This window comes from Cupressus sempervirens, chromosome 3, assembly GCF_028749045.1.
Source record: "Cupressus sempervirens isolate cs-2001-9-10 chromosome 3, ASM2874904v1, whole genome shotgun sequence".
NCBI lineage: Eukaryota > Viridiplantae > Streptophyta > Pinopsida > Cupressales > Cupressaceae > Cupressus > Cupressus sempervirens.
In genome coordinates, this window is record NC_143120.1 from 243,270,149 (window position 1) to 243,414,327 (window position 144,179).

Here is a 144,179-nt window from a genome sequence, read left to right on the forward strand (position 1 = left end):
TACCACATTAAATCCTTATGTCAAATTGTTATCTACATGTTTGATTTTATATTATGCATGTTATTTTATAGTTGTTTATTTTACTTTTAGTTAGCACTCATATATATTATAGAGAGCTAAAGGATGGTAACTTGTTGATGATATGCTATATAGAAAGAGTTTTTTTATGAGATTGATTATTTTTTTTGAAGCTAACTTATAAGTTTAATTGGTATTAGAGATTTGGATCATTTAAGGAAAGTTTCAAGGGACTCAAGTTTAATTAGAGAAGTTCCTACCATGGAAAATATTGGTGAGATTAAACTTATCTAGTGTTGGAGATTATACATAACAATACCTCGACAATGAATACATTAAGGCACCTAGACATATTGTAGTTGAACAAATGAAAGAGAAGCAAGAGAACAACCAAATGATGATTGAACTTGCAAAAGCCTTAAGTTATGCTAAATTTGATAATATGAAGTAATTGACTACTGCAAAGAAAATGTGGGATAAGTTGGCAAAAATCCATGGAGGATATAAAAATGTGTTGAGAGCTAGAGCAGAAGGCTTGAGAGGAAAATTTGATGACATGTGAATGAAAGAAGGTGAAATAGTTGCACAATATTGTGGTAGAATCAAAGAGTGGTGAATTCTATTAGAGGGGTTGAAGGAGAGATATCTGATGAGATTGTGATAAGTAAGGTATTGAGGAATTTACATCCTATCAATGCAATTAGAGTATCTATAATTCAAGAGAAAAGATGTACACTTGGTAATGATTTGACCTAGGATAGTCTAATTGGTAGAGTCACTACATTTGAAATATCAAATTTATATAATTATCCCCCTCCTAGTGTTTAATCTGCAATTAAGGAACAACTAGCCCTTTATAGATCTAATAAAATGAAGAAAAGCAAGTGTGTAGAAAGTGACAATAGATCTGATGATAATCTTGATGAGCTTGAAGCATTACTCCTTATAAGACTAAGAGAAAAAGGTAAATACAAAGGTAAACTTCCAATTATCTATTTTATATGTAACAAAGTTGTTTATATTTTTTCTAGATGTCTTGGTAGAGATGACAAGGAAAAAAAGAAAGAATTTAAGTAAAGAGGAAGGAAAGACAATAAAGAAAATTGAGGTAACAAAGACAACAAAGATAAAAGGTAAGAAATATTGTTATATTGTGCAAGAAGATGGTTCTGATAGTAATTCTGGTGATCATGATAAAGAATTTGTTTATATTGCAATAAAGGATGACTCTAATGAAGATGAGAAAATTGTATTGATTTCACATGTTAGTAAGAAAGATAGATGGATAACTGATAGTGGTTACTTACTTCATATGATTAGTGATACAAGTAAGTTTGAGAACTTAGAATATTATAATAGAAGTAGTGGTGATTTTCGAAATGATGCACCATATTATTTGAAAAGTAAAGGATCAAGTATACTGAATGATAAGATCAACTTGGCAATACATATTCATTTGAAGGCTTAAAATATAACTTGTTGAGAATGACATAGTTCATTAGTTTAGGCTATAGAGTTAATTTCCAAAACAAGAAGGCAAAGATCTATGATGCTACTTTTGAACTAATTGGGAGTGGAGAGAAAATAAAAGGTAACCTATTACATCTAGACCTATCTAAATATACTTGTTTCTTCTACACATGAATTTAATAATATTTGGTTATGGCATAGTAGGCTATCTCATGTGAACTTTGATAACTTGGTAAGCATTAGTAAGATGAAGAGAGTTAGAGGGTATATCATCTTAAAATTGAAGAACTCCCATGTTAAGATCATTTATCCCTTTGAGTAAGTGGTTGGGGGTTGTCTCGAGTGCCTTAAATAGGTCTTTAAGTGGATTTGGTTGTTTTCCCCCTATTCTACTTCCCTCTATTTCCAACCTATTTTTGACAATTTTTTGTGTGAAATTGAGGACTTTGACTTTCTAGGTCAAGCTCGACCCAAACCTAAGTCAAGGATGACCTCGACCCTAAATTAGGGCAGGGTTGACCTTGTTGGCACTAAAATTGCATAGTCAATTTTGAGCACCATTGAATAAATTGAGCCCTATAAATGCTTTTTCAATGCCTTTGTACTCGGTTGTACTTGTAAAGCCGTAGAGGTGTTCAATGTTTCTAACACCTTTCATTCAGCTTGTCTACATGTTCCATGAATTTAAAACATCATTCCAAGCTGTTTGGCGAAGTTATGTTTTGAGAAACTGTCATTTCTACTTTTTACCCTAAGTGTCAGACAGTGATAGAAGGCCATGTTTGCGCCTAAATATCTTGTACCCTGAAATGTGTCATTACTTACCTCTTTGGAAGTATCTAATATCCATATCTAAGAACCTATGTTTTAGATTTTGAGTTGTTTTGAGTTCATTTGACTAGGTTTTGAATCCCTCAAAGTTGGTCAATTATTGTTTTTGTGCTTTTGCACTTTGCACCTAATTCTGGGAAGCCCTGTTTGATGAGTAATAACTTTTGACCAGTTGATCCAAATGTTGAAATTCCTATAGCATTGCATTGTAGACATCAAAGAATTCCCATGTTTACATTTTCAAGTCTTGACGAATCCATTTGATCAGTTTTCAAACACAATTCTATTTGTAATTTTCAAAGTTTTATGGATAGTCAGAAGTGCAGATTGATTGGAAGCCTTGTTCTAGATCTCATATCTTTGTGCCTGTGATTGGTGGGACTGAATGGTTTGTTTCCCTATGTTCTACTCTAAAAATACTATAAGTGTGTCATTTTTAAAGCATTGACAAGCTCATCTTCACACTCTTCCAGGGTCATTCCATTCATAAAAAATGATATTTTGTTGTGTCCTATGTCCTGCAAATCCAAGTAGTCAACTTTGCGCCCTTGCCAAATATACCCCGTGATTCGTCATGAGCCAAAATTGTAGAGTTATTTTCTCCTCATGACAATCTACCAGCGTCCCAATTTTTAGAACTTCAAGTGCCCATTTGCCTAGTTTCCCAAGCCATTTCCAAACGTATTTTCCAACTTTCTAACATGTTTATCTGTAGGTAATTTTAAGGAGGCAACTTCAGAGGTCGATATCTTTTGACCTCGATGTCATCATGCAATGAGATCTTGCAGGCCTGTTGAACATGTCAAAGAAATGATATATCTAGAGTTTTGGGTCTCTCTCAGATGTTTGAATCAGTTTTTAAAGGCAGGCAATAGGCCTCCTAACAGTGGTTTCACACTGACAAATAATTGAAATAAGTTTTTAATGGTAAATCAGTGGTCAAAATGGATTCTAGTCAGCTCCAGATAATCAATGGACCATTTTTCCATATTAGTGGTTTGGAAATGAAATTTTTTTTAGCCGGACCCGCTTTGGGGTCTGACTGATTATGTCAAATTGATAAAATATGTGCAATTTAGAGGATCTTATGAAAGGATTTAAAATTTTGACAAAAGGAAAGATATAAACTAATGATCAAATGCACTTGTGTTCAAAAGGCTCTAAAATATTGAGAAAGATGATCACTGGATAGAATCTGAGAGTAGCTTGTTGAGGAGGAAAACTCTCAACTTCTAAGTTTCCCAAGAAGACAAAGGTTTGGTTAAGTACAAGGAGAATGCTTTTAATGATGTGTTAAGAAGCAATGAGGGAATTTGGCAGTCATTTGAAGGAGTCTTCTTTGATAAATAGCAGTCGACGTCAGATAATAGGGGAGCCACGTCTTCAAACAAAGGCCACACAACAAGAAGCAAGGAAAAGCTATGAGTCAGCATGAGCAGTAAAGAACACCCACATGAATGAGGTAGCAGGTACGTTAATGACTATTAACACTTCCTACAGTTAATAGGGAGCTAACACAAAAAAATTATAAGCACCCGAGACCCATGCTTGTAGCGTATTGTGAAGAGGAAATGTAATAAGAAAAAGCCTATCGCCTCTTAAAGGGAAGAGTGTGCATTTTGATAGCAGTCAGTTTTATGGCATGAGGAAGGACGCCATGAGAGGACTATAGCTAAGCATGTTTAGAAGCCATTTCAAATGCAGTAGCAAGCATTAACGCATGAAAAGGAGGGAGCATTCGGTCAAAGGCAGCAATGTCGTAGAAGATCTAGACACCAGGTCATATACTCTTTTAAAATATTGTTGGAGGATATTTATAATGTTACTGCTAAAAAATTATCATTTTCAAGGAATGTGTTGTGCTTGAAATGTAAAGGGAAAAGTCAAAACAAAAGACGAACCTACGCATTTAAAAATAGGGGTGGATTTTCACATGAAGGAGGAAACATTTTATGAAACCGTATTCAAATAAGCCCGTGCCCAATGTGAAGTCAGGCAGCATGCATCAGCAAAAGAAGTAGAGCCCATGCATGAGGACCAAGAAGAAGCTGCTTAGGACAGCGTGGAATAGCCAGTAATGAAGGAACACGCCAGTGTTAACAAAGAAGTCTGCACAACTTAAGAACCTCCCATGCAAGCATAAAAAATGCATCACAAGCAAGAATGAGTACCCACATTGGGGAGGAGCTCCAAATAGATAGGGGTGACACTAGCAAAGGAACCTTAGGCCACATCAAAGGGAAGAAAACAAACTCCACGCAAAGACCAACCCACGTAGATCAATAAGGAGAAATTTCACAATAGCATCCAAGCTTGACACTACAAGCTAGTAGATGCTCTAGCTCCGGGAAAAGGAGTAGAGTTGTAGTTGTGTATAACCAACGTGAAAGGAGGAGCTCCATAGCTAGCCATTTAATTATATTGATTAAGACGCAGCATTAAGGAACTAGCCAAAGAAGTCCATGCATGAAAAGCAGAAGTGTTGGGCATAGCTAAGGGTCCATGAAAAAGATTTTAGCATCCACGTGTCCATGCTAAATACAGAAGAAGAGAAACTGAAGAAAGCAGGAAGGGGTTTTCAATTTTTGAAATCCCACATTCACTAAAGTAGAGGGTATTACATTGTTTAAATAGAATCCCATGCAAAAGTTTAAATGCCTAGAAAGAAGGGACCTTTTGAAGGCAAAAAGTCACATGGTTGACCCATGCATGGATGTACAGGAGGGATGGTCAATGAGGTAAAATTTTAAAGAATGTTGCTGATGTGATGATGTGGCACTGACACACAAGATTGTGCCACTTGGCACATCCTGTGGTCGATGCATTCTTGCAAAATCAAGATGTACAGATGTTAAATAATGTGAGAATGTAGGAAGCTGCCATGTGGTAGTGGGTCCAAGTAGATGGTGATGTGTCATATGTGCAGATGGTGGGCCAATCAAAAAGTGCCATGTGACACTTGGTCAATAGAGGTTTGACCTCAGAATTGAAGGGTTGGAAAAAAAAAAAAAAAAATTAAAATTATTTTCAAGTCTGCACGTTCAAATTCTTTTTAAATCAAAAGAGGTCATTTAATATAAAGTTTGAACTTTAGATTTTTTAAAAATTTTCAAAAAATTTAAAAAATCAAATGTGCAGACCATGGTTTTCTAGCAGAGGAGTCATTTTCAAAATGACTTTCAGTGGGTTTTTGAGATGCAAAATAGGCAATGTTATATATCACTAGAATCGAGAGAAGATGAACTATTCGATTCCAGAGTCAATTTTTGCACAAGTAGTACCTAGTTCAAGCTACATGAGGTTTTCTTTCAGGTTCTCAAATTGCAACCGAATTTAGGTGTCAATATTTTAAAAAAATTTCTAGCATGGAAATGACATGAATACGGTTAAAAGACAATGAAAATGAGGCTTGAGGTGATTTTAACTATTTTAAAATCAGTTGAATCACAATTTCACCAAAATAGCATAAAGTTTCAAATATTTTAGATGCAAAAGGATTTTAACATTAGGCAAAGATATTTCAAAGCAGTTGCAATGTAATGATGAAACAAAAAATCAAATCAGATGGAAAAGAGAGGTTAGAGAGAGTCTTTTCAGTTGCAAGAGATGAAATTCTAAGGGGACACATATCGATTGTAGGTTCAATCTGAGAATTCATCTTCATCCTATATTATTCTTTCTTTCTTCCATTTGAAGGTTTCCAATTTTTGGGAGGTTCCAGTTTTTGTAACTGGGAGACCATTCATGTTTTCAATCTTGAGTTCTCTTAGATCTGTGATACTATTCTTCAGTAAATTTATCATGTAATGAAAAACAAGAAATAAGAATATAGATAGTCTGATCTGTTAGGTAGCTTTGCATTTAAATTTCATGCATCATATTGTAATTTGTTTCAAGGAAATGAATGATAAGGTAGTAGCAAGTCAATCTTCATTCTGATATCTTGTCTCCCATTCATGTTGTTTATGATCTTTTGTGTTTTGTAAACAAAGAATATGAAACTTAGTTGCCACTTATCGGTTGTATATGTTGATTTATTTTTCTTATGACTCAAAGAGTTATGTAAATGCTTGATTCTTCATCATAGGATTGTAGATTTCATGAAGGGATAAGTCGAGTATGAGGTTCAGAAGGATGTAGATGTCTAATTCACAAAGTGGATAGATAGATCAGGAAGTCTTGATGTATGGCATATGTCAGTGACTTTTAGGGATGTGTGTTAGGGTTTTATGTGAATTTCCCAATAAATAAGGCACTGATCATTTTGAAGGATCATAAGGTTGTGTTGTTCATGTCATGTTTTGATGAGATCAACATCAATAATCAAATGCTTTTACCCTTTCATGTTGAAGAGCTATAATAGAATGCCCTCACTTAGCTCATGAGATTCCTAGATCTACATTTAGCTACTGTAGATGGATGTCATTTCATGAGTTATCAGGAGAAATAAGGGTTTTATCTGCTTCATATTAGATTCAGTGTATGCTTTGACAATTGGTACCATATGAAGAATATATAGGTCTACCCACCTAGGTTTTACAAATCCTGAAGAAGAAGAAGGGTCAAGCCTTATAGTTGGCTTGGTGTCTGAATGGGCATGTTAAAAATGGGAGTTAGTTGCCCCTAGATGTGTTTTGTTCTCATCAGGGTAATTGAAAATCGGTAATATTTTCAAACACCAACAGACCTTGTCCCTGATGATTTCAAGTACTTACTTTCTATAGTAGATTATAGGATTTCCTCCTTTCTTCACATTCTCCATCATTTGATTCATTTATGCATTGATCACTTCTTTGTGATTAATCAATTTGGATAATTCCTTTCGAGAGTTTGGGTTAAGGATAGGTCCTATATTCCCCATCACACATAGATCACATTGCTTCCTTCTATTTTGGTGAATATATTTTTAACCTATTCATTTTGGCAAACCCAACATGCTTACCCTATTTTTTTTGGTGGAATTAAATACCTTATTCTATTTTTTGGCACGTCAAATTTCTTTTTATATTATCTTGTTGGTGTTAGATTTTTCTTTTATGTTAAATCTTGCATGTTAATTAGATTTCTTGCATTTATATTTTAAAAATACAAAAATATTTATGCTTTATGTTTTCTTAGTTTAGTTCATTTGCATTGCATTGATATATGAGCTTTATTACTTCTAGTCCTACTTCTAATCTTCTAGTTAGATGAATTTGTAGGCTTATGGGTATCTTTTAGCCTGATTCTTCTTCTCCTTTCCTTAGGATCCTAGATGAGAATTTGATTCATCTTGATTCTAATCCTATTATGGAGTAAAACTCTTCTCACTCATCTCTTGATGAGGATGATGCTTTAAGAGTTCTTCCTGAACAAGTCCAAAAACATTCAACTAAACTTGATAAAATGCATAATTGAAATATTCAAGATAACCATAATCAAGATTTTATTCAAGTAATTGAGGCTCTTAAGAAATTTCTTCATGATAGTGATCAAGGTGGCAATCTCTTATGTGGTATTACTCACCTTGTGCATTCAAATGTTAAAACCTTTAGCTCAAGAAGCTCAAGATTTAGGGTTGATTCCTCATGTCACTAGTGTAGAACCTTCTTGTGTTCCTTTCCCTACTATTCCTACCTATACTCCTTCTTTGGTGACTACAATAGTTCCCTCTTTTCCTATGCCTATTTCTCTTGAGTCCTTTCCTACACCATCACAACCTTCTTATCATAATGTTCCTTTTACTTATTCTAATCCTTTGTCAACTATGGTTCCAAGTGTTCCTCTAGTTTTGTCTTCCATTCCTATAGCTTCCTTCACTTTGCCTAGTGTTTCTAATATTTCTATTCCTCCTATTTCCTCTAATGATTCACAACTTATTAGTTTGACTCAAACTGTGTCATCTTTACAACAACAACTTGCATCCTTGACTCAAAATAAGTTTAGTACTCCTACATGTGACATGGGAATACCTTTGTCTTGGGATACCATTTATACTCACCCTCCTTAGTAAGTCGATTTTCCTCATCTTGAGAATCACAATGATAAGGGAGACCATGTTTTTCATGTTAAAATATTTCAAATTCTTTGTAGTTGTAAGTGCAAATGATTAATTATTATTACACTTTACTTAAGTTTACTTAGGTTAATCCATTAATTTATTACTTATTATATTAGATACCTAGGAGTATGCATACTCATATGAGTTGTCTTATTGACAACATAGGAGTTAGCAAGTCATTTTAGCACATGGGGAGTTTGTATAATCATCTGAGTTTACATGCAGACAATACAATTGTTTGCACTCTAATTAAGAACATGGCGTCTACAACATCTTTTTATGTGACACACCTATGTAAGCTTATCCTCTCATCATTACACTAACTTTTGTGCTTAATTGAGGATAATCCCCTCTTAGTGGACATGTGCTAACTTGTAATCCTTATCTCTTGTGTGACTTCTAGTCATTCTAGTTGCCTTTATATACAAGACACTTCTATAATGTACTCATTAGATATCCAATCATCTGATTTCCATTTTCATTTGATCATCATTTGTCTCTCTTGTGCTATCTACTGAGCTTCTTGAAATTGGCATTGAATTATTGCCCCAGGAAAATTCTTACATGGTATCAAAGCTATACCAAATTCTTACATGGTATAAGAGCCATTGGAGTTTTATTATATAGCCATTGGAGATAATTTTAATTTTCAAGTCAAGATTGGAGCTTGCCGATGCAAATCAGATGTTGGTATCACATGTAGATGGTAAAAATACCCCTAAATCAACTTTTGTTTCATCAAAATCAAAAACCTGAGGTGAAATCTAGAGTCATTTGACTTTTGGAGGAGCAACAACAATGATTTAGGAAAAATAATTACAGAGGTTATTTTCAAACAATGATAGCTCCCTCATACAGACTCCTTTTTCTGAGATTTTTTTTTTGTTTTGCAGTATAATTTTGTGATCTACACATTGGTGAAGGTTGTTTGCGATCATTGTCCCTAATTTTTTTTGAAAATCGTCAATTCCAAATTTTACAACTTTAGAGGCCTTATTTGGGCTCATATGGACACATATTCAGGTGCTATTTTTTTCAAAGTGCATATTTTTTTCCTATATTCTAGATCTGATATTAGTTTGGAGTATTTTTGAGTGGAGATAGTACTTTCAACATTTGGTCATTTTGGGCCTATTTTGGCGGTAGAAGCAAGGAGTTGGGTCTCAATTCCATGGAAGTCCATGGATTGAGATTTTACTCCTTTAGAAATGGGTACCCATTTTAGGCTCGGGAACCCAATCCTTGATTTAAGAAATGAGCACCTGTTTCAAAAAAAATGGGGTATCCATTTTTTATTTTTAAAAAGCGGGTACTCGTTTTTGAAAACATAAAAAAAAAATTATTTTTAGAAATGAGTACACGTCTCTAAAAATTTAAATTTTTATTTTTTTGGGGGGATTTTCTATGCCAATTTGACATTTTCAAAATGAGTACCATTTTTTGAATTTTAAATAATGAGTACCCATTTCTTACAACATTGGGCGAGATTTTTTTCTCTAACCTTGGATTTTGGTTTGGGATAGGCTTGCTAAAACCAAGCCTATGCCTTGACCTCTCAAGATTTGGCTAAGGCATTGAACTAACAAATTCACGCCTTGCCATAATTTTTAGAGGGTCTTCCTGATCAAATTTTTTTATGAAACAAAAACCCATTAGAGCTCTCACTATCCTGATTTCAAAAATATAAATTTTATAGTGCTATGACTTCATGTACTATTTTTGCATTATTTTTTAATGAAAGGTGGTACCTAAATGTAAAATAGTGACGTTCACTAAAACTTTAATAAAAGATTTTATTTTATAATTTTTCTTAAATTAATTTATATGCCATCAATATACAATTCTTGTGAGGTTTAAAAAAAAAAATTAGAAAAAGTGAAATTTTGATCAAATTATGGTGTTCATACATGAGAGGTTTTAAAATTCACCTTTATAGCCAATTAATAGTAAATAAAAATAAATTATTGAATAAAAAATTAATGGAAAATACTATCATCAATCTTAGGCATTTTAGTTAACTCCCTTTAAAAGGATTTACAAAAAAATATTTATTTGTGTCAAATTATGGTGTCTGTACACGAGTGTGGTATGGTCCTAAAATAGGCATTTTGAAAAAGTGGTTTCTAAAGATCTATACCAAAAACAAAATCTATCATATGGGTACACAAATAAATTACATATTCAAAAACTAGATTCTAAACATTAAATTTTTTATTTCTAAAGTTTTTTTATATTCAATGTCTAAATGCCTCAAATTTTGACATCAATTGACAAAAAAATTCAAAAATAGGAAAAACACTTCCACTTTTTGCCCAAAAGTGAGACCCAACTTCTTGCACTTACCCTTGGCACTTGTAATTTATTAGATCCTTGAGAGGTCTTGTGTATTAGCTTGTTGAGTCATATATAGCTTCATATTTTTGGTTGTAAACATCAAATTAGAAGTCCACTTTGGTTCATTTTGACAAGTGGCAATTGTACACACACTTAGTATAAAGTGCCAAAAATCTATTTTGGGGGTGGGGAGAGGGTTGCATTGTTTAGTAAATCATGGATGAGGAAGATTTAATTATCTTGATAACACAAAACTATAAGCAGTGGAGTGAATTAGTTCTCACTTATCTTAGTGAGAATAATGCATTGCCATATGTGAAAGGAATTTCATACAATGGTCACATTGTTACAATCATTTTTCGTGCACTCTTTCTACATATGTATATGGAGGTTATGGATTCACTTGATGAATAAAGTCAACTGATTTTTATGATATATGGATCTATCTTTGGGAGATATATGGAGATCCACATGTTCCTCCATTCCCAAAAGATCTTTTACCTCCAATTGCAGCTACTAATTCTCCTATTGATATTGCATCTACCGTTGCTCTTGATGATGCTTGCCTTCATATAGTTGTAGATTCACATGATTTAGTGCATCAAGATATTCATTGTCTTCTAGACTTAGCTTCATGGGATGACTTCCTTCCAGACATTGTAGTGTTGTCTGTGGAGTCTTACATTGAAGATGTAGGATATATATTGATGACATCCATCTTCTCTTTGTTGAGGAGAATTCTTCTTCACTCATTGTGAGGGAAAAATTTGACCCTCAACTACTTGATATTTCTTTTGAGACTAACATGATTGTGGACACTTCTTTTTAGCAGTTGGAGGAGGACTCTTTTACTTCAAAGTAAACATATCAATCTTTGGAGATTGTATTCTAGTTTCCTCAGACATCATATCTTTTGAGGATTCTTTCTACTAGTTGGGGAGAATTCTCTACTACACCTATGGCACCACTTTTTCCTACAAGGAAGAACATCATTCAATTTTCATGGTGTAGCTTCTTCAGTTATCAAGGAGGTTCTATCATGGTTGTGCATTCATCATTGATGGGAGGTTCCATTGCTTCTATTCCCATCTCTTCCTATAAGGATGATTCCTTGTCTTTGGAGTTTGATTCACTTTCATACATGGACATGTTACCTTGATTACCACCTTCTTTTGGGCATCCTATAGATTGGCTTGTGGCATCTACATTCATCAAGGACTTGTCAACATATGAGTAGACTTTAGAGGCAACATCCATATCATACTACATATGGATTCCTCATCCATCTTCCTATCCACAATGGGAAGTATACTTGCACCCATACTTGGTGTATCTTCTTCCTAAAGGGAAAAATGTTGTTTATAGGAATAGGATACCTTTTTTTCTTCATGACATCCTTGCAGGAGATTATTAAATATGGGGGGATACCATCATGTATTTTTTCTTATGGGGGATATATGCTTGTACATGCATGATGTATGTCATACTAGGGGAGGTCACATGACTCTTCTCTTCTTTATTGTACTTATCTCTCTTTTTGGAGGAGGTTTTTCCCATGAGGTTTTCCCTCTTTCTCCATTTTTAGAGAGATTGCATTGCATAGCATTGTATGTAAAGAATTGCATTTGTACATGGGTACCAAACATGGCCTAGTAGCCAAGACCTATATTGCATCTTGCATTTAGCTTTGTGAGCTTAAGTGCATTCCCCTAAGTTGCACTTAAATGGGTATGTTAGTGTAAATAATTAATTATTATTACACTTTACTTAAGTTTACTTAGGATAATGCATTTTTATATTAGTTTTCATGTAGACACTTAGGAATATACATGGACATATGAGTTGTCTTGTTAACAACACAAGAATTAGCAACTTATTTGAGCACATGGTGTCTACAACATCTCTTTATGAGATACACCTATGTAAAATTATTGTCTCATCATCACACAAACTCCTATGCTCAATGGAGGATAATCCATCTTTGATGGACAGATGATGAGTTGTAATCCTTATCTCCTGTATGACTTCTAGTCATTTTAGTTACCTTTATATACAAGCCACTTCTATGATGTATTCATAAGACATCTAATCATTTGATATCCATTTTCATTTGATCATAATTTGTCTCTCTTGTGCTATCTACTGAGCTTCTTGATCTTACCATTGAATTATTTCCTTAGGAAAATTTTTACAATAGTTATTATTCTCATGATCATAGGGTTTTAGCCAAGTTTTTTGCTCAAACCTTTTTTGACAAGGCCTTACAATGGTTTTGTTCCACCACCTTATCCTATTGATTAATTTCCACAATTTTCCAATCCTTTTATTCAATAATTTCAAACAAAATTGGCCCACAAGTGTCTTTGACTAATTTGATGCATTGTAAACAAAGTTCTAAGGAAATATTTGACTGAATTTGTTGGTAGATTTAAGCATTTTCATGCTCAAATTTCCTATCTTGTTCTATATATTGATATTCAATGTATGTTTATTTCAAATTTGCAAAAGGATATTAGAGATAAGATTCTTCTTACTAAATTTACCTATTTTCAAAATCTTTCTGCAACTCTTCATCATTATCAATTACAAGTGAGTCAATTTGAGAGCACCACTCTAATGGCTCTTGTTCTTGTATATAAAAGTGATGCTGCTCCTAATCCAAATAAATGTAAAAAAGTTAAACAACTATGTCAAGATAAAAAAATAGGCAAGTGTAGTAGCTGATCAAGTTGTTGCATCTCACAATGCCACTTTTGCATCCACTACTAAATCATATGCTTACTCCTATTTTTTAATCTTTACATTCTATTATGAATAGGGTGTTAACTGCTAATATGATTACTTTACCTCCTATTTGACCTCTTTTACTTGCTATAATGGAATCTAAATCTTTTGATCCTAAAGCTTTTTGTCAATATCATCATTAGAATGGTCATGATACTAAGAAATATTATTCTTTAAAACATAAAGTTCAGGACTTAATTGATTCTAATGCCTTATCTATTGATAATTTTGATGGTAGTGGGAATAAATTTATTTTTCATCCTAATCAAAGTCTTCAATTCTATATAAATCCTTTACCTCAACATGATACTAATACCATTGTTTAGCTATCTTCCATGGATATTGTATATGATTCAAAGATGGATTATCTTAATCATGTTGTTAATCAAGTGGACCATGTTGTAAAATCTATATCTTTACCCCAACCTCAACTGAAACCTAAGCCTAAATTCAAGCTTCAACCTAAACATCAACAATAACCTAAGAATAAATGACATTGAAAACTTTTGAGTACCTTTGATGATTCTAAGACTATTAAAGCTCCGAATTGTACCCTTAATATTTGTGCTAGGATTTCTCATTAACCTACTCATGGTTGTCTTGTTAGTCCTACATCCTTAGTCAATGTTTTAGTGAAGAAATTTTATATTTGAAAAGAATGCAACATGATTTTTATGATATATATAATGTGTGGATTCAAACTTGCCATGGTTTTATTTATCTATTATTTATTTATATTGATTTACAGGTTGAACTTTGTAGAAAATTGTGAACACTACATTTTTTGTTATTACTACTTATCAGTATCAAGTTAAGTTTGGTTTGACATAGTTAAATTCCATACATGTTGTTGGTTCACTGATCTGTAAATGTCTTAAATTTTTTCATTATGATGAAGTGAAGATGGTTAATCATAGTTTATACCATACTTCTAGGCCTAGGGATTTTTCTACCATTGACTTATTTTTTCCTTCATTACCTAATTCATGTCCTTTTCAACCTGATCATCTTTTCCATTCATATATGAGCTTATAAGCATCATAAGATTCTCAATTTAAGTTTAATTCATTTGGGTCTTAATCATGGTATTTTGCCTACACTTTCTATATCTCCTTTATCTAAGGTTCCTACATCTATTAATCAAGCTACTCCTATTTCTTTTTAGTCTACTGATAATCCTATTAATCCTCCTATAGAACTTGTGAAGTAGCTAGTAATTGTTCCTCCTAGTTCTCAACACATTTCAATAAAAAGAAAATGTAATTGATTTGCTAATGGAAGGTGTAAGAGGCTTCATGCTCAAGCTAAAGCTCATAATTTTATTTTTAAAAAGTTTATGTTTTCTTTGGATACAATTATACATGATGTGTTAGAAGAAGTTTTTACTAATAATAATTTTAATATGTGTGATTTTGATGATTCTATTCATATCTTAGATCCTATTTTTATTAATCTAGGTAAAGAAGATACTCTTGATGATATTAATGATGTTAATGATGAATATGAAACTATTGACATTGACATTGATTTACCTAATAAGCTTTCCTTACAATTGACACTTACACCTAGTAACAAACATTGTGATTCTCAAGAGGAGCCTTGTTTGGAACTAGCTATCATTCCTATTGTGTTAAATATAGTCCCTCTTGAGAGTTACAAACCTTCCCTAAATAATATAGAACAAGATAGGAAGAGTAGGTGGCACAATTTATTTGCTTGTCCTTCATGGCAGCCTTTTGTGTGTTTGTCTATTATACTGTGCTTCTCTCATGATGTGTTTGCTAAATATTGTCAGATTCTTTTATATGACCCTTGTGGCTCTATTGGTGTGGGATGATAAAGTAATTGAACTTGTTGTATTATTCCTCTATATGTATCTATATTTTTCCATATGTTTTTTCATGTTATGTTGTATTTGTGCTATTGTTCATACATTTTTCTTTGTGTAATCTACTTGGATCTATGACTTGGTAGGACTGATTCTTTTTGGTCTTTGGGTCATGGTTTGAAAAGATTCTTCTTTGTATCTCTTATGTGATCTTTCCTCCTTTGTGATTGAAGTTCTACTTTTTTTGGGGAATGATGTTAATTTATTTGTAATAAGATCATATATATATATATATATATATATATATATATATATATATATATATATATATATATATATATATATATATATATATATATATATATATATATATATATATATATATATATATATATATATATATATATATATATATATATATATATATATATATATATATATGGGTAAGTGCACAAAGTTGTGGTGCCAAAAGGGGGGTATAAGTGGACACCTTTTTCCTAAAATCTGTAAATTTTGAACTTCAACAGGAAGTTGAAGATAGTTATGCTCAAAATTTTCAGATATGACAAAAAAAAAAAGTTGTAGTCCTTTGAATCTAGTTTCTAAACTACTAATTTTTTTTCAAAATGGTTTAGTTTTAGGTCCTCAAAAAAGGGGGCCACAAAAAGTGGTACTGTTTATTCCAGAAAAACATAGCACAGTACAAAGTGTGGCCCCCCTAAAATTTTAACTTTTTTTTTGAAATTTTTTAATCACTCTGGTCAAAAGTTACTTAACACTATGTAGTTTATCCCATATTTTTCGAGTAATTTTATAATGTATATTTTTTTTTAACAAATTTTTTAACTAGACACATCCCAAAAATGTGAAATATTTGTGTGCTCTCCCTAGAAATAATTGAAATCTAATCTAAAATCAAAACTTCTTTTTTTCAAAGTGTGTAGAATGGAGTCTAGTTCTAAAAAACTAAGTTGTTACAAAATTTGATGAACGAGCTAAAATCTATAGCCCAATTAGTACGTGGTGGTTTTTGATAAAAAATGAACATACATTTAAAAGAAATTATAGATGAAAGGCTTGAAATAGTTAAAATTAAAAATAAATTATATGGTTAGATAGCTAACACAAAGACCTATAATGCTATGTAACCTAATCTTATCGATACCCAACCATGAGAAATCTTGAAGGGGAGCATAGAAGAAAAAATAATCATTTTTTGTATGTTTGCTGGAAAACACGTCTCAGGCCTATTCATCAAATCCAAACCTTTGGGTTGGATCTCCAAGGAAAAACCAAGCCTTAGGCTTGGGTTTGATTAAAGTTTAAATAGCGCATGTGCCCTATAGCGCACATGCGCTATAGCGTGCACGCGCTATTTAAACCTCAGTTCTAAATAGCACGTGCATGCTATAGGGTGCAAGCACTATAGTGCGCACACACTATTAAGATGTAAGTTGCAAAAGAGAACTAGGTGGGGGTGGATAGGGGAATGGCTATGTGTGTGCATGAAAGAGATAGAGAGAAAGTAGGGGATAGGAGAGGGGAGAGAGTACAGGATGGGAGAGAGAAAGTGAGAAAGAGTAGGGGTGGCAAAGAGAGTATAGGATGAGAGAGAGAGAGTAGGGGTGGAAAAGAGAGGAAGTGTGAGAGAGATTACAGGTGGAAAAGAGAGAGTGCAAGATGGGGGAAAGAGATTTAAAGTAGGGGATGGGAGAGAGAGGAAGTGTGAGAGAGAGTATAGGTTGGGAGAGAGATTAAGAGTAGGGGATGGAAGAGAGAGAGAGTAGGTGATGGGAGACATAGTGGGAGAGGAAGAACTTGAGAGAGAGGAGGATGGGAGTGCATGTGTTTGAAAGAGAGAGAGTATGGAATGGGAGAGGGGGAAGACAAAGTAGCTCAAGAGAGAGTAGGGGATGGAAGAGAGAGTAGGCGATGGGAGAGGGAGTGGGAGAGGGGGAGACAGGGGGGAATAGAAATGTGTGTGTGTGTGTGTGTGTGTGTGTGTGTGTGTGTGAGAGAGAGAGAGAGAGAGAGAGAGAGAGAGAGAGAGAGAGAGAGAGAGTAGGGGATAGGAGAGAGTGTGAAAATTTAAGAGAGACTAGAGGGTAGCAGAGAGAGAGAGAGTGGAGAGGGAGAGAGTAAGAGTGAGAGTGAGAGAGAGATTAGGCAGTGGGAGAGGGAGTGGGAGAGGGAGAGAAAGTGAGAGAAAAAGTAGGGGATGGAAGAGGAGAGAGGGGGGATGGGTGTGTGTGTGTCAAAGAGAGAGAGTTAAGAATGAGAGAGGGGAGAGAGAGATAGAGAGAGTAGGCAATGGTAGAGGGATAGGAGAGAGAGGGAGAGAGTGAGAGAGAGAGACAAAGAGTAGGTGGTGGGAGAGGGAGTGGGAGGGGGAGAGAGAGGTGGAATGGAAGCATTTAAGAGAGATAGAGTAGGCGATTGGAGAGAGTAGGAAGTGGGACAAGGATTGCGAGAGAGAGAGAGGGGGGAAATGGGAATGTGTATTTATTTATAAGAGAGATAGAGTAAAGGATGGGAGAGAGTGTGAGAGTTTGAGAGAAAGTAGTAGGGGATGGGAGAGAGAGTGAGAGTAAGGGATGGGAGAGAGAGAGAGAGAGATAGATAGATAGATAGAGAGAGAGAGAGAGAGAGAGAGAGAGAGAGAGAGGAAGAAAGAGAACTTGAGAGAGATAGACAATAGGTAGTAGGAGAGGGAGTGGGAGAGGGAGAGGGAGAGGAAGAGAAATAGGGGGGATGGGAGTGTGTGCGACAGATGTAGAGAGTAGGGGATGGGAGAGAAGAAGAACAGTGGGGGGATAAGAGTGTGTGTATCTATGAAAGTGAGAGAGTAGGGGATGGGAGAGAGTGTGAAAGTAGGGGGTGGCAGAGAGAGAGTACGACGATGGGGGAGAAAAAGTAGGTAATGGGAGAGGAAAAGAGAGAGGGGGGATGGGAGTGTGTGTATGTAAGAGAGATAGAGTAGGGGATGGGAGAGAGTGTGAGAGTGTGAGAGTAGGGTGTGGATGAGAGAGAGTATGACAATGGGGGAGAGAAAGTAGGTGGTGGGAGAGGGAAAGAGAGAGGGGGGATGGGGGTGTATGTGTAAGAGAGATAGAGTTGGGGATGGGAGAGAGTGAGTGTGAGAGAGTAGGGGATGAGAGAGGAGAGAGAGTAGGGGATGGGGGAGAGTGTGAGAGTGTGAGAGAGTAGGGGATGGGAGATGAGAGAGAGAGAGCAAGGGATGGGGGAGAGAAAATAAGCGGTGGGAGAGAGAGTGGGAGAGGCAGAGAGAGCTTGTACAAGATGGGAGAGAGAGAGAGATAGTAGGTAGTAGTAGTGTGAGTGAGAGAGAGAGTAGGGGGTGGTAGAGAGAGTACGATGATGGGGGAGAGAATGTAGGCAGTGGGAGAGGGAGAGAGAGGGGGAATGGGAATGTGTCTAAGAGTGAAAAATTAGGGGATGGAACAGAAGAGAGAAAGTAGGGGATGGGGAGAGAAATTAGGTGGTAGGAGAGGGAGAGAGATAGGGGGGATAAGAGTGTGTTTGAGAGATCTAAAGAGCCAAGGATGGGAGAGGAGAGGGGGTGAGAGAGGTAGAGAGAGTAGGTGGTGGGAGAGAGAGAGTGAGAGAGAGTAAAGGATGGGAGAGAGTAGGAAGAGAGAGAGCGAGGGGATGGGAGAGAGATTAGGGAGGATAGAGAGTAGGGAGGATGGGGAATGATGTGTTTTGAGAAAGTAGGGGGTGGCAGAGAGAGAGTACGATGACGGGGGAGAGAAAGTAGGCTGTGGGAGAGGAAAAGAGAGAGGGGGAATGGGAGTGTGTGTGTAAGAGAGACAGAGTAGGGGATGGGACAAAGTGTGAGAGTGTGAGAGTAGGGGGTGGCAGAGAGAGAGAGTATGACGATGGGGGAGAGAAAGTAGGTGGTGGGAGAGGGAAAGAGAGAGGGGGAGATGGGGGTGTATGTGTAAGAGAGATAGAGTAGGGGATGGGAGAGAGTGAGAGTGTAAGAGAGTAGGGGATGGGAGAGAAGAGAGAGAGTAGGGGATGGGGGAGAGTGTGAGAGTGTGAGAGAGTAGGGGATGGGAGCCAAGAGAGAGAGAGAGAAGGGGATGGGGGAGAGAAAGTAGGCGATGGGAGAGACAGTGGGAGAGGCAGAGAGAGCTTGTACAAGATGGGGGAGAGAGAGTAGAGAGGGAGAGAGAGAACTTGAGAGAGAGAGATAGTAGGTAGTAGTAGTGTGAGGGTGAGAGAGAGTAGGGGGTGGTAGAGAGAGTACGATGATGGGAGAGAGAAAGTAGGCGGTGGGAGAGGGAGAGAGAGGGGGAATGGGAATGTGTGTAAGAGAGACAAAGTAGGGGATGAGAGAGAAGAGAGAGAGTAGGGGATGGGGGAGAGAAATTAGGTGATAGGAGAGGGAGAGGGAGAGAGATAGGGGGGATAAGAGTGTGTGTGAGAGATCTAAAGAGTCGGGGATGGGAGAGGAGAGGGAGTGAGAGAGGTAGAGAGAGTAGGTGGTGGGAGAGGGAGGGTGAGAGAGAGTAAAGGATGGGAGAGAGTAGGAAGAGAGAGAGGGAGGGGATGGGAGAGAGAGTAGGGAGGATGGGGAGTGATGTGTTTTGAGATAGTGCGTATGCACTATAGTGCGTATGTGCTTTATAGTGCATACACACTATAGTGCGTATGTGCTTTATAGTGCATACGCACTATAGTGCGTATGCACTATCCCAAATCACCAAAAAATGGTCAAAAACCAACCTTGGGGCCCATTTCATCCATTTTTAACTTTTGGTCTATTATGCTTTCTATTATTCCGATAGGAAACACAGGTTTCAACATCTAGCAAACACTATTTCAACACTTTTGGAAGCTAGAAAACACCAAATTCAATCATTGGATACGTGATTTGAAGAATTTTTTAATATACTTTTAATAGAAAAGGTTAGTGCAATCCATTTTAAATATTGTTTGTCAATATATAGATACAAATTTGATTATAATTTGATATGTTATGTAATATATAGTGAATTCATTAAAAATTGTATGTTTGAATGAAATGTTATTTCGAAATGGTTAGAAATTTGACAAGTCATTTGATATATATTGTGTATTCATTCAAATAATTATAATTTTTATATGTAATTGAATAATTTGTAATTTACACATTTTAAGTAATTCAGATGTTTGAATAATTTGACATGTAGAAATCATCATCATGCCAAGGAAGAAACCAAAGGTTCAAACAAATGTAGATAGGGAGAGAGATTTGACAATTAAAAGAGATAAAATGAAATTACTATGTGAACAAAGAAAATTGCAAAGAAATGATGAAGAATTAACTTTGAAAGAGGATCAAGAACTACCGGTACAAAGAAACAAGGAGGAAGAATTAGAAAGACAAAGAGAACGAATGAGATTGTTACGCTCAAGAAGACAATTGAATTGTGAAGCTACACAATCCTCCAATGTTGGAGTCATATCGTTCGCTACACCATATTCGAATGTTGGAGTCATATCATCCACTACACCATCTTCCAATGTTGAAGTCATATCATCCTCTCATGTTGAAGAGACACTGATTTATAGATCTGACAATATACACACTCCATCATGTCATGTTGAAAGCACAACATCAACACATCAAGTAGGTGATATTCCATCTTTTACATCTTATTGCCAAGGCACATCATCTTCAGTTCAAGGTACGCAATACACTAAACCTTATATTGATGTTCAAAATGTTGAGAGAATCGAAGAGATTAGAACACCTTCTAGAATTCATTTTAGAAAACCAAAATATTTGATTGATATTGATACTAACATTTTGAAATCAATGCCTGACAAGATTAGCAAGCATACTTGTCAAAGAAAAGTTAATCATATGTGGAGATTATTTTTTGAAGATTTAAATATTACAGGTCAATGCCAATTATTTGTTGAAATGATGAGGAATTTGAAATTTAGGCCTATCATGAAGATTCTTGGGCTAAGAACGATGGATGATTCAAATGAAACAAATATTGTAAAGAATCTAATGAGTGCTTATGACAAAGTGGGTTCTAAATCATGCACCAAAGATAGTAATATCACAAGACGAGTACTCACATCAACAATAGTAAGTAGCCAAATGAAGAAAGCTTGACTCATGAGAGAGACAAGCAAAACATTAAAAATTGGTAGAGGTACCTTAAGGAGAGCCATGCTAAGGCATGAGAGATTAGAAGATCCAACAAAAAATGAGTTATGGACATTTAGCGGTAGACTACCGCAAAAGGATAAAGAAATTAGTGAAGCCTTGAAATCATTGATCGAAGATTTTTGGAAAAATAACACACGTGTTTCTCCTAATCAAAGAGATGTTGTAAGAAGGAGGATTGGTAGCCGAAATCACGAGCCACATGTGAAACAGTTTTTGGACTCAACTCAGACACAATATTTTGCAAAATTTATTGGTATGTATCCTCAAATTTGAATAAGTCAAATATTTTTTGAGATGGGTAAACTTTTTTATGTGAAAATAAATCACACATTCACAACTTGTTGTTGTAGGATACATATTGAATTTTCTAACCATTTTGATGTTTTTAGGCACATATGCGTAGTTTTGCATTCTCAGTTTGTTTTACAGGATTGTGACATAAAAGAGCCACCAAGATCTTCAAGGGAATTCATATCCAAAATTTTATGTGAAATAAGGGATGGCCAACAATTTTACAAGACATCATGCTTGGATGGTACGTGCTTATTTTGTGGTTCTTTGCAACTTTTATCAACTTGTCAACATATGGATAGTACACATGCAAATGGAAATGAAATAGTAGATTACGAAAAATTCAAGACATTGACATATGCTCTAAAAGATGGAAAACATGGTAAAAGATGTGATCTAGTTATTGAAAAGATTCCAGTGTATGAGTTCATGAAGATTTTTGTGAAAAGATTATGTACGAGTATGCAAGGCATACCCATAGAGCTCGATGGTTGGATTTGCAATTCAAGTTGTGCAAGGATACGTTTCCATTGGATACTATTGTTTTGGTTCTAGATTTTGCAGAGAACTACACACTACAACCACAAAATGAGGTGCAAGAAAAGTATTATACATCTCAACAAGTTTCTATATTTGTTCACATAACATTCATGCATTCACCTACAAGTACAGAGGATGACAAGAAGATTTTGAGGGAGTACCATTTTTACATCAGCGATGATCGATCACATTCTACAAAGTTTGTACATGGTTGTTTTCAACTATTTTATGGAGATTTGGCTAACAGGGGCATATCATATCGTCAACACATTATTTGGTCAGACACTTGTGCATCTCAATTCAAGAATACACAGATGTTCTATTGGTTGAGCAGGATGCACAAGTTGTGTAGAATTCAATATATGTGGAATTTCACAGAGGTTGGTCATGGTAAGGGAGAGCACGATGGTGTAGATGCATGCATTAAAAGAGCCTTGTCTCATGAAGAACTAAAGTACAAAGATGGAGCAATATTGATAGATGCAAAATCCATCATCCAATGGTGTAATGCTACAATGAGTCCAGGTAAGGAAGATGAGTCTACAGTTCGTAGATTTTTTTGGTTGATAGATAATACTAACATTGCACCATATCAAGATTGTTGCACACTAACAGGATCTAGTGAGTTACACTCTTTTAGAAGATCTGATGCAGGTTCATGGAGTATCCACACACGAAAAATGGCATGCTATTGTCCATCATGTGTAGAGGAAAATTGGGATAACTGTGAGTCAACTGAATGGGTGGACAAATGGGATATACAGATTTTGGACCCAATTGACACCTATCATCCCCCACAAGCATTGGAAATGGTAGAGATGGATTCATCTATTGACTTTGACCGCTTTTCAGATTTAGTGCAACCTAGTAATATATATATATATATATCTTTGTAATCTCAATATGTAACTTTATAACTTTTACCAAAGTATTGTTTGAATTAATGACCGCATTTTGTACATTTGTCACTACAGGCCTTGTTTTTGCTGTTATTGCACCTAAAGACAATGAAGAAGGGATAGATTATTATTTGTGTCATTGTGTTGAAGCCAAAAAAAAATTGGATCACTCGGTTATAGATGGTGAAGGTTTAGAGTACCATGTCGATGCGGTGGTTGTAATAGGCACATGGCTTAGATGATATCTTATGAAGAATCCTAACTTGTGGTTATTCAAGGTTTGGAAAATAGAGAGGAATATTCTTCATTATTCAAACCTTGTTTTTGCATCAAATGTCCACTTGCTAAAATATGGTGGAAAACCACATAATAAGATTCTTTGGAATGTTCGCGAGTCAGACCATGAGGCAATACTTGAGACATTAAAATGTCGAGCAGATCTAGTTGGCTCATTAGATTGAATTGGGAGAGAGAAAAAGTGATCAATTGGATCCAAATACAATGTTACAACCTCTTCCCCAAGACTATCACATGACTAAGGTGGACCATATTGTTATGATGTGTAAGTAATGAGATTTAGTTTTGATTTGTTTAGAATATAGATACATTATTTGAATTTATATTAGATTCTTTAATAGGACCCATTTTTTTAATCTTATCTTAGATTTGTTACTGTGCTAATTCTTCATTTGTAGGTCACCAAAGAAGAGGGCTAATAAAGTTGACGCACAAATGATAAAGGGTGAGATGCCAAAATCATCTACGAAATGGTATTATCAATTCACATCCTCAATATTTATTAGTGTTCTTTGTTCAAGTACCATTGTATGCTAATCATCTTATGCTTGGAATTGCAGAGGTTAAATTATGTCAATACTAAGGTTTTTAGCATCAATTGGTCACGCTAAGTATAGTAGTTGTATCATGAATCCTTCTGAACCAATATGACTAAGATTCTTGGAAGAAGACTAAACCATATCATCTATCTACTCCCTCTTTATATAAGAGTTTGTCAAACAATAAGAATGAAACATTGATTATTACTCCCCCCTCAATGTAAAATTCTCATTGATTGCATTTTGTAAAGTTTTAAGTCACTATCAACCTCTATATCACTGTATTCTTCTTATCATCAAATTACACAACAATGAGAATATGAACAATGACTTCTTCACATGAACCTAAAAATTATAAATGCTATAATTTAATAAATGTTTGGGCTTGGTCTTTACCATTCGAGCTTATAATACAATACATTGACTTCATTTGTATTTGGAAGTGTTTATTATGTTTGTTCCAAAAGTCATTCTTCATTTGCCAATATGAAAATGCGACTATCATGAAAGGCATAGTCTTATAATTTGTAATTTGTATAATGGTATAAAAGCTTGGTTGTGGGTTTGAATCCATTGCCCCCATGACCCTCCTTCTCATGCATTTATTCTATTTATTCTTCTACCTCCTCCTCTGCTTGGCCATTTTGCAACACCATCTGGATGGAACTCTAGCCTTCCTCAAAACCATTATACATGACCTCTCCTTCTTCAAGATATTCTATAAAAAGTTCCTCAACCCTTGAACCTTTCAAAACCCCAATCTCAATGGAAGGCTTCTAGACCAAAGGAACTAGTAGATCTAGTTCTTTAAGAGAAAGAGACAACAAATCCAATTTTCAAGTGACTAGATGGAAAATTGGGGAAATCATTTCAATTAGTTGTAAATCGAAAGGAATTATAAGTAAACTATATCAATATAATAAGTAACTTAGTAATTATATCAATATAATTTAATTACTAAGGAAATGAATTTATTACTCTAACATATAGTACATTATTTTGCAGACAAAGGTGTTGAATTTGATGCTTAATAGATTTACATACATGTGTAATAAATAATAAGTGTTGTAGCTTTGGGATCAACACTATAAAATGAAGGATGTCATACTACATTCACAGAGGTACCAAAATATTTTATTTGATATGGAGACAAAAGAAAATGTGTATTCTTCATAACTACATTTGAGTCTCATGTATTATCATTTTCAGCTACTAACATCAGAGATACCTTTACATCTTCATCATTGTATTGATCAATGAGTCCTTATTGCACTCACTAATTCTAAGCCAATGACTAAGGTATGAAAGAGTTTAAATTAAAATTTCATTAGTACTAAAATTCAATATAAAATTCATAGGCACAATCGAGTGGTAACTTTGATGGTTTTTGTAGGGTCTTATTATTCCTGACCATCAGTGTATCCCTAAGGTGTATATACAGAGGAATTATTAGCTAGCTGTAAGAAAATATTAAGTTTTATGTGTAAATATATATATATATATTTTATATAAAATAGTTATTTATTCATATATAATTTTGATTGTAACATGTTGAGTTACAAAAGATTCTAGACTAATGGACTAGTGAGCATGTTAGGAAGACCTCGTTATATACACTGGTCATCTCCCACTTGTTGGCAATTAAAGACAATTAGGGATTTATTTTGTTCCCCTAGTTGGAAAGAGTATATATCTAATGATGTACATTTTACACCTAAATGGCATTATTGGGCATATGTTTTCTATAATTTTTTCTATGTATGTCATTTTTTACATATATTTCATGTATGACATTATTAGACATATGCTTATGATGTTTCAAATTATTGATAAATGAATTATATGATATTGTTAGACCTTATGGAATCAACTTTGATTTTTTGTTATCACACTGGTTTGATGCTTGTATTCAATCAATCAACATATTTTCCTTTTAATTCTTCCACATTTGGCATATCCATCTAATAATGAACTTATGATACTCCCATCAAGAAGTGCATGATTGCATGGTTTTATGGTGGATGTCGCTCTCTTTTTTAAATTCCAATTTTATTCATCTACATGAGTAAGGGAGATCAATTCTATTTCTTTCAATTGTATTTAAAGGTCATTAAAGTTTTTTCAAACAATGTGATTAAATAAATATTATCCAACATTTACCTCTATCATCAAGGTTGATTCATTCCTCCTCTTATTTTACCAAATAATTTGGATGAATCACCCATGGCTCCTTACATTTCTTGAAGAAAATTTTCAAAGACTTTGCAACATGTCTTCTCTTCTTCCATATAGTTCATGTTCATTGAAGACATTTGGTCAAACAATATATATGCTTTGTATATTCTCACAACACCAATAGTCATGGTACAATGCTTACAAGATCCATAGTTGAAGAGAAGCTATGTGAAGCTTCTAGAACCATGGACCTATACTTAATTTAGTATTATTGCATCCATGTTACTTATGAAAGTGGAACTTTCATATAGATAAGTAGGGAAACCAAAATTGAAAGCCAAACTTAACATAAAAAAGTAAAGCAAGCCTCAACTATATTCTCATTAAACACTGTGAATTCAAATATCTTTGACGGGGCATATCTCGGAGCTTGTGCAAGATATGGATGAGGTTCTAGTTCCTACAAGACCGTGTTGCAGATACCTACAATAACCTCTCTCACTTTTTGGAGATCACATTCCATTTTCATTCTACAACGCCATCTTGGGTGATGTTGAAACTTGTAGTGTTGGCGAGTACAAAGTTGCCAACTACGAAATCTCTCTCATCTTTCGTTGTGGGATAAAACTTTCTATTCCATTAGCTTTGAGTGGTTAGGTAAACCCTATCCCCAACCTTGCCTTGTCCCCTTTAGTGCTCGAACATTCTCAGGCACGCTGAACTGGAATGTCCCTAAGGGTCACTTAATGCCACATGACTGCAATCTTTGACAAGGCATATCTCAAAGCTCGTGCAAGATATGGATGAGATTCCAATTCCTACAAGATTTTGTTTTAGAGACCTACAATAACATCTCTTTCTTTTAGGAGATTGCATTTCATTTTCATTCTACAATGCCATCTCAGGTGATGTTGAAACTTGCAGTGTTGGCTAGTACAAAGTTGCCAACTGCCAAATCTCTCTCATCTTTCGTCGTGGGATCAAACTGTCTACTCCATTAGCTTTGGGTGGCTGGGTAAACCCTATCCCCAACCTTGTCTTGTCCCCTTCAGTGCTTGAACATTCTCAGGCACGCTGAACTGGAATGTCCCTAAGGGTCACTAAATCCCACAGGGCTGCAATCTTTGATGGGGCATATCTCGGAGCTTGTGCAAGATATGGATGAGATTCTAGTTCCTACAGGACCATGTTGCAGAGACCTACAATAACCTCTCTCACTTTTTGGAGATTGCATTCTGCTTTCATTCTACAATGCCATCTCGGGTGATGTTGAAACTTGTAGTGTTGGCTAGTACAAAGTTGCCAACTGCCAAATCTCTCTCATCTTTCATCGTGGGATCAAACTATTTGCTCCATTAGCTCTGGGTGGCCTGGTAAACCCTATCCCCAACCTCTTCTTATCCCCTTCAGTGCTCGAATGTTCTCAGGCACGCTGAACTGGAATGTCCCTAAGGGTCAGTAAATCCCACAGGGCTGCAATCTTTGACGGGGCATATCTCAGAGCTCATGTGAGATATGGATGAGATTCCAATTCCTGCAAGACTGTGTTGCAGAGACCTACAATAACCTCTCTCACTTTTTGGAGATCGCATTCCATTTTCATTTACAATGCCATCTCGGGTGATGTTAAAACTTGTAGTGTTGGCCAGTACAAAGTTGCCAACTACCAAATCTCTCTCATCTTTCATCGTGGGATCAAACTATCTACTCCATTAGCTCTGGGTGGCCGGGTAAACCCTATCCCCAACCTCATCTTGTCCCCTTCAGTTCTCAAACATTCTCAGGCACGCTGAACCGGAATGTCCCTAAGGGTCACTAAATGTCACAGGGCTGCAATCTTTGATGGGGTATATCTCAGAGCTCGTACAAGATATGGATGAGATTCCAATTCTTATAGGACCGTGTTGCAGAGACCTATAATAACCTCTCTCACTTGTTGGAGATCGCATTCCATTTTTATTCTACAATGCCATCTCGGGTGATGCTGAAACTTGTAGTGTTGGCCAGTACAAAGTTGCCAACTACCAAATCTCTCTCATCTTTCGTTGTGGGATCAAACTATCTACTCCATTAGCTCTGGGTGGCCAGGTAAACCCTATCCCCAACCTTGTCTTGTCCCCTTCAGTGCTCAAACATTCTCAGGCACGCTGAACTAGAATGTCCCTAAGGGTCACTAAATGCCACAGGGCTGCAATCTTTGATGGGGCATATCTTGGAGCTTGTGCAAGATATGGATGAGATTCCAATTCCTACAAGATCATGTTGCAGAGACCTACAATAATCTCTCTCACTTTTTGGAGATCACATTCCATTTTCATTCTACAATGCCATCTCGGGTGATGCTGAAACTTGCAGTGTTGGCTAGTACAAAGTTGCCAACTGCCAAATCTCTCTCATCTTTCGTCGTGGGATCAAACTTTCTGCTCCATTAGCTCTAGGTGGCCAGGTAAACCCTATCCCCAACCTCATCTTGTCCCCTTCAGTGCTCAAACGTTCTCAGGCACACTCAACCGGAATGTCCCTAATGGTCCCTAAATGCCACAGGGCTGCAATCTTTGACGAGGCATATCTCGGAGCTCGTGCAAGATATGGACAAGATTCCAATTCCTACAAGATTGTGTTGTAGAGACCTACAATAACCTCTCTCACTTTTTGGAGATCCCATTCTATTTTCATTCTACAATGCCATCTTGGGTGATGCGTATCTTAATTATATTGTTGGAAAGCGTATCTAGCATGTCATTTTTGGAAAGACAAATCATGGAACTTGGTAAATGTTTCATAAGTTAATGAAATGTGTTACTACCAGATTATGTAAACTTAGGATTATATGATCTCCAAGAGTTTGGTTATGTTCTTTAGCACACCTTAGACGCAAGGTAGTGTGTAGCTTCTACTCCCTCTTTGTGAGTAATGTTAGTCACTTTGTATATGTAAATTGGTTTTCAATTGGGTATGTTATTTTCAACCTTAATGGTGATGAAGGACTAGCTTGAATCAGCTTGTAACTATCTAGTCACCAGATTTTCTGTGATTCCATCAAATGTGGGTTTTGTTCATATTTATTTTTTTAATTTTTTTTGTTGTGCTCTTGACCTTTGAGGCTTTGAATTTAAACTTGTGCACTTTGGTTTTTGAAATTTTATGTTCTTGAGGTGGCTAGGAGGTATGTTCTATGTTGCTAGTTATGTGTTATGATGTTCTCTATCAGGTTTAATGTGAAACATTGATAGAATGTATAAGGGAGTAGATTGCGAAGAACATAACATTCTCCTTTTTGTAATACACTATTTATTATGTTTTAATTAAACTCACTTCTAAATCCTATCTTCCACTTGGACCCATTCCTCTTTTGGCAATCCCTGAGATTGCCAATTCTTATTAATTTGAGTAGAGACAAGATGAACCAAATTAATACAGTGACCTATAGATCAAAGGAGGATGGTTAAGAAATGGTCTACCAGAGATCAGCCAAGGATAAGGATAACATAGTAAGAAAATGATTATTTATCTGGTGGATATAAGTCTTTTATATAACAAACCATTTATATGCATAGTAAAAGAACTGAATATAGATTTGAGACATATTGATCACCTACAGTCTAATCATCTTCACAAGTATGCAACTTTTGTTTCACTATTTCATGCGGGTTTATTGAACTTTCTTTATGAGGTCATTTACAGATGGGATGTTCAAAGGTTGAGTTACTATGGGCTGTCAATACTTTGACTATACTTTAAGTCAATGATTATCAATATGGGAAAAAATGGAACTCGTTGTATTTTGAAGTACTGAGAAGATGGCCTTGCCCTTCCCCAGGAGTTTCAAAAATGGGAGACATTAGGTAAGAGAGTGAAAATGTTACTATCGCTTCAACGCACGTGACACAATTGGAAATGCAAATTTTGATGGTAATCATTTTGTGATAAGGGAGAGACTAGGGATGATCATTGTTACTATCTCTTTAGTAGTGGATTTTTGTTTTCTCTTGAATTTGGTGGTGGGGGATTAGTGGTAATTCTCCTTGGATATTCCTTCTTATGATGTTAGTGACAAGTGTTGCTCTTTGAAAACACTTGTACAATCTTTTTTAAATTATTAGATAAAAACAAAGAATTGTAAGTATTAAACATGATTAGCCTTTAGTTCCTAGAAGATCTTTATTTCCCCATCAATGCATTTAGAAAGTTAAGTTTTAAGAAGATCATAAATAGAAAAAATTAGAGAAGCGATTTAAACATTTATATTGATTGGAAACCTGTGAGTCTTGAGTTTCCTCTGCCTTTTAATGAATGTTCCTTAGCTAGCATACCTAATTCCACATTCCATAAGAGTGTCATTGCGCTAAATATTTAGGAAACCAACTGCTCTAAGATAAAGCTTCCCGGTCAATAATAATCTAGCCTATTGAGGTACATAATACTTCTCAATTAAACTTGTATTAATTCAGTATTTGTGTACAGGGGGTGACTAAGAAAACTATTTGAGGTCCAATTTGAAAATATATTTGTAAGGATCTCGACCAAGGTTCACAACTTCAATGATTAATATATTCATTCAGGCTAGAACCTCACTACAAAAAAATAATATATATAAAAGGTAGTGAATAACATCATGTCTAGACCCAAATCAACTAATGAAAGTCAAATCAACATAATGTGGAACAACAATACATGCATTGAGTGGGTTGTCATAGAAAAGCTTCAGAATAAAGTTCATGTCTAGAATTAAAAGACCTTAAAGAAAATTTATGCTTGTAACACAAATGGCCATTCAAAATTGAATATGATTACAATATGTGAAATAGCATTACGAGAACTTGTAATGCTCTTGTGAACATCGTGTTAATTCTTGTAAGAATCCCTAAGATGCTTGTTATACTCAAAATTTTGTTGAAATTGAATTAATTTTTATCCTGTTGGTTAATTGCCTTAGGGTGATATATGCTTCTTGGATGGAATAATGAGTTCATGATTAACTCTGTATTAAGATTCATAGCATCTTCTAGTTATTTTCAAAGGAAATTTATAAATTAAGCTAATGTCATATGGCTTTCTTGAGAAAGATGTCTGTGTTCTTATTGATGGGTACTAATGACTGTCCAAATTTAGTTCTTCAATATCCTATTTGACAAGCTTTCCATAGACATTTCTTTGCCATACTAAGTATTTTTGAAAACATAATTGAGTAGAAGCACTATAGTAGATATTACATGATGTTTTAACAAATAAAGTAATGGGTTAAAGACTATTATTTCCAAGGTATTATGTCATTGTATTTTAATTGTAATGATCTTAGACTAATGATATTCTTGAAGGTAACTTTGACATGCAACAAGAAAGACAACCTACAGCCAAGGCTATATTGTTCCTACAACCAAAGCCATAAATGCTCACAGCCAAAGCCACTAGTGCACATAGCCAAAGCCATGGATGCTTATAGCCAAAGCTTTGAGTGTTCGCAGCCAAATCCATGAGTACATGAAGTCGATGATCACAATTGTTTACAACTATTCACCAGAAACAACTTCTTTGCAGTTTTGGAGAAATATTAATAAAGCAAAAAATAACATCTACTAGTTGGTAGACATAATGGCAACTCTCTAGCAATTGAATTTAATTTCATACATGCACATATCTAATTTAATGTCATACACGAACATATCTAATTTAACGTCATACATGAACAAACATATAATATAAAATGATAACCAATAATGTAATATACATTAACAAACACATAATATATTATGATAACCAATACTTTCGTATATGAACAAACATATCATATATTAACCAATAATGTCATACATCAAATATAGAAAGTCATATGTACATCAAATTTATGTCAAATATGTCTCTCTAATGCCTATATATATACATGGGGAAGGAAATAAGTCTCTCTCTATATATATATGTATGTATGTATGTATGTATTTATGTATGTATGTATGTATCGAATATCTCAGCTACATCTTTTCCTTCCCACAAGGGGAAGGAAACAAGTCTCTCGACGTCCTCCGCCGTCGTGTGGAGGGAGACAGTAGAGATGATAGGGCCCTCCTGACACGCTCACTTGACCTCTTGTTGAGGCTCTTCTCTAGGTCCAATTGATACAAAGAAAGTAGATATGAATGAATATTTATTATATGTTGAAATAAAATATATGTACACACAAAATCAATTATTTTATTACCGCCAACAAATAGTCACTCTATAAGTCCACCTCAAATGCTCGTGGATGATCAAGCCTGACAAGACCCTACAACAATTCAATAAATATAATCACTTATAAAAAACATTAGAAATTTTGAGATTAACTATTATAAACAACAACTAAAATGAAGAAAATTCTTTCATACCTCCGTCAGTGGCTGTGAGCTAGCCACAGCTGCGGCCACTCCACTATCAACAGACTGTCGCAGATGAGGAGGTGTGTCCGACATCATGAGTTGCATGCCATACAATACATGTTATATCTAACATGAAAAATGGAATAAATATAACCAAATGAATTAAATTAACATGAAACAACTGTACCTGTGTGAAGCTCGTATGATGTCTCTGCTCTGTGTCTATGGTAAAGGTTGAGGGTCCTATGGAGAACTGATGGACATGCATAATTTTTTTTGTCAATCCTTAATATGATTACGCAATAAATATATGTATTAATTAAAATGATTAAATTGATACATACCTCAGGACTCGTTGAAGGGACGAAAAATGGGCCTGGAGGATCGTTGCTAGGCCCAACAACACTTTGACCCTAAATTTTGAACAATGTCAATAAATGCTAATTAATTAATCATTCACTGTACATATGAAATGTGGTCAAATTAGTAATTTACTTGTGTGTCAATGCCAAATGTCTCGTTCAAGAACTCATCGGTGACAAGCCCATCATCCGCACCATCTCCAGCATGAGTGCCAAATGTGCATAGGGATCCGCATGAAGTGCACATGTGACCACGATGCATAGAAGGCTCCCCCTCAACTAATGGGCTTATGGAATGGATGAGGGTCTATGTCAAAGCATTAATGGTCCCTAGAGTGTTGGCCTCTACATGTTCCTTCACAACTGAAGGAATAATCACATGCTTGTGTTGTGGATGGACCATAGGTGCCCTAACTACATTAGGGTCATGACGTGCTCCTGGCCTCTCAAATGATGACCCCCCACCTCTACCCTGGAAGTATAACATATCAAAATAATTGGGGATCTCCCCAAGGACAAACTCACAATATAATTTCTTCAAAAAATACATCGGGACCTTGTGATTGTTGCTAGGAGGGGCATCAAAAACCATCCACCATCTATCCCAAAAATTATTTCTAATAGCATCGTGTATGCACCAATGGATGGGGAATCATTTAGTACCCTCTCTAATAGTATTTGGCTCATCGGGTTTTCTAAATAATGCACATATACTACCTTTTGATATTTCTTTTTTTTTAACATCTTCATATGACAATTTATTTGCATAAAATCTTTTTTTTTCATCCCTCTTAGCTCGCCAAATATCTAACTGACCACTAACTGAGGCTATCTGAGTGTTAATGGATTCGAGGGATGATGCCAATTGAACCCTCATTGGATTGGTTTGTCTGGATTCTTTCAACCAAGCAATGAGTCTTTCTAATTCAGTTTTGCCTCTCTGTATTTCATTTCTTATATTTTCTTGTGTGCCTAGCGGAGGTCTTGCAATTGGTTCGGGTTGTGGAATTTGTTGTTCTTCTCGAGGAGTGTTTTGATTTTGAGGTTCTTGAGGGTTTTGTGGATTTTTCGGTTGATTATGGATATTTCTTGATAAAAAATCAATTGAAATCCAACTAAATAAAAAATATAAATGAAATTTGTAAAAACCCTACAAAAGAATATCAAAAACCAATAAAAAAATATGGAAAAAATATTAAACAATGCAAAGTTAAGTTTATATCACTTACCTCGTCGTTGTGGGTGTGCTCATTGTCTTGGATTTCGTCGGTGAGGAGGCATTTTGGCAAATGGTGGTGAATTTTTTTTGTCAAACCCACGTATGCATTGTTGGAGAGCCAAAAAACAAAATGAAAATGATGGGCTGTGGGTTTATAGCCCATCATATAAAACTATGGCTTGGGTGACCCAAGCCATAGCGCATACGCGCTATTGAAAATTAGAAAAAAAAAAAACTTGTCATCTTTTTGGCACCACAACTCGGTGACCCTACAGTAGTTAGATCCCTTTTGTATTCTCTATATGTTGATGTAGTATTTCCCTTGATTTATCTTTGTCTAGGTGCATCTCATAATAGTAACATAGTCAGTAGAGTTCTCTATGTTTCCATTAAAGTCATTTCTCCTATTAAAGTGTTAGAAATGAGTATAATATGGGGGTATGAACTCTACTCACCTATTGCACACACACACACACCTTTCAGTACATATATGTTATTTTTCATGACACCTTTTCTCCATTTTTGGATTGGTGACTAATCCCTAAAGCATATATTTATATTTTATGATCTCTCGATCCTTCCAATTTCAAATGTTTTTGATCCCTTAATGTCAAAGGTATCCTTATGATTGGATCTCTTTTTATTTTTACTTATATAGAATAGAATACTATTAAAAATAAAGTCTTGATGCATTGACTAGTGAGTAGCCACATTCACTAGGCAATTCAATTCCATCTTTATAGTTGTGCAGTTTCCATGTGTGGTTCACAATGGGACATAAGTTTTTCATTAGGAGAGATAGTCACAATTTTTCTCTCTTTCTCTTTTTTTAAAGATGTCTCTCTTATTTCGGTCCTAGATTTAATGAACACTTGAGTCTTTGGGGGCTTAATGATCTCTTTGTCCCTTTGATTTTAATCAGATTATATTTTCATATGATCTACATTACCAAGAGTTTGCATCAAGTCCATGCTCTTGCTAAAGTGGGGGCTTAATATATCATCTTAAAATAGAAGAACTTCATTGTTAAGAGCATTTATCCCTCTGAGTAAGTGGTTTGGAGTCATGTCGAACACCTTGAATAGTTCTTTGTGTGGATCTAGCTATTTTCTCGTTGTTCTAGTTCTCTCTCTTTATTTATAGCCTATTTCTAATATTTTTCTTTATGAAAATGAGGACTTTGACTTTCTAGGTCAAGGATGACCTAAAGGGTCAAGAACAACCTTGATCCTAACCTAGGGCAAGGTTGACCTCATCCCTAATGCTAGGTCCAATTTTCAAGTTCTAGGAGTTTTGGGATATTGAGCTCTGGAAAAATTACAATTTGGCTGTTTCAAGTTTTGGAATGGTAAAATCTTAAATTTCATTTAATCTATGTCTATTTTTAGGGGTTAAGGTTAATTGGGATTTAATGTTCCCAAGTCAACCTTCTCTCAAAGTTTGTACCCTAGATCTCTATACAAGGAAGCCTTCTTATCTTATTTTATCTAACCATTATCTAGCACATCCATCCACCTACATGAAGTTAACATCCATAGTAGATATTAGACAATCAGCTATTGTATGGAGTGAAGATCTACTATCCATCAAGAGTTCAAGTATTCAAGATCTAATTCAAGGAGGTCCATTGTTATCCATTGAATGATTCAATCTCTATGGATCCATCTTGTTGAAGATTCATCCACATTCATTCAAGCCTATTCCTATGCAAAGATCCATTCTAGATTGGTGTTGAAGATCTAGTGTCATTGACTTGAGATAACCTACATACATTTCTACATTCATTTTCAAGCATCCAAACTTGTGGATTCAAGAATTTGAATCCTCCACAAGGATTTCAACATAAGAAAGGTGAATAGTTCCATTTACTTTGTTTATACATATTGAAATCTCAATTACATTTCAAGGTTGAGTCCAACCTGGGGTTTACCAAGGTAAATCCTCCATCCAAATATAAAACCATCTTTCTTGCAGCTACATGTATAGGACAAAGAATTAAAGCACAAGTTTGAATACTCTTTTCATTGAACTTGTAGGATGTGTGAACAAAAATTTCATTGGAGCAATGAAGGTCAAGGTCAACATTTTGGGGTAAAATTGTGCCCCGAGGTAAGATTGTGTCCCACTATCTAGGTCAAGATCAATCTGCCTTCAAGGCAAATTTTTTTTTTTGGGCTTTCTCTATCTCGACATTTCTAGTCTGAAATAGGTTGCAGAGTTCCTTGTAATTGTACATAGACATTAGAAATCAGCATTTTCCATACTCACCCAATTTTGAGCTTAATATTTGTCTTCAAGATTTCAAGTTCTTACTTTCTATAGTAGATTATAGGAGTTCCTCTTTTCTTCAGATTATCCATCATTTGATTCATATATCTATCGATCACTTCTTTGTAATTGATCAATTTGGATCATTCCTTTTAAGAATTTGGGTTAAGGATAGGTCTTATATTCCCATCACACATATATCACATTATTTTTTTCTATTTTTGAATGCATTTTAGACCTATTAAGAGGGTTACCAAGATTAAACAAACTAGATAATGTGATGGGAAAACAATCTCAAATGGGTAAAATGACAAAGTCTAGTTTCAAGAGTAAGAACTATCCTTGTAATGATATTTTTGAACTAGTTCATACTGATTTATGTAGTCCTATTGGAGAGAAAATATATTAAGGTGAAAAATATTTTATTTTGTTTGTTGATGACTTTTGTAGAATGATGATTGTGATGTTTCTTAAAGAAAATTATGATGCACTTAAAATATTTAAGTGCTATTTGGATATTGTTGAAAAGGAAATAGGAAAGAGTCTAAAGTGCTTGAGATTAGATAAAGTAGGTGAATTCATACCAGATGAGCTCAATATATTCTTGAATGACAAAGGAATCAAGAGGAAAATGAATGCACTAGGGACTGGACCACAGAATGGTATTTATTGATCTTTTGGTGCAATGGAAACTCTAGCTTGTAACAAGTTAAACAATGTGTCATCCCAAACTATCACGAACAAGACACAAAAGCACACATACAATAATAAAATTCAATTTCAATTTGTGTAAAAAATTTAAGAAATATTTAAAAAAATATATATTCACAGTATTGAAATTTTTCTTCAAATATTACAATCATAATTGGACCCTTAAATCAATTTACAACTCATATGAAGATCTATTGCTGATATATTACATTACATAACCTTTACAAATGTACATAAATTTTTCATCTTCAAATCTTCAACAAAAAGTGAAAATATTCCAAGCTTTTCTTCAACACATATCCATTCCAAAAACCTATACAAAATAACCCTATAAACCATGGATAGCTCACCTCCTAGCCTAGGTCTCGAAGAGACCACCCACCTAGCTTGGAGAACCAAGACTAACCAGTTAACAATCAAGCATACACATATAAATCAAAAAATAGGATACAACATGTAACACCCTTTTTGAGCTTACATAGTAGGTTACTAGAGGAACCAATAGAATCGGTGAAGGTGTGCCTAAAACCCCGAGGAGAAGCCAACTACAAAAAACCAAAATTTCCTTCACAAGGCTTACAAAATAAATACCAACTCTCACAAAAATTTCTCCCCCTATCACCCCCAAAGTGCCAATACTACATGCTTATCCATCTTCCTTGTAGGGAAGAGACTCTACACTTAGGAGTTAGGCCCAACTAACCCATTCAGCTTGAAGGCCACTTCTTCCCTCTCAAGGGTGAGTGATGTCCTCCCACCCCCTTAACATCATGCTCTCAAAATCAAATAAAAATAAGGCAATAGAAATTCATCCACACCCAGCAATACAATAGGAACAATGAACAACACACATATGCATCTGTAGAAAAATTTACACATTTTATCTTTAGAGAAATAATACAACACATAATTTCCAAAATATGGCAAAAGCTCCAACCTTTCTCCAAGCTATGGTAAATGACTCGATTTGAGAAGAGCCCCCTATCCTTCCTTGATCCAATCTTCAAAACCAAAAATCTCTAAAACTAGAGAGTGGGTGAATGTCAAATCTATTTTCCAATTTCCCTCTAAAAGAAGAACACTCCTAATTTTCCTCCATCATGGAAGAGAACAAACACTTTAACTCAACCTAAGTTCCCCTATTTGGTTGGAATTATCAACTCACTAGAGATAAGGTGGGAATTTGGGTAAGTCCTCTTCCATTTTCGCAATACTTAAATTATGAGATTTTAAAAGAGTTAGAAAAGAGATTTTAACTCCAATAGAGCCAAATTAAAGCCCTAACATATATTACTAACATGTAGGTAACTTAATCTCACTAAAAGAACACTCTAAGACTCAAACAAAGCCCTCTAAAGTTACCCTAAAGTTGGAATCCGAAATTTAATTGAATTAAAAACCTTCATAAGATATTTTATGCAAGGGGATGAAAACTTAAACATTTCTAACTGGTTAGGAATAAGGTTGGGTTTCTATAGCCAATGACTCAACCTAAATTGCCACTAAACATATAACAACACAAGTGTCAAGTGACACTATAAATACACATATAACATTATGAGTGTCAAATCGATTTTCACAAAAATAAATCTAATTGAAGACATCCATTCACATTACATTCACAAAGTAAAATACTTAATAATGAGGTTAAGATCTCTTCATTAGATCTAACTTTGGCAATCTCAATTAATACAAAGATATAGTCTTGGTTCTCCATTACCATGGATTTTTTTGCACACTCAAACCACATATCAATAGTCCAAGATAAATAAAACATATGCATATATAAATCCTCAATCAATTCTATATTCATAATTGAATCAAACCATAAGGCATTTCTTGATTGAATAACATTTTTCCATTTCTAACCGTTATGCGTATATAATACTCCCATTATCAAACTAAACATAACATAACTCTTTTTGCACATTTCATGACTTTCATACATATATATATCCATCTAAAATTTATACTCAAATATAACTTCCTATTCATTGATAAAATAACCAACCAAGTACATGAATGTAACTAATCATCAAGCATTATAAATAAGTTCTAACATCGTGATGATTACCATAAAATAAAAGTGTCCCATAGTATCAATAGTCTAAGTAACAGTCCAAAATAGTCCAACATATAACAATGTCTCAAAATATAAAGTATCTGCAACACAAAATATAAAGTATCTATCATGCAAATAAACTACTATGATATGCTATGATAAAGTATCTAACATGTAGATAAACTTCTATGATATGCTATGATGGGCCAGGGTGAGGCCTCACATCCTCCCCACCAGACATGAACCTCCTCCTGGAGTTTGTCAAAGAGGTATGGGTACCAATCTCTCATCTGTGTAGTGTCCTCCCATGTAGTTGTGACCTTATCATAACAATCTTGCTAGACTCTAACCTGGTCCAACTCCCTACCTTGACGTGTTAGGGTCCATCGACCCAAATATGAATGGGCTCAAAAGCTATGTTTCTTTCTGACTCCACCTCTAAAGCACCCCAATCTATAATGTGAGACTCATCATAAATATACTTCCTTAATACTGAAATATGAAATAGATCATGGATGCATGACAGGCTAAGTGACAAAGCTAAATAATAGGCAATTGGTCCTATCCTCTTTAGTATCTCAAACAGTCCAAGAAATCGAGGTGCCAACTTAGAACCCTTTCCAAAATGAATCAGGCTTTTCTGCGGATCTCTTAGAAAAAACTCTATCACCAACCATGTACTCTTTGTCTACCCTCTTAGCATCAACATACTTTTTCTATCTATCTTGAGCCTCCCTAAGATGTTGCCTAATGAAATCAACTTTTTGCTCCATGTCTCTTAATAACTATGGTCCAATGGATACTCTATCCTCAATCCTATCCCAACTCAAAGGAGTCCTACAAGGTCTACCATATAAGGCCTGATAAGGAGGCATACCTATAGAAGTATGATGGCTATTATTATAGGAAAAATCCACAAGATGAAGGTACTCCTACCACTTGACTTGATGGTCAATTACATACATTCACAACATATCCTCTAATAACTGATTAACCCTTTCTATCTGTCAATCAGTCTGAGGCCGACATGTTGTGCTGAAATTAAGACTGGTATCCAAAGTTGTTTGAAGCTCACTCCAAAATGAAGATGTAAAAAGAGAGTCATGATAAAAAATGATCTTATGAGGGATGCCATGAAGTCTGACAATGTCTCATAAGAACACTTACGCTATTGTTGGTGTTGTAAAGGTAGTTCCAATAGGTGAGAAGTGGGTGATATTATTCAATGTATCAACTGTCACCAAGATAGCATCATGATGATGAGAAGACATAGGAAGGCCAACAATAAAGTCCATAGATATCACATCCCACTTCCACATAAGTATCTCATGTGATTGTAAAAGATCCCTTGGATGGCTATGCTATGCCTTTATTCTTTGATACTCAAGACATCTAGCAATAATATCAGCAATGTGTACCCTCATTTTGGGAAAAAAGTACAACTATCTCAAGTTTGAATGTAACTTATTAACACCAAGATGTGCTTCATATGGTGCTCGATGAGCCTCTAAAATGATGAACTCTTTCAGGTCACCTGAAGAAGGTACATGAATGTGTCCTCTATGATGTAAAAGCCCATTAGGCTCCAAAGAGTACTCTGTAAACTTTCCAACTACAGGTCTCTAAGAAAGTACAATCTGGCTAATCTCTACATATAACTTATCCTCGAGCAAATGTTGTAGGATGTGCTCTTTCAAATCTATGGTATAAGTCATGGAAGATATCATATCTAATCTCCTACTTAGAGCATCTGCAACCATACTCTCCTTGCCATTGATGTAATGAACATCAAAATCATATTCACATAAGAACTCCATCCATCTTCCCTACCTAGCATTAAGGTTTGGTTGTGAAAAGATGTATTGCAAACTGTGATGATCTAAATGAAGCTCAAAATGGTGACCTAAGAGGAAATGCCACCATTTTACTAAAGCATGAACTACTACTGTAGGCTCTAGGTCATGAATAGGGTAATTCAGCTCATGAGTCTTCAGCTTCCTAGACTCATATGCAATAACCCAACTATCCTGCATAAGAACTACTCTTGTGCCATCCAGAGAAGCATCTGTACACACAACAAAATTCCTTGATGGGTCAGGTACTACAAGTATTGGTGCACTAGTGGGAGCTCTCTTGAGCTCCTGAAAGGCTCTTTCACACTTCTCTATCCGATTGAATATATTTCCCTTCCTCTAAATAGATGTAATGGGATGAGCCAACCTAGAAAAACCTTCAACAAAGCCTCTATAATAGCTAGCCAATCACATGAAACTCCTCACCTCTATGACATTAGTTGGTGCTGGCCATTCCATATTAGCTTGAATCTTAGATGGGTCTGCTAAGATCCCATCATCTGTAATAATATGTCCTAGATAATGTATCTTAGGTTTGAAGAAGGTACACTTTTTCAAAATACCATACAACTAATTTTCCCTCAAAAGTTGAAGTACCTATCTCAAATTCTCGTCATGCTCCTTCTCATCACAAGAATAAATCAAAATTTCATCGAGGAACACCACCAAAAATTTATCTAGAAATGTATAGAATATGCCATTCATAAGACTCATGAATACAATTAGAGCATTCATGACACCAAATGGCACTACAGTGAACCCATAGTGTTCATACCTTGGATGAAAAGTAGTCTTGTGGATATCACTCTCTACTATCCTCAACTAATGATAATCTGACATAAGATCTATCATTCAGAAGATATGAACACCCTTCAACTGATTAAAAAGGTCATCAATCCTAGGTATTGGGTAACAGTTCTTAATGGTTACTTTATTTAGTTGTTGATAGTCGATACACAACCTAAGTGATCCATCCTTCTTCTTTACAAATATGACTAGAGCACCCCAACGTGACACACTAGGATGAATATGCCCTTTTTCCAAGATCTTTTCTAACTGAGTCTTGAGCTCACTGAGTTCTTGTGTGGTCATCCTATATGGTGCCCTAGAAATAGGCTCAGTTCCTGGCACAAGATGAATGTGGAAATCAATTGCTTTAGGTGGAGGCATACCAAGAAGCTCTGAGGGAAAAACATCTGCAAACTCTTGCAAGATAGGAAAATCATCAAGTAAAGTCTCCTTCTCAAAATCCTCATTCCTATCACTAATAGTGATGGCAAATAACTGACATCCCTTATGTAGGAATCACTTTAGCTACATAGTGGATATCATATGAAGAGATATGAGCCTTTGTATTCCAAAAATCACTATGGAAGTGCCATGACTATCAACACATTCTACCCTCTTCTGTCGATAATCCATCTTGACATTGTGGGCATAAAGCTAATCCATGCCAAAAACTACATCATAGGTACCCAAAGTGGTAATGTGAAAATCAGCTAGGGTAATCATGTCTCCAATCTGAATCTCATAGTCACAAACCAAGGAATCAACTAACACTCTAGCACTTGAGGCTAACTCTACCTCTCAATTGACCTCATGTCTAAAATCCACTAGCCCGCAATGCTCCACCACTAATGGAGATATAAAAGAATTAGTAGCTCTAGAATAAAATAGAATAGAGACTTGACTACCTCGAATCATACCTATAGCCTCAATGACTATGGCCTGATGCTCTGCTTGGTAGTTATCAACTACTACAAAAACTCTATGAGATTTGTGCATGTCTCCTTTTGTGGGCTTTGAAGTAGTCCCTTTCTGATAGTTTGATGATGGTCCCTATGGAAAATCTCTAGTAACATGACCCATACCACCAAAAGTGTAGCATGGTCCTCTAGACTGAATCTGAATACCTTGTGACCTAGTCTATTGCGAACCTCCAATCTGACTGGATCCATTGAAACCATCCCTATTGGACTATTGAGTCCTACTTGGCTATGTATAAGGCATATGTGTCTTCTAATCTTGTTTAGGTCTATGAGATTGCCACTGTTTCTTAGGCTTAGAGCCCCTATACCCTTGTGATGATCCCTATCTATAATCTTGTTGTGGTTGAGGAGCTTTAAAGGATCCTCCTAGTTGATTCTTATTCCTTTTCCAAGAGGGTCTTTTCTAAACTAAAAATTTTCCTGAGTTGTTTTGATGCTAAAACTAATTTTTCCCCCTATTATGAATATCCTCTGCTACTAGGCCTTTCTCAACTACCTCTCTAAATGTAGCTAGAAAAGCTAAACAAACAAAATCTTGGAGGGGTGCATTAAGGCCCTTAATGAAGCAATGAGTATGTAGCTTCTCATCCTTCATATACTCAACATAGTGAAGGAGCTCAAGAATTCTACACTCATACTATGCCACAATACGCCCTTTTTGCTGCAAGTCAAGGAATGCCTCTAGCCGTCTCTGTCTAAAATGCTCAAAAAGGTATCTATCCCTGAACCTACTTAGAAAGGATTCCCATGTGAGAGTGTCAATATGCACCTCACCTAAGGCCTCTTCCTATTGCCGCTAGGTAGAAGATGACTCACGAAGGAGATGTACCGCAAGTCATGCCTTCAGATTGCTTCCATAAGGACATAATCCAAAGCATCGTTGTAGACTCTATAACCATGCCTCTACACCAATACCATCTATATCTCCCAAGAATAGGGAAGGTTTGAGTTGGATCAACCCTATAATGTCGTCTCCAATGTCTTTAGGAGCTCTCTCCACTATGTGCACCACTAGGTCAAGATGTGGCAATACCTACTAAAATTACTCAACCTTGTGATCATCATGACCCTCAACCCGGCTAGGTGGAGGACTCCTAGTCCTCTCCCTCGTAACTAGCCTATAGTTACTTGAACTTATATGCTTTGACTTTGTTATTATAGGTGATAAGCGTTGTTGAACGACTCCAATCAGGTTATGAAGTGCATCTAGAATGTCTTGATTAGGGTTAAGAGGCGGGTTAGGTTGTGGTACATGATCCCCTCCTGAAACCTCATCCTCATGCTATTCTATCTCAACATTTGTCGAACAAGAGGCTCCAGGAGCCCTACCTCATCAACCACCTCAACCAGCTCTATGGGCTCACGTGGCAATCATCATCCTACACAAGGGTTTAAGCTTTTTCATAAGACAAATGTAAAAAGAGTTATCTGGAATGTTCAAAATACTAAGGGTAGTCACATCTTGATAAATAAAGAGAAACATACTAGGTAAATATTTGGAGTTGTAAAATTTCATGTTTAAGAAGGGGGGTTGCTTTTTTTTCCAAGTTGATAATTACTTAATTGGAATTTTTTAAAAATTTATTTATTATTATATTATTATTTTTATTTATTTATTATTATTATTATTTAATTTTACCCCTTTTAAATAATTTATTTTGACGTAAATAAAGAAATTCCTACTTTTCCAAATCATATATATATTTTTTTAAAGTTTATAACTTCATTATGGAATAAATCAAATACTACATTTTCCCTTTATTTTAGAAATAAAATATAATTCTATAATTCTATAAATTTATTAGTTCAATGCTTATGTACATCTATAAATTTTAATTATATTTATTGTTTTATTATTTAATTATTATATACATTGCATCCCTTATACTACACTGGTTAATTTACTTTATCTACACATTATTATATGTAGTGTATTAATGGTATATAACTAAGCATGACACATAATTAGAGGTATATAGTAAGAAGTTAGCTATATATGTGCAATATTTTTTTCTTATATGAGTTTGATGGTAATAATTAATAAGAATAATCTATCTTTTTACTCAATAAGTAACATTCAGAAGAAATTATATAGTGTATAAGTAAGTTTAGATGAATTAAATAAATAAAATAAAATTACATAACCATACGGAAGATGATAATAAATTTGAAGATTTAGATGAGTAAAAATGTGAAAAACAGCGGATTGAATGCAACGTTGAAGTTCAAAGAAAAATATAATTTGTTTACTGCCATTAGGTGCACACTTTTACACTATGATTTTCGAACGTTTACTTGCCCTGTGTTGTCATGACCGTCAGTCTCCAGACGCGGGCTTGCGATACCATGGAGCTGGAGTCCAAGCAGCCGAGGAGTTGGAGCAGCAAAGAAAATGCAGTGCACAAAGGCTCTATCAAAAGCAAAAGAAAATGTCGCCCAAAGCCCTAGGCTTATCATCTTTCATTTCCCTTCCTCCCGTATATATTTGATGATATGATACATGTGTTCACACCGCCTCTATCGTACCCATTAATATACATTTGGCCTTTTTTCACATCAACATTTCACAGATATAAGATTATCTCACCAACCTCTTTTATCTTTAACGTATGTCGGTGATAGGATCATGTGTGGTTCTAGAAGTGTTTTTATATAGCATAGTTGGTTGATCATCTTTGGGAAAATGTTCTTATGGCATGGTTGCTCGTAGAAGGGAAGCATAGACAAGGCATGCGATCTGCTCTCCTGTGGCGTGGTTGGGCTGGCAGAATGGAAGCATAGACAAGGCATGTGATCTATTAGACAGGATGCCTGATCGTAAAGTGGTCATCAAATGCCATGATTGCTGGATATGCCGTGCGAATTGTTTGACAGCATGACTGAATGCAATGTGGTCATCAAACGCCATGGTCGCTGGACATGCTGTGGTGAAATTGGTTATCACGAAATAAATATATTGAGAGAATATATTTGTTTAAGTCGCAACTGCCCTGGTAGACGTGCATGCAAAGTAGATTCATAGGTAAGGCATTTGAACTAATTTATTGACTGTCGATCAGCTATTATTAATACAGAACATAGACATGAGATAATAATAAAAAATAGTTCTCCAACTAATTTTAAACTTCCTCTCTCTGATCTAGTGTTCGATTTTTTTGATGAATAGTGATTTTTTTTGACTCCCAGTCTGTCATCGCATGTAGAAATAACAATTGGAGGTGCATAGGGAGAAAAGCGGAAAGTGAAACATATGGCTCTACGCTTTCACCTCATTCTTATCCGTGCAGCAGTTTACTATAAGAAATAACTGAAATTATGTTATTCTATTTACAAACATCCTTATGTGATCCTTCGAGGACTAGAGTGGGTTACCGAAAATTAAGGAGATAGGAAATATCGCTCCCCGAAGTTCGCATTTGTTTTTAAAAATACTCTTGGCCTATTGAAATCTGTATAAAATCTTTTCACAACTGCCTTCAATTTGGCTGATCGGATGTCTGCAGTGAAGACTGTAAACGAGTCATTGTGTAGAAACTGGAAATGAACAGGGATAAATTAATTGCTGGGGGTTATTCCTGCCTTTTTTTTAGAGCGGTAGGCGCATTTTTTTGTTTCCTTTGGTCGCTTATGAGATAGAAAGTAGAAAGTAATTTCTTTAGTACGGGTCGAAGGATATGGAATTTCGATCTCTTTTTAGAGAAAAGGAAATTCGTTGAAGACCCATGGTTCGCTTGATCTAATATAAAAATGTATTAGTATATTTTGCCAGTTGTAAATAAATCTGTTTCGAATTCAAGATTGATAAACTATCCTTTGAAAATGGGGTTCCTTGAAGTGAAATCTGACAATATGGTTTCTATATCTTCAAATTTATTTGGTGGACATGAATAATTTGAAAGAAAAGTTAATGAAAGTGAGATTGGGCAGACATGGGATTTCAATTTCAATATTTTTGGACGTTTCAAGAAATATGGGCTTGATTATCGACTGCTGCATGCTGTGGAAAAAGGGCTAGGGTACAGAATTGAATATAAAACCAATAAAAAAGAGGTCAAGTGCTAGAAATTTTTGAAACATACATGATATAATTGAAGAACCAGTATGCCCCACAGGACTCAAAATTAAACATGTTCTTGCACGGATATTTCATAGAAATGTTTGGCATCGACTACAATATTCAGAAGGTAAGCTATTTTTAAGTTGAAACTTGCATAAACTTTCTAAACATAATTATGGCATATTCTATTACACTATATAAACTATTTCTAGCTTTACTAATGCATTTAATAATTTGATCTGGGAATGATACAAATCTATCTTTCAACTTGGAAAATAACATAGTGAAATAAGGAGAAGGCTATAATTCTACACTTAACATGAACCCGTTTTGTCCCAATATTTTTTCAATCTGGCTTTGATACCAAAATGTCATGCCCAAACTATCATGAAGAAGACACACACACATACAATAATAACATTCAATTTCAATTCTTGCAAACAATTTAAGAAATATTTAAAACAAAATATATATTCATAGTATTGAAAATTTCCTTCAAATATTACAATCATAATTGGATCCTTACATCAATTTAAAAATCACATGAAGATCTACTACTGACATATTACATTACATTACTTTTACAAATGTGCATAAATGTTTCATCTTCAAATCTTCAATAGGAAGGGAAAATATTCCAAGCTTTTCTTCAACACATATCATTTCCAAAAACCTGTACAAAACAACCCTATAAACCATGGAGAGCTCACCTCCCAACCTAGGTCTCAAAGAGACCACCCACCAAGCTTGGAGAACCAAGACTAACCGGGTAACAATCAAGCACACACATATAAATCAACAAAATAGGATACAACATTTAACACCCTTTTTGACCTTACATAGTAGGTTACCAGAGGAACCAATAGAATGGGTGAAGGTGTGCCTAGAATTTCGAGGACAAGCCAAATACAGAATACTAAATTTTCCTTCACAAGGCTGACAAAATAAATATCAACTCTCACAAAAATTTCTCCCCTTATCACCCCCAAAGTGCATAACAAAGTATTGGCACATGCAGCCCATACTACATGCTTATCCCTCTTCCTTCCAGGGAAGAGACTCTGCACTCAGGGGTTAGGCCCAACTAACCTCTTCACCCTAAAGGTCACTTCTTCCCTCCCAAGGGTGAGTGATTTCCTTCTACCCCCTTAGCATCATACTCTAAAAATCAAATAAAAATAAGGCAACAGAAATTCATCCACACCCAACAATACAATAAGAACAATGAACAACAAACATGCATTTGTAGAAAAATTTACACATTTAATATTTAGAAAAATAATACAACACATAATTTCCAAAATATGGCAAAAGCTCCAACCTTTCTCCAAGCTATGGTAAATGACCTGATTTGAGAAGAGCCCCCTATCCTTCCTTGATCCAATCTTCAAAACAAAAAATCTCTAAAACTAGAGAGTGGGTGAATGTCACATCTATTGTCTAGTTTCCCTCTAAAAGAAGAACATTCCTAATTTTCCTCCATCATGGAAGAGAACAAACACTTTAGCTCAACCTAAGTTCCCCTATTTGGTTGGAATTATGATCAAGTCACTGGAGATAAGGTGGGAATTTGGGTAAGTCCTCTTCCATTTTTGCAATACTTAAGATATGTGATTTTCAAAGTGTTAGAAAAGTGATTTTAACTCCAGCAAAGCCAAAATTAAAGCCCAAACATATAATAATAACATGTAGGTAACTTAATTTCACTAAAAGAACACTTTAAGACAAAAACAAAGTCGTCTAAAGTTACCCTAAACTTGGAATCCGAAATTTAATTGAATTAAAAACCTTCATAAGATATTTTATGCAAGGGGATGAAAACTTAAACATTTCTAACTAGTTAGGAATAAGGTTGGGTGTCTTTTGGAAATGACTCAACCTGACTTGCCACTAAACACAGAGCAACACAAGTGTCAAGTGACACTATAAATACACATATAACATTACAAGTGGCAAATCAATTTTCAAAAAAATAAATATAATCTAAGACATCCATTCACATTACATTCACAAATTAAAATACTTTACAATGAGGTTAAGATCTCTTCATTAGATCTAACCTTGGCAAGCTCAATTAATACAAAAGTATAGTCTTGGTTCTCCATTACCATTGATATTTCTTGCACACTCAAACCACATATTAGTAGTCCAAGAAAAATAAAACATATACATATATAAATCCTCAATCAATTCTATATTCATAATTGAATCAAAACATAAGACATTTCTCAATTTAGTAACATTGTTCCATTTCTAACCATTGTGCATATATAATACTAGCATTATCTAACTAAAAATAACATAACTCTTTTGCACATTTCATGATTTTCATACATATATATATCCATCTAACATTTATATTCAAATATAACTTCCTACTCATTGATAAAATAACCCCAAGTACATGAATGCAACTAATCATCAAGGATTATAAATAAGTTCTAACATCATAATGATTACCCTAAAATAAAGTGTTTCATAGTATCAATTGTCTAAGTAGCAGTCCAAAATATGTCTGTAATGCAAAATATAAAGTATCTAACATGCAAATAAACTACTATGATATGCTATGATAAAGTATCTAACATGCAAATAAACTGCTATGATATGCTATGATGGGCCAAGGTGAGGCATCACACAATGTTTTATGTGATTCGAAGTAAGCCCCTAGAGCATGGTGTGAAATGTTACACAATTATTTGGCACAACAATTAGTTTTGCAAGAACTAATGAAAATAGTGATATGTACCTTAAAAATGAATCTAAAAGTAAGATATTTCTAGTTGAATGTTTTGTTGATGATATTATATTTGGAGGAAAAGATTCATTGAGAAAATGTTTTGCTAATGAAATGAGTGAGTTTAGGATTTCTATGTTTGGAGAGATAAAATAATTTGTTTGATTGCAAGTTTATCATATGGATAAAGGTATTTACATTACACAATCCAAGCATATAAAGGAAATATTGAAGACTTTTTGTATGGAAGACTCAAGACCAGTTGGAACACCTATGGTGCTTGGACATAAGTTGTCAATGAATAATGACTCTAAAAAGGTGAATCAAGAATTATATAGGTCAATGATTTGAAAACTATAGTGTTTTGTACATAACAGACCTAGCATTGCTTTAGAAGTTGGTGTTGTTGCTAGATTCTTTGTTAATCCAAGAAAATAAAATATGATGGTAGTAAAGCAGATATTGAGATACTTGAAAGGAATAAAAGACCATGGACTATGGTACAAGAAGAGTGATAAGTTCGAGTTGAAGGTTTATACTAATATGGATTGGGATGGAAATATTGAAGATACAAAGAGTACATGTTGGGACACTTTTTTTTCTAGGAAAGAGGTTGATTTCTTGGAATAGAAAGAAGAAAAACTATATTTCATAATCTATGGTAGAGGCTAAATATATTGTTGTAGCAGTAAATTATTCAAATATTATATGGATCAAGAAATTGTTGAAAGGTATGAAGGAAGAGATAACTAAACCTGTTGTTACTTATTGTGATAACACAAAGACTAAACATATTGAGATCAAGTATAATTACTTGAGAGGGTTGGTATAAGACAAAGAAGTGAGTTTTGAATATGAAAACAAAAAAGAACAAATGGATGACATATTCACTAAGGCACTACCTAAGAATGATTTTGAGTATCTAAGAGGTACATTAGGGTTATTACCTTACCTAAAGAGAATTGAGAAGAGATATTGCATTGCATCAATTATTATAAAGATAATATCTTACAAGATTGATGCATGAAGTCACACTTTAGGATCTTCCTAAGGGTGTGAAAAGAAAGACAATGAAATATGAGTAGATGAAGCGGCAAAGAGTTGATGTTGAAATGAAATTTCTATATCAGTCAAGGTAGTGACATGAAGATGATATGTATACTAGAGAAAAGAGATATGATGCATGTGAATAGTTGATGTCCTTGGAATTTTTGTCAAAGAGGGAGAGAGTGATCAAGTTACCATACAAGTATAAGAGGAGGGAGGTATGAAAGAGACATAGTATGTGTTGAAATGATATAGGGAATACCATATAGTTTATTCTAATACAGTTGATGATAGAGGGAGTATCATGAGATTGAAATGAATGAGAATTAGAAGGAGACTAAGAAAGAGAGAAAATACATAGAGGGAGCTAAGAGTATGAAATTTTTAGATTTCATGGTAACTAGAGGTGTTTTAATGCCAAATAGATAGATTATTTGAAACAACAATCAGAACAAAATTGTTATGTTTTCATTGATGTTAAACCTACTAGTAAGACATTGTCTAACCTACTAAAAAGACATTTTCTAACAAAGTAAAATGAAATATCTATTAATTGATTAAGAGGATTTGAAAAGAAGGGAAAGCAAGGTGAGCTAGTGATGTTGATGAGTGATGTGAAGTTAATTATGGAGTTACAATGGGAACTTGATACATTAGTCATTGATAATATAATTTTTTTAAATCAATACATTAAGTGAATTTAAGACAATTATAATTGATGTGTGAGAGAAATGAAAAGAGTTGAGTTAAACTCTAAGATTAACTGAGTATTAGTATTGGTCAGTTAGTGAAACAAGTGAAGTAGAAGATTAAGGAACTTAAGTAGAAGCTGAGTGATAGTTATTGCCAAGAAATTTGATGAAGAAGAGTTAGTGTCAACTAGGTGTAGTAATGACCAAGAAATCTAGTGTATACCAAGAGAAATAGAATAGTATATGGGGACCTACATAATGATGATTAAGAAGAAGAACACAGTATCTATCAAGTGATAGAAAATGTTTTTGATTAAGAAAATTAGGTTTTACATGGATCTTGAAATACAAGAGTTTTTACATAATAATTGAATTATTTTAAAAAATAAAGTTTATACCCTATGCATCTGCCTATAAAAAGCCATAAAAAAAGATAGGCCCACGACTAGGAAACAAAAGCTAGATACTCTAAACTAAGAAAAGGATGAAGGAAAAAATAAGACCTCAAAAATTTATTTCTCACTATCTAGATCCTACAAATTTTCTGCTTCCTCATTGGCAATATGGATCTCCATGCCCACACATTCCTTGTTTAGGTTGTTAGGTCATTCTAGTGAGCCCCTAGTCTTTTTCATTTCTCCCTCAGTCTTCTTGAAGTCCATACTGGCCTTTTCTTCCTTTTTCCCCACTAATTCTTGCATTTTTCAGTGATTCACCTTGATTATTGATGTTCTCATTTAGAGTGTTCATAGTGGCAATCACCTGATTAGCTAGGTTTTGGTTCGATATCTCCATCCTTTGCATTCTTTTCTCAACCGTTGAGAGGTGATCCTTCTAGTCAGCAAGATAGCCTTGGTCACTGGTCATCCTTTGGCCTTCCTCCTAGCTCCTTTTCTTATTGAGCTCTTCAATCTCATGAAATAGCCACTTGATAGAATGAAAGTTATCTATCATGTTGTTCTTGGCATTATTGAGCAGATTAAGCCCTATTTCTCTTGTGTCATCTGAAATTGCAGCCAGTGCTAGGTCTATGAATTCATCAAAATGGGCTTTTCCATTCATGTCATCTATGACTTGCGAGTTCATTGTCTCCCTAATAATCCCCATCTTCATCATTTTAGTGTTCAAGTTTCTCCATGACCTCCTTCTATCTTTCATAATTATCTCTCAACTTTCTTCCAGCATGGTTTCCTTAATCTTCCCCTGTGATGGCAAGATAGAAGGGAGGGGGCCCAAAACCTCTAGGATCTAATCTTTTCTCTCTTTTTGCAGCAACTCCTCCTCAACCTTTCTCTTCATAGGGTTCCCTAGTAGAATAGTAATGTCCTCCCTCTTCTTCTCAATGTCCTCCCCCCTCTTCTCTTCCTTCAACTCCATTTCCTCTTGTTCTTTTTTGTATTCCTCTTCCTCTTGTTCCACAAGTCTAGGGGTTAAGCCCCAAGGGCTCTTTCTCCTAGGAACAATGTTGGTTGAGGGAGAAATTTTCTCCCCTCCCTTAGGCTTCTTGCTTTTCAAAGGGGTGTTATCCTCATGTTCTGAGCTTAGACTTTGAACTTCCTCAGATTTGGAATAATTTGAGCTCCTAGTAGCCTCTAAGGCATCCCTAGAGTGGCCTAAAGATTTACCCCTCATTTGAGTCTTGAGATATTCATAGACCAATGGAAGAAAACCCTCATGTAGAGTTGGGTTTGTGTTGGGTTTATTTTTAAAACTCTCAATGCCATTAATCATTGAAGTAAATAGATAGAAAGGAAAGGAAATTTTTATTCCATCTCTAAAATGGTTTAATAGAACAAAGTGGTGTGTTCTAACCTTGTCAAATCTAGTGTCCAGAGATATAAATTCAATAATTACCCTTAAAACATACCTCCACAACTTTTTTATTGACTCCATTTCATATTATGTCTTGGCCTTCACTAATTGCTTCCTTTCTTCCTCATTCTTCACAAAACCTTTAACTACATTAGCTGATATTTTCTTATCCCTGTTAAAATTTATTCCCTCCATGGGTATCTTTGTGACCTGAGCTATCATTTCCACATTGACCTAGTGAGAGACCCAATTAATTTTTACACGCCCATCCATCCAGGTATTCACCATGAGCTTGGTGATCTCCTTATCAAAACTATGAAATTTCTCAATGTACCTTGCTATTCCACCCTTCTCTAGTTTATTTTAGACCTTTGTTCTTTTCCTCCATTTTTCCACCTCCCTAGTCGACTTCTTCCTGTTCCTCTCCCAAACCATCTTGATCTCTTGTTCAAAAATCCTACACTAGTAGTCACAAACTTCAACTTCCTATAATTTTCATATCCCTAAATCTTTTTTTACCTTTGGAAATTTTAATGGGAATAGGAAAAGAGACCCATAGAACATTCCACACGTACACAAAATGATGGAGAGTTATTACCTTCCCGTGATTTTCATTAACATCTTGTCTTACTTGCAATCTTACATATCTTTCCATAATTAATATTAGATTCCCTTCATACTTCCCTTGATATGTTCTAGCATTATAATATCTTTCATGGCCACCAGAAAGATGTCACCACTGCGCCACATCATCACCATATTTTTGGCTACCACCTTGTTCACAAACTAGTCCGCGGTTGAGTTGGCCTCTCTGTACACATGGCTAATGGGGACCCTTTTGAATTTGTCCAAGTCTAATCAAATCTCCTTCACCACATTTGCAATGGTCTAGGAGGGCTTAGAGAAACCTTTTAAACAATTTATTATATTTAAAGAGTCTCCCTCCAACCAAAGGTTCTTAATTACGGTAGCCAAAGCTAGTTTAACATTATGAAAAGCTGCACTAGACTCCACAAAGTGATTCATCTAAGTCCCTAAGGGATAAGAGAAAGACACAACTCTCAATCCATGACCATTTCTAATAATTCGTCCACAGTCAGTGGGGCCAGGATTCTCATTGGCTACCCCGTCAAAATTGGCTTTATGCCATTCTTCTAGGGGAAAAAGCCACTTAACTTCCTATGTTTTCCTCTCCTTGTCCTTTTTATTTTCTATGTTGTTTCCTCCTTCAATATCTCCCCCTTTCTAATAGCAACATTTTCCTTCATAGTGTTAACAATTTTATCTGCAATAATAAAAGTAGGGGCTTCCCTATCTCTAAAAATATGATTATTTCTCTCTTTCCATATTCTCCACAAAAATGTGGAAGAGACCAGAAATATATCATCTATGTCTTCATTCCTTTATGCATACGAGTCCAATGTCTAAAGAAATCCTAGATGTTGGCTGGTTTATACTAGCTAACTCAATAGCCCCTAGTCATGAGATCCCATACCTCTGAGAAGTAGGGACAATGAATAAAAAGGTGGTTAATTGTCTCCAAATCATGCTTACAAAGGTTGCACCTATTTGGGATAATCTAACCCCTCTTAGCTAGGTTATCCAAAGTAAGAATTTTTTCTTGAAAAAGTAGATAGAAGAATATGTTGATTTTTGGAGTGAGGCTAGACATCCAAGACTTTGGCCAGATGGGTTTCTCCAATTCCATAGTGATAAGGAACCTAAAGCAACTAAATATAACCCATTGGAATTGTCTCCCCATATAATTTCATCCCTCTTATTATTAAGGATCATGTCATTCAGGATAGTCATCATAGGTTTAAGATCCTAGGAAACTAGGGATAGGTCTTTCAATCCTTGATTAGCTCTATAGTCACTAACTTTTAGGCCAAATATTCTTATACATAAATCAGCACATCTCTCATAGTTAGGGTGTTTATGAGGGGCCCTTAGCTTAACCAATTATCTTGCCAGAATAAGATACTTTCCCCATTGCCTACTTTCCACTATGCCTTTGATTTAACCAAAGACTTTTCTTTAAGGATCCCATTCCTAATAAAGGATCCATGTGGAAGATTTTCTTCGCTAAATATGAAGCTAAGAGATGGCCTTCTCAAATAATTTTCTACCATGATATCCCTCCATTCTCCAAAACTTTGAAAAATGTGCCACATTTGCTTCGCTAATAGAGCATTATTGAGGTGTCTAATTTTTCTGATGCCTAGACCACCATAGCTTTTAGGTAGGCAAACATTGTCCCATACCACTAAATGATATCTCTTATTTTCTTCAAGCTCTATTTACAAAAAATCCCTTTGGATTTTCTCCATTCTATTAGCATATCTGATTGGGATCCCAAAAAGGTTGAGGGCATAAGTTGGGAAGTTTTGAAGAGTAGATTTCACCAAGGTGCATTTGCCTACTTGACTGAGGGTAGTTCCTTTCCATCTTGCTAGCTTCTTGTTAAATCTATCAATAATACAATTCTATAAAGATTCTAGTAGTTTAGACCCTAGTGGCATTCCAAGATAACTAGCTAGAAGAGACCCCACACCACATCCGAGGATGCAAGATATCTTTCTTTGTTGCTCAATTGAAGTGTTTACAAAGAAGAACAAGATTTTTTTCTAGTTTATAGCTTGTCGTGAACCCCTCATGTAAGTATCCAAAAAATATTTTAACACCTTAGCCTCTTAAACCATGGCTTCCCCACCTAGAATTATGCCATCCACAAATTACTGATGGGTGAATGTAATCTATCCAAATGATGGCTTAAGACTGTGCAGACTCCAATCCTATCTTTTCCTCAAGATTAATCTCCCAATGCACTCAACCATAATAATGAAAAGAATACGGGACAAGGGATCACCCTATCTAAGCCCTCTCGAGGGGAAAAAGAAATTCAAGGGAGCTATATTGATTAAAATAGCTAGAGAGGGGGTGGAGACAAGCTGAAGAATTAGTTTACAAACTTGGACATCAAATCCAAAAGCATGGAGAACTACCTTCAAGAAGGCATAGTCTACCCTGTCATAGTCTTTTGATAGGTCCAACTTGCATAGGAATCCTTCCCTCTTCCCAACTTCCAAAGAGTGAATTACCTCATGAACCATCATTATTGAGTCTAGGATCTATCTCCTTGGGAAAAAGCTAATTTGTTGTGGAGAAATAATCAAATGGAGAATACTGAGAATCTTGGTGGTGAAAACTTTCACAATGATTTTATAGAAAGAATTGAATAGACTTGTGGGTCTAAACTTATCCATCGATTCATCCCCTAGTGTTTTCGAGATTAACACCAAAAATGTAGCATTAAGTTCCTTCAAAAGGTTCCTGGCCCCAAAACATTCTTGCACTGCCTTCACCACATCCCATTTGACCACCTCCCAATATTTCTAGAAAAAGAATGTTGCAAAGCCATCCAGCCCTAGAGCTTTGTCAGTAAGGAGAGATAGCAGAGCTTGATAAATTTCATGCAAAGAGGGAATAACCTTCAACATTAAATTATGATGTTCCTATAATAGATTAGGGATTGAAGTCAAAATATTCTCTTAATCTTTCAGCAAAAGTGAGGGGTCCTTAGAAAGAAGTGAAGAAAAGTAATGAACTACTTCATCCGTGATCTCATTATCCTTTGTCAAAGTGGCTTGCCCCTTCTTAATACTCAAAATCCTATTATGTGCATAGTTTTTTAAGGTGGAGAGATGGAAGAACCTGGTATTTTGAACCCCCTCTTTGAGCGAATTAACTCTAAATCTTTGCTTCCAAAAGTACTCTTCCCTACTAATGATGTTGTGGAGATTAGATAGGATAGACCTTTCTTCGATCCTATCTTGATCATTTTATCCTTCTTGCTAAACCCTTTCATAGATTTTTCAAAGTTGGTATGTCTTCTCATCCTTCTCCTAGAAGATATGTCTGAAATTCATCTTATTCTAGATTTTAATGTTTCTTTTCACAATTTTCAATTTTTGAGCTATCCTAAACATTGTTGTACCTTCCAGCTCTATATTCCACCAAGAAAAAATCTTAGCTTCCAAATTAGGGTGGGAAGTCTAGATCTTCTCAAAATGGGAAGGGAAATTCCATTTGACCATTAGAGGATTGAATAAAAGTAGAATGGATGAGTGGTCTAACCCAAATCTGAGAAGAAGAGAAAGTTGGCACATGTGGGTTTGCATCTAGTCTAAGGAAATGATGGCTCTGTCCAGATGAACCTAGATGCAATCCCCACCAATTATCTTGTTTGATCAAGTGAATCTTCCCCCTAAAAGATCAACATCCATAAAGGCCAGATTGTTAATAAGATTATAGAGGTCTAATTTACTTTCTTGATCTGGGGATAGTCCTCTTGATTTTTCCTCATCTAATAGGGGAGTGTTGAAATCCCCCATAATAACGTCTTTATTTATATTACTATTGTGAATTACATCAAGAATCTTAGCCCAAAAAACCATTCTCTCCCTTTTAGAATTGGAAGCATAAAAATTTAGAATAAACCAAGAGTCACCACTATGAACATGGGAGACCTTACAAAGGAGAGCATTACCTTCATTAAGAATAGAAGAGATCTAGAAAGCCTTTTTATTGAAGAGCATCACAAACCCCTTGTAGCCTTGTAGCTCCCTCTGAATCTATGGCCTCACTACTCATATTACAACTAAAGGAAAACTTGCCTACCATGTCTTTTCTCACCTTTGTTTCTTGAATCAGTGAAAAATGAGGTCTTTGGTCTCTAATCATATTCTAGACTATCTTGTGTTTGTGGGCACCATTTAGGCCCCTTATGTTCCAAGATATGATCTTCATTTATTTTTTATAAAACATTCCTTGATGGTTCTCTGGCTCCATTCTGCCAAGTTCTTTCTTGCCTCCTCTTGCAATGCTTGACTCAGATGTTTTCTACCTCGAGATTTTGGATTTAACCCAACTTCTTTGACCCTGCTTCTAGTCATCACTAGAGGAAATGGGAGATGATCTCAATTTTGATTTTTCTTCTTTTTAACCATACTCCCCTTACATTTATTGTCTTGAGAGAAACTTTTTATCCATTCCTCCCATTTTGAGATCTATTCTGGGCAAGAGTTGTTGATTAGATAAAAAAAACTTCATCCCCAAGGCATAGGATGCCTGCAGATTCACTAGAGGAGCCAAAGGGAGGTCCTAGGAAAACCTTTAATTATGAACCTCAACTTTTGTCTCCTACCCAACATGGCTTACCTCTTCTCCTTTGTTTCCTTTTCTTAGTTTGTGATTAGAGTCCTTTGGGAGTCCTCCTGGTTCTCTGGTTGGGGTCAATGATCTTGTTACTAACTTGTTCTCCTTCCAGGGGTCCTCTAGACCTCCTACTCTTTCTCATTTAGTGATTTCTTACTAGCCACTTCTATGGCTTGGGGTTCAACATTGTGGTTCTTATTTTCTAACACCTTTGATCCTTTACCTCCATTGCTTTGATCTTCTTCCTAGTCAATGACATTATTCTTTTACTCAATCCAATCCTAGTTCTTTGAAGTATTGGTCATTTTCTATTTACAAACCATTTTCTTACCCTTTAGTAAAGTACCATTAGACTGACCCTTTTTCCTTTCTACCTTAGCTTTAGGACATTGGTTTACATTGTACCCTTATTTTAGATAGAGGAAACTTACAAATGGTATAGTCTTGTAAATCAGTTTTTGAACATGCACTCCTAGTTTTGAATGGAATGTCACTATTTCCGGCATGTCTACACCTCCCATTACCCCTATGCATATATGAGCATAGGTAAGGTGTCTTTTCGAGGCTGTAATCAGATCTATTAAGAGGGGCTCCCTGAAGGAGCTGTCTACCCCCACAAAAACATCTTCATTCCAGAATTCTAAGGGGAGCTCTAGAAGCCTTACCCAAATAGGGACTTGCACAGAAAGAAGTCATCCATATTTAGCTTAGAAGACCACTTCTAAAGAAACAGAGTGAAATGACTTACAGCCCATGACCCCTCACACAAAATTTTTGAGAGGTCTTCCATGCAAGAAAATTCAAAAGAAAAAATTCCCTTAGCCATTGCCATGATAGAGACTTGACTTTTGAGGGCCCATTTCTTCTTAATGATAGATCTCACAATATCTATATTTGGCCTTGGCCCTAAGAATTTACCAACCAAAGTAGAAGCCATTGATTCAGTGTTATGATCCACAAGCTCATCTAGAATGGCAATGGCACATTATCCTTTCTCCATTAGAATCTGATAAGATTAATAACCCAGAAAACTAGTGCAAAGAGTAAATATCTAAACTATGAATGCAGATGATACAAAATCAAAATAGCATCATAGAGTTAGTCTCCAAGAGAGTAATGCAAATGCTGGAAGCAAAACAGCATTAAGAGGGTACAAAAACAAGAGATGCAAATACAAGCCAGGTAGCATGCTTATATAGGCTAGGAAGAGGGAGGAGGTGACAACACCAACCAATGAGGAGCAACCATCTATTGGACTAAAGATAGAAAAGTATCTTCCCAATATAGCTAATGGATGCTCACATGTAGGAAGGTGACACCTCACAACCATTCACCTAATAAGACATGCTTTATTAACCTAAGCGAGATTATTAAAAGTGTAGGAAAAACCTATTAAAATAAGAAAAATAAAAAACTACACTAACACCCCCCCATAAGCGAAGCTTAGGTGGATGTAGAAATGGGTCCTGAAAAGTCAAGCCTGATGAGGTACCCATGTACATAAAATTCCCTCAAAAGAGAGAGAAAAGAGACTCCCCAAAGAAAATTAGGACTCCAAGTGAGAGGAAGAGGCCCCCCCAAAAGATGAAGCATCCCGCACCTCCAGCAAAGCTTGCAAATTTTGTCCAGTTGATCCACTTACATCGAACAAGTTTTCTTCCCTTAGGAAAAGGGACAAGATCCCAAGTGTGGTTCCTCATCAAGGAACTATACTCTTCCTGCATAGCTGTATCCCACTCAGAAATACCAGAAGCCTCATAAAAGGACTGTGGATTTGAGGCAGTAGCAATGAAGATATGTAGAGCATCTTGGAATTGTGAACGAGTCTACTTGGTGTTTGATGGATCCCTAACCCAATCACCTGAAAACTACAAGGTCTGTCTAGCCCAAAGTGGACCAGAAGATGGAGAATCTAGAGGAGAATCATCAACCTGTGAATGATGACTAGGAGAGGAAGGAGGTGAGTCCTCTGAATCACTCTCTGCATCAAAAGTGGAGGTAGAAGACTCCTCAAGTGAATCTGACCCATCAGAAGATCTATCATGTATTCCAAGTGACTCCAATGTCAAAGTAGAAGGCAACCCTGTGACCATGCTCTACTGGTTAAGCTGATGCAAGTAGTGGAAGTTAAGATGGCCAAATTGCTCATGCCATAATCTGCTCACATCATTAGAGTGAGTGAGTGAAATAGTCAAAGGAGGATCAGGAACAAAGTGAGAAAACATATAGAGTTGTGACTGATGATCTGCTCTCCCAACTGCAATTGTAGAATTATTGTGCAACTCATGTATCTTCACTGAATCAGGAGTGAACTCAACCTGCTTGCCTAAACCTGTGTGAGTGACCCGGTGTACTGATAGGAGATTAGTTGACAATGAGGGTACACAAGGAACATCATAGAATGTGCCATCCCCTACATCAACATACCCTCTCCCACTCACCTCAACAAGAGTGTTATCACCCATCAAAATAGAAGGCATAGTACATAGCTCCAAGGATGCAAGTTCTTCCTTAGATGAAGCCATGTGGTGTGAAGCACCCGAATCAAGAACCCAAGTGGATGGTGAGGAAGCACCTGCAAAAAGGGCCTTGCCCTTTCCTTTCCCCTTGCTATTTTCTTTTTCCTTGTTAAACCCTTCATTAGAACTTTGTTTGATAGACTCAGGAACACTGATATTATTCTTCTCAAGAATGTATGTCAAGTGATCAATTTGTTTCTGCAAACATTTATGTTCATCATGACCAGATCTTTTACAATAGGCACATTTGATCTTTTCTTTCTTAGGCTTATCACCCTTGGAAGATGGTGTATCAATAGTTTCCTTTGAAGAAACTAGCATCTGATCCTTCTTCTCCTCGCTATTATTTTGTTTCTTGTCCTTACTATTGTTGTTACTACTTTGTCCTTGTTGTTCTTTTGTGCCTTGGTTGGCAGCCAAGGCATGTGACTTAGAGGACTTAAAAATGCCCATCTGGATTAGCTTGTCCTGTTCTCGAGTGAGATTGACAGCAAAATCATCTAAAGATGGCATGGTGAATTGAGTACCAAGTGCACCCTTAGTAGCATAGAAGGTAGAGACAAACACACAATATTCTGAACTTAGCTTAGAAAGAATACTAAGAATTAGTTGTTCATCTTTCTTTTTAATTCCACATTGTTTTAACTGCAGCCTTAGTGATTTCAATTTGGTGAAGAAATCTTGGACTGTGTTGAAATTTCCTGGACTCAAACTAATTAATTTATTTTCCAACATATGACCCCTCATTGATTCTTGTTTGCCAAATAGTGTTTCTAGCTTTGTCCATACTTTATTTGGTGTATCCAAAGATTCAATGTGAAATAGCAAGTCAAGAGAAACAGACAAACACAATGTTCCAAATGCCTCATCACATTTGTTAAACCACTTAGGCTTATCTTCATCTTGAGCAGGTTCAGTTTCAAGTCCCATAGTTATCCCATTTAATCTAGCTTTCCTTAAGTGAATTGTCATGCATGATTTCCACTCAAAGTAATTGTATGGAGTTAGGATGGGCATATTTGTTTGATCCATGATGAAGAAATGCAGAGAAGAAATGCTAGAAAGAAGAGAACCCAGCCACAACAATGCCCCCCCCTCTTTACTCAATCAAAGAACCCCCCCAAAGAAATATGATTTGGCACTTTATTTTAGTGCATTTACAACTACCACTAGAAAGAAATACTTAGTGTTCTTGGTTTCAATGCATTACAAACCCTCATGAAGAGCATATGCTAAAAGTGAAACTTGGGCACAATAATCAAGGAAACAAATAGCACCACTGTGATCTAATCAAAAAATCATGCACTTTCAAAAAGAGAATTGCCTTGATACGAGGTCGTATGAGAAATTTATGATCCTCTGAAGTTTCCAAAATGAGAACTGTGCACAGTCACGACTGAGAATCTGCAATTTTTGAAGAATTCATGCATGAAATTAAAAAAACAACTCCACTAGTGGATAAACCAAAAAAAAATAGCCAAGTTCATAACAACAATCATCAAAATTGGAGTCTGTATGAGCAAAAATGAGACATTTGAAAACTGCATTCAAATCTGCGACTGCCAATGGAGAGGGGTATGGTTGTAGCTTTGCATGCTTGATTCTTCAAAATATACAGTTTGCATGCAAAATGTAAAAGATACCTAGATGGTTTTTCGGGGCTGCAAACAAAACCCAGAAAGCATTTTTCTTTTTAATGTACAGAAAATGCTATTGTAGTGTAAATTGGATGCCTTTAACAATAAAAAACAGCTCCAAAAATAAAAAAATGACCCCAGCAACCAAAATATGACATGCAAATGCTGGATCAGCTTCTTAAGTCCATCAATGGCATGTTGGAACCTGCAAAACTGATTGAAAACTCCAAATATGCAAGTTGGTTTTTCAGATTTGAGATTGAAACCCCAGAGAAAAATTGTTTTTGTCAAAACTTTTCTGATTCTCGGGATCATCCAAAGATGCAAGAGAAGAGCATACTTCATTTTTCAAAAAACTACAATAAAGTTTATTTGCCCCCCCCCCCGAATCTCTCAAATAAGGAAACTAAAATCTACTCTTGCACATAGAAAAGCTCTGATACCATGTTAGAATATGATAAGATTAATAACCCAGAAAACTAGTGCAAAGAGTAAATATCTAAACTATGAATGTAGATGATACAAAATCAAAATAGCATCATAGAGTTAGTCTCCAAGAGAGTAATGCAAATGCTGGAAGCAAAATAGCATTAAGAGGGTGCAAAAACAAGAGATGCAAATACAAGCCAGGTAGCATGCTTATATAGGCTAGGAAGAGGGAGGAGGTGCCAACACCAACCAATGAGGAGCAACCATCTATTGGACTAAAGATAGCAAAGTATTTTCCCAAGATAGCTAATGGATGCTCACATGTAGGAAGGTGACACCTCACAACCATTCACCTAATAAGACATGCTTTATAAACCTAAGCGAGATTATTAAAAGTGTAGAAAAAACCTATCAAAATAGGAAAAATAAAAAACTACACTAACATTCTCCACCTCGAGGAGAAGGAAGACTTACCTATAGGTTTAACTCCAAAAAGTGATGACCATTTAGCAAAGCCTGATAGACCCCCCCTTTGGAATTGATGGAATCTTGTATGACACCTTAGGTGGAGCATCTGGGTCCCCATCATCTTTCTCAATCTAGTCTCCTATGCCAAAAGATTCTTGATTATCCTCCTTCTGCGACCTGTACCCCAAGCTAGGGGGCTAATTCTAACATTCCATAGAAATCTTGCCCTGTTCAAAGTTTGAATTTTGAAAATCATTCTTCCCTTCCTTTCCAATGCTTGTCATCCTCACCCAATTAATCTAAGCGATAGAAATTGTTACTATTTGTAAATAAATTGAAATTTAGGTCAACACAATATGGTTTTTGGATGAGTTGAAGCACGTGAATGATAAGGATTAATGAGCTAGAGTATTTAATACACAAAGAGAGTTTTTATATGATGAAAGGAAAGGATTTAATTAGAATTATCTTGAAGTATCAAGTAAGGAGAACGAGAACAAAATGATGGAAGGAGTCAATGAATATGTCCTAACCATAAGATCTATGGCAATTTTTAAGTAACAAAAGATAAAATTACCTTATTAAGGAGGTACAAGAGATGTTTTCTAAGGCTTGTCCATTGTTGATTGGCAATCTTAAGGAGAAGTGTGAAGAGTTTTATTATGTATGATTTCTTGAAGGTATTCTAAAAAGATCAATGATGGAGATTACAATAGAGACCAATCAATGAACTAGTGGATGAGTGAATGGAGATATGAGTTTCTAAAGCATGTTGTATTTTTTATGGCTCAATCCTACTATTATATTCTAACCATTATGGTAGTTAAAATCCTTTAATCAAGGTTGAGCTAACCTTCATTTTGTAAATCATTTTAATCAAAGTGAAATTCTAATGAAAAGATCCAAAGTCCTCTAACAAGGCCACTGATAAGATGGAAATTAAATCCTTTAGCAATGTCAAATTTAACTTTGTGTTGTATATCCTTTAACATGGTTGGCTTTTAATCGAGCTTGCTTCAAAAGAGTAAAAAATTGGTAGCATGTTACTTGGTGGTTTTCCCAAATTGGATTTCTATGTTAAATCTTGGTGTCAAATTATCACTTGTACATATGTGGATGCTACTTTATGCATGTTAATTTTATAGTTATTTATTTATTGTTAGTTAGAACTCATAGATAAAATAAAGAGCTAAATAATCTTAAGTTGTTGATGATATGCTATATAGAAAGAGCTATTTTGTGAGATTGATTAAGTTGTCTGAAGCTAGTAGAATTTTAATTGTTACATCTAGACCTGTGATTAATTGATTACCACCACCCCCTCTAAATTATTCTAAATCATTGTAATTTGAGATTGGGTCTTCCTATCTTGGTAAGTGGGTTTCTAAGTCTTACCACCATAATAATTCTTTATGAATTTCATCTTTTGTGTTAGAAAGTTCCTCCATAAGATCATTTAGCTAGAACATTGTTATCTATAAGGAATTAGTGATTTATGTTACCTCCTCTTTTCTTGTAGTTCCTAGTTTCTCAATGTGTAGGGGGGTAGGGAAGGGAAAATGGTAGAGGGGGAGGGACAAGGGTGTCTTGATCTAAGAGAGATAAGTCATATGGTAATACAAGATGATGTGCATTTGAGGAGATAGACATATCTATTTTTTCAAGGTCTATGAGGGGAGAGGATGAACTAAAGGATTTTCTAGGTATTGATTAGAGATTATGATATATTTAAGAGAATGGAGGCTAGGAGGTGGGAATTTATTCTTGGTAGGGAGTGGAGGGGCTAGGGAAGTTGGAGGGTTATAGATAAAGCCTTCTCTACTAAGGATGTTGATTGAGGGAGGAAAGATGGTAGAGGGGAGATGAAATATCTATGAAATTTCTAAGGAGAGATGAAGTCTTCAATGAGGGAGGTTCTAGTGAAAGGAGTTAAACCTTTTGACAATTTAGGGAGAAGGAAAACTAGAGTGTTAATAGTATCAATGGTAATTTTTGTTTTCTTTAGGCTTTGATTTATTCAAAGGAGGATTTTACAATCTTCATCGGTAGAGATAGGGTTTTTAAAGCCAAGAAAGGTTCCAAAATAGTTCCCTATCTTTTGTAGATTTTATATATTGATTAGAGCCTTGGGAAGATTCCCCAAATTGAACCATGTCATAATTCTTTGTGCATGCATTGTATGAGGGTTAAAATTAAGGCAAAGGTCCATGAAATTTATATGAAATGCTTCATAGAATAGTTTAATTTCCTCAATGAGATAACATTTAAGATTTTTCAAAATAAATTAAATGAAAAAATAATTACAAGTAATTAAATAAATACTTACATGTCTTGCAAAGGCTTCTTTCCACCATTTCACTAGCTTGACTAGATCTTCCCTACACCAATGGGCCAACAATTTGATTACACTAGATGATTCCCTAATATCTCAAAATGCAATTTAAGAAGGTTCTTCTACATTTTTCCTATTGTCCTTATTTTACTCCCCTGAACATTGATTTTCTTTTTAAAGTTAGGTCAGGGTTTTTCCCATCATAATTCTATTTGCCCTAGAGGCAAATTTTGGGATTGCTTCAAAAATAGGAATTATGTAAACTCTTTCCACTCTATGGGTCATCAAGTCATCCATGGGGATTTGACAGACTTGAGGGAGAATCCTCTTTTGCCTATCTCTTTTCCTACACTCTCTTCTTCTCATCATAGGTAGGCTACGACTTCTCTATTACCATGATCTAGCAAATCTAAAAAGGACTTTCTTTTGGGTTTTTCAAATGAGCTCAAACCACCTGTTTCTACTTTATTTTTTGATTGAATAGATTGTAGGGGATAAGAGTGTGATTCTCATCTTTCATATGGGAAGATTTATAGGAAGAATAGGGAGGCAAACCCTCTTTAATGGTCGCAAAGCCAAGGGATTTGAAGTTCAATCGTTACAAAAGGAAGTTGCATTTCACTTCAAAAGCTTGTTGTTATCTAGACATAAATGTTTTCATTTAATTAATATTTATTCAAACTTTTTATATTATATATTAGAACTATTATTAATATTTTAAAAATATTTTATTTATTTTTATTCAATGTATAGAATATTTTTTCAATTACTTAAATCTAAATTTAGTTATTTATTAATATTCATAGTAATTTTTAATTTTTAAATCTAATTTTTTGATGTTATCATTATTTTTATTTGGCCTATATAGATTTTTTTTTTTTACTGTTATAAGTATTTTTTATTTTATGACAACAATAATTACCATTGAACAAAATTTGTTACCTAAAATTATTCTCTTGCTTTCTCTTGAACCTACATTCCATAAATGATTTATTAACTGACTAAATTTATTCTTATAAATTTTCTAACTTCAAATTCATGATTTATTTCATTAAAGATTACTAAACAAGTTTAATTTATTTAAAAATATAATCTTATTATTTATTTAAATTATTTATATTATAAGTATTTTTTTATCGTTAAGAGGCTAGAGCCAAGATTAATTATTATGTGTTGTGATTAATTATTATTATTTATTAAGTGTGAGTAGATTTAAACCCAAGACCTCTTCAATAAGAGGCTCACAATTTACCATTGTGTTGTAGGCTCTTGCCTATTTATATTATAAGTATTAGCGACTATATAGAACATATAATACACATTATTTCTTTTGTGGCTATTAAATTACTTTATGATAAGTATAACATATTAGTATTACGCAATATATTATTTTTATTAATTAAATTAAATTCCTAATTCCAAATATAATATGATTAGATTATGCAGACAAAATTCATGTTATTAGACTTAACTATTTCAATGTAGCCTGAAACTGAGTACTACTTTTAAAGTTTATCTAAGGGGGGGAATGGTTTTCTAAATCTAGCAATGTATCAAATTTGACAAAAGATTAAGTTTTAATTATCAGTTGATAAGTATAATAGAAGAGTAAAAGTGATGAAAAAATATTTATAAAAATATCCATAGTAATTGTAAATCATCATTTTTTGTCTATTGATATATCATTAGAGGACCTCAAATTTTTAAGATCAATAATTGTAAAAAAAAAAAAAAGAGAATGTGATGCAACTAGCCAATTTTAACAAAGATAAAGGTACTGATTTTCCAAGCTTTCAAATAATTATAACTATAATATGTCTTTACTTTGTACAAATTATATGATATAATGCCCACCAAAAAAATCACCAATATCATGTAAAATTGCCTAATGGAAGATAAATATTATCAAAATATGCATGGAAGTATGTTTTATTTAGATAAAAAGTAGACCATGAGAGACTTGAGGGGAAATCCTATTTTCCCATCTCTTCACCTACATTCTCTTCTTGTCATAATAGGTAGGCTATGGCTTCTATGTAACCATGATCTGGCTAATCTAAAAAGGACCTTCTTTTGTGTTTTTGAAATTTTCTCAAACCAACAATTTTTTTTAATATTTTAATTGATTGAATTGATTGCAGAGGATGAGAGTATGATCCTCATCTTTGATATATATAAGAGGATTTATAGGAAGAATAGGAAGGAAAACCCTCTTCAATGGTCATAAAGCCAAGGGATTTGAAGATCAATCATCAAAAAAGGAAGCTACATTTCACTTCAGATGTTTGTTGTTACTACTGTAAATAGATTGATATAAGTATGATAAATGTGTTTCAATCATTGGTTTTCCATAGATGTCAAACCTACTACTTTCTGGTAAGAAAATTTCTTATATGATTTAAGTACTACCATTTGTTTGATTGATAAAAAGGATTTGATCAAATGAGGTAACAATAGCACCTTGAGAAAAGGTTAAGCTACAAAATGAAAAGGAGTACAAGAATCAGTAAGAGAGTGATATTATAGTTCAATCATAATCTACTTAAGGTTGCAAAGGTTGGTTACACTAAGTAAGTTTAGAAGAACAAGTTAAATGAAGTTTTTCCACCAAGTTTGACTGGGTGAATAGTAGGTGCTAAGCAAAGTTAGTGCAAGCTGAGTAGAAAATCAATTTCAGTAGAGCAAATTCAATTTCAGTGTAAGTTGAGTAAAACTTAATTGATGTCGAGCACCAAAAAAATTTAGTTCCTACCAAGTGTTTTGACATTGGATGTCGAGCAATGTAGTATGTGTCGAGCATCAGAAGTTAGTTAATGTCAAGTGTCAGCATTATGAGAAAGATTTAGAATTTGATGAATCTGAGCCAACAAGTTTGATTTCTTAGATTGTGTGAACCATGTGGAAGATAAGATTAATGAGTTGGTGGCACAAAATTCAAGATGAACCATTTTGAGGTGAATTCAAAAAGGATTGAAGGAGAAGTTTTTAGAAGAGAATTAAATAAAATGAGGGGTAGATTCATTGAATCTTATGAATCTAACCTAATCCTATGGATGATGGAGGTTGAATAGAAAAATATCTCAATTCTCTATTTTATAGAGATGGTTGGTTAGAAGAAAGGGTTTTCATGTGTGATAACCTAAGGAAGACAAGGAGTCTAGGTTATTTACTTCATTCAATGATCTAAGACAGGAGATTGCATTGGTAAACATAGCAAGAAGGCTTAAGGGTGTAGATGCTTGAAGGGTGAACAAGTTGTCAGATTTGAAGAGTAGAATAGATGATTGAAACAAAGATCTATATTCTGTAAGTGAAGTTGTAAGTTATTGTTACATCAAGCCTTATTGTTACTCTCTAATCACTATATTAGTCTAAGGTAAATGCTTTGGATTAAGGTTGGCCTGATAGTCATTTGTAAATCCTTTAACTAGTTGACATTCCAAGTGAATGTTTTAAAGTCCTCTAACAAGGCTCACTCCTAATAGGGTGATTGAAATCCTTTAACTAGGTCACATTTAATAGTGCACATTGTAATCTTTAACAAGGTTTCCCTTTCATAGGGTACCACTTTAGAAGAGTGAGAATGAGTAGCATGTTAGTAGTGGTTTTTCCCAAATTGGGTTTCCATGTTAAATCATTGTGTCAAATGTGTTTTTGAATATGTTATGTTTCATGTTCACATTTTTGGAAATTGATTTGATAGTAACCTACATGTTTAAGTGATTGCATAATCTAATGGATGCATGCATGATGAAAATGTTTTATGGATATGGGTTCACTAAGCTTTGAAAAGTTTAAACTATACATCTAGACCTTGGATAACCAATTCATCCCCCTCTCATATATTCTAAAGAATTCAAACAATTTGTATCCGAGCCATCTACTTAAGAGGACTAGTTTGATGGTACTAGAACCACAAAGATCAAGATGTCAAAAATATAAGTACCTAAGATTAATAGAGATAAATTTTCTACATGGAAAAGTCTAATTAAGCTACACCAAGGAGGTCTTGGAGATCATGTACAATCTACCATTGTTGTTCATCATATCAATCTTGTTGGAGCCCTAACTATTGAAGATTTGAAAAAGAAGAAAGAACACAACTAGGCAATGGTGGAGATTGGCTCTAACCTAAGTTATGTTGAGTTTGATGATATCAAAAATCTTGATAGTGCAAAGAAAATGTGGGATGCTCTACACACTATCTATGGAGGTGACAAGATTGTTCTAAGAGCTAAAGATGAAAGTCTCAAAGGTAAGTTCGATGATATGAGAATGCAAGAAGGTGAAAATATTGATCAATATTTCTCTAGGATGAAAGATGTTGTTAATGCAATAAGAGGATCTATTGGTATATTAGATGATGATATTATACTAAGAAAAGTTTTTAGAACACTACTACCTATATATGTTATTAGAGTTTCTACAAAACGAGAACTGAAATGTATACCAGGGAATAATATAAGTCTTGAAGGTATGGTAGGTAGGCTCACTACTTTTGAACTATCTAATTTTGATAATTATAAAACTAAAAATTTGGAATCTACTTTCAAAGCTAAGCTATCATTAAAGGAACCTATTGAGAAGAAGAAGAAGAAGACAAAATATGTGTCTAGTGATAGTGATACAAATGAGGAAGATGTTGATCAAATTGAAGTTGCAATAAGAGGATCTATTGGTATGTTAGATGATGATATTATACTAAGAAAAGTTTTCAGAACACTACTGCTTATATATGTTATTAGTGTTTCTACAATAAAACAACTAAGATGTATACCAGGGAATAATCTAAGTCTTGAAGGTATGGTAGGTAGGCTCACTACTTTTGAGCTATCTAACTTTGATAATTATAAACCTAAAAATGAAACTATTAAGAAGAAGAAGAAAAAGACAAAATATGTCTTTAGTGATAGTGATACAAATGAGGAAGATGTTGATCAAATTGAAGCACTATTAGCAAGGAGGTTTTATAGAGGTAAAGAAAAGTTTAAAGGTAAGTTACCTATCATGTATTTCAATTACAATGAGGTTGGTCATATTGTTGCTAGATGTCCAGAGAAGAAGAATTACAGAGGAGGTGAAAATAAAAAAGTAGAAGAGATAAAGACAACAAAGACTACAAAGATAAAGGTAAGAAGTCTTGCTACATTGCTAAAGAGAAAAAAAAACATGGATCTAAAGATCATGATGATTAAGTGGTGTATTTTGCAATGAAGGATGAATTTGATGATGAGGCAACTAGACTAGTGTCATGTGTGAACAAGAATGATAGATAGATCATTGACAGTGGGTGTTCACATTACATGATAAAAGTAAGTTCATAATTACCTTGAATTATTATGATGGAAATAGTGTAAGGTTTGGTAATGATGCACTATGTCTAATAAACAAAAATAGTTCAATCAAGCTCATAGAAAAGATTTTATGTGATGATGCTTATTATGTTGAAGGACTTAACTATAACTTGTTGAATGTGTCACAACTAAATAATTTGGGTTGTAAGGTTGATTTTGAGAACAAAATTGCTAAGATATATGATACTGATGGAAAATTGATTGGAAAAGGTGATCAAACTAGAGGTAATCTATTCTACCTTAATATAGAGGATGCTACTTGTTTAGATATAGAATTTTATAATGTGTGGCTATAGTACAAGAGGTTATGTCATGTTAATTTTGATAACTTGGTTAGTATCAGTAACATGAGAATAGTCAAAGGTTTTCCTACGTTGAAAAAGCTTGAAAATATAATTTACAAACAATGTCAGTTAGGAAAAATGACAAAGTTAATTTTTAAAAGTAAGACTCGGACCTCTAGAGGAATATTAGAGATTGTTCATATTCACTTGTGTGGAACAATTAAGGTGCAAAAATAAAAAGGAGATAAGTACATTATGTTGCTTGTTGATGATTATTCTAAAATGATGACAGTTATATTTTTGAAATAGGAATCTAATGCTTTCCAAATTTTTAAGTGGTACTTAGCAAGATTTGAGAAAGAAATAGGTAAAAGTCTAAAATGTTTGAGATCAAACAGAGGAGGATAATTTACATAAAATGGTTTTGAGATTTTTTGTAATGAAAAAGGAATCAATAAACAAACCTCTTCTCCTATAACCCCTCCATAAAATAGAATTGTTGAAAGGACCAAAACATATCTATAATTAATTGTGCTAGGACACTCATGATGGAGAAAAATGTTGCTTTGAAATATTGGAGAGAAGATGTAAGTACAATTGTCTAGACCTTGAATTGTGTACAATTTAAGAAAGACACTCATTCAACACTTTTTGAACTATAGTATGAATACTCACCTAATGTAAAATATTTTAAGGTATTTAGAAGCAAGTGTTATATTCTCAAAGATTTTAGGAATGGTAAACTAGATGCAAAAAGTGAAGGTATATTTCTTGGTTATTCCACAAGAAGTAAAGCTTATAAGTGTTTAAATACTAACACTAATAAAGTTTAGGAAAGTGAAAATGTGAAATTTGATGAGTATATAGAAGTGTATGAGGCTAAACCTATGAAGGAAATAGAAGAATAGAAATCATTTGTATAGTTTTTTAAAAGTATGCATGTTGAAGAAGATGCTATAAAACAAGTTGCAAACCAACAACAAGTTTTAGGGACTTGTCAAGTCACATATTATGAATGTTGAGATGCATTTAGGAACCAAGCTATATTTAGGTGCTAAATTACAGAATGAATCTAAAGCACATTTTGATTCTAAAATTAGTGTACATGAAAGAGATATTGAGGTACCTAATAGAGAGGTGCATAGTGATTTAGAAGTTGAAAGATCAAATATAGAAGCTAGAGCTAAACCAAGATTGTTTAAGTATGTCTAGAGACATCATCTTGCTACACAAACCATTGGTGATAAAGATGCTAGAAAAATGATACATTTGTTTTTGAGAATGCAAGAACCCAAGTCTGTGAAAGATGCCCTAGAAGATGTGGACTAGAGTAAAGCCATGAAAGAAGAGATTCAATAAATTGAGAAAAATAAGACATGGACTCTAGTTCCTAGATCTAAAGAACAAAACGTGATTGGCACCGAGTGGGTATAGAAAAATAAGTTAGATGAAAATGGTGAAGTCATAAGGAACAAGGAAAGATTAGCTTGTAAAGGATATGCACAAGAAGAAGGGATAGATTATGGAGAGACATTTGCTGTTGTTACAAGATTGGAAGGAGTACTTAGAACTATGCTTGCTTACTCTACTACAAAGGTTTCAAATTTTATCAAATGGATGTTAAGTCTACATTTTTGAATGGTATATTGGAGAAAGAGGTTTATATAGAACAACTAGAAGGATTCGTTGATGCTAACAATAAAAAAATGGTATGTAGGAAACAAAAAAATCTTTATGGTTTGAAGTAAGTACCAAGAGCATGGTATAAGAGACTTCATAATTATCTTGTGAAGACTGGATTTGCAAGGACTGATGATAACAATAATCTATACTTAAAGATAGAGAAAGGCAAAGGTATTTTGTTATCTAAAATTTTTGTTTATGATATCATATTTGGTGGTCAAGATATTTTATATAAGGCTTTTTCAAATGAAATGAAGCAAGAATTAAAGATGTAAATATTTGGAGAGATCAAGTTCTTTGTGGGTTTGCAAGTACATTAAATGAAATATGGTATATATGTCACCCAGTCAAAGTATGTTAAGGAGATATTGAAAACTTTTGGATTGGAAGATTCCAAACTAGTAAGTACACCTATGGTGACATGACATAAATTGTCAAAGAATGATGATTTAGCTAAGGTGAATCAAACATTATATAGTTCTATAATTGGTAAATTATAATATGTAGTACATAGTAGAACTGATACTACATTATTTATAGGGATAGTTGAAAGATTCTATGCTAATTGGGTAGGGATAATCACTTGATGGTAGTAAATTAAATAATGAGATATCTAAAAGGAACAAAGGAGTATTGTAGATATACTACAAGAAAAATAAGAAATTTGAGTTGAGAGCCTATACTAATGTTGATTGGACTAGAAATATTGGTGATAGAAAGATCACAAGTAGAGGAGCATTTTTCTTAGACAAAAGGCTAGTTACTATTGGTCAAAAGAATAGTCTTGATAATTGAGTGTTAACACACTTAACCATTTTCACTATATATGCCAAGTACACAATATGTGTTAAGCTAGAATTTCAATAGGTGCTGAGCCACAGTTGGTGTTGAGTAAGTTAGAACTTAGAATGTGTCGAGTGATCATAGAAAGTTAATGTGCAAATTATTTCAAAAATGTTCAGATGCTAAGAAATATAGAACATACATGTGCCAAGAAATACAATGTTTAATAGGTGCCAACAAAACTAGGAAAGTAATAGATGTCGAACAATCCAGGAATCAATTCATGCTGAGCATCAGTAATGTAATGAGTGCCAAGTAACTCAGGATCATCATAAGAGATTTTCCCATCACAAACTAAGATGTAAAACAATTTTTACATGACGCATGAAGGGATAAGAAGATAAGATCAAATCCTTACAATTGTCTATGAAATCAGCATGCAACCAATCAAAAATTGGAGATAACATGCAACCAATAGGTGAAAACAAAGGATTTGAGCAGGAATTTGAGATTTAATATGGATCATAGATCCATACCTAACCCTAAGTCTTTACAATATTTAAAAGGAGGTCGAAAACCCATTTTCAAGTGGATGAGAATAGTGTATGGGGAGATTATAGAAAAATTTCAGTGTGAAGGAAAGACTTAAAGGAACAGAGCAACAATTTCATATCAAGTTTATTAGAATAGTACAAGGGACAAGGATCACATACAGAGATCAGATCAAGCAAGGATTAGAATGAGAAGAGTAGATCTGCTACCTGAACCTAGCAACTTGAGATTGCATTCAATCAGGTCAAACATTCTAATAATTTCTCAAAATTGTATTAGATGCTAAAATCCTATATTGATAGGTTAGCTTAACAGCTAGGTAGGAGAACCTTTGGAGAAGGTAATTGAAACTCCTATGTATTAAGTGGGTTTAACAACCTATTGTAAATCCTTTAATTGGGTGGCACTTCATGTAAGTGTTTGTAAATCCCCTAAGAAGGTCACTATTGACATAGTGGAAAACCTTTAACAAGGCAGGCCTTTCATAGGGTAGACCATCAAAAGTGGTTGAACATTGATTGCTATAGTGATTTTTGTGTGTATCATCCCCACCCCAATTTTACCTTCTTATTCATGGAGGGTTTCTAGGTTATCAATTTTGATGTTATGTGTTGATACATGCTTTAATTTCATGTTTTTTTATATGTTTACATGCATGTACATTACTTTTAGTTATGTGTTAATAAGGTTTTTAAAGGATAAAAATGGGTTACTTCTGATTCACCCCCCTTCCCACCCACGCCCCCCCACCCCCCCTCTTAGAAGTACTCTTCCCATTTCAATATTCCACAAATTGGTATGAGAGCACTAGTTCTCACAAGGAGAAGCCTAACAACTTGGAAGAAAAGGTCAAAAGATGTAAGTCTTCAAACTTGGGAAGATCATTGACAATCAGGTGATTGATGTGCAACTAGCTCTACACAAAGTAGAGCAAGCTAGGGAGGAACTGAGAAAATACTTGAAAAGAAGGAAGGAGATAGCCATAGATGAAAATGACATACACTACAAGGAGATTGACCCCACAAAAGTGTTTTCCAATAGAGATTCCAAGGAATTTAATGCAGAAATAGAAAAATTAATCAAGAAAAATAGAGCATAATTGAAGAAATCAAATTACTCAAGCTTGAACAAGAATCACAAGCCATAATGCTTTGTGATGTGACTAAACAAAGGAAAAGAGCTATTGAAGACAAGGCCATGATAGAAGATGACAAGAGAAATCTCACCAATAGGTTGGAAGAGAAGACAATTGAATTTGAAAAGATCTCAAATATGTAGCTAGACACCTTAAGCCAGTTGATGAATTCTCATCATGAGCTAAACACGAAGGACATTGAGATCTCCACCTTGAAGATGAAAAATGAAAAATTGTAGAATGAATTGAAGAGAGAAAAAGAAATAGCAAAGAGTTACAACAAACCCAATGAGGCCATCAAGTACTTTGAGCAATTGCTGAAATCACCAAGGGCTAGTAATGATACTTCAGGACTTGGCTACATCAACACTAAACAAGGAGAATCATCCAAGATTATAGAAGCAAAAAGAAAAAAAGGTAAGAACACTAAACCTACTTGTCATTTTTGTGGTAAAAAGGGACATACCTCTAATGTGTGTAGAAGCAAGAATAGTCATCAGTATGATAAGCCTACAAATGAAAATTTTTGTCACAAGTGCAAAAAGCAAGGACATTCAACACAAGATTGTAGAATCAAGACCATGAGGACACCAAAATTTGTGGGTCACTACTACGACTGCAAAAATTATGGACATAGAGCATTTGAATGTAGATCAAATCCTATCTGGACACCTAATCAGCCTACAAGAGGAATCAATCATGCACATCACTACAATTGGAATTATAATACTAGGTATAGTTGTCACTATTATCAAGAGTATTGACACATTCCTAAAAATTGCGTAAGGACACATTTCAAGGGAAGTTACAGTAGGTGGCTAAATCAAACTACATGTTTTAGTTGTTTAGAGACTAGTAATAGCAGCAAGAACTATTCTTCAAAGTCAAAAGCACCAAAGACTAAAGTCAACAAAGGGAAAGAGAAGATTGATGTTGAACAAATAAGAAGAAAAATGAACAAGACATGGAAGAAGAAATGTGAATGCATCACATCAAATCGAGAGATCACTTCACCTAAGAGATCAAGTGATCACACCTCATCCAATTAAGTACAAGACAAATACATGGAATTGGTACATATAAAGATGTATCATTATCCCAAGAAAACATAGAAATACTGAAAAGAAGAAATATGCATGAGAAAAGATACCAAGTTAAAAGTTAGAAGATGATGCTAAGCTACCTTTGGTTGCCAAGTGAAACTCTAGTATATGTTGAGTTGAAGAAACTAGTGCATGTCAAGTAAGAGATGTTAGTGGATGCTGAGCAATTGAAAATTTTAGTTGATGATGAGTGAAATTAGAATAGTAGCTGCCAAGTAGATGAACTTCAGTGGAAGCCGAGTGTATAGCTATAAGGACAAGTGCAATAAATGCAAGGTTTTTGAACCTAATAAAGTTGAAAATTTTTCATTTTTTTGAATCATTCAAACACAAAGTGAAGTTGAACAGAGAAAAGAGGCAATTCTACATAAATCAAATAGTGATTTGCAGTGATTCTAACCATGATTCAACTCAATTTCATCGATTCATAGGTATTTCATTCAAGTGCTGAGCTACGTAGAGTTTGAAAGTTTATTTAATTTTAAACCCTAGTTTAGTAAATGATGTCATCTGGGTCAAAAACCACTAAGGAGAAGGAAAGTCATGAAATTCAACTAGTTAGTAATGAAGTCAAATAGCCAGAGTTTAGGCCCATTCCTGAAGTTGCCTATAAGAATGATCCCACTGGTGCCCTATCCATAATACTTGATAAAGTTGTTATGGTTCAAGATGTTTGAAAGTGTTATAACTATAAAGTTGGAGCCATAGGAGATTTATAAATTTTCAATGCATTTGATAAACTACATGATAATGGAAAACTTAAAGATGAATTCTCCATAGTTGAGGAGAAGGGTTTGACCTTTCCCCACTATTTTCAAAATAGAATGAATACACATGGTGTTGAACAGAATCCATGATGGAGCCTTTTGGTTAGAGACATGGCTAGTAAAATTTACAAAGAAAACTTTTCATAGGGTTACTGGTATTCCAACCCTAGATTGACCAAAGACCCTAAGAAGTGATAAAAGGGTAGCCATAGAGAAGAATACAGGTGCAAAATGGAATAATAGGGGAATGACAATAGACACCATTATAGAACCCCTACTAGATTTTTCTGTGAGTCATATCCCACAAATTCTACTAGTTAAGAAAACTAAACAATGTACCATGTATTGCAGTAGATGTAGCCTATAAATTGGTGAAGAAAGATCATACATATGATCTTGTAGAGCTCATGTTACATAAGATCAATGAGAATCTGGGAGCTATAAGGAAGTCTAAGGGAGCTCAATGCAAATTTGGCTTAGTTTTGGTTTGTATATTTTTCTATATTATGAAAGAATTCCCTTCAGTAGGCAAGGTGAAATGGGATTAGAATAAGACCATTTTTGAGCAAATAAATGGATTCATTGAGCAGATGGGTGAGAATTTTGATGCCCAAATGACTAGCTACTTTGGGGACTTCAAGAAGTCCATGAAACAAAGGATGAGGATACCAGTCTCACTAGTTGAGAAACATGTAAAGGACATTTTCTTCCTAGTGGATATTGATTACACTTATATACAAGCAGTCATAACTAGAGTGAGATGGCTTAGGCCATTGGGCTATGAGCTCAATGTTGATCAAGCCTCAACAACAATAACAACTCTACTTGCAAAGAAAATTGACAAGGCTGCAAAACATTTTGGAACTTATGAAATTGTCAAATCAAGAGTGCTGACAGACCTTAAGATAGCCACGATAGTGAAAAAGAAGGACAAATTGATCAAGAAGATCAAGAAAAGATTTGGAGTTGAAGAAGCAGGCACTGTTGAAGAAGAGGAAGCAAGAGAAGAAGAAGAAGATGACAGTGAAAATGAAGAGGAAGAGCCAAAGCAAGGGCCTCTATGATTGAGACAAGGCTTAGGTGAGGATAAAGAGGAAAGTGTCGAGGAAAAAGAAGCTGAGGAAGCACCTATCAAAACTAAAGTCACCAAGTGGAAGGCTAAAGCTCCACTTGCTCCTCAACCCAAAGCAAAGAAAGTGGCAAAATCTACACCAAAGAAGCCCACTACTAGAGCCACCACCAAAGCTACAACAAAAAATCCCAAAGAAGAGGTAGAGAAGAGGAATAAAACTACCAAGAAGACTGATGAGGAGCCAAAGAAAAGAAGAAAATATGTAGCTCAACCTGACTCAGATGAAGAAAAGATAGAGTCAAAAGATAATAGTCAATTCAAAGTGGTAAGTCATCCACCTAAGTCTTCAACTGATAAATTGTGTACAAAGATTAGAAATGATGACTTGAAAGATTTGAAGAATTTAGATTTTAATAAGCTCACTAAGGAAGAGCAAAATAAAATAGAGGAATCTGTGTATGCTATGATGGTTGAGTACAAGAACACACCTCTAGAGATAGATGGCTCAATGCCCAAAGAATTGTATAAAATAGTAGAAGACAAATGGCATTTTTGCTTACAAATGGAAAAGGAAATAAGGAAATCCACTTTAGCTAGATTGGTGCCTGATTTGACTAAGGGTCAAATAACTAATGTAGTCAAGAGGCACAATAATAGATTTACTCCAAAGCATAGGGCATTTAGTATTTTGTAGAATAAAATTGAAAATGTTGTGAGAAAATCCACACAGTTGTGGAAAGTAATTTATAAGAAAAATGATGATGTTTTTGATGAGGAATACAAGGTAGAAGCAAGTGCTAAGATAAAGGAAATAAAAATGATAGAGAAGAAGGTTGAGGAAGAGAAGAAAGTGGAAGAAGAAAAGAAAGATGAAGAGGAGAATAAAGAGGAGAAAGGGGAAGAAAACTATACAAATGAGTAGCAAGAACAAAGTGTGCAAGACACACAACTATCACCTCCTAGCCCTCCTCATGCCACCATCACACCTACAGAGATTATCAAGATTAAGGATGTTATTGACATGTCTTGTCAAAATGTCAATCCTTTCACTGCAAAGGATCTTACAAAGATCCTTGACCAATCAACAGAAGCAGCTAGATTATGTCGAAGCCCAATACTAGTCAGTGTTGATGAATTGCAAAAGGCAATAGTAAAATCAAAGGAAGTCAAGGTGAAAACATAAGAACCACTCTCAACTGCTCAAACTATTGGACTCTTATTGCTTCCACCTCCATCTCCAACAAAAATAATAACAGATGTACTTCAAGTTTTAGGTGCAACAACAAAGGTAGAAAAAAAAAAGAAAAAAAGCTAGCAAGCACACCCCCAGCCATTGATAATGAAAAGGAGAAACAAGCAGAAGAGAAGGAAGAGACAAGAGATGAGGAGGAAGTTGCAATACAAACTTTGGTTCAACTACCCAAAATAGGTACTCCCACTCAAACTCTTTAGAAGCCGAGCACTAAAATGCTAGCATTGCAAGTTAGAACACCAAGCTCAAGCTCAACAAAAGTAGCCAGGAAACATTAGTATTGAATTCTTGAGCTTGATGAGGAAATCACAATACCTTACTATGAATCTAGCACTCTCACCGAGGAGAAGATTAATGAAATATAGAGTGCACTAGATAGAGGAAGAAGACAAGAGGTATTTAGAAAAGAATATAAATATAGGCAAGCACTAACTGAGATAAAGGACATTTTCATGGATGCCTTTTGCTTGCAGACACTTGATGAGTCAAGGCCAATAGTAGAGCAACTATCTGACATAGTTGACCAGGCAACAAGTGAAGACCATGATACAAATGCAAAATTAATGGAATGGTTAGAAAGGAAGTTCCAAGGAAATGTAAATGAGAAAATATCTATTGATATAGCACTATCTCAAGTTGAGCTAGGTAGGAAATTGGATAGAGTAAAAATTGTACTTGGGAATATATTTTCCCTGTACAAGTTGTGTGATTTTTCCAACTTCACACAGGAGACTAGCCAGAGGATACTGAGTTTGGAGAGAAATCTAAAGATTTCTAGTATGTAACTCCCAACTAATCCAGCTCAGAGTGAGAAGCATTTTTCTCAAACACTTTACACACAAAGAGAATTAGATGTATTAACAGTAGAGGAGGAAAATACAAAAGATAGGTTGATGCAAATTCAGTCCTCTATAACCCCTCACTTAGAGGTACTCCATAAGGAGAAAATGTATGTAGAAAGAATCCTCAAGAAAGATTCAAATCTTTCTACCTCAGATGGACTTGTACATCTAGCAAAAGAGATTGCCATCCAACATAAGTCATTGGACATTACCCTAGAAAATTTGGATGTAGCTTTGGAAATACTCCTAGAGGTAAATAGAACATTTTTGGCTAAGCATGGTATTACTCGATAGAACCTTTTCACATCAGTTTCAAAAAGGGGGAGAATAAAGTAAGGGGGAGATATGTATATATGTAGATACTATGGGAGAATACCAAATTTTGAACCATTTTTTATTACATTCTTTCATTTATTTTGTGAATAAAGTGGAAAGTTTGTAAATAGCTAAAAAGGGGGAGACTATTAATAAAGAAGAAAGGGGGAGATGCAAAATTTTGAACTTCACACAGATTAGATACAACACACAGGCTCAGAATGCAGAAACATGACAAAGGACAAAGAGAATCAGGCAAATTAGCACTAAATTTTAGTCTTAGTAATGGACAAGTCATAATCAACTCGAGGAGATTCATAAGGTATATTGTTACTTACAATATTTTTGAATTTTTTCATGTATGTCGAGTAGATAAAGAATGTGCTCAATAAGGTTAAGTTTATAAATGCTTAGTTAACTGTTATTGACACTATGTCAAAGGGGGGGATTTTTGGTCAAAATAATAGTCTTGACAACTAAGTGTCGACACACTTAACCATTTTCACTATATATTCCAAGTACACAATGTATGTTGAGCTATAATTTTAATAGGTGCTAAGCCACAGTTGGTGTTGAGCAAGTTAGAATGTAGTATGTGCCGAGTGATCTAGGAAAGTTCATGTGCTAAGTAATTCAAAAATGTTTACATGCCAAGAAATATAGAACATACATGTGTCAAGCAATACAATGTTTAACAGGTGCCGAACAAACTAGGAAAGTAATAGATGTTGAGCAATCTAGCAATCAATTCATGTCAAGCATCAGTAATGTAATGAGTGTTGAGTAACTCAGGATTAGCATAAGAGTTTGTGCCATCACAAACTAAGATGTAAAATAGTTTTTGCATGAATCAAGAAGGGATAAGAAGATAATATTGAATCCTTACAATTATCTATGAAATCAACATGTAGCCAATCAGAAAATTGGAGACAACATGTAACCAATAGGTGAAAACAAAGGATTTGAGAAAGAATTTGAGATTTAATATGGATTATAGATCCATACCTAACCCTAAGTCTTTACAATCTTTAAAAGGAGGTTGAAACCCCATTTTCAAGTGGATGAGAACAATGTATGGGGAGATTATAGTGAAATTTCAGTGTGAAGAAGGAAATACTTAGAGGAATAGAGCAACAATTTCATATCCAAGTTGATCAGAATAGTACAAGGGACAAGGAGCACATACAGAGATCAGATCAAGCAAGGATCATAATGAGAAGATCATATCTAGTACCTAAACCTAGCATGTTCTAATACTTTCTCACAATTGTATTAGATGTTAAAATCCTATATTGATGGGTTAGCTTAACAGCTAGGTAGGAGAACCTTTGGAGAAGCTAATTGAAAATCCTATGTATTAGGTGGGTTTAACAACCTATTGTAAATCCTTTAATAGGGTGGCACTTCATGTAAGTGTTTGTAAATCCTCTAACTAGGTCACTATTGACATAGTGTAAAGCCTTTAATAGGGCAGGCCTTTCATAGGGTAGACCATCAGAAGTGGTTGAACATTGATTACTATAGTGATTTTTGTGGGTATCATCCCCACCCCAGTTTTACCTTCTTATTCATAGAAGGTTTCTTGGTTATCAATTTTGATGTTATGTGTTGATGCATGCTTTCATTTCATGTTTGCTTAAATGTTTACATGCATGTACATTTCTTTCAGTTATGTGTTAATAAGGTTTTAAAAGGATAAAAATTGGTTACTTCTGATTCACCCCCCCCCCCCCTGCCCACCCCCCGTTCTCTCAAAAGTACTCTTCCCATTTGAATATTCCAACAGTTACATGGATTAGCAAGAAAAAAAGCTGTATTTCTCAATCTACTACTAAAGTTGAATATGTTGTTGTTGCGGTAAATTGTACAAACATTGTATATTGTATCAAACAACTACTCAAAGGTATGAAGGAAGAAATCACTGAACCTGTGATACTTTATTTTGATAATACAAGTGCTATAAATATATTAAATAATTCTATGATGCATACAAAGACTAAGTACATTGCAATCAAGTATCATTATTTGAGAGAATTGGTTCAAGATAAAGAAGTGAATATGGTATATGTCAACAAAAAAGAGCAAATTGCTGATATTTTCACAAAAGAATTACCTAAGGATGCTCATGAGTATCTAAGAGGTAAACTAGGGGTGAAACCCCTATCAAAGGCTACCTAAAGAAGTATGAGGAGTGCCCTGCATCAAACAAGCTAATTGACATATGTTACACATTGATGCAGTGGATCTTACTTTAGGAGCTGCCTAAAGTAATCAAAGAACTGGAACTAGAAATCAGTCACAAGCAAGGTGACCAAGGGGGAAACTCAAAATCTACATATTAGTATGACAAGTCTTTGGCATTGTTGTCAGAGAGGCAGAAAGTGTAGTGAAGAATGAACTAAGGCAGATGAAGGAGAAGTCCTAATCTCCCAAATCCTACTAAAGGAGAAATCTTGATTACTAAGGAAGTACATGTGCTAAGGGGGAAAGTGTATCTGTTGATTACATCTACCTAGTAAGAAGGAGATAGCATTGAGGAAGATATGAGAAGTGATCAAGAGGGAGTCATAAGGATGAGTTGATTATCTATTGATCAAGACAAAATTTTGCATCCAATTTAGAAGATGTAAGTTGCTCATAGAGGGAGAGATTTCAATAGAAGGAATTATTTTCTTTTTGGTATTTTGATTGTTCGTACTAATTAAGTTTGGTCAGTTTGATTTTCCATCAATGCCAAAGTTGAAAAAAATTGATACAAGTATGATAATTGTGTTTGAATCATTTTTTTGTCACTGATGTCAAACTTTCTACTTTCTAATAAGATAATTACTTATATGATTTAAGTAATATCATTTGTTTGATTGATGAAGAGGATTTGATCAAATGAGGTAACAATAGCACATAGAGGAAAGGTTGAGTTATGATATGAGAAGGAGTACAAGAATCAGTTAATAAAAAGATATTATAGTGCATTAGTAATCTACTTAATGTTGCAAAGGTTGGTTACACTAAGTAAGTTTAGAAGAAAATTTAAATGAAGTTTGTTTGTCAAGCTTGACCAAGTGGACAATAGGTGTCAAGCAAAGTTAGTGCAAGTCGAGTAGAAAATCAGTTGGAGCCTAGCAAAGTCAATTTCCGTGTAAGTTGAGTGAAACAATGTAAGCCAAGTAAAGATTAGTTTATCCCGAGCACTAGTAAACTTTAATTCATGACAAGTGTTTTGATAGTGGATGCTGAGAAACTCAGTATGTGCCAAGGATTAGAAGCCAATTAATGTCGAGTGTTAGCATTATGAAAAACATCAATAATTTGATGAATCTAAGCTTACAAGTTTGATTTCTTGGATTGTGTGAACTGTGTCGAAGATAAGATTAATGAGTTGGTGGCACAGAATTCAAGATGAACTATTTTAAGGTGAATTCAAAGAGGATTGAAGGAGAAGTTTCTAGAAGGGAATGAATTGAAATGAGGGGTAAATTCATTGAATACTACCTAATCTAACCTAACCCTAAAATAGACTATTGAGGTTGAACGACAAAATGTCTTAATTCTCTATTTATAGAGATGGTTGGTCAAAACCAAGGGTTGTCATGTGTGATAACCTAAGGAAGAAAAGGAGTCTATGGTATTTTCTTCATTCAATGACCTAAGAGAAGGGACTACATTGAAGAAGGCTTAAGGGTATGGATGCTTGAAGGTTGAACTAGCTATTAGAGTTAAAGAGTGTCAAAGCCAAGTAGAATGGAGGACTAAAACAAAGATCTATAATCTAAAAGTAAAGTTGTAAGTTGTTATCAAATTAAGCCTTACTATTATTCTCTAATCATTGCATTCATCTAGGGTAAATCCTTTGGATTGACGTTGACCTAATAATCATTTGTGAATCCTTTAATTGGGTGACATTCCAAGTGAATGTTCTAATGTCCTCTAACAAGGCTAACTCCTAATAGCATGATTGAAATCCTTTAACCACGTCACATTTAACAATGTGCATTGTAACCTTTAATAGGGATGGCCTTTCATAGAGCATCACTTCAAAAGAGTGAGAATGAGTAGCATGTTACAGGTGGTTTTTCCCAAATTGAGTTTCTATGTTAAATCATTGTGTCAAATTTTTATTAAATCTATTATGTTTCATGTTTACATTTCTATAAATTGATTTGATAGTAACCTACAAGTTTAAGTGATTGCATAATCTAATGGATGCATGCATGATAAAAATGTTTTAATGATATGGGTTCTCTAAGCTGTGAAAAGTTTTGATTGTAAATCTGGACCACGGATAACTAATTCACTCCCCCCCCCCCCCCCCCCTTAAGTATTCTAGACAATTCCTATAGTTATTTGGACATATAGATTTTCATTTAACCAAATTTAATTTAAATTGTTTATATTATATATTAGAACTATTAGTAATATTATAAAATTGTTTAATTTATTTGTATTGAATGTATTTTTAATTAGAATAATTTTTCAATTATTAATAAAAAATTTATTTTTAAATCTAGTTTTGTCATGTGGTCATTATTTATATATCACATATATAGAAAATCCATTCATTGTTATAAATAGTTTTTAATATGTGATAACAATACTTACCATTGAAAAAATAAATTGTTACCTAAAATTGTTCTCTTGCTTTCTCTTGAATTGACAATTGATAAATGATTTATTAAATAGAAAATTTCATTTTTATAAATTTTATAACTTCAAATTCATTATTTCTTTCATAGAAGTTTAATAAACAAGTTTAACTTATTAAAAAATATAATATTAATCTTTATATTTATAGTAATTATATTATAAGTATTAGTGACTATATAGAACATATAATACACATTATTTCTCTTGTCACTATTAAATTACATTATAATAAGTATAACATATTAGTATTATGTAAGGTTTATATTTTATTAATTTAATTCAATTCCTTATTTTAAATATAATATGATTAGATTATGTAGACAAAAGTCAAGTTATTAGACTTAACTATTTCGATATAGCTAGAAACTATGAGTACTACTTTTAAAGCTTACCTAAGGGGAAATTTGGTTCCTTTAAATCGAGCAATGTATCAAATTTGATAAAAGATTGAGTTTAACTGTTAGTTGAGAAGTATAATAGAAGAGTAAAAGTGTTGAAAATTTGTTTATAAAATATCCATAGCAATCTAAGATCATTTTTCATCTATTGATATGTCATTAGAGGACCTAAAAATTTAAAGATAGAAAATTGTAAAAACAAAGAACATGATCCAACTAACAAATTTTAACAAAGAAAAAAGTGCTATTTTTTCAAGCTTTCTAAGTGTTATAACTATAAAATGTCTTTACTTTGTACAAATTATATGATATAATGCCCACAAAAAAATCACTAATATCATGTGAAATTGCTTGATTGAAGATGAATATTATCAAATTGTGGATAGAAGTATATTTTATTGTCATGTCCAACATAAGGGGAAAAAACACACAGAATTCAAGTTCTTTAAAAAAATAAATTAATCCACTAAGTTCAATATATGGTTGACTATGACTTATATGACACATTATGTCTTGACATGATCTTATAAACTCATTTTACAAGTTAAACTATGGTAGGTTGAAATGTATATATAGGTTTGCCTCACAATACCTTAAGACTACATTTCAATTTATATCCAAATGTGTAGCATTAAATCATTATATTTTAAACATTCTTTATTTAATCAATTTCAACATTTGTTTGTATTATATTAGGCTCTAGTATAACATCCCCGCTAACTATATTTAGTAACTAACTTATGCTTTAAAATCAATCTTAAATTTTACTATATTAATAATAATAAGATTAATGTTGTCAATCACATATAAAACATTATTAATATTAGTTAAATCTTACATGAATATATACATATATCTATATATATATATATATATATATATATATATATATATATATATATATATATATATATGTTTTAATGAAATTTAAATTAATCTACAATAATATTAATTTTATTTATTTCTAAAATATTACACACACTAAACAACAATATGCTACATCTATAAACTAACTCACTACTAAAACATAAACATAAACTAATAATACCTAAATCTACAATCCTATTCTAAAATAAACATATGTAACATTAACAATATAATTAAAATAGATAAATAAAACAAAATTAATTATAAATCTAAACATATAATACTAAAAAGAACTTTATCTAACACATCCTAACACTTTAACTATCTACACCTATTAACCACTAACCCTACCACCTTTTTCTAAGACTAATTATTCTAACACAACTCTTACCAACCCTTAATAATTAAATTAATACAAACTAAAAACTAGTTATTAAGTTGTACTTACTAAATGCTAACTAAACTACACACCTAACACCATCTAACACCTAACCCCAACCTTCCCCTAACTCTACCTACCTAACCCATCTCTCAACTTCCTAACCATAGCCACCACTAAGTGGGAGGGTGCTCCATACCCACCTTTCCTGATGTTGCCCAACGAATACGCCAACCAAGGAGGGAGATGGGAGTTTCTTTTCAAAAGAAAACAAGGTAACCTTTAATACTTAATTTGACTATAACCCCCCCCCCCCCCCCCCTCTTCAAGTGCATGATACATCAAATCTTGAAGGAGCAAGGGGTGATGTCAGCCATGTCATGATGGGCACTTTCCCCTTTCAACACCTAGGTTAAAGTTTCAGATGCAAGTTGGGAGAGTAGATGAGTTTTTAGGGGGATGGGTAGTTATGTTAAATATTTAGTTGGTAGTCTTAGGATAGGATAGATATTTATTTTATATATACTTCTTTATTTATTTAATTTATAAAATTAACAAAATAAATAAAACAAAGGATATATAAAAGAATCCAAGGAGAATATTCCATGTTATCATAAGGGGATTAATTTTTCTTTTTCAATAGAAGCTCCAAAGAGCTTTTGCTCCAAGATGCAAGAAAAAAAAAAATTTGGGTCTATATTTTTACAAGTGTTAGATTCACAAATGCAATTAAATTTACATGGCAAGGCAAATTTTTTTTTAAGTTGGATTATAACATAGAGTTTAATGTTATGTTGATATGATAATGTAGAAATATTTCTTTTTCAACAATTACAAAAATACGAGATGAAATTCCAATCATAAAATTAAATGTTCTTAACATAGTTTGAAATAAAATTCCATAACTTTACATATCATCATTTCATCTAATTACCATTTAAATATATGCATGAAAATTTGAATTATAAGAATGCCATAAGGAAGGTGATACATCATTGCATCCATTTACTGATAAACATATGCATATAACTGAACCATAAGGAATATCATATGAAAGGAAAATACTCAATTTTTTTCAACATACATGGGCTAGCCACTTCTCATTTATTTTATTGAATCAACTAATTCAAAGAATCTGTTGGGAAAGAACCAAGGAAGAAAGCCTGACATCATGGCCATTTCAAAAATAAGTTTAAAAATAACATTTTACAATAGGATCATTATGTTGAGGAGAAATCTCCGAACACATTTGAATTGAAAAAATAATAAATCTAGATTCCTACTTGGCTCCATATCAAGGTAGCCACTACAAAATTTCCAAATATTTTGTATCCATTTTTGACTCAAAATTAGCTAGAGATCTAGTGCATAAGAAAAAAGGAAGGTTTTCTTATGGGTCTGGGTTATTTACTATGATTTGGATTCCTAACTTTAATCCTCAATCTCTTAAAATTCCTTTTATGCCACACTAGATATCCTTTCCCTCTTTATCTCTAGAGTGTAGGGATCCTTATATTATTGAAATATTTGTAAACAAGTTGGGAATCTTCCTCAAACACTATCTTGTACCTTATGATTGATTGCATTTGGATGTGAGAGTTTGTTTGTTGTAAGATATGTAGCAGCCCCTTCCATCTCATTTGGTTATAAATTCTCAATGGGGTTTATGGGATCAATCAATCTCAATTGAGAATAAGAAAATAGTTCATAAGTTTTGAGATAGAATGGGTCATTTTAATACTCAATGCCAATATTCAATTCAAGAAATACAGGAAGTTTGTCCAAATTATAATATAGACCCTAATTTATGTGCTCATAAGTTACATTCAAAACTAAGTCATAGTATGGATAATATGGTATCTTCTCAATTTGTTCCTCTAGTAAGAAACTAGAGTCTAGTGTTTTCCATAGGAACCAAATTTTCTATGTTTTTATAGTTAATCTTGCCCTTTATCCAAGGTTTACTAGCTGAGTTGAAGATCTCTTATGATCTCCCATCAGTCAAACCTTCTATGCATCTCTTGGATTTGGATGTTTCAGAGAAATCACATTTAGATTTTCTTTTAGTTTGTCACAAAATAAGTAATTTTCTTTCAAAAAGCTAGTATGTTGATTGGGAAGCTCTTCAAATTGGAGATCAGATTGTTACTACAATTGCTAACAATATAATATTTTAAAAAACTAACAAAATCAAATTCAGAAGCAAAATTTATATTTTAATGGATTGTGGAAATCTAATAAGATTGAATATAATATTTGGTATAGTAGAGGAAGAAGGATTCCATATAGAAAATTAGGAAAATAGTGATCTTGATGTGTTTCTCAAAGAATTTCAATATTGGAATAGTCAAATTGCCGCAAAGAAAGCTTCTAATTGTAAGAATGTACAAGTTGTAGAAACTACATGTCAAGCAGAGAAAAATGATTCATTTCTGGAATCATTCATTGAACAGGATCCATTAGATGTTGAGATGAGCATTCTTCAACAATTCACAGTCAATTTTGATTTTCAACTTGAAGAGACAATTTGGAGGGAACATGAGACTGGCAAGGATCAACCTGAGTCTCCATCTTAGAATATCCCAAATACCATAGAGGATTGTATTTTTCAACAAGTGGCTGAAAAGTCAGATTTTTGACTTGGAGAAATAATTTTGAGGGAACCTGAGGCCTATAAGGATCAATCTAATTTTGGTCTTTAGAATAATCTAAATAGTTTTGACCCTCAACAAACTTTCTCAATTGTTCAATCTCCTTCTCTTTGACTTTAGACTTCCATGACACCCAAACTGAGAGGGTGTCGTAAGTGTTCAAAAACCAAAAATGAGATTGCCTCAAGCATTCAGACCAGACTAGATGACAATTTTTTTGTGGACAAGAGAATGACAAGGAGAAAAAAAAAATTTCCTTGTCACTAATGGAAATTATGTCATGGAATGTCAGAGGCATAAATGTCTTTGACAAGAGAAGTACAATTCACTAGTTTATTGTATCAATGAAAGCTGATATTGTGTTCCTACATGAAACAAAACTATCACAAGATACATTTCAAAAAATTGTCGCCAAATGGCCAAGGTGGTCGTTCATACATTCTCCTAGTATTGGAGCTTCTAGTGGTCTTGTTGTCTTATGGAATCCATTGACAATTTAGGGTCATCTTATTCAACAACAAGCAAATTGGGAAATGTTGTAGGTGTTAGATTTCAATGTTCCTTTTACCTTGATTAATGTTTATGGTCCTACCTATACTCAAGACAAGTTGAAACTCTGGGATAAATTAGCAATGTTAATTCAACTCCAAAACTCTCACCTTGTTATTCTTGGGGGTGATTTCAATGCGATCTTGAATCAAAATGAGAAAGTTGGTGGCATTTTCCCACCCATTAAAACCATTTAGGATTTTTCTCAATTTGTTGAGAACAATGATTTAATGGATATTCAACCTTCTAATGGAAAGTTTAATCAACAAACATGAGAGCTAGTTTTGCACAAATTGTAGTTAGATTGGATAGATTCCTTCTCTCTCATTTATAGAAATTAGGTAATCTTTGTTTTCACTCAAAGATATTATCTTCATTAGAATCTGATCACTTTCCAATTTCCATAAACATTGATCAATCCACATCTATAGATCATACTCAGCATAAGTCATCTTTTAAATTTGAATGCATGTGGTTACACCATTCACACTTTCTTCCACTTTTAAAACAAGGTAGATTAGTGCTCCTTTTGTTCTAGGGTCTAAAATGCATCAATTTGCAAAAAAATTGAAGCATGTCAAAGAGTAGATCAAAATTTGGAACCAACAATTTTTTAAGAATGTTTTCAAGTAGAAAGAGGTTGTTAAGAAGTAATTGGAGGAAATTCATTGCTCCATAATTCAGTATGGGATGGATGGTGTCACTTACATTAAGCAAAAAGAGCTTCAGCATGAATGGGAGGAATTATGTAATAGGGAAGAAGAATATTGGAGACAAAATTCTAGGGAAGTATGGTTACAACAAGGAGACAAAAACACAGAAAAAAATCATGCTTCTGTCCAACAAAAACGGTCATCAAAGTCAATCTTTCAAATTATGGATTCAAAATCAGGCAATACTTTAACTAATGCTCAACAAATTAGAGATGAAGGTGTCAAGCTCTTCAAGAATCTTCTTGCACTAGCAGATCATCCATTGCCATTGCCTTCATAAGTTGAGGATTTCATTCAGCATATCGCTGCAATGACATCTCCCATGGAGAATTCTAAGCTCTTGGCCTCATTCACCATTCAAGAAGTTTGAGAAGTAGTCTTCTCCTTCCCCCTAGACAAAGCTCTAGGGCCAGATGGTTTTACTACACTATTATTTTAGAGTTGTTGTGAGTTTATTGGTTGGGATCTTTTAGCAACCATTGAGGAATAAAGAAAGTTTAAATCTATGCTAAAGTACTTCAACTCTACAAATATTACAATTATTCCAAAGACTAAGGAGCCTAAAACTTTTGCAGATTTTTGCCCTATCTCACTCTGCAATTTGACGTACAAAATCATTACTAAAGCTATTTATTTGTGCCTTAAAAATATTCTCCAATATATAATTTCGCCTAAACAAGTTGGCTTTGTTCCTGGGAGAGAAACAATGGAGGGTGCAATGGTAGCTCAAGAAGTCCTCCACTCCATCAATAGTAGTTAGTCCTCCAATTTTGTTATCAAGTTAGATATGCAAAAGGCATATGACAAAGTTTTCTAGAATTTCCTTTTCCAAGTTCTTCAAAAAATGGGTTTCTATAAACATTGGTACAAGTGGATTCAAGCATGCATTTTGAGGGCTTAGTTTTTAGTCATTATTAATGGATCAATGTTAGGCTACTTTCCTTCCACACAAGGTGTCAAACAAGTTGATCCTCTTTGACTAGATTCATTCATCATCATGGCTAAAGCCCTTAGAAGGACTAGCAAGCAACATAATTTATCTGGCAAGTGCAAACGAGCAAAAACTAAAGGTACATCAATTTCCATTATGAATTCTTTGTTTGCTAATGACACATTATTGTTTGGTACTTCACTAGTTTCAAAGGCTAAGTAGATAAAGAAAACTTCAATTCAATCTTCAGAAGTTTCAAGGAAAAAAATTATCCCCAAAAGTCAAGAAAATTCTTATTTAATACAAACAGACAAGATAGTGCATATTTTGGGATTTTTTGAGGACTTTTTACCCTCCACTTATCTTGGAATCCCTTTTTTTATGGGATGCAATAAGAAATTTTTTTGGGATGATGTCTTCCAAAGAATTAAGAGAAAAATTATCTCCTAGAAAGTAATATGGCTATCATTATTAGGTAGAATCTTGCTTATTAAGTTAGTTTTGTCTACAATACCAAGTCACTGCATGGCTATCATGCAAGCTCTATCTTCTATCATTTCAAAAATTTAAAAACTTATTAAGGGTTTTCTATGGTTTAGAAACTTGACTAATGAAAGGAAGTTTCCTCTTATTTCTCTCCAAGACATGGCACATATTCCTACTTTAGGAGGGGTTGGAATTCATGATTTGATAGCGAGGAACAAATCTTTTGGAGGTAAGTTGGTTTGGTAGATGTATACTAAATCACAGTTAGTATGGTGTCAAATAATGCAATAGAAATACTTAGATAATAATGATCCACACATAATATTCTCCATGTTGGATCCTCCTAAGGGATTTTTTATTTGGGAAGTAAGCACATCTAGAGATATTGTTCATAAGTACATCTCTTGGGAAGTAAATTGTGGGGATAAGATCAACTTTTGGGGTGACTCTTGGAATGGACAACCTTCTTTAATTACAATGCCAAACATACAAAAAATTGTATCAGTTATAGAAGTATAGTGGGGTAATCTTGTGATTCACTTTATGGATGCAGTATGCATTTTTTCAAGGAAAGTAATATGGAAAGATCTAGAGAAACTTCCTTTAGACCCTCAATGTAAATAGTTTCTTCAATCTATGTTTTTAGATAGATAGGTTTTTGTGTTGAAGATTGAGGATAGATTATTATGGATTCTAGCTAAGAATGGTAATTATTCAATTAAGGAAGGTTACAAACTTTTCCAACAAGTCAAATCAGCCAAATCTCCTTCTTGAGCCTTCATATTTTGTTGGAACAAGGTAGTGTTACCCAAGGCTGGGTGCTTTGCATGGCTAGCAATTAAGCACAAGATTCTAACAAGTGATTGGTCGGCTAGGCTAAGTATTTTTCTTCCTTTTAAATGTGTTTTATGTGAAGAAGAATATGAGACAGTTGACCATCTTTTTGTAAGCTACCATTTTGCATACCAATGCTGGATGTTTATTTTAAACAAATTAAACTACTCTACTCCATTATAAAATACCATTTGGAACATCTTTTAGGCCTGGCCAGTTGTTTACCCAATGCCCTATTTGTAGAGATTTAGAAATGTGCTCCTACATTAGTAATTTGGGCAATTTGGTGGGAAATAAATAAGAGGATTTTTAGAAAAGAAGCATCATCTCTAGATAGAGTGTTCCAAACCATTGAAAATTTGATTTCAAAAGTTACCAATGCAAGTGTTAATAGATGTAAATTTAATCTAGTTATCACTTCTTGGGATGGAGGTATCATTCGAGAATGGTAAAAAATATTCATTCCATTAGGATCTAGCACATCTACAAGATTACAAACAAGTATAGATAGATCTAAAGTTAAATGGAAACCTCCTATGTCTGGATTTGTCAAGCTCAACTTTGATGGGACATCTAGAGGCAATCTAGGCCAATCTGTAAGGAAACTCAGGTGCGAAAACAACTTCCTACACTAATCTCACAAGGAAAGTATGGTGCAAATGTTGGAAATATTCAGGACTAACAAGGTTACTAAGAGGGGAGGGGTGAATCAGTAAGCTTTAAAATTTAAACCAATTCAACATAATAACAAATTCACCATTCATTCATCTACTTTATTGTATGCATGAAAAAGATTAACACACTAATTTGGTGACCCAGAAACCTTTCAAATTGAAAGTAAAATTGGGGTGGGGATGATGCCCACGAAAATTCAATACTGCAGTATAAAGTTGGCCGGTTAAGGCTTACAGTGATCACTTCTGGTGATCTGCCCTGTTAGGAGCAAGTAGGACTACTAGATCCACCTTGTTAGAGGATTTACAAACATACAATGAAGTATGCACTCTGTTAGGAGATTTACAAAAGACTGTTAAGTCTACCCTGTTAAAGGATTTACAAAACTGATTCACCTATTAGGATGAAGCAGTGGATCTGGTTGCAACTGGTTTGCTGATTAGATCTTATGTACTGATCACTTGATGTGATGGATATATCTTTGCTGCTTCTTGATAACCTTGTTGAATACTTCGCTGCTGATTCTCTTTCAATTCGCTCTTACTTCACTGTTACTTCTCTTCATCATATCTATTTTCTTATATTGCAAATGGCACAATACATTACATATATACCATTCAAATATTTACAGCAACAAGGTCGACCAAATACAAGTGGACAAAACATTACTGAGTCAGCCAGATAGTAGAAAACTCAAGTTCCTCAAACTTATTCGGTGACCTTCTGACACTCGGCATCCACTACATTACACGGCATCGTCATGCACTCGGTAGAGGTAGGGGCTCAGTCCATATTAATCACTCTAAGTAGCTTGGAACTTGGTAACCACTGGTGACTCGATAAACATTGTGTCACTCGGTAGAAACTAACTCCTTCGATTCACTTGGTAAGCACTGAATACTTCTTTTACCTTTCTATCTTGGTAATCACTGAAACCTTTATTTACCTTCCTGACTCGGTAAATACTAAATCATTCATTTACCTTTCTGACTCGGTAAACATTAAAACCTTCGTTTACCTTCTTGACTCGGTAAAGACCAAAAACCTTCATTTACCTTACTGACTCGGTAAACACTAAAACCTTCATTTACCTTTCTGACTTGGTAAACACTGTTGAACATACTTGGTAACCAACGAATGCTCGGTATGAACTATAAACTGAGTGATGAACTCGATAAGCATTTAAAATCAAATAAGTGTTGTAACTAATGACAAATGTATCATTATTCCAACAATCTCCCCCTTTGGCATTAGTGACAAAAAAACTTATGAGCCAAAATTTATATACAAGATCTAACAAAACTGATTTGATTCTGTTATGCTGAATATACATGGGCTACCTTACATTTAAATCCCCCATACAATATACACAAGGTTTTTACATGAAATATGAGTTTATTCTTTATTACTTTATTACCTTCTCCCCTTTTGTGTCTGATTTTCTTCTATATATTACTTTCTCCCCCTTTTTGACAATAATACCAAAGAATAAAAAGTGTATTTACATGGAGACACCAAAATGTGTGATAAACTCAGAATGTACCTGAAGAATTAGTTGCAGAGTTTTATCCCAATTGTCTTGTAGGATTTTACATGTGGAGAGAGCTACTTGAACTTCTGCTGAAAGTTCAATCACATGGTCTGCAACAGAGAAATTATTGTCATGGATCAATGTTTTTGAATATGCAATGTGCTTCTGCATTGTGTTCATGATAGGAAGGATCATATTCTAGATGTCAATCAGAGTAGACCTGATCCTTGCTTCCTCTCTCAATAATTATGCCTATTTCTCTGACAAAAATTTGATTCTCAGATGATGGGATGAACTTGCACTGTGGTCAAATTGCAGCATTTGGAGACTGACCTTCATATCCGCATCAATTTTATTCAACTTTTCTTTTACTTCCTTTGTATACTTGGTAACATCACAAAGTTTTACAAAAAGTGAGGTTACATTATTAAAATAATTTTCAATGTCAAACAAAATTGAGGTTAATTCAACCTATTTTAATGCAATATGCTGAGCAATGTGCTCAAGCACCTTATTGTCAAATTTCTTCTCTGCCTCTTCAATCAATTTTTCTTGGCCGGAGGTATCCTCATTGAATTTATTCACCGCTTCTTCTAGTTGTAACAAAATGTGTTGAGATGAATCCACATCAACACCTATAGCCTCTGTTATTATATTTTTAGCACTTTCAATAATACTATACTCTTGGTCTCTTTCATGCCTGAGCTGTTTTTGCCTGGCCTTCTGCTCTAATAGTTGACTGATCATTCTCATTTCATCAACTGATGCAGTATCTAGATCTATCTTAGGAATGACAATGTCCTTATCCAGATCTATTTCTTCATCTACTGCCTTACTAGAAAACATGTATCTCTTTGGTTTTTCTGCAGTGATTGCACCTTTGTCCTTTGAAATTGAAACAATAGTTGATGATGTTGGACTAGCTGTTAAAACTGGAATGGGACCAACTAAAGGTAAACTAAGAGAAGTGTTGGTTGTATCAAAACTTGATGTACTTCCCAAAAATGATGTATTACTCAAAAATGATGTACATACTAGTATATTTACAGTTGGAGAACTGACTGGAGCAAAAATTGGGGCCAATGTGGCTGAGGAAGATAAAATTGGTAAGAAACTGGGAAGACTTAAACTGTACAAGCTACAAGTGGAAGAGATATACTCAGTGAAGTAGCTGTTGCAGTGGATGACTCGGTGGCTGATGATGTGCTTGGAAGCTCGATAACTGAAGAAGTGACTGCTAGCTCGGTAGATGAAGTGCTTGGCACTTGCATTGTAGAAACCTAGAGCTGAGAGTAGACAAGTGGAGATTGATCAATTGATGAGGCTATTGAGCTCACAATTTCACCAGTAGAGGTTGCTTCTTCCTCCATTTCTCTTTTAGCTTCTTCTTCCTCAATTTCTTTTCTAGCTTCTTCTTCAACTTCTAACATTATTGATTGCAGGTCTTCTGGTATTTCTTCAATGTCATCACCCTCATCATCATCATCATTATCATCACTGCTGTCATTGTCCATGATTTCAACAGTATCCTCACTGGGTTTGTGTAGATGATAGATTTTTTTCCACATGTTTGTAGCATCATTTACCACATGCTCAATATCTTTGACAAGTATCAAACAAGTGTGGAATCTAATCATCATATTGCCTTCATGATCTTTCAGTGATTTCTTCACTTCAGCATCAGAGAGATTTGGCAGGAGATTCCTCAGGGTCTGCTCATAAATGTCTTTGACAGTTTTGGTTGCAACTTCCCATCTTGGTTGCAATCTTTCCAATAGTTCTTTGGAGATTTCAGAGGCTATCTGGTTTGGGGAGTATTTCCATTTTCCCATTTTGGTCAGTACCAGATCCTCAATCTTCATTTTCTCCTGTTCTGTTCTGGTTTCAAACTTTAATGCTTTGAAGTTTGTGAAGCTACCTCCTTCATCTAATTGCTTTAGTCTTGCTTCAAAGGTTAGTGGAGGCTTAACAAATACAGGTTCTTTCTTTCCTTGTCTTGTTCTCCTGGAGAATACTATAGTGGTTTGCTTTGTAGGTTTGGTGACAGTCACCTTACCTTTCTTTCGTTAAGGCTCTTCTTCTTCTTCTTCTTCCTTTTCTTCATCTTCTCCTCTCCCTTCTATTATCATGAGAGGTCCAGTATTAGCTTTTAGCTTTTCTATCTTTCTCCTACCTTTAGATATTGCTTGAGGAAGCTTGATTTCAAGCTCTATTCTAATCTTTGCCTCTTCATAGGTTCCAAATGCAGGCAACTTGGGATCCACTGGTTCATTTACCAGTGCCTCAATGATATCTCTAGCATCATCAATATTTAGCTCATAGGGCAATGGTTTTACCCATGCCACTCAGGGTTTGACTGCCTGGATGTAGACTTTGTCACAGTCAACCATGAAACAGACATCATCCTTATACTCTTCAACAAGTTTTGGAGGTATCCTAAACCTATTGTTCATCCTCTCCTTGAAATCTTCAAAATAATTATCCATTACCTTATCAAAATTCATACCCATTTCTGCTATGAATTTGTTTATTTGATACAAAATTGGAGTATCTTTCCTCCATACAACTGCACCTTTAGATGGAAAGAATTTTTGTACATAGAAAAATAAACAAACTAGCAAAGAGCCAAATTTACAAGGGTTTGTCTTTGTAGTCCTTATGCTATCCATGTTTTTATTCAATTGTTTTAATAGCACATCAGCTAGGTCAAACTCCATATTTTTCTTTACAATCTTATATGCCAAATCTACAGCCTCACAAGGTACACTATTCAGCCTGCTGGAACTATATAGTTTGTATGCAATAACACAAATACCAAATTTCAGTTCTATATATGAAACATTGTTGAGCTTTAAACCTCTGCCATCCCATTCAGCTTGGGTTAATTTCTAGAGGTCATCTCGACCTAGGGTTTTGGTGGTTTTGGCTTTGGTCAACATTGGTAAGCCCGTGATCTTGTGGATCATCTTCTTTGTTAGGAGGATGGGTTGTTCTAACCACAATTGTCCATTATGCACACGGCTTAAGGTATACCTTACCCATTTTACTTGGAAACTCCTTGGCAGATGTGGGATATGGGTTAAACCTTTGGTTTCCAAATGTTTGAACTCGGGGTTTAGGGTTCCATCCACGCATAACTCGACTAGGGTACTATCCATATCTAGTGTCCCTATTTCTTGCACAGTACACTTGAAATGAGTACAAATATCATTGATTAGAAGTACCTTTGGAGGGATCTGCGATTGAGCTCCATGCGGGTCGAGTGATTCAGCGATGGCAGGAACAATTTTGAAATTGGGTGCCTTCCATTCGACTCCCTTCACAAGCATTTTAGTTCTAAATTGTTCCTGCCATCGCTGAATCACTCGACCCGCATGGAGCTCAATCGCAGATCCCTCCAAAGGTACTTCTAATCAATGATATTCGTACTCATTTCAAGTGTACTGTGCAAGAAATAGGGACACTAGATATGGATAGTACCCTAGCCGAGTTATGCGTGGATGGAACCCTAAACCCCGAGTTCAAACATTTGGAAACCAAAGGTTTAACCCATATCCCACATCTGCCAAGGAGTTTCCAAGTAAAATGGGTAAGGTATACCTTAAGCCGTGTGCATAATGGACAATTGTGGTTAGAACAACCCATCCTCCTAACAAAGAAGATGATCCACAAGATCACGGGCTTACCAATGTTGACCAAAGACAAAACCACCAAAACCCTAGGTCGAGATGACCTCTAGAAATTAACCCAAGCTGAATGGGATGGCAGAGGTTTAAAGCTCAACAATGTTTCATTTATAGAATTGAAATTTGGTATTTGTGTTATTGCATACAAACTGTATAGTTCCAGCAGGCTGAATAGTGTAACACAATTTCTTTGCTAGAAAATTGCTTCAAATCACTTGAACTTGCTTGGATGCACTTGAAAATATATTTGCTCTGTGAACTCTGAATTCGCGATGAAAAATGAGATCAAATTCTGCCCTTTTGATCGAAATCCTATCATTAATGCTCAGGTACAAAGGTAGCTAAGAATTAGGGTTTTATAAATGGTCACTGACTTACTCGGTAAACCTTGCAACTCGATGAAAACACAAAACTTTCTTATCTTCTCGACCAAGCTTGGTAAAGTCTGAAAATCAACCTTACTCGGTAGATGCAACACTGTGAATTATGACTTGTATCTGCAATACTGATTTATCATTTCCACTCCTTTCTGGAACTACTTAGGATATGGCTTGAAGATGCAGTCCCTTATCCTTCTTGATAAGTCTAATTAGGAATGGTGGAGTCACCCATTCTTAGAGTGACATTTCCATCATTTGAATTTTCTTGCTCGGTAGACTTAGGAATCCATTGTTGTTTCATTTGCTTTCGAATATTATCAGCTCTAGTTTTCTTTTCATCTTCAACCTTTCTATATTCATGCAATTCTTGGCTATATGACCAAGTTTAGTACAAGTATAGCATCTTATGGTTGTATCTTTCTTCCTTAGGTGATGCCTTCTACAGTTTGTTCCTATGTGTCCATATTCTACACAATAGTGATAGCTACACCAAGTATTGTAATCCCAACCAAATATTGCTTTGACAATTTGTTCTACTGGATTGAGTAATTTTGATCTACATTCAAATGCCTTATGTCCTTGTTTCTTGCATTTGTGACACTTGCCTTCAAACTTTGGTTTCTCCTTGCATTCATTGGCTTTGTGACCATGTTGATTGCAATTGAAACATTTTCCATAGAATTTACCTTTACCATTACTCCAACATTTTTTAGATGTATGACCTATCTTGCCACAATGATTACAAGTGGGTCTTTGATTCCTTTGGGTACCTTATTCAGAAGATTCACCTTCTTCCTTGTATCCAAGACCAGCTTTACCCTTTTGCTTATAAAAATTCTGCTCATTTTGCTGATTCAATTGACTTATGTCTGCTTGAGATTTCATCATCCTTTCATTGACTTGTTTTTCAATATTTAGATCATTTTCCAAGCTTTCATTGATTTGTCTCTCAGTTCTTAAGTCATTCGGTAGACTTTCATTTTGTGCTCTGAGAATCCTGATTTCTTAATTTGCATTGGATAGTTGATCTGCTAGATCTTCATGTTTAAGGGATTGATTTTGAGTTTCATGACTTCTATCTTCCGATTCTTCTTGTGCTTTGTTTCTTTGTTCCAAAACTTCACATAGCCTAATTGACTGTATTTCTTGCTCTCTTTTAAGCTTTCTTACCTCTTCTTGCAATGATCCATTCTTTTCTAGAAGTTCTTTGATTGCTTTGTCAGCTTCTTCTGTATTACTTGATGGTAACAAATCTTCAATCCTTTCTTCAACATAAAAATGGTCATTTATTAGTTTTGCAAGTTCCTTTCTTCTTTTTAGGGATTGAGAAAGATGTTCCTTTGCTTCTTTGAGTTGAACCATGGCCATCTCCAAATCTAGCTTCTCATTCTCAATAGTTTTGTCAAGTCTGAATATCTCCATTGTCCTTGATCTTTGCTCAAGCTATCAAGCTCTGTCCTGAGAACCACAAAGCTCTGATACCAATTGTTGGAAATATTCAGGACTAACAAGGTTACTGAGAGGGGAGGGGTGAATCAGTAAGCTTTAAAATTTAAACCAATTCAGAATAATAACAAATTCACCATTCATTCATCTACTTTACTGTATGCATGAAAAAGATTAACACACTGATTTGGTGACCCAGAAACCTTTCAAATTGAAAGTAAAACTGGGGTGGGGATGATTCCCATGAAACTTCAATACTGCAGTATAAAGTTGGCCGGTTAAGGCTTACAGTGATCACTTCTGGTGATCTGCCCTGTTAGGAGCAAGTAGGACTACTAGATCCACCTTGTTAGAGGATTTACAAACATACAATGAAGTATGCACTCTGTTAGGAGATTTACAAAAGACTGTTAAGTCTACCCTGTTAAAGGATTTACAAAACTGATTCACCTGTTAGGATGAAGCAATGGATCTGGTTGCAACTGGTTTGCTGATTAGATCTTATGTACTGATCACTTGATGTGATGGATATATCTTTGTTGCTTCTTGATAACCTTGTTGAATACTCTGCTATTAATTATCTTTCAATTCACTCTTACTTCACTGTTACTTCTCTTCATCATATCTATTTTCTTATATTTCAAATGGCACAATACATTACATATATACCATTCCAATATTTATAGCGACAAGGTCGGCCAAACACAAGTGGACAAAATATTACTGAGTCGGCCAGATAGTAGAAAACTCAGGTTCCTCAAACTTACTCGGTGACCTTCTGATACTCGGTATCCACTACATTACACGGCATCATCATGCACTCGGTAGAGGTAGGGGCTCGGTCCATACTAATCACTCTGAGTAGCTTGGAACTTGGTAACCACGGGTGACTCGGTAAACATTGTGTCACTCGGTAGAAAATAACTCCTTCAATTCACTTGGTAAGCACTGAATACTTCTTTTACCTTTTGTCTTCGTAATCACTGAAACCTTTATTTACCTTCCTGACTCGGTAAATACTAAATCCTTGGTTTACCTTTCTGACTCGGTAAACATTAAAACCTTTGTTTACCTTCTTGACTTGGTAAACACCAAAAACCTTCGTTTACCTTACTGACTCGGTAAACACTAAAACCTTCATTTACCTTTCTGACTTGGTAAACACTACTAAACATACTTGGTAACCAATGAATGCTCAGTATGAACTATAAACTGACTGATGAACTCGGTAAGCATTCAGAATCAAATAAGTGTTGTAACTAATGACAAATGTATCATTATTCCAATAGTAAATCCTTTTAAAATCTTCTACACTTATAGATTCAATATCATGTAAACAACATTATTGCAACCAACCATGCATACAGAAATTAGATAGAGAAAGAACACATAACATAAAGATTTGCCGGTGGGGAAAAACCTTTCGGTAAAACAACCCAAAAAACCTTTTGGTAAAACAACCCCACCCCTCTAGAACCTGCACAATGTATTATCTTCAAGACAAGATTACAATACACTTGCAATGCAAGTTCAACATCAACAATAGAAGACTCTAGCAGCACCTCAGTACCTGCAAACTTTCATCTATCACACTATTACATTACAACATGCAATACTCATTTTATAAACATCTTAAGACCCAACAACATGCCCACAAAGGAGTTGGGCATTTTTCATGGCTCAACCACCAAGAAACATGCACAATTCCACATGTACATCCAATACCAAGAAAAGGGTGTCCATCCCTTGAATAGACAATGATAGCTTGTCATAGAATCCGCCAAAAATAGCGGTCACAAGAGAACTATAAGGGAATCTTTCATACCAACCTATTTTTGGCATATTCTCTTACACACACCAACCACTCATTCTTGGGCACCCAAATAGTCCTCATGTCATAAGATTTTCTTACACTTGTCATAGCTCATTCCTTAAATAGGTCTTACACGTCATAGGAATCCGTCATAACCATTTCAGCCATGATCTCCTTCACACACTTCAAGATGCCGACACATGTAAGTGATCAATATGCCAACTAGACATGTACACTCAGATTTACATATTATTTGCAAAAATATATTTTACAAAACAAATAATAATAAGAATAGGAATTATACAAGGTTGAGACACCTTATTCCTAACATTCTCCCACTTGTCGAACACCTTGTAAGAGCAATTAGGAACATAACAGGAACTAACCGCTATAGGCCAAAAGGCCCATAGACTCCGAACACCATCTGAACTTCTCAGTGCCCACTAGTTTCATTAATGCATCTGCAACATTCTTCATAGTATCTTCCTTCTCCAAATTTACCTTTCCATCTTCCACCATATCTCTCACAAAGTGAAACTGCACATCAATGTGCTTTGTTCTGGCATGGAAAGTTGGATTCTTCGCAAGATAAATAGCACTCTGACTATCACACCAAATAGTAATCTATTCTGCATCAACACCAACATCAGAACACAATCTCTTAAGCCAAATGGCTTCCTTACAAGAATGAGTAGTAGCCATGTACTTAGCTTCTGTAGTGGACAAAGCAACCATAGGTTGTCACTTACTCATCTAACTGATGGCACCACCAAACATAGTGAACACATAACCACTGGTGGATCTCCTACAATCAATATCACCTGCCCAATCTTAATCCACAAACCCATGAATACAAACTAAATGCAGAGATCTAGAAGAGTTACCATGATAACATATGGAGTAATTTGATGTACCGTTCAAATATCTGAATACTTGCTTAACTACATCCCAATGTATCTGTCCAGGATTAGCCATAAATTGACTTAGGACTCCCACTGCTTGCCCAATGTCTCGTCTAGTACAGACCATAGCATACATAAGACTGCCAACTGCACTAGCATAAGGTACTCTACTCATGTCCTCCACCTCACTAGAAGATTTTGGACAATCATCTACAGATAACTTTGTTCCCACAGGAATAGGAACACATAGTGGTCTACAATCTGCCATGCTGAACCTATCCAACACAGACTTCACATACTTACTTTGACTTAACCAAAGTTTTTTGTTAGACCTGTCTCTACTGATTTCCATACCCAAGATGTACCTAGCTGCCCCAAGATCTTTCATCTCAAACTATGCTGACAACTGAGATTTAAAATTAGAAATCATACCCTTACCCTTCCCAAATAGCAACATATCATCAACATATAATGCAACAATAAGAAGGCGATCATTTTCAACTCTGAAATAAACATAATGATCTGATTTTGATCTTACAAATCCAATTGCCAACACAAAGGCATCAAACTTAAGGTACCACATCCTAGGAGATTTCTTCAATCTACAAACAAAGGATTCTTTACCTTTAAGAATGTAGTGCTCAGGCTGTTACATATAAATCTCTTCCTCCAAATCACCATGAAGCAAAGATGTCCTCACATCCATCTGTTCTATCTCTAAATCATATGATGCAGCAAGAGATAACATAAATATAATGGATGTCAACTTTGCAACAGGAGAGAATATTTCACCATAATCTATTCCCTCTACTTGTGAATACCCCTTTGCAACCAATCTAGCTTTGTACCTTTCAACACTGCCATCTGCACAGAATTTCTTCTTGAACACCCATTTATAGCCAATAGGTTTTCTACCTTTAGGCAAAGGTACAAGGTCCCATGTTTTATTTTTCTCTAATGAAGCCATCTCATCATCCATAGCCTCAATCTAGGAACTTGCATCTTCCATGCCCAAAGCCTCTTTCACAGATCTAGGCTCATCAGTGTTAGTAATCAAAGCAAAAGCACAATTGGAATCTAACGTAGAATAACCAAACCTTTCTGGTTGCTTTCTTTCTCTCATGGATCTCCTCAAGGGCTAAGGTTGAGGCTGTTCTTCCTCTTCTTCTAAACTATCAGAGCTGCTAGAGGTCTTCTCATCATTAGACCCAACATGGTCTCTCTGTTCAGTCTTCTCAGGGGTAGGAGGAAACTAAACAACATCTTTTTTCTTTTCTTTTTCATCTGGTTGTAGCACAATAGGAGAAGATGTTAGCTCTCTAAAAATAACATTTTTGCTATACAACACCTTACTAGTCATAGGATCCCAAAGCTTGTATTCTTTCACACCAACACTGTACCCGATGAAAATACATTTAATAGCTTTGTTTTCCAACTTAGATCTTTTCTCCTTTGGAACATATGCATAAGCTTCACAACCAAAAACATGAAGATTTCTAATTGAAGGCTTCTTACCAGACCACACCTCCATGGGTGTCTTACCAACAAGAGCTGATGTAGGAGATTTGTTAACCAGATAGCAAGCAGTGCCCACAGCTTCGGCCCAAAACCTTTGTTCTAAACTAGCTCCACTAAGCATACTCCTAGCCTTCTCCATCAGTGTCATGTTCATTCTCTCTGCAACTCCATTTTTCTCTGGGGTATAAGGAGTTGTCTTATGCCTCTTGATACCTTGTTCTTTATAGAACTGTTCAAACTTTGCTGAGCAAAACTCACCACCATTGTCAGTTCTCACACACTTAATCTTCTTACTATTCTGATTCTCTACAAGGGCTTTAAATTCCTTAAATCGACTAAAGACTTGTGTCTTACTTTTAAGGAAATAAATCCATGTCCTTCTACTATAATCATCTATGAAAGATACAAAAAATACAGACTTGGAGATCGAAGGAACTTTTATAGGACCAAATACATCAGAATGAATAAGATCCAAAACATTAGAAGATTTGTGAGAACTAGAGTAAAATTGAACATGATTTTGTTTACCATATACACAGTGTTCATAGAAGTTGAACTCAAAATTGCAATCATTTTACCCCTCAATGAGATTTTTCTTTTTTAGGGTTTTGAGACCCTTCTCACCAATGTGGCCAAGTCTCATATGCCACAACATTGTCTTTTCTGCAGGAAGCTTTCCTTCCAAAGTGTTTGCATTGCCATCGAAACCAATAACCATAGAATTCTTCACTGCTCATTCAGATGGTGAGGATGAAGAACTGTTACATAGAGGAATACATGCATCTAGCTAAAACAAAGTACCTCTCCTAGTACCCTTAGCAAGCACCATTGATCCTCTAATCATCTTACATCGTTCTTTCAAAAAAACAACTTGCACACCTACATCATTCAACATACTTACAAATAATAGGTTTCGTGCCAAACCTGGAATGTGCATAACTCCATTGATTCCCTTTACTCGTCCATCAAGAAATTTGATAGTGACCCTTCTGCGTCCAACTATCTTTAGGTGAAAATCATCACCCAAGTACACCTTTCCACCATTGAACTCTTCATATCTTCATAACTAGTTTCGATGAGAGGTCATGTGAAAAGATGCACCCGAGTCAACCAACCACACATCATCAAATTCATGGACTACCAAAGCTATGATGAATGCATCGCCATCTTCTTGAGATTTTTCAGAACCAAAATCTGAGGCTTTCTTCTTCTTCGTAGGCTCTTTATAGTCTTTACAGAAGTGCCCAGTCTTTTCACAACTCCAACATTTTTCCTTGGACTTATTGGAAGTCTTTGACTTCCCACAAGATTTGGATCTACCCTTATTGTCAGACTTATTATTATTTTTCTTTTCTCTTTCCGTGGATCTCCCATGAACAACAAGGGCTTCTTTTTTTGAAACGGAAGCCTTTCTCTGCATCTCCTCTAATAGCAACAAAGACACCACATCATCCATTTTGAAGGTGACTAATGTGCTTCCAAGAGCCATCATAAGATGGTCCAATGAATTTGGTAAAGAACACAAAAACGTGTAGCAACGATCCTCCTCCTCTAACTTGACACCAACAGATGTCAACTGTGTAGCCAGCAGATTAAATGCATTTAAATGATCCATTAAGGATCCACCTTCCTCCATTCATAGAGAATACAACTTCTTCCTTAGGAACAACTTATTCACCAGAGATTTGGGTTGATACACAACCCCAAGTCTCTCCCACAAACTATATGTGATTTTCTCATCTAGAACATTCAGAAGGACTGCATCGGTTAAACAGAGTCTTATGAGACCCTTAGCTTTAAGATCTTTGATATCCCAATCTACTTGAGTTATAGTTTTTGGTCTTGTAGTACTTGTAGTCACTTCCAATAGGTCACAATCTTCGAACATGTCTTCCATCTTGAGTTTCCACAACTCAAAATTAGTGCCATTAAATTTCTCCACCTCCATTCTTCCATATGATGAACTCGCCATCTCAATCTGCAAATAGGATTAAGGATGATCTGCACAAGACTCCCACTCAACTTGAGATTAGCTCAAAAAACCCTACCCAACAACTAGGATCAAAAGTTGATCAAGCTCTGATACCACTTGTAAGGAAACTCAGGTGCGGAAATAGCTTCCTACACTAATCTCATAAGGAAAGTATGGTTCAAATCCTTTTAAAATCTTCTACACTTACAGATTCAATATCACGTAAACAACATTATTGTAGCCTACCATGCATACAGAAATTAGATAGAGAAAGAACACATAACACAAAGATTTGCCGGTGCAGAAAAACCTCTCGGTAAAACAACCCCACCCCTCCAAAACCTGCACAATGTATTATCTTCAACACAATATTACAATACACTTGGAATGCAAGTTCAGCATCAACAATAGAAGACTCCAACAGAACCTCAGTACTTGCAAACTTTGATCTATCACACTATTGCATTACAACATGCAATGCTCATTTTATGAACATCTTAAGACCCAACAACATGCCCACAAAGGAGTTGGGCATTTTTCATGGCTCAACCACCAAGAAACATGCACAATGCCACATGTACATCCAATAACAAGAAAAGGCCGTCCATCCCTTGAATAGAAAATGACAAATTTTCTTAGAATCTTCCAAAAATAGCAATCACAAGAGAAGTGTAAGGGAATCCTTCATACCAACCTATTTTTGGCATACTCTTACACACACCAACCACTCATTCTTGGGCACCCAAATAGGCCTCATGTCATAAGATGCTCTTACACTTGTCATAGCTCATTCCTTAAATAGCTCTTACGCGTCATAGGAATCTGTCATAACCATTTCAGCCATGATCTCCTTCACACACTTCAAGATGCCGACACATGTAAGTGATCAACATGCCAACTAGACATGTACACTCACATTTACATATTATTTGCAAAAATAGATTTTACAAAACAAATAATAATAAGAATAGGAATTATACAAGGTTGAGACACCTTATTCCTAACACAATCAGGCTTGGGAGCATTCATTAGAGATTGCACTGGAAAAATACTAGCAATTACAATGACACCCCTACCTACATGAGCTAATAATATGGTTGAGGCTCAGTCATTTCATTTATGATTAGTTCTTGCCAAGAAAGGGAATTTTTATCATGTACACATAGAAGATGATTTCCAAGTTATAATCTCAACTTGTATCAAGAGACAATCATCTTCTTAGCAACTTAAGTATGTGCTTCAACAAATTTGGAATACAATTGATCAGTTTCATGAGCGAGGGAAAAAAAGTTACCGACTATCTCTCCAATTTGGGTTGTAATGGGATCACAAATTTTACTATGCAACCTTATACATTCATGGAGCATTATGAAGATTTGCAGGAATTGGTTTCTAATGAAATTGTGAAATGTTAGAAGTAGTTGGCTACTCCCCCTATTTGTAGTGGTGGTCAATGCTCAGTCATTTTTGAACCCTAGTACTATTGTCGAGCTTTACCACCTACTATAATCCAATACTTGCCATGTTTCAGTAATTGCAGAGTTGGTAATGTGATGTATTTATCGAGCTATTTGGGCATAGTGCTTACTAAGTGAGTTTGGGTATACTACTTATCGAGTGTGTTTGGGAATAGTGCTTACCAAGTGAGTTTGGGTATAGTGCTTACTAAGTGAGTTTGGACTTAGTATTGACCAAGTTGTTGAATCATACTATCTCCTTGACTAACTCAGATCAGTGGTAACCAAGTGTATACCTGCCACCAAGTGGCAATGTGTTCTCCAAGTTTTTTTTGGGTGCTTGCTGAGCAAGATAGGGTGATGCCCTTGCTGTGTTAATTGGGCATAATTTTTATCAAGTGATCTCAGGTTTATTGGTGTCTGAGTTGTTTGATCATAAGAGGCTTGCTGACTGACTTGGGTCAATAATGACCAAGTGTTTTGTTGGGCACCAAGTCATGGTATGATTAATCAAGTTCTTGTTGGACATTAAGGGGAAGTGTGATGTTAGTAAGTAGTAGCTATGACCAAGGGGGTAGTGTTGTTTAAGTGACAAGTTTTCACTAAGTTGTAATCAAGCTAGCAAATTAAGTGTGGGCCATTACTAAGTACCGATCATTAATTATTGAACTCATTTTGGCATGTGTGATGTTATGGTAAGTCCTACAAATTCTCTCTATTATCATGCTTGTAGACATCACTTAAGTATGATTTTGCTTCAATTTGGCCACATGCTTGTGCACATGGAAAGATCAATATGAAAGCTCTCCATTTTGGGGGTTTCAGTTTGTACTTTGTTCATTTGAATTGTAATTGGGTTCTAATTTTGGTGACATTCTCTGTATTAATCACATGGGAATAGGTAATTTATATCCTTCAAGCATGTCATGGGGGATTTATCTATATGTGAAATACAAATCTTTTTTCTTAATTTTTCTTCCTATTTTGCCTACCTGCCATTTCACTTGGTCTTAGGTTGTCATTCCCATATGATGCTTGTATGAATTGTGATTCTTGCTACTAGTATCACCGAAACATCCTCCCCAAAAATTTTAGAATTAAGCTTCAAATAGTATTGGAAGAAGATACACTTTCTCCTTCCTTGGATGATGTGGTGTTGGATGTCATGTTTATTGTGCATTCTTACTCTATTTTCCATGCAATATACCTCCTCCAAACATCTGTTTTTTCCTTCAAATTTGGTCTCGATACTTTTGTCCAATGCTATGGACCTACTCCAATCAACATTGCAGCTAGAAATTATTGCAATCAAGATGGTTTGGCCAAAATTTTGAGCTGATAATAAGTTGAAATGGGAAATGCAAATCTATGATTTGTGGGCCAAAAATGTCTTGGTCGGTGGATTATTTCCAAGATCCCTAATCATGTAGAAACATGAAGTTATAGCAACATTCAAGGCATTGCAAAAGTCCTTCAAAAAGCATAACCCAAAATTCCTAACAAAGACTTTACAAGTCACAACATGAGTGTTGGGTCATCAGTGGGTTAAGGGTGTGAAGAAAATTGGATTTGCATTGGTCAATATTTTTTGCTTACCAATATCTGACATACACATACTTTCCACTCACATGATGAAGCCTTTTGCCTCCCCAAAAGAGTTTGTCTATGAACTAGGTGTTTGGTCTACCTCGATTGCTACAGTTCGTAGTACACCTCCTTCCACTAATAAATTAATTGTCATTGTTGAAGGTTCGGGCTTGGGCTATGAGGTTCCTCCTTTACCATGTTTGGATTTTGGTTGGGGTTATTCTCTACAAGCTTGTAGGCCTTCCACTTATGTTGAGGGCACTTCTTGTGAGGATATGGAAGAATGTTAGTATCAATCCTACCTTATTTTTTGTGTATTAATTTTTCAACATTAGGCAAGTTTTAAAATGTTGGTATTTTTGGTTGATCTTTGAGTGCTTCATGCCCACTATTTGATTTGACTCTAAAAATGTAAAAATCTAATGAAGTTTGATTTTTGGTGGGAATACTCCTACATTTTGTAATTTAGAATTACTCATCAATATAATATGTTGTAAATATCAATGATCGTCACTTGTACATATTTTAATGATGCTAGCTTTTCTTTCTGGTTCTTTCCCTATATATATATAGTGGTTCGTCCACTTTTGCAAAAAAAACATGGAGAAAATGAAATTGACTGGTAGAATTTTTTTTTAACATGAATATACATTCAACCATTTAATCCTATCCTAGGTTTGCAAAATAGGTTCATTTACCAAACCATACTAGGGAGTAGGTTGATTTTTTTAGGTAGGAGAAGTTGGTAACAACACCATAACAGATGCCCTTTTGAGGCTATAATCATAAGAACTTCCATTCTTTCACTTCTCTATTTGCCAAAACACAAACATGGTTTGTACTAATGAGTAGGGGCCCATAACACCCTATTGTCTCCCTCTCCTCGTCATGAGGAGAGACTCTATAGTTTTTGAAGTCCAACTAAAGTCCTCCTCCTATACATGGCCAATTCTACCCTATCCAAGGGTGAGTAATGCCAAGACAACCCTTATTGTTTTCCTCACAAATTAACATATAACACATGAAAAGAAAACATTTAAGAAACTCATTGCAACCCCAACTTTAACATGTTCATCATACATACAAGTGCACAAACATGCAAAAACCTACTTTAAGAAATGAAACATAGCATGAAGACACAAGCTTGGAGGATTCCTACCTTCACAAATGGTTATGGAAAACTAAAATTTTAGAAGAGCTATCCTTCTTCCTCCTTCAATCTTGACTTTACTCTCTAAATCTAGAGGTTGGGTGAACACTCTTCCACCCTCAAATCTGCCACTAAATAGGCTCCTAACTCAACCACTTACAAATTGCAATAACTCCCCACTTTACTAAGGGATTCTAGAGTCTTCTAACTTAACCTCACCATTAAGGAAAACTTCATGGTAGATTATAACTTGTCAAACTCATGGTGAAACTCCAATTTTCGTACTAAAAAAAAAAATGAGATATTTGGGTGGTCACAAAAGTCAACTAAAGGGGCAAGAAGGGTGACTAATTCCCCCAACCTAAACATATACCCCCTAGGCACTTAGTTTTCATAATTGTTGGCCTCTAGGACTATTTAATGACCCATTAAAGTGCTTAAAATATTTGGACTTTCCAAAAACTCTGAGAATGCAAACATACCACTAAACCCTAATTAGGGTAATTAATTCTCAATTACTAACTAATTAGTATTAGGTTATTAACCTAGTCCATCTCAGATTATTAGGTTACTTAGTTAACCCTAATTATCATGCTAATATGCATATATGGATCACGAGTGTCAAGTGAAACTATAAAATCACTATTACAAAACTTTAAACACTTCACAATTACAGAATGACACAAACATTCAGATTACAATACAAAATAAAATACAAGACAATGGGCTCTACATCTTTCATTAGACTCAACCCTAGTTTTCACAAATTATACATAGAGTCTAGTTTTGATTCTCTGTAAGATTTCCTAGGTAATAATCTTGCACACTAATTTCACACATTAGTAGCTTGAGAAAAATCACATGCATATATTCAAAAATTATCTAAATAATCATATAAATCATAACATAAATCTTCCATATAAATAACTCTATATCTCATTTCTATTCATATATTTAACCATTAAAAATTGCATAATCAAGGTTTTAATCATATTCCTAATTTTGCACTCACTTATTGTACTACATCATTAGTATGCATTTGCATAAATCATTAAATAACATAATAAAACATCTCAAAGTAAAATATCACATGACATAAAATAACATAATAATGTTTAGTTTGTCCAACAATGTCTCAACATATTGAATCATAATGTATCAAAATAACAATGTATCAATTGTACTATGATGGGTGAAGGCAAGGCCTCACATTTATTTAGATAAAAAGTAGGCCATGAATGCTGTGAGGGGAAATCCTATTTTTTCCTGTCTCTTTACCTACACTCTCTTCTTGTCATCATAGGTAGGCTATGGCTTCTATGTAACCATGATTTGGTTGATTTGAAAAGGAATTTCTTTTGGGTTTTTAAAATGATCTTGAACCAACAACTTCTAACTTTATTTTTTATTGCATTGATTGTAGGGGATGAGAGTGTGATCCTCATCTTCCATATATATGGGAGGATTTATAGGAAGAATAGGAGGGTAAAGTCATAGAGCCAAGGGATTTGAAGATCAATCATCACAAAAGGAAGTTACATTTCACTTCAAAAGTTTGTTGTTATCTAGACATATAGATTTTCATTTAATCAAATCTCATTTAATTCTTTTAGATTATATATTAGAACTATTAGTAATATTATAAAATAATTTTTATTGAACGTATTTTTAATTTGAATAATTTTTCAATTATTTAAATTTAAATCTAGTTAATAACTATTAAATTTAGTTCTTTATTATTATATTTTTGATAACAAATTTATTTTTAAATCTAGGTTTTCCATGTGGTCATTGTTTATATATATCACATATATAGAAAATTCATTCATTATTATAAGTAGTTTTCATTATGTGACAACAATAATTACCATTGAAGAAGATTGTTAGCTAAAATTATTCTCTTGCTTTCTCTTGAATTGACATTTGATAAAGAATTTATTAACTAGCCAAATTCATCTTTATAAGTTTTATAAATTCAAATTCATGATTTCTTTAATAGAAGATTAAAAAACAAGATTAACTTATTTAAAAACATAATCTTAGTATTTATATTGAAATTATTTATATTATAGGTATTAGTGACTATATAGAACATATAATGCACATTATTTCTCTTGTGCCTATTAAATTACATTATGATAAGTATAACAGATTAGTATTATGTAACATTTATATTATATTAATTTAATTTAATTCCTTATTTTAAATATAATATGATTAAATTATGTAGACAAAATTCATGTTATAAGACTTAATTATTCCAATGTACCTAGAAATTATGAGTACTACTTTTAAAGTTTACCTAAGGGGAAATTTGGTTTTTGAAATCTAGCAATGTATCAAATTGGACAAATGGTTAAGTTTAATTGTTAGTTGAGAAGTATAATAGAAAAGTAAGAGTGAAGAAAATTCATTTATGCAAATATCCATATTAATCTTAGATATCATTTTTTGTCTATTCATATATCATTAGAGGACTTCAACATTCAAATATCAATAATTGAGAAAAAAAAGTGAACATGATCCAACTAATAAATTTTGACAAAGACAAAAGTGCTACTTTTTCAAGAAAAATCTAAGAGTTATAACTATAAAATGTCTTTACTTTATAGATTCTATGAAATAATGCCCACAAAAAAATCACTAATATCATGTAGAATTTCTTGATTGAATATGAATATTATTATAATGTGCATGGAAGTATGTTTTATTTAGATAAAAGATAAATCATTAGATGTTGATTGAAATGAGAGGAAAGAGGGCTCTACAACTCAATGACTTTAGAACCCTCTTTACTATGTCATAAAACCATTTATCAGTTCTACATCTCTTCAGGGTTTTATTTATCACACCTCTTCTTCTATTAAGGAAATTCCCCCAAAAAATGTTATCATTGTTGCTTATTCTTCTCTTCTCCCCAACTTGTTTGAAAAAACCTCTATGAATAGCACTCAAGAAAAAAAATTTCTTGTGTCAAGGATCTCTAGGCATGGACAAAGGAATATCATGCAAGAGGAAGGAACTAGTACATGGTTTTTAAAGTAAACACTTCAAGGATCTCAGGCCATCCCTCGAGGAGAAAAATTCTTCAAATCATACCTAAACACCAATGTGACAATCACTACTCAAAGGGAGAGAATTGGACGTATGAACTCAAATTACACTAATTTCATGAATATGCATAATGATCAAATGCAATTAAAGTAAGTTAAAGAGAAAGATAGACTTAGGAATTGTGCAGTTTTATTTGATGTAATACATCCAACTAATTTTCCATCAAGTAATTTCTTGAATGATTTGCTTCTCAAGGTCTAGGGGAGGGTATTAGGATTTCATTATTCATTTTTTCTATATGGTATAGAAATGACTTTTCATTCTCATTTTACCTAACCTTGAGTCTCCACAAACTGTTGTGGACCATGAATTTTGAAAAATAGGTAGATATGAATTAAGAATCCTTTCATGGTTCATGGACACTATTAACAAATAAATTCTTTCCCTTTTGAGTATGATATGGACAATAACTTCCCACCTTATACATGGATTGTTATCCAAAATTCCTAGAACCAATTGGTAAGGTCTTGAGAATTGATAACTCTAACACATTAATATCTAAATCAAATGTGTGGGTTCTATTATCTATTTACCCTAGTATAGATGCACCTTATTGTATTTTCATGGATATGGATAAATCCATGGTTCTACACTAAATATATTACATGGGAGGCCTATACACACCCTATCTATGTAGGAAAGAGGGTCATCAAAGAAATATTTTCCTATTATAAATAAAAAACCTTTGTCTTCCATTCTCCCCTCTTCTACCCAACCCCCCTTTATTTTGAAGGATTGCCCAAAGCTTAAATATATTATTTTCCCTATAGAACTACATCTTGACTCAAATATCCCTCAGCTTTCAACACAAAAAAATAGAGATTAGATGAAAGATGTTGATGGAATCCATGCCTATCTAAATAATTACAAATCATAATTATCTAAAACCCCTAATGACCCACCTCTAAGAATTGAGCAGGTCCTATTGGATGGATGGGAAATTTTTCCTAGGATTCCAAACTTATGGATTTTGGGCTTGGAATTAAGCCCTCTTCTACTCTTAATCTCTCTTGTAATGCTCAACATTGAGCTTTCAAAAGAACTAATCAAAGAGTCATGCTCCATAAGTCCTCTCCCTTGCTGAAAATTTTAAATTCTTCCCATACTACCCTCTAGGGGAATTCTCTTCCTAGCTCTCCTTCTACCAACTACATGAGGATGTTCTTAGAGATTTCCATGGTGTGGAAGAAAGCATTGAATCAAGGGAACCTCATATCCATGAAGCTATAGATTGTCTTCTTCCTAAAGAAAGGTTAAATGATTTTGATCTAGTTATTATTCCTACTACCCCTATAGTGCCTCTCCTCCCAAATATATGAAAGATCCACCCTAAATTGGAAAGGGCTAAAGTGAATGTTAGTACTAATATCCATAGGGGTGCTAGCTCGTTTAGGAAGAACATGCATATAGATGTTCTCATAGATGGATGTATAGGATAGATCCCAAGGAAGGGAATAAAATGTAGTTGAGCTCTTTCTCCTTCAAAGATGAGCTTATTAAAGGTAAGAAGACAAAACTTGGTAAGGAAAACCCACTTTTACTCATGAAAGGGGCAATGGTGCCAAGAAAAAGTTGAAGGCCACCCCAATCTAAAATTAATCCCAAGCCTTCCAAAGTTTCTAGAGAGAAGCTCCCTAGATTTTGTAAAGTTTTTCACTCCACCATGGAAACTAATAAGTAACTACCTATAATAGATAAGATTAAGTTGGCATCTTTGAATGTCACAGAGTTTGTATCCCTTGATATGAAATGTATTGTTAAAATATTAATTTGATGCCTAAAAGAGGAAGATATCCTTTTTTTGTAGGAAGTAAAAGCTATAGGATTTACTTTGGATATTACAATAAAATATATTTGGAAGATGTATCCATCTTCTCTACCAAGCACCCTAGAGGTAAAGTTGGCACCTCTATCCTAGCTTTCCCTAGATAGAGATAAATCCATAAATTAGTAGGACCACTCTCCTTGTAGTTGGGTAATCTAGATTTCCTTCCAAGTGAATAATTTTTATTTTGAATTTATTTGGCTTATGCCCCTAGTGATCCCTATGATAGAGTCAAGCTTTGGTAGTGGCTCCATTTCTTCCTAACCTTCTATGGGTTGTGATAGAGATTTAACAATGGTGGAGCAAGCCCAAATCAAGTGTGGATGACTCAAGTTTGATAAAAAAACTAATAAAAAAATATGGAATAGATTTATCAATAAATTAAAACCCCATTGACCCTCTTGCTAGTATGAATTCTCATTCAAAGGGTATATGGTATACATGGGAAAAATTAAATAAAGGAGATAATAGGATATACTGCAAGATAGATAGGGTATACTTTAATAAATATTTTGTCTATTGCTTCAATTCCAAGAGAGATAACCATGTTCAAGTTATCACATTTTCTCTCTCTAATCATCATCCTCTCACAACTAAAATCTTCAAGATGGGTCAACCTATTTTGATTCTAATAGAGGAAACTCCTTTGCACTCGATAAATCCCTCCTTGAGGATGAAGATGTCTAGGCTATAGTAAAAATCATTAATTGGTATAATTCTTCAATGTGGTAGCACAAAGACCCAGTCAAAAAGTGGAGCCTTAATTTTCAATCTTGGCCTAGAATATATTTAAGATAGTGGGTAGAGAAAAGCTAAAGATACTAGGGCCTAGGAGTATATAGTTTAATTTACTTCCAACATGAAACTAAATCTTCTTGTCAATATCATCACTTTAATGAGGAAGATATGGAATCTATGGCCAAAGCTAGGCATAATACTAGAAAAGTGCAAACTAGCAGGGATTACGGAGAAAAAGTAAGATCAAGGCTTAATTGACTAAAATTTAGAGATAGAGGCTCTATGTTCTTCTTTCATATGCTAAAGTTTGAGGAAGCTAAAGATAAAATTGACTATTTGTGTCAAGGTGGGGGAAACAATACTAATCCTAAGACTATCCTTGACTCCTTTGTGAGCTACTACAAAATTCTATTTAGATTTGAAGATGATTATTGTAGCATGAAGAAATATAGACAAATAATATGTTCCACTATACCTAAAAGACTCTCAGAGGAAGAATCTCTACTACTTGAAGCCCCTATTAGCCTGTGAGAGGTTAAGAGGGCTATTTTGGTCATGGCCAAAGATAAATCCCTAGGACTTGATGGCCTCCCAATTGAATTATTCAAAACTAATATCGACTAGATAGTCATGATCTAAAATGTAGATTTTATTAAGTTGATTCAAAAAAATGGTGACAAGACTCTCATTTCAAATTAGAGGCAAATCACACTAATCAATATAACCTACAATTTTTTTTTCCAAAATCTTCTTAGCAAGAGTGGATGATGTCCTCCCTAAGGGCATTAACCTTCCACAAACTAGTTCTATAAATGAAATATATATACTAGAAAAATTTAACTATATGTTGGGAAACAATTGGCTGGGAAAAATTCTCTAGTCAAATCAATGGAATTCTCTTCATTGATTATTGAAAAATCTTCTGACAGAGTGGAGATGAACTTCATTTTGGTGAAGCTAGAAGCCCTTAGATTCCCTTAGTCATTATGTTAAATGGTAGTTACACTGAAGAAAGATGCTTCAACTTTTGTTGAAATTAATAGAATGAGATCAAGCTCTTTAGAATTATCTAGATCTATTGGATAATGTTGTCTATTGGCCCCATCTCTCTTTGTTATTACTCTAGACTCTCTTCATTAGCTATTGAGAGATGGTGTTCTATCCCCTATGATCCATGGCCCTATTCTCCTCAAAAATGAAGAAATCTCCAATGTTTAGTTTGCAAATGATACTGCAGTCTTATTTACGCTAGATGAGGAGAATTTGAATCACCTTATGAAAAAGTTGGAGTAATGGGTAAAATTAGAAAATTTTGTGTCACCTTTCAGACAGACTTATCAAAATTACAAAATTTGAGTATTTTTTATCTAGAAAAAACATTTTTTTTCAAACATATGACCTTGATAAAATTATTCTAGCTAAGTTATATATGGTCTCACACTTTTCCAATTGGAAATGTCTATTAAATGCATGTTTTATACTACTTAGTATCTAATTAATAAAAAAATATAATTATTTTAGGAAAATGACATTTCAATAACTCTTACTATTTATTATGACATTTTCTTAACAAAATATAAACACTATTTTATAGATCTCAAAGTCAAGAATATTCTTATATAGAGTTCATAGTTTTTAAATTAGATATAGTATGTTGTAACTAAAAAATTCTACAAGTACATATTTTAACACTTGAGAAGTTGTCGATTTTGAGAAAGAAAAAATATTAAATAATATCCAAAAAATTTTAAAAATATATGATGTTCTAGAGGAGAAGTCCTCTTCTAGAATCTATAATTTTTCTTTTGGTTGGAGTAGATTTATTTCAAAAAATGTGGTGGGAGAGGAAAACTATTGATTTGAATAAGTTGAAATTTGAATTGTTATAAAAGAGAAAATATAAGTCTAAAGCCCATTTTTATTTTTGATTATTCTAACCACATATATTATTGATAACATAATCTAAGATCAAATGGAAATAAGTTTATTTCTATATAGGTTTTTGGTGGGAATGAGACCTCTAATTTCTAGCATCTTTTAGCTACTAAAATTTATCTTTAAAAAAAAAACAAATATATAATTTCTTATTCCAAATAATTATTAAAAATTATAATCCTAAAATTTATCCATTTGTACACATTTCATCAGTTTACTCCATTTTAAAGTTCTAAATAATAATACATGTTTTATGTCATTGAATGTGAACTACTACACTTTTGTTAGCCTTTTCGTTTGTAAAAGGGTGACATAGGTTTGTGTTTTTACCCTAATGCATTAGGTAGTAAGATTTCCATTAATAAATCTATCCTTCTAGGATGGGAGTAACAAATTCCAACATTGTGTAGTGGATTGAAAGGCATGAATCATATTGTTAGACATTTAGGAATTCCCTTTATTGCCATCCCTAGTATTAATAACAAGTGATCTTGGAATAAGGAGAAGGTTATTGATAGAATTAATAAATTAAATTTTTCTTATCTTTGACTAGCTAAAACTATTCATATTTTTTAGATGATTCTCTCTTCATCCACTATATTTTTTATCAACATGGTTGTTCACTATTGGATAGTTTGGCTTCTTATAGAAACTCATCTAGAATTTCTTGTGGTCAGATCAAAGAGGGGGTAAAATTGGTCATTTTGTTAGATGGGACGTGTCAACTAAAAGAAAGGAGAGTGGGGGCTTGGGGTTAAAAGACCTTAGACTACAAGATATTGCCTTAGCAATTTAAAAATTGATTGCTAAGTCTATTCAAGGAGAGGAACCATGGAAGGTCCTCATCAGAAGAAATATTAGTAAAGGATATCCTAGTCAAGCTTCGTTCTGGAGTAGCTTTGATATGTTGGATATATTATCCCTCAATATTAAAATTTCTATTAAGGTATCTAATGTATTCAATTCACTATGGAAGAAATCAAATTTTCTCAAACCTCTATTAGGTTCTATACAAAGATCAAAATCAGCTAATTTGCAATGTGGGAAAGGGTCCATATGGTGAAATTTTAAGAAAAATGGAAACCCTCTTGCTCTTTTTTAGCATCACTTGGCAAAGAAGTGGGCTCAAGTCAGAATTTAGGTATTTAAAGGTATTTCTAGACATGGTACCATTATTTAGTTGTATTTCTTGCAAACCATGTTTAATCTACTTGATTCCCATTGAAGAACATATCACATTGTTAAGAGTGTTATTAAGGTGGAAATGGTCTCATTTAATTTTTTATTTTTAGCCTCTTGTTGCACTAGGTTGATTCTTCTCCCCTCCATCTTGTCAAATCAAAGTCTATCTGCTTTTCTCGTTCAACCAGTTGTCCCATCATTGAGAATTTGAAATCATCCTATAACTTATCCCTTGATCCATTGACCTAGAAAAATTATCTTTCAAACCTTTGGTCCAGTTTGATAGAGCCACAAAAATTCTACGTACTTTGCAAAATGTAGCTTCAAAAACCTTCTTTTAAGAAACTAGGGGGAATCAATCATATATGTTCAGTTTGCCACCATGATGAATCTATCTTACATGTCTTCTTGGGTTTCTTATTTTGCAAGAAGGTTTGGGAACTATTTAGTTTCTCTTTTGATGGAAATTTTAATATTCATAATATCATTTCTAGTATCATCATATGCTACAATAAATTGTCAACTCATTATGGTCTATTTTATCTTCTTATATAAAATTATAAGTTGTAAATTTACAACAATGATATATGTCAAGGAAAATCTAGGCTTCTTATTATGTCTCAAAGGAGACTCATAGTTAATGATGTTTCTATGGAGGTCATAGTGGTCTTTGAATTGAAAGAAAGTGGTTTCCTTAAGATACTTTAGGAGGAAAAAGGGATTGTTGATATAAAAGACTTTGCTCAGCTAAAGAAAGTTGAAGAATTGGACATTCCACTAACTCATTTAGTGCATAAATTGAGAGAAGAAGGCAACTAAAAGTCCAAAGAGCACAATATGGTCACCATTGGGTCTCCTCTCATACCATCCCTAGTTTGTGATGCCACCACTTATTTTGGTAGTGAGGATGAAGAAGGATGATTATGTTTCATTATTATAGATATTTATCTATGATGTATTAAAGGTTACTCTTTTTTGTCACATGTTTGACTAATTATCTTGAAATTGGGTGGTTTATTGTGTTTTTTTTGGTTTCTATGAGTAGATGATAGAATAACTTATACTCTTATATTCTCATTATTATTTTAAATGTACTAATTTCTACTCTTCACTTCATTATCTGGCCTGTAATAGAAAAAAAGTACACCATTAAAGAAATGACAAAAAAATTGAATCATATACCATCTTTATGGAGTAAACACTTCCTTACACATAATAAGGAAACTTTTATTTGACATTATTCCAACTTTCCTAGAACATTGATTTTTCCATTCATCCTTTTTTCTTTGAATTTTCTAATTTATTTTCTCTTTGTTTTCATACTTTGGGGTTTTTATTCCCATACAACTTTGGATGATATCTATAAAGATATGGACTTATGTTTTAATTTCCTTATTTGGAGGTTTTCAATTTAGACAATAGAAAAGAAATGTGTAAAGGGAAAGCAACATGAAACAAAGATTCATTCAAGGATGAAGTATAATATCATAATTATTATTTTGGTTTACTTAAATAGAATAATAAGGATGAAACTATTAAGTTTAAAAAATCACACAATATTTACTATAAAAATGAATAAGGTACTTGTTTTTTAATGTTAATAGGTTTCTAATGTGATAGTTATTACCTTGGTTAGTAACTTGTATTTTACTTAATAGTATTAGTTTCACTATGGTTGTTTCTACACTATCAGTCACCCATTTTTTATTTCTATTAATAGTACAAGAAAATTTAATAGGGTACTCTATCCAACATGAAAAATTGAATAATGACTAGATAACTTATTTTCATTATTTACAAAGGGTGTATTAATAGAGAAAATTTTGCATTGAAAATACAATATTATTTTCAAATAAAGGATATTGAAGCTTTTATCTCAAAATAGAAGGAAAAAATACTCAAAGAGATTCATATGTGAATATTTTTTCATTGGGGCTATAATTAGATCATTAATTACTTTGGCCACTAACTAAAAATAGTTTCTATAAAGCCTATGCTAAAAGAAAAGTCAACCTTATCAAGTAATAAACATTGAATTCATTTGTTGAAGATAAATTATGTATATAAAGATAACATATACAATGGTGCATTTGAGTAGGTTCATGACCATTTCAAAATTAAAAAGTCTAAAACTAATAAGGTCTAGTATAAGAAAATAGATGAGTCTAAAAGTTCAAATTATTGAAAAAATACATTATTGTAAAGATTTTTCAAGGTTCTATTTTTCTTCATAATTATATTATCTATGGGGAAATGATTGAAGAAGTACAAATTTCTTGTATATCTTTAATTTTTCAAACTATTTCCCCAATATTACAATACTTATATATTTCATGGAAACTTAATCTAAATAACTCAAGAAAGATAAATGGATTGAACCCTATAATAAAATTAAGATCAAACAAAAATAACAAGTGGAAAGGAAATCAAAAGAGGCAAATTCAAAAATATTTTGAATAGAGCTAGAACTTCTAGGACTATAGTCTTGAAACACACAAAATTTAAATGTTAAAATACAAGAGTTTATGCATGACCCCAAACTCATAACCTAAGAGAATCTCTTAATCCAAGTGAATGAAGGATGAGGAAGAAGAAAATGTACATTTGATTAAGAGATGAAACCCCTAAAATATTATAGTTGAGACCAAAAATCAAAACCAACAAAGAGATAGGAGGAAACCTTTATATAAAACTTGTACTCCTATAAGATCCACTAGGGAAAGACAACATAGTGTATAATCCTTGTATTTGTTGTTTAATTTCTTGTTATTGGAGTTCTTAGCTAGTGTAATTTTGAAATCACATAAAGAAACAAATCAAAACCAACAAAGAGATAGGAGGAAACCTTTATAGAAAACTTATACTCCTATAAGATCCACTAGGGAAGGACAACATGGTGTAGAACCCATGTATTTGTTGTTTAATTTGTTGTTATTGGAGTTCTTAGCTAGTGTACTTTTGAAATGACATAAAGAAATTAAACAATTACAACATGGGTATTGCACTATGTTGTCATTTCCTAGTGAATTTTAGAGGAATGCATGTTTTCTCCAAAGGTTTTCTTCTTTCTCACTTTTGACATGCGTGTGTGTACACACACATACACACACATACACATACATGTACATATATATACATACATACATACACACACATACATAAATAGATACATACACACACATATTTGTGTGTGTGTGCACATGTGCATGTGCATGTGGATGTGTATGCATATGTGTATGTGTATGTGTATGTGTATTTGTATGTGCATGTGTATGTGTATGTGTATGTCTATGTGTATGTGTATGTGTATATGTTTATGTATATACATATACATAGACACACACATATAAATATGCATACATACATACATACATACATATATATATATATATATATGTATGTATGTATGTATATGTGTGTGTCTATATATATATATATATATATATATATATATATATATATATATATATATATATATATATAATGAAGTAAGAACACCCAAATTTATTCCAAGTAAGGGTAAAAAAGGTACATATATTAGGTTATTTGGTAAATTTTGATACCTCTATGGAATTACAAAGTAGAGTTTAAGAGTAGTTTGAAGGAAATTGTATTTCCTTAACTTGAGATGCTAGAGAGGGATTTTCATTAAATAAAAAGCTACGACATCAAATAAATTGATATCAAATGAGGCTTTAAATTTTAAAAATCATTCATAACCACCCAACATAAATAAAAATCTATTGAACTCACATAAACTATTCATTGATGGCTTTGCCTATTACTAAAATAACTCGATTTTATACTAACTTTTCATTTTTTGCATTTCCTTATAATTATGTTAACCAATCAATTCTTCCAAATACACATCACTTAGTACTCAAAAATTTCATAAATTTTGTAGATCTTCTATGAATCTCATACCTAATTTTATTGTATTAGTAAATAGGTCTAATCTGTTTCTATGGTTTGTGGGAGATTGATATAGGATAGGACTCTATATGTTACTGAGTTCTCCTAACAAAAACCTTATAGGTCTTTCATATTCTTGTAGATTCTTGTCCAAAAACTCAAAAAGTTGTCATCCCTTGATTTTACATGAACTTATCTCTTTTGGGGCCTTTTCATGCCTCTTCTTGTTACTTTTCTCCTTCATTATAGTATGAAATTTAGTGTACATAGAATAATGACTATCGTGTCCCTCTAATATCAATTCAACCCAACTTTAATTCTCTTGAATTTTCTATATTCTCTCTAGATCAATTTTTTGTTTGTCTTTTTTTGTCTCAACTACTATTTTAATATCCTTGAAAGTTTATCTTGTCATATTTTCATTACCTTTTCCCATGAATTATTTTTACATACTTGTCTCCTTCTCTACTCTTAAGTTGCTAATGTTGACTGTATCCTATTATTAAGAGGGAGATTATCAATCTCATCCTCTTCCTATTCTTATTCCTCAAACTTTGGAATATTTTTGGGAATAAGAGGTGAGGTAGTAGTTCTCTTCAATTTATTCTTTTTTATCCATACTACCACCTTCTCTATTTTTCTCCATTTAAGGATTGATGGGGAGGCATTAGCATGATTTGGAGATTCTTTAGCTTTTGTTCTTCCAAATCAAACTTTCTCTTTGATTTACCCTTGAACTTACAATTCTTCCATATGTATGCTACATCCTTTGCATGTTTATAGACAATCTAGGGTCTAACTGTGCACTTCTCCTAATAGGTGGAGTCAATAAATTTAGTATCTTTTCCCTTTTATAATCTAGAAGGTACCTGTAGAGTTAGAATATTAGGTGCCACATCAAAGCAATAAGGCTTCTCTACCCATTTCTTTATCTTGTCAATGATATGCCTAGTGCAATGTTGTATATCATATTTATCCTCTCACATTACCTCTACATTCATAATGGGACACTCAAAGATCTTGTCTCTATTGTAGAGGGGATCTAGGATATTTGGGATATCCTTGTTCAATACCTTGAGGGTTCATGCATGTTTCCCTTCCTTACCAAGCATAGATAATTGGTTCCATGGTTGTGAATAAGTAGACCATATATGATTTCATACAAAACCATGGGTCTATCTATACTGAAGTGAGTTTCACATCTAGAGAAAAAATAATGATAGCATCCTAGTATATTAGTAGGTCCCTCTTCTTGACAGTCTCTATAAAATTTTCCATCCAAGTTTCCAAATGAATTTCTACTAGAAGTCCTATTAATCTTCTCAAAATAGCTATTCTATAGCTAATATCATCAATCATGAACCCTTGGGTCATATCTAACTTGCCTTTTCTCTATTTTCCTTGGGTTCTAATGATAAGCTACATATCTTCACCAAGTATTTTTGTGCTTATTAATTCTCCCTCTACCATCTATCAAATGATTCATATGTAATCCTGTAATATTAATCGACAATAGGTACGTGGAATACCTTCTCAACATTGTTTGGTTGGATGTCTAGGACAATCTCTCCACTTATGCATTTAACAACCATCTTCTCACATATATAGAATTGAATGAATGTCATAATTGATTCTAAGGATTATAGTCACACAACCTATGATGTTGCATTCACTAAGAAACTCAAGATGAGTGATAATATAATCTTCTATCATGTTTTTAATTAAAAAGTAGTAGGAACTGGGTCCTATCTATGTGTCTAATTTCTATATCGTGGATCTCGATTTGTAAATCTATGAGTCTAGACTTAAATGCCACCAATTTGGACATGATATTTTTTTATATAGAGGATGAGGGTGCCATTATGAGTTGCACAAAAGAAACACATTAGTATACTATATCTTGGAAGTCAAAATCAGGTTCAATAGCAACAAAAAATGGCAAAAAAATAATAAACTAAGTAAAAAAAACATAAAAAATGCAAGGTTTTCATTAGCACATCTAGTGCACCAAGTACACCTATGTAGATGTGTAGGGTATTCTAGTGTGTAGGTAACTTAATTGTGAATCTTGTACATTGATATGTGCACATGTTACATAGATGTGTACCTTAATTGGTGCACTAGGTGTGCAACTATGCACCTTTTGTTTGTGCAATGAGGTTGAAACTATGTTAAAAGGAGGAATTATCTAAGGTTATGCACCTATGTATATGTGCAATGTACACATGTGCATTAGAAGTTTCACACCTACATAGGTTCACTAGATACAAAAATGTGCACCTCTTCCTTAGTTGCAAAATGGCCTAATTCAGATTTTAAATTGTGGACAATAGTGTCTAACTTGAATCCTAGAGCCAACCTTCACTAGTACCACTCATTGAGGTTTCATAAAAGATAATTTAGTTTGGAAAGAGGACCCCTTATGACTCAAAGAAAAAAGAGGGGGTCTCCATTTTCAATTTTAAAATGGGGCATGTATCTTGAAGCTAAAATATATAGTAAATCTTCTTCATATTTTTCTCATTAATGGTAATTATATCTTTATTACTCAATCCCATTACCCTTTAAATTATATCACTAGTAATTTTATAAATTTTATTTCAAACCATAAACATTTAGTCATGTGCCCCACTTGAAATGATTCTTGACCATTCCTCATTCTCAAATTCATGATCAAATTTGTATAATTGTTCAACCTTAAATTTCCCAAGGTTCTCAAAGCCATGCTTAAATGTCTTATCATCCTTATAAATATTATCAAATTCATTCATTATGTCTAAGTCTCCTATTGTCTCTCATTTATGGTGAATGTATGCCCCAATATCATCCATAATTAAAACTCCATCTACAATTTGTGAAAATGCCCTAGCAAGATCATCTTACAGAAGTGAAATTGGGTTTCTTGTAAATATGCCCACCTTTCTCAAAAATATCATGAACTTGTGAGGGGTTCATTTCCAAAATTTTCTATTTTAAATTCGCTTTGAATAAATTACCTCATTCATCATAAAATACCTCTATATTTGCAAATTTAAGGCTTTAACAAAAAATCAATCAAATTGTTTTTCAAATGCTCCAAATCATATTTCAATATCCTTACTACCTCTTTGCAATATTTAAATCATTAATTTTGTGTCCAAATCAATTTATTATAACTCTTAAATCCATCAATTTTTACATCTTCATTAATTTATAAAGTACACCAACTAAAAATATCGATACTCTATCTAGTTGGCTAGATTTGTTTAATGCATACACATTAAATCATAATTCCTTATGCTCTCTTCATTGTATCTTCCTAAGAAAAATCCATGCTTTCTTTAATCTCTTAAAAATTTATGCTATCATAAAAGAGTTTGATTAATTTTCAAGTCTATTATCCAATGTTTTATTCTTGCAAAATGATATCTTAGGTTGGTAAAGGGGTTTCATCTATAATAATTGATATCATCTTGTTCTCTATTGTGTCTTTTGTCTTTTCTACCCATACCTTGGTTTCTTTAGGCGTTCTTTCTCTAGTAAATCATATTCCAAGAATTTTAACTTGTTTCCTTTTGAAATTCTCATTTCTTCTAGCATTTCTATTCACATTCCTTCTAAAATTCATGTTAGGTGTCATCATGTTGTTCATTCTAGAAAATCTTGTTGTATGTCCCAAATTCTTTAAAATGTGACATGTTATAGCTCTATTTTCATATCTATGTCCAAAATAATTTGTTTGTAATCTCCAATCTCTAGCAATATGCCTAAAATTGTTGAACTTATAATACACAACTCAATTTCTTATGACATTTGTTCCTTGTAATGGTTTACTAGCTGCAGGGTTAGTACTTCCATGCATTCTATTGTCATTATAACTAGGGTTCCTACACTCATTAGATTTATGTCCATAAGAATATCAATTATAGAAATAACAAGAAAAAGGTTTATTATACTTAACTATGCAGTCCTTCTTCATGTGTCCAAGTTTATTACATGCAAAGTATCCTTGATTTTTAATTTTTTCTTTACTTATTTAGGTTTTATTGGTAAAAAAATTTGTTCTTTCTAATTTTGACTCTTAGATGCCCTAATTTGTGAACAATATTTTATTACAATAGTTGGAAAGTCACTTCTAAGAAAACTAACTTCCCTATGAATTATTAGGTACAACTCCCTATTGTATATTTGCAATGAATTTTATTTGTTCATAGATCTAATAGGGTATTTTTTTAACCAAAGAATAGAAGAGGTAAACTAAGCCAAATCTATACAAGATTTAACTTAGGCAAGAAATGATTTCACAGTATTAATTAAGTTTATGAATTCAAACATCCTATGAACTCATAAGACTGAATAATTTTAAAATGCATACTAACCACTATTAAACTAAATTCACTAGAAACTAAAAAGTAGATAAAGGAAAACTAATTTGCAAAAAAAAACCTAAAAGATTTCTTTTGAACTTATGATGAAAGAACTTATCTTGTTTGGTTCGCTATCTCGAAATTGAAGAAGGAAGCTTTGTTCTTTCCTCATTTTAATTTAGATAAAAGAGAAGATAAACCACTAACAATTAATATATTGGAAAATAATTGACATAAAATACCATTCAAATGACTCTACAACATCAAGTACTTCACACCAAAAATTAGCTAACCTTTTATTAATCTTTCATTATTATACATATAGGTTTTCAAGATGACCATTAAAAAGGAAGTTCAATCAGTTCATCTCCTCAAAAGTAACAAATGACAAGGAGAAAATTTGCCTATTACAATGATTACATAAAAATATGAAAGAGGTAGAAAATGAATCACTTTTCCTTCTTTTCTTTTTCCACCTTTGTCCTATAGGCCTTGGCATTGACAATGATTGGGATTAGCTCTTCATGTTTATGGACATTTACATTAGTGTATCTCAAGAGATACTTAGAATGCTCTTAGGCCAGATCCTTGATAGTGCCCAGTCAGTCTTATAATTCTTCCATGGCCACATGCATGCATCCACCTAGCTTATGATGTTCAAAGACTCTGTTCCAGTGACCACAAGCTATTCCTATCAGATCATTTATGAAATTGGAGAAATTTTCTTGCATGAAAGCTACTCCAATGATCACTTTCTCTTGCACACTAGATTGTGAATCTGTGTGCAAACCTTGAATAGCTCATAATCTCTATCTTGCTTCTTCTTTACTTTGGGTTCATTTTCTCTAAGTCCCTCTTCTATCAACATGATCATTTCATACTTGAACTACATGCTTTGAAACCACTTGACTAAGTGTTCATCTCTTTTTGGCAAGATTTTTGATTCAATAGCCTCCTTTGCCTTTATGTGGATAATAATCTTCAACAAGGAAATGTAATAATCACTCTTGATTTTCTCCATGGCCAAGGTGGCTCTATTTTCTGATATGTTATCATTATTTGTTTCCAATCTCAATGTAGCATTACCAATCTGCTCTATTATAGAGAGTCCTTCTTCCTTGACTTTCCCACTCCACTCTCTACCGATGTGTTCAAACTGCTTATCCTCCTAGAGTTGGGAGATAAGTGTCTCAACGTCTATAGTAGTGGGATCAATAGTAATGATCATCTCAGAGATGCTTGCCAATGGGGTGACAAACCACCTAATGAAGCCATTCAATTCCCATATTTTCACTTTCATCCAAACCTTTAACAATTTAAGGCTCTCTAGTTTTCCTTTAATCACCTCATTCGTTGACTTCCACAAGCCAACTTTAGTATCATGTCTGGCCTCCCCAAGATCCAATGAATGTAGAGTAAAATCTTCAGTAGTCATATCCTTCCTTCCTTGGTAGGATTTTCTATCTCCATTATTGGATGCCCTATTTTAGGGTCTTGTCCGAGGATGGATAAGGTCTTTTGCTTCTTGACCTTACTCAATATTGACCCAGAGTGAATTACAAGAGATAAGGTATCCTTGTTTGGGGCACCTTTATCCTTCCTTTTTCTCTTCCTATCCAAAGTATCCTCCAAAAATGAATATGTGCTTATCACCTTAGAGGCTATCCCAAGAAAATCTATACTAAACATTTTCCTTTTGATTGGAGTGATTGCTTTTATAGTCGAGAAGGGATTCTTTTGGACCTATGAGATAAGCTTCAAACACTCTTGGCCTTTTTTCACCTTTGAATTCATCTTGGTAGCCTCCTCAGATTTAGTGGATTCACTATCACTTCTTTCTCCATCTCCTAAATCTACTACCTAAACTTCAGGACTACTCAGTTGGAGAAGTGCGGCACTAGTAGATGGAACTAGAATACTGTGACATGAAGGGACTAGAGTAGCCACAATATCTTTAGGTTCTTTTGCTTTCTTCTTCTCAGCTTTTGTTTGAGTTCCTATCAATAGGAGGGAGCCATCATGACAAGTTTTAGCCAAAGGAATATTATTGTTGGCAGGTTGATTACCTTTGCATAATGCTTGAGCTAGTCCTTGAGTGATAGCCAAGGTCACACTTGATGTACCTCCTTGAGAAGAAGAGGCCATGGAAATTGTTGGAGAAGCTTAAGTAGATGTATTTTTACTTTGACTCCTTCTGGCTATGGTCCATTCGACCCACTTCCTAGTCCTTTCAATGATCCATGCCATCATGATCTCTAACTCTTCTCCAATATCCTTCTAAGGTTCTTAGATAATAAGGGTATTTCTTAGCTTTGTTAGATAGGTATTACTATACATATTCTATCCATCATCTTCTAGTCCTTCAAAATTGATATCCATTTTATACATCTTCACTTGATCTACTATGACTCTTGTGAAAGCATGATCATGACTATCGAATTCATCCTTGCAATCAGCCCAGTAGTCTTCAATGGTGGTGATGTGTTTGATAACACTTCCAATCTACAACACCTCCCTTGCATATCTATTTGGATCAAACATAGGTCTTATGACCTCATATATCTCTAATTTATATTTCAATTTGAACACTTTTAGCATGTTCTTTGCATCTGAATGAGACTCACAACTATAAGCTCCCACCTTCATAGTGAGGTCATATAATATCTTCTTCAAACTCCTACTCAACATGTTCACTTGGATTGCCTGCGACATGATCTTGATCAACATGATCATATCACTAGGATATCTTGATAGCTTCAAGGGTAAGCCATCAAAAGCTACAAGATGCAAATATGAAAAGGATGAGAACTAGATGAAATAACTCCCAAATTGGCTAGTGGTTGTCATAGCTTTGGGAATAAATTTCGTCTCTAAACATCCATAGATCTCCCTATCCATAGATCTCCCTACAAATTCTCATGGTGAATGCATCATTAACTATGATATACTCTCCATAACTATTTTCCAATTGTAAATATGGGTAGAATTCATAAGACTTCACATCATAAGGAAATTTCTCCACTCTTGGGAGGCCTGGCCATAATTTTAAAGAAGCTAACATGTAAATGAGGAAGGAGGAAATGTAGAATGCATTGTATAATTTTACAACACTAAGAGCATTGGAAAAAATCTCACCTACCGTGTAGGCCCAATGAATAAATTAGGTATCAAAATAGATGGCTTGCACCAAAAAGAAATATTGCCAAACAAAGTTTAAAGCTTCAACCTCACCTTTCAATCTATGTAACAGCACCATGATGTTGAAAATCTCAGGCTTGCAACTACTGACAAATAGTGTTTTAGGAATCTTACTCTTGGTGCCCCATGGTTACTAGAACTATGATTGCATGATCTCTTTTCTTCAAATCATCTTCTTCATGAAGAACTTAGAAACGACTCCTCCAAATGTCAAATCTAAAAATTCTTCTCACTCTAGGACTTAGAGGCAATTTACCATAGTTTGTCTAACAGTGGATATCAATACTATTTCATCTATCAATACAATCTATCTAGTGTCCAAGTTGTAATGGGTTATGCATTCATAGATTGATTTTGAAGCCTGGATTGCAATAAGTAAACTAGTTGCCTCAAGAAGGCCGCATCCTCGAAGCTTCTCAATAATGGTATGTATTGGCTCTGATCTCAATCTCTTTTGAAAATCTTGAATATCATAGAAACGGAGAGAATTATCTATGAATTTTTGTAGTGAAGACTTAATTCCGTTTAACTCGTTGAAGCTCATAAATCTAGTTTCTGTTTTTGTGTGAGAATGAATTTTTAATCCAAACCAATGAAAATAATAGCAAATGCATAGATACTAGCTTTTTGAAAAGCTGTGCAATTTTAATAGAATAGCAATTCAAGAAAGAGCACTAATTTTCTTTAACAGTTCATGTCTCCATCTATATAGGAAACTCAATTCATCTATTAATCTTTAGAATATCTTTAAAATTCACACCACATGAATGAATTGAAGGAGACATCTATTGAGGTAGAAAATGCAAGGTATTAATAGACATTTTGGGGTCTTTTCACTATTTTGTTGGCCCAATGGTAATTTTATATACTCTGACACTTACATTCCTATTTCCATTAAGTTTGAAAAGTCTCAAATAGAATACTCCGTAAGAGAAAACATGCTAAGTAAAATTCTACTTTACTAACTTTTTCCACAATAGTTAAGATACTTCTATTATCATCATTGGAAGTTTTTCACACATTTCATGGGTCCAAGCCATATCTAGGTTTAATTTTCTTTAAAATCTAGAGAATTGTCCTCATTGGTTGAAAATCCACTAAGGAGAAGACAATTTCCATTTCTCTTCCTAGGTTTCCATCTTACTTTACCTTTTGTCTATGGTTACCTTTAGGTTCAGAAAGTCTAGAGTGAGTGAGAGAATCCATTAGGGCCCACCTTTTTTTTACTTTCCTTTATAATTGCCTTTTAGGTAAAACCAACTTCATGGGTAGAAAACCTGCCGAGGAGAAATTGATTTTGCGTTTTCCACCTAGAATGACTGTAAGAGTTGTGACAAATTTTGAACATTGCCTAAGGTAGATAATCATAAGAGGGACATTAATTTTCCATGGGGCACCCTATTATCTTCTCATTAGATCCAATTGCATCATTTTCTATTCTTTGTAGGAAATCATCTTCATGGGTTGAGAACCCACCAAGGAGAAGATGAAGTCTAAATTTTCATAGGCTTTTATTTTTATGAGAAAATGATAGATTGCAAGTAGATGAACCTTTATAGATGATAGTTACACAAGGAGTGTGAGTCTCCATCGAATTAGGCAGTAAGCTACCCACCCAAATCCCTCCACAAAAAGGGAAAAGGAAAATCACCCAGCTATGTTATGTGGAGAAGAGAAAAATGAAAAATCTGATGAATACTCCTTCCACCTAAGGGGGGTTAGACTTAAACATGAACATGCCTAGGAAAATACTAAGATATAAAAAACCCACTTTTTTTACTCTAGTTTAGGATGAAAAGTGGGGCAATAGCTAGCTCTGTATGGGGACTCATGTAAATCATACCAAAGCAAGGAACCTATAATATCTAGTTTCACAAAACTAAAAGGTGGCTACACACCAAAATGAAAAATAAGGAAAGACAAAGAAAAGAAGAGAGCAAGGGAAACCTAACTAGGAAAGCACAAAAAGAAACTAAATGTAACTATAGTACAATATAGGGATTACCTATTTTCAATTTGAAATCTAGTAGAGCTTCAAATCTTGAACATTGTATGTCAGGGGTAGCACTTCACCATCTAGATACACCAATTTAAATGAGTTTTTCTCAAAAGCCTGATGAATAATGAATGGACCTTTCGAAAAGGTATCAAACTTCTTGTGCATAGCTTTTGGTTCTCGTCACTTATCTCACAATAATACACTATCGCTTACCATGAATTTCTATGGTCTTGCCCTTTTATCAAATAGATTGTTCATATGCATCTAATGTTGTGTGATATGATCTATGATTTCTTCTCTTTCCTCTTTGAGTTTTCTCAAGTACAAAATCTTCAATTATTGTTCTCAATTTTCTTGTAGCTTATTCCAAGGGTAATGGGAGATTAGCTTCAGTCCCATAGACCAATTCGAAAGGAGATATACCAATTCCCTTTTAGGTGTCACCCTATCTCCCCATAGTATCTCGTGAATTTTCTTGTGCCAAGTTTTTTGATTATTTGACACTAATTTCTTGACAATATTCATCAAATTTTTTTACTAGATTCTGGTTTACCATTTCCTTGTAGGAAATAGTTAGATGAATGACTAATCGTGATCCCATGCTCAAAAGGAAACTCAGTGATTTCAACTGAAGAAAAATATGCCCCATTATCCATTACTAGTTTGATGGGGACACTAAATCTAACTAATATATTTTCCTTGATAAATTCACAACATACTTTAGAAGTAGTTTTCTTGGTTGGTTTGTCTTTAAACCACTTTGTAAAGTAATTAGTTGTAGTTATAACATACTAGTGACATGCACTAGACAGTGGTCTCATAGGTTCAATGAAATCAAGGCCCCATTATTGGAAAGGACCATCAATGATGATAGATTTGAGAGATAGAGTGGCTAGCTAAGGTTTCTTAGTGAACATCTTACATTTCTCACATTTTGACACCTAGAAGTAGGCATCCCAAAATATTCTAGGCCAGTAGTAACACTATCTCAATAATTTGAAAGCTGTGACTAAAGATGAGAAATTTCCACCACATGCTTCATCATGAAAAGTTCTCAACAAATTTTCTTGTTGTTTTTTGTCTACACATCTAAGAAAAGTACCATCTATAGCTTTCTTAAACAATTTGTCATCCCAAATTAAAAATTTGGCCACTTTCAACTTGAGATCTCTTCTCTATTTTACCATCATGCCTTCAAGACATTCTTCATATGTCATTAAGTAAGTAATATTCTCAAACTAAGAATCTTGCATACCTATTGCTAATACTAAATGCTTCTCTCCTAGTTCCTATGTTTCTTCAACAATTCTATTTTCTATGATTGCTTTGCATAAGGCATTACCTCTCACTAACTTAGTGGGCTTAATTTCAATGTCATAATCTTGCATTTTTTCTATCCACATTCCTCTTGCATTACACCCTACACGTTGCTGCATTAACACACTTTTTACTGCTATATCTAGTATGTAAACCATAGAATGCAAGTGCAAAATATAGAAACTAAAATTCTTTAGTGCTTTCACTACAGCAAAGGCATGTTTTAACTCGTGGTTTTTTAGACATATACTCATGAAGGCTATAGGGGCTTGTATCCCTTCTTTATTGTCTTGCATAAGGATTTTTGATAAGGTGTGTTTAGAGGCATAATAGTAAATGATGAAATCCAATTTATAATCCAGATGACATAGTACTAGAGCATTAGCAATGGTGGTCTTTATATTCTAGAAGTCTTGTTTTCTAGCTTCAATCCATTTGAAGTTTGAATTTCATTTCATCATGTCTATAATGCATTTATTAGTCTCTACAAAATTTGGTACGAATCTTCTGAGGAAATTCACTTACGTGAAGAATGATTTAACTCCTATTTTGTTTACCAGCAGGTTTAACCTTTCAATGGCCTCAATTCACTCAAGTTTGATTTTGATACCTTCCTAGGAAACTATATGACCAAGAAGCTTTGCTTTTGTCACACAAAAAATGGACTTTTTGGAATTTAGGGAGATTCTGTGTTCTCAGCACCTTTACAATACTTTCTTCAAATCTTCTATGTGTCTTTTTCTTTTCTTTGAAAACACAGTGAGGTCATCTAGGTATATAACAATAATTTGGTATTTTAGATTAGCAAATGTTTCTCATACATCTTTGAAATGTGGCACCAACATTAATGAGCTTGAAGGGTATCTTATGATACAAAAATGTTCCCCAATGAGTAGTAAAATTTGTTTTATGTTGATCTTTCTCTTCCACTTTTATTTGATTATATCTTGAGAATCCATCGAGCATGGACATCATCCCAGCTCTAGCTACTATTTATAGTAGGTAATCCATGTTAGGGAGAGAAAAATTATCTTTCAAAGATGCTTGATTCAAATTCCTCAAATCTATGTAGATTCTTATTTCTCCATTTTTTTTCCTAATTGGTACTATATTAGCTACCCAAGTGGAATGATGGATGGGATAAATGATTCTCACCTTCAACATCTTCTCTACTTCTCGAAATATGGCGTCTACAACTTTTGGATTATAATTTCTCTACTTCTGTCATAAAGGAACTACATCAAGTTTCAATGGAATTTGATTTTTTATTTTCCCACCCCTATAGCTTTTCAAATCTTCATAACTCCAAGAAAATACATCTTGGTGTTCTATGAAAAGTTATTTGGTGGCTTCCTTCTCTTCAAGCAAACAACACTTTCTAACGTTAATCATTTTGGGACTATGAGCATCTTTAATATTCACTGCTTCATACTTTCCTATAGTTGGGCCTTTTTCCACTCTCTTTCACTTGATTTAGGCATCCTATCTATTAAATAGTTTTTCTAAAGATACAAAACATGGGGGGGAAGATATTACCTTGCAATTAGATTTCATTAGTTTGATCTTCTTTTTTCCCATGGTTGAGGTCTTCATGATTGTCTTCATTGGATGAACATTTACAAGTAGCTTTGTCATTTTCTAAGAAAAATTGTAGACTCTGTCATTTTCTAAGAAAAATTGTAGACTCTTTTCATCTTCAAAGACTTGCTAGAATTCTATATTGTTACGCATAGAGGCTCGATACACAATCTCGACATTATATTTATTATCCTTGAATTTAGGATGAGGTAGCAACAAGGAAGTAGAAATAGCTAAGGAATCTACTTTGGTATTCATCACCTTTGGTACTACTTCAATAGTTAAAGCATCAAGGCCTTCTATTTCATCTCAAACTCTATTTCTATAGTTTTTCAACTTGTGATTCTTTGTTGAGTATTTTCCTTTAATTTTTCTCACAATGAGTTCTACATCACCTTGAGTTTTTAGGATCTTTATTCCTTTGTCCTTTGCAACTATTATCCCAAGGAGCAGAGCCTCATACTCTGTAGTGTTATTAGTATTTCCAAACTCCAATTTAAAATCCATGGGTTTGGGCTCTCCTTCAATGGATATTGACACTACACCCACACCAAAACCTTGTGAGCAGTAGCTTCCATCGAATTCCAATGTCCATATGGACGAAGACCCTTTTTCATCATTGAGAATTTTTAGTTCCTGATCTTTGAGTCCTTACTCATTTAGAGTATCTTAAGTATATAGCATGTAATTGCTAAACTCTAGTTCTTGATAGAGGATTTATGCTTTAGGATCTGTTGACTTTAAGATAGTAAATTTTACCTTTCCTCAAGTTCCAAATTAACTTTCCTACTCCCTATAGAAATAATTTCTTAAGACAAATCAATTTTAATTTCTCCCCGTAAATCTCTCTGAAAACCTCTACTTAAGAGAAGATCATAGCTTTCTAAAATATCTTCAACTAGAATAGTCAATAATAGTTTCTTTTCTTAATGGAAGGCTAGGGCTACTTGAGCATCTTTGATTTATCCAAGTATTAGAACTTTCTTAGTATCTATTGAATAAAATTTCCCATGAACTTTAGTGAGGGTAAGACCCAAAGCTTTTGCTACAAAAAAAGGCATCACATTATGATGAAGGAGCATCCAGTGGTGTAAGGGCAATCCTATATCACCCAAAAATATTCTTAGATAGTTTTTTTTTAAATGTTTTTTTATTTCTAAATACCCATTTGGGTCAAATAAAGGTTCCAACTCTCACAATTCCGCTATTAGTTTTCCAGGTTAGAGTTTTTAAGCACCTTGGGTTACATGTAAATGTAGAAAATGGGTTATTTTGTAATAGAGCCAAAGTTATGATGAGTTAGAGGGTTTAATTTGGAGGAATGATTATATTTGTAATTTTAAGTGCTCTAGAAAAAGAATCAGGTTAAAAGACTTTATGGTTAGAAAGTTTTTGCAGTTTTGAGTAACCTGGAGACCTCCTAAGAGCACTTCAAAGTCAGATTTGGGGAACTAAATGGCCTTGTACATGGAAAAAAATGGGAGATGATAAAATCTCCTCATAGGGATGTAGAGTAATTTGAGAGCTTTCTGAAAATGTAAACATTTCATCAATCGAAGTCCTGGTTCAAAAGTTATGCCTCCCGAAAGTTGGACTACCATTTTTGGATTCTTCGAATTTTACACTGACTTCTAACGTGACTTCTAGAACCTTTTGTTTTGGAAGTGGATGCCAACTAGAATATTTTAGAATTTATTCCAAACCCTAAATGAATTGGAGTCTATTTGAGAATATTTTTGGCATTGTAAAGGCAGTTCTTAGTGGAGTTAGACAGAAGGTACTATGTGGAGGAATTCTTTCTCTAGAATCATACTATTGTAAGCCCATAGGGCATTTTTTCATGGATAATAATATTTCCCTTTTCCTATGTGTTCATTCTAGTTGTTGGTTGTGGCTCCATCACATTATGCAACATGCCTAAATCTATTATGCAATTACTTAATTTACATTCATTAATATATAGGGAGATGTAAAATGGGTCAAGTTTCTACCCAAGGGAAGTCACCAAGATAGTGGAGTCTTCTTGATTGAATAGGTTTGATGAAAAAGGTTCATCTTCCTCCTCAATGGTAAAATTATGATTATAATCTAAAGCACTCCCGTTACAATTATCCACTAATCTTTTCAACTCAAAGAAATGATGTTTCACATAATCTATAAGGGAGATTTGAATTTTTGACTCTTCACAAAATTGGATGAAATCAAAAGGGCTCTTGTCCTTACCATTTTGAGACATCGATGCTCCTTGATTAATTAAAATATTATTTGATGTGGAGTTGGGTCACTTCCTAGAGCATGACTGGAAGCTTTTGACCTTGGGTTAATATTGTGTATGAAGTTCTGTCAATAGTTGCATAACATTCTTCCTTTGACTCAAAATCAAATTCATATTCCAAAAAGAAAAAAATTCCAAAGTCACTATTTGAGTATGACTTTAACTTAGGATAGGGGATTGTGCTGTTCAATTCATTAGTGGATAGCAACTACATCATGCAAGCAGTTTCTGAACATCTTTCACTATCATGATCTATTGTTAGATGAAACAAAAACATGTTTCATTTCTTTGGTACCACTTTAATCACTAACCTTGGTTGTGATCTTGTGAGTTGTGGAAATTTTCCATCATTATTCCTTCCCAGTGGATTTTGATAGTTTTACTAGTAATAATTATTAAATCTAGGAAATTGTGTCTTCACTACCACCAATTCATTTGGTAGCTTTTGAATCATTTTGTCAGACGAGGTGGTATTGATATAACTTCACTTGGTTTGGAGTTTTGTTTTCCACTTCCCAACGAAGATAAGGTCATTTTCAAATTTGATCACCTTCTTTTGTGCATCCACTAAATCTATGGGATGAGCCCTTCATAAATCATAATTGACGTCCAGTGGCATTGCACTTAAAAAAAATGTTTTCAAATTGCAAGCAACAAGTCTATCAGTAGTAGGAATCCTACTATTGGTCTTATTGAAAGTTGCTATGAAATCCCTCATACTCATGATGGGATGTTTCTTAATTGATGTCAATTGTGTTAACAAGATGTGCTCATCCTCTATAGTCTTGAATCTCGCTTTGGAAGCCATCCTCATTGTATCCCAATTGGTGATTGAACCATCACCTAGATGATAAAACCAATCCACTACAATTTTTGTCAAAGTCTCTACAAATAGTCTTATAGCTATGTCTTCATGAGCAATTCCTAGGATATGAGTCACAATAGAAAAGGCCTTAATATGCTCATTTGTAGAAACTTTCACATCACCTAAAAACTTAGGAAAATTCTTCCTCAAACTAGATGGGATGAGGTGATAAATCGTCAGTACTAATGGACCTGTTGCTATATCCCAAGGAGTAGCCATGATTGTTCTAGCAAGATATGGTGGAAAATTCACAACTAGGGGAGAAGTAACTCTATGCAAGGCCAATATCTAGTAGGTAGTATGCGAAGAGCTTTGATTTCGAATAGGTTAAGGTGATCTACTCCAACTTTTCTTTTCATCCTTTTGCTTAGGAATATTTAGGATGGGAAAAATGATGTCTATAAGTTTTTCAAAAATAACGTCTTGCCCACCCTATTCTTTGGTCTTCTGAGGAACCTTTCTTTTTCCAAGAAGTTAGCTTAATTTTTCTTTGAGCTTCACATTCTAACCATCTTTTTTCCCTTCATATTTCTCTCCTCTAAATAGTTATTTCTAATGCTTTAGCCCTAGATTCTTCTTCTTCCAATATTTAGTTAGCATTCCTATAGCACTCAATATGTTAAGGGATGAGATTACATCCTCTTGGTCATCATAAAATCCAAGATTAGGTTAAACCACTAGAAATATGTTCTCATGAAGTAGTAACATTTTCCCTCATGTTTTAAGTTTATTAATCAAGTGACTATTTGTATCCCTAGTAGAGTCACCAAAAATTTGTTGGTATATAGATTTGGATTTTTTTAATTTTGACTCTCAAATGCCCTAATTTGTGAACAATATCTAATTACAATAGTTGGAAATTTGCTTCCAAGAAAACTAACTTCCCTTTGAATTATTAGGTATGGCTCCCTATTACAGATTTGCAATGAATTTTGTTTGCTCCTAAATCTAACAGGATATGTTCTTAATCTGAGAATAGTAGAGGTAAACTGAGCCAAAACTATACAAGATTTAACTCAGGCAAGAAATGATATCATAGTATCAACTAAGATTAGATTCACACATCCTATGAACTCATAAGACTAAATAATTTTAAAATGCTTACTAACCACTACTAAGCCAAATTCACTAGAAACTAAAATGTAGAGAAAGGAAAACTAATTTGCCAAAGAAGCACCTAAAAGATCTCTTGTGAACCTATGATGACAATACTTTTCATGTTTTGTTCACTATCTCAAAATAGAAAAAGGAAGCTCTATTCTTTCCTCATTTTAATTTAGATAAAAGAGAAGATAAACCACTAACAATTAACAAATTAGGATAGAAAATAATTGACACAAAATATGATTCAATTGACTTTGCAACATCAAGTACTTCACACCAAAAATTAGTCGACCTTTTATTAAACTTTCATTATCATATATATAGGTTTCTAAGATGACCATTAGAAACAAAGTTTAGTTGGTTCATCTCCTCGAATATAACAAATGGCAAGGAGCCAGTTTGTTTATTACAATGTTTACATAAAAATATGAAAGAGGTGGAAAATGAATCACTTTGCCTTCTTTCATTTTTCTATCTTTGTCCTATAGACCTTGGTGACGACAATGATTGGGATTAGCTCTTTTGTTTATGTATGTATACATTAGCGTATCTCAAGAGCCACTTAGAATGCTCTTAGGCCAGATCCTTGATAGTGCTCAGTTAGTCTTGCAATTCTTCCATGGCTACATGCATACATCCACCCAACTTCTAAAGTTTGAAGACTCCGTTCGAGTGACTAGAAGCTATTCCTGTCAGACCATCTATGAAATTGGAAAAAATTGCTTGCATGATAGCTACTCCAATGATCACTTTCCCTTGAGCATTAGACTACGAATCCTAGAGATGCTTGCCAATGGAGTGACTAACTGCTTGATGAAGCCATTCAAGTCCTATATTTCTACTTTCATCTAGGCCTTAATAATTTAAGGCTTTCCAACTATCCTTCAATCACCTCATTTGTTGACTTCCATAACCCAAGTTTAGTATCATTACTTGCCTCCCCAAGATCCAATGAATGTAGAGTAAAATCATCAGTAGACATATCCTCAATCCTTCCCTCCTTGGTGGAATTTTCTATCTCTATTGTTATATACCATGTTTTAGGGTATTGTCCAAGGATAGACAAGGTCTTTTGCTCCTTAACTTTACTCAATGTTGACCTAGAGAAAGCAGCAAGAGATAAGGTATCCTTGTTTGGGGAACCTTCATCCTTCCTCTTTCTCTTCCTATCCAGAGTATCCTCTAACCATGAGTGTGTGCTTATCACTTTGGAGGCCATCCCAAGAGAATCTATACTAAATAATTTCCTTTTGATCGAAATGATTTCTTTCATGGTTGAGGAGAAGGGATTATTTTGGGCCTGTGAGATAAGCTTTGAAGACTCTTGGCCTTTTTTTGCCTCTAAAGTCTTCTTGGTTGCCTCATCAGATTCAATGAAATTTCTATCACTACTTCCTCCATCTCCTAAATATACTACGTACATTTGAGAACTACTCAACTAGAGAAGTGCAACACTAGTAGATGGAACTGGACTATTATGAGGTGTAGGAATTGGAGTACCCACAATATCTTTAGGTTCTTCTGCTTTCTTCTTCTTGGCTTCTATTTGAGTTCCAATCACTAGGAGGGAGCTCTCATGACAAGTTTTGGCCAAAGGAATATTCTTGTTGGAAGGTTGATCACCTTTGGTTGATGCTTGAGCTAGTCCTTGAGTGATAGTTAGGGTCACCCCTGATGTGCCTCCTTGAGAAGAAGAGGCCATGGCAACTACTAGAGAAGCTTGAGAAAATGTACTATTACTTTCACTCCTTTTGGTTATGGTCCATTTGACCCACTTCCTAGTCCTTTTAATGATCTAGGCCATCATGATCTCTAGCTCTTTTCTAGTATCCTTATAAAGCTCTGAGCTAATAGGGGTATTTCTTAGCTTTGTTAGATAGGTATTATTATACATATTCTATCCATCATCTTCCACTCCTTCAACATTGATATCCACTTTATACATGTCTTTACTTGATCTATTATGAGTTAGATAAAAGCATGATCACAACTCTCAAATTCATTTTTGCAATCAGCCTAGTAGTCTTGAATGGTGGTGATGTGTTTGATAACACTTCCAACCTGCAACACCTCCCTTGCATATCCATTTGGAGAAAACATATGTTTTATGACCTCATACATCTATAATTTATATTTCAATTCAAACACTTATATCATGTTATTTGTATCCAAATGAGACTCACAATTGTAATCTCCTTCCTTCACAGGGAACTTGTACCCTTTCTTCTTCAAACTCTGGCTCCACACATTCACCTAGATTTCTTGCTGCACAATCTTGATCAACACAATCATATCACTAGGATATATTGTTAACTTCAATGGAAATCCATCAAAAGCTACAAGACACAAATATGAAAAGGATGAGAATTCAATGAAATAACTCCCAAATTGGCTAATGGCCACCATAGCTTTAGGACTAAATCTCCTCTTTGGACATTCTTGGAGCTCCCTACACATTCTCATGGTGAATTCATCATTAACTCTAATATACTCTGCATAACTATTTTCCAATTGTAAACATGGGTAGAATTCATAAGACTTCACATCATCAGGAAAATTCTCCACTCTTAGGATGCATGACCATAATTGTAAAGAAGCTAACATGTAAATGAGGAAGAAGGACACGCAAAATACATTATAAAATTTTGTAGCACTAAGAGCATTGGATAGAATCTCACTTACCTCGAAGGCTCAATCAATATATTGGGTATTAGAATAGATGACTTGCATGAAAAATAAATATTACTCAATAAAGTTTAAAGCTTCAACCTCACCTTTCAATATGTGTAAGAGGACCATGATGTCAACAATATAAGGCTTGCGATTAGTCCCAAACAAATTTTAAGGAACCTTACTCTTGGAACACCATGGTTTCTAGAGCCATGATTACATAATCTCATTTCTCAAAAGCATCTTCTTCATGGAGAACTTTGAAACAACTTCTCCAAATGTCAAATCTGAAAGTTATTCTCTCTAGGACTCAGAGGCAATTTACTATAGTTTATCTATCAATGGAGATCAACACTATGTCATCCAACAATACAATCTACCTAGTCTCCATGTTGCAATGGTTTATGCATTCATAGATTAATTCTAGAACCTGGACTACAACAAGAAAAAAAGCTGCCTCAACAAGCCTATATCCTTGGAGCTTCATAGTAATGGGATGTATTGGCTTTGATCTCAATCTCTTCTGAAAATCTTATATATCATGGAAATGGAGAGAAGTATCTATGAAATTTTGCAGTGAAGACTTAATTCTATTCAACCCTTCGAAGCCAGCGAATCTATTTGCCA